General features: G+C 34.5%; 1 protein-coding gene across 2 annotated transcripts; it reads left to right on the top strand.

The window, feature by feature from the left end:
• The first annotated feature begins 74,585 nt into the window (after window positions 1–74,585).
• On the top strand, window positions 74,586–140,011 carry DAP (death associated protein). 2 transcript variants are annotated; one of them, XM_031946130.1, is made up of 4 exons: window positions 74,586–74,897; window positions 87,806–87,902; window positions 136,354–136,396; window positions 137,960–140,011. In XM_031946130.1, exons 1-4 carry the CDS (start codon window positions 74,843–74,845, stop codon window positions 138,074–138,076), a joined length of 312 nt encoding a protein of 103 aa, XP_031801990.1. In that variant the 5' UTR covers window positions 74,586–74,842; the 3' UTR covers window positions 138,077–140,011. The 2 variants fall into 2 exon arrangements, with proteins under 2 accessions (XP_031801990.1, XP_031801989.1); XM_031946129.1 differs by lacking the exon at window positions 74,586–74,897 and adding an exon at window positions 75,376–75,448.
• Window positions 140,012–144,179: the final 4,168 nt, after the last annotated feature.

The following is a 144,179-nucleotide window of genomic DNA, read 5'->3' as shown; positions in this document are numbered from 1 at the left end:
TCTGGAACATTATAAGTGCCTTAAAATGCTTGCTGTTTGGCTATTCTAAAGACATGTTTCCTCTGATTCAATTCTCCATGACAGATCTGCTCTATCCGTATTCACTTTCCCTCCTTGAAAACTATAAGTTGCTGAAAACACACATATGTTGGGGGGTTCCTCAGAAACTCTTCAGTATGTAAAATAATAAATACATTAGAATCATAGATGTAGAGCTATCTGATTGGGTCCCTGTGACATCCCTTTTCAAATCACAATTTCACTTCGTTACCTCTATACTCAATTACCAAATCTCAAGGGACATGAAAGATGTTGTTCCAATTCAATTTCTCCCTCATGAATTTTAAAACTACTGTTAACTACATGGGGCTCTTCCTGCCTCCACATTTTTCCAACCTACTTGCAGAATACTCTGCAGTCCTTGAAGATGACTAAGGATAGTTTTAAATCCCACTCAAATCTATGGCATTGGGCCACCCTAATGTGACAGATGGAAGAAGAAAAAAGGAAGAGATTTGTGTCTGGTGTTACTGAAAGACAGACTGAGAAAGAAAACCTACCAGTTTTCCTGCCATGATTCACATCTCTCACATTTATTGTTCCCTGGTTTTTTGTTGGGGTTTTTTTCCTACAGTAATGAGTAGAAAGAGTTTCTCCTCTGATTTTTTTTTTTATGTTTTACTTCTGTGGTAGTTCCCTACACTCTAATGACATCCCAAAGACTCTGCCACAGAGCATCTGGAGTGTGACAGGTTTTTCTAAAAAACTGTGTTTTGTCTTTGATCATCTTTCAACTAGGTTTGGGCAGATGTACACTTAAAATAAAAGTCATTAATGAATCCCTTATGCTCTTTGCATGGCAAATTATTTTTAAGCTGTATATCTAATCACTATGAAACATGTTTCCTGCTGGATACATTTATTCAAACTCTACTTGAGCAAGTATCTCAGGAGCAAATAAATTACAGGCTAAAAAGATATAACAAACTATTCAGGCTATCTACCCTGCCACAGTAGCACATCAATTTTTGTTGTTGTCTAAAGTGATCAAACTTCCAAGATTTTAAAGTTCGCCATTTCAGAAAAAAAATTCTGAATACCTAGTTTAAATGTTTCCTGGGTTTATTCCATATATTTTAAGTACATCAAGCAAAATAATTATTATTCCATCCTACTATATATACATTTCAAATATATATATGAATATCACATATATAGCTAGGTATTCAGGTGACTATTTTTCTTACTATCTATAAACAGAGAACTTAAAGAATCTTAGAATTCAATAAGCATTTATTAAGCACCTACCATATGCAAGGTCTGTGCTAGGTAGGGGGTGGTACAAATGAATCTTTAAGTAGTTGTCCTTGTCCTCCAAGACTTCACATTACTAGGGAAATGGGACAAGAGTTACTACAAATAAACAGATTAATATACTCATGTTAATCTGAGGAACATCCAAAACTAACAATTGAAGGAACTAGGAAAGAAGTTCCGTAGAAGATGGCACATGAGCTGAGCCTTGAAGAAAACCAAGGATTCTGAGGGGTAAAAAAGAGGAATCATTTCTAATTTATCTCTCACAAGTATTTATCCAGAATCTGCTTAAATATATTCTATTTAAAAAAAAAAAAGGAAGAAGGTGCACATTCCATTTTCATCTAACTTTAATTGTTGGAGTTTGTTAAAAAAAAAAACCTTATCATCTAATCCAACAGCCTTTTTTCTGACATCATTCTTTTAAATATTTTGACAGAGCTTTGATTCTCTCTATGTATCCCAGCACTTAGAACAGTAAGTAACTAATAGATGTTGACTGATTGATATATAATATGATTTATCTAAAAGAATATGCATTCTTTTTCTTTTGGCCTTTATAGTCCTGACAAAACATTTGCTTGTAATCATTTTCATATAAGGAAGGTGGGAGAAAGGAAGAGAATAGTTTCCATATTTCTTCTTATTAATTTATTTCCAGTATCTTCTATATTTCCCCTTAGTAATTTAATATTTCTAGCACTTAGAACAGTGACTTGCCCATAGGAAATGCTTAATAAAGAGTTTTTCTCTTTTCAAAAGGTAAGAAAACAATTGGAATCCCAGCATAGTTAAATTCTACCTAATTAATTTTGGATGTCTCATCATTAAGTCAATTCATTCTTTTAATTTTTCATTGCTTTTCCCTGGACCCTTTTCAATGTTTTCAGCATCCCAGTGCTCATGATTCTAAAATCCAAATGCATGGTTCCAATCCTGGTTTTATAAGCTTCACAATACCAAATTATTTTCTGTTTTCCGCATTTTCCTTCTCCTATAAATTATTCCTTTTTCAAATAGGTGCCAACAAAGAAAGATCAGACTTATGCTTTATCTCCTCTTCCTCCCATGACCTGCCCAATGGATTTTTTTAAAATTCTAGATTCAATAGAATTAAGCATTACCTGTTTCACACCAAGCTCATTCAACAATGAGGTCAAAGGACATGTTCCTTATATTTACTCTAGAAAAGTCATCTAGAAAATCATTGGATTGAATGATCAGGACTTAAAACAAAGTAGATAAAAATAATGTCAGGCATCAGTACTTAATAAAATTATTTAACATATTTAAAGGATGTCATTCTTTCCACTGACTTTCAGTATTATTTTTCCTTAGAAATTTATATTAAAGGAGTGAAAAATCAAGAAAGACCCTTCAGTGCATTTACTTTAGACAACCCCAGCCTTTCTGTCAACTTCACTCCTTCCAACATCAAAATACATGCCCCAGATGAATTTCTGTCTTGAGGTCTTGCCCTCCCTACCCATCTTTCCATTGTTTCAAGAAAGTTTCAGAATTGCTCTCTGTGTCTTTGTCTCTGTGTTTCTTTGTCTGTCACTGTCTTTGTCTCTCTGTCTCTGTCTGATTGTCTCTCTGTGTGTGTCTCTGTCTCTGTATCTCTGTCTCTTTGTCTCTGTTTCTCTCTGTTTCTCTGTCTGTCTCTGCCTCTCTGTCTCTGTCTCTCTGTTTCTGTCTCTGTCTGTCTCTCTCCCCCCCTCTTTTTCTTCATTCTTCATCTTCTGCTTTTACTATTAAAGACATCTTCATTCTTCAGTCTCCTATGTTTACAACCTCAGTGTTATCTTTGATTGCTTTTGCTTCTCATCTCTTGCATCCAGGTAGGCTGAAAACAGAGAAAGAAAATTATAGACCAATCTCCCTAATGAATATTGATGCTAAAATCTTAAATAAGATATTAGCAAAACAGACAGACAGAGACAGACAGACAAACAGAGGCAGAGACAGATGGACAGACAGAAGTATTAGACTTACAGTCAAAGATCTAAGTCTACAGTCAAAGATCTCCACTCTGCCACTCTTCCAACTGAGTAGCCCTGATGATATAATTCAGTCTCCCCTGGCTTTGGTTTCAGTATCTATTTAAAAAAAAAAAAAAAAAAAAGGATTGAACAGCACCTCTTTCAGATATCACTATAGGAGAGATCATGGTGTATTCTGTTAATAGAACATTGTGAACAGGGTAAGAACTGTAAGATTAAGATGATTTACAGCAGATCTAGTCCTACTGTCCAGAAAAGAATTATATGACAGTTCTATGGAAATACAGTCATAAATCTAGAGCTGGAAAAGGCCTTGGAGACCACTTAGTTCAATCAGCACAGTTTATAGATAGATATAGAAGCTCAACCAGGTCAATTGAATGCCCAAGAACAAGCAGGTATAACTGGTAGTAAAAGTATGTGAATCTAAGTCCTCTGACTTTACCACCAGTGCTTTTTCCATTGTACCATGTTATCTAATTATTATCCATAAAACTAATACACTTTCACAGAGAAAGTCTGTATCTATCTACCTACATACACACAAATAGACATATATATACATATATATGTACAGATAGATTGATAGATAGATGTAATAGCACAGTAGGAGGAGGAAGGAGGAAGAAGGGGTTATATGTCATGTAACTTTCAGAGTTTTGTTGCCAAACTGGCAGCAATATGGCTGTCCTTACCCCAAGGACGCTTGGGACACCTGCGTTCTCATTCAGGGTACCCAATGGCTTTGTCATCCTCAGAGGTCTGGGATAATGAAATTCTGGGAGGTATAAGTAGTAGATTTAGGTTCCTATAGTTTGACATGTTAGTTTTACATGATCTCAGGAATTCTCAGCAAGTAAGCATCAGGTTAAATGTCAAGAGATGCTAAGTGGACAAAGCTATATCTAGCATTGAAAGGACCTGAAAGACCAGCTAGTCCAACCCTTATCCTCTACAATATCATTGGCAATCCACCTTTTCCCTAAAAACTTAGGAATAGTACCCTAAAAATAGTGAATATCTAATGAATGTTAGGTGAATTGAATTAAACTCACTACCTTCCCAAGCAAAGTCATTATTATTCTCTGGGATATTTTTTTCCTTACATCAAGCCTAAAGTTGCTTCTTTCTAATTTCTATCCATCACTCCTAGGTTTGCCAAGAAGGACAAGACTATATACCCTCTTCTAGCTGAGGGCCTTTTAAAAGATTGACAATTGTCACTTTCTTCTCCAGTCTTTTCTTCTTCAGGTGAATGTGGTAAATCAGGTTAATCGTCCTATCTGCCACACATTAGAGAGGCAGACTTGATAAAGAGCAGTAATTTAGATTGAATACTTTGGGATACAGGGAAGATTTTTTTCTTAATTTCTAGCATTAGGTGGTTTGTGCAACATGTGGCAAGTGAACCAATAGGGCCAGATTATTCTGGGAGTATTTAAAGATTGTAACTTGTAGAGGTATACAAAAAGCAGCCCCCAAAATGGGAAAGTATTTTATAACAAACTCTTTTTTTCCACTAATAACAGTGGACACTTGGATTGTGATAACACAATCAGTGATGTTGTAAATGTATACAAGAAATGATAAATAGTCCCAAACACCCCTCCCAAAAATGGGAAAAGCAGTTGGATTAAATGTGTGTGTGTGTGTATGTGTGTGTGTGTGTGTGTGTGTGTGTGTGTGTGATGTAGAATGGATGGAAAATGCCATCTCCCTTCAGAGAGAGAACCATAGAGCCTGAATGCAGATTGAAGCATACTGTTTTCATCCTTTTATTCTTCTGATTTTTTTGTCATAGTTTTTTCTCTTTTTCTGATTTTTCTCTCCCAACATGACTCACATAGACATATGTAAAAAATGAATATGTATATAACACAAAAATAAATTTTTTAAAAAAGAAAAGAAAAGGAGGTTCAAGAGCTAACTAAAGAAAATAATTTCTCAAAAATTAAAATTGCACAAGTGCAAGCTAAGGAGTCCATGAAACATCTAGAATCAATCAAACAAAATAAAAAAATGAAAAAATAGAAGAAAATGCAAAATACTTCACTGAAAAATAGATCCAGTGTGGCTCTTTTCAACAATGAGATGATTAAGGTCAATTCCAATGATCATGTGATAAAGAGAGCCATCTACACCAGATCTACACTACACTACACATCTACACTGTGGGAACTGAATGTGGATCACATCACTTTATCACTCTTTTGTTGTTGTTTGCTTGCATGTTGTTTTCTTTCTCTTTTTTTTCTTTTTGATCTGATTTTTCTTGTGCAGCACAATAATTGTAGAAATATGTATAGAGGAATTGCATGTTTAACATATATTGCATTACTTTCCATCTAGGGGAGGGGATGGGGGAAGGAAGGAAAAATTTGGAACACAAGATTTTGCAAGAGTCAATGTTGAAAAATTATCCATGTGTATGTTTTGAAAATAAAAAGCTTTAATAGATAATATATTTATTATATACATAAAAATAGATCCAGGAAACATAACTTAAAAATTATTGGACTACCTGAAAGCCATGACAAAATAAGAAATTTTAAACAGCATCTTTAAAGAGATCATCAGGAAAATTGCCTTGCTATCCTAGAACCAGGAGATAAAATAATATTTGGAAGAATCCACCAAACACTTGCTGAAAGTAATCCCAAAATAAAAACTCACAGAAATATCACAGTCAAATTCCAGAACTATCAGGTCAAGGAGAAAATACTGCAAGCAGCCAAAAAGAAACAATTCAAATATCAAGTTAGGAGTACACAGGACTTAGAAGTCTACATGAAAGAATTGGAGGGCTTAGAATATGATATTCTATAAGGTAAAGGAGTTTTGGGGGGAAGATAATTAGTGAATAGAGCACCAGCCCCAGACATTTAACACATCCTAGCTGTGTCACCCTGGGCAAGTCATTTAACCCCAATTGCCTCAGCAAAATTTAAAAATAAAGTAAAGGAGTTTTGATTACAACTAAGAATCAATTACCCAGCAAAACTGAGCACACTCTTTCAGGGGAAAGGATGTACTCAATGAAATAGAGGACTTTCAAATTTTCCTGATGAAAAAGACCAAAGCTGAACAGAAATTTTGATCTTCAAATACAAGACTGAAAAGAAGCATAAAAAGGTAAATAGGAAAGGAAAAAAATGATATTCAAGAAGGATAAACCATTACATGGGAAGGTGAAGCTTGTAACTTAAAAACTGTATCTCTATTAGGGCAGCTAGAAGGAGTACATTTAGACAGAAGATATGGGTATAAGTTGATTTTAATGTAATGATTAAAAAGTAAGAGTTGAAAGAAAAGATTTCACTGGAAGAAGAAAGGGAGAGGCAGAATGTATTAACTGAAGATTAAAAGAGTGAAGAGAGACTAAAGGCCTATTACAGTAGAAGGCATATAAAATAAAATAGATATTATAAAATATTTGAGAGTCCATTTGCCAAAACAAACCCAGAACTATATGAACACAATTACAAAATACTTTTTGTATAAATAAGGTCAAATCTAAACAATTGGGAAATATCAATTGCTCATGGGTAGTCCGAGTTAATATAATAAAAATGATTTTTTATACCTATATTCTACCTACATTAATTTACTTATTCAGTGGCATACCAATCCAACTGCAAAAAAAATTATAGAATTAGAAAAAATTATAACAAAATTCATCTGGAAGAATAAAAAGTCAAGAATATTGAGGGAATTAATGAAAAATGCAAATGAAGAAAGGTTTAGCTGTATTCAATCTAAACTATCTATTTTAATCTAAAACTATATTTTAAAGCAGCAATCATCAAAACTATTTGGTAGTTGATGAGAAATAGACTGGTGGATCAATGGAATAGAATAGATTGGGTACACAAGACACAGGAGTAAATGATTATAGTAATCTACTATTTGATAAACTCAAATACTCCAGTTTCTGGGATAAGAACTTAGTATTTGACAAAAATTGCTGGGAAAACTAGAAAATAATAAAGCACAAACTAGATCAAAATCTCACATCATATACCAAGACAAGGTCAAAATGGTACTTGAATTAAACATAAAGGAAGATAATATAAGCAAATTAGGAGTTCAAGAAATAGTTTACCTGTCATATCTATGGAGCAGGAAAAAATTATGACCAAAGGATAGAGAATATCATGAAATGCGACATGGCTAATTTTGATTATATTAAATTTAAAAGATTTTGCACAAAAGCAAAGCAACCGAGATTTTAACAAAGTAGAAAGATGGGAAACAATTTTTAGAGACTGTTTCTGAAAAAAGGCTTCATTTCTCAATTATGGAGAGGTCAGTCAAATTTATAATAATACAATAAAATACCCAAATGAAATATAGTCAAAGGATATAACAGGCAGTTTTCAGATGAAGAAATATATGAAAAAATGCTCTAAATCACTACTGAACAGAGAAACAAAACAATTTTGAGGTAGACGTTAACTGATCTGACCTTTCTGGAGAGAAATTTGGAGCTATGCCCAAAAGGCTCTAAAACTGTTCATATCATTTGATCCAGCAATGCCACTATTAAGTCTATATCCCGAAGAGATTATGAAAAAATATATGTACAAATACATATGTACAAAAATATTTATGGCAGCTTTTTGTGGTACAAAGAATTAGAAATTGAGGAAATGCCCATCAATTGAGGAATGGTTAAACAAGTTGAAGTATATGAATATAATGAAATATGATTATTGTATAAGAAATAATGAGTAGGTGAATTTCAGAAAAATTTGGAAAGACTTACATGCACTGATGCTGAGTAAAGTGAGCAGAACTAGAAGAACACTATACACAGCAAAAGCAACTTTGTTCAGTGATAGACTTAGCTTTTCTCAGAGCTAAGCTTATGATAGACTTAGCTCTTCTCAGCAATATAATAATTCAAGACCATTCCAAAAGACTCATGATGGAAAATGCTATCCAGAGAAAAAACCATGGAGTCTGAATGAGGATCAAAGCATACTATTTTCACTTTTTTTGTTGTTGTTTTTTGGCTTTTCCCTTTTGTTATACTTCTTCTTTCACAACAATACTAATGTGGAAATATGTTTATATGATTGCAAATGTAGAACGTACATCAAATTGCTTGCCATCATGAGGAGAAGAGATGAGAGGAAGGAGAAAAAAAAAGAAAGTCAAAATCTTATAAAAAATGAATGTTGAAAACCATCTTTACATGTAATTGGAAAACATATAATACTATTTACCAAAAAATAAATAAATAAAAGGGGAAATTCTCTTAAGTTTCTAATGTAGTAAGCTGAAGATGGGATCATGCTGGAGACTGCCAGCTTCTTTCATGTCAGCTTTGACTTCTCCCCAGATCCCATTCTCCCTACAGCAAGCAGAACTGAAGTTAACATTGTTCACCTTCTCTATTACAGCTGGAAGCCAAAAGCACCAGAGATGAACGGTGAATCCAAAAAGATTAATGAGACTCAAAGAGACTTAAGATACTGTTTCTCTTCTCTCTCTTGCTGTTACCAATTCCATTTGTCCCTCAAATAGACATAGGACATTGCTCTCCACCAATGAGGAGAAAGTTCCATACCAGTAAAGTTTGGAACTGGTTTAACATATCCTTAATTCTATCCCATCCATCTTCTCCATCAGATTATCTTCACTATCTTTACTATTCTGTCTAGATATCTACTCTAAGTACTTCACCTCTGAGACCTAGTTTCTGCTCTGACCATTCAACTAAAAGTACTCTCTTCTAAGTTACCAATGATCTTTTAGTTGTCAAATTTTGTGGATGGCCTTTTCCCAAATTTTAATCTTTTGACATAGCTCTAATATTTGACAATACTGGCTACCTTTTGTTCCTACTTATTCTTTCCCTTCTGGATGTTTGTGCCAGTGTTCTGTCTTGGTTCTTCTATCTATATGACCCTGTTCTCATTCTCCTTTACTGGTTCTTCATTTATGTCATATCCCTAACTCTAAAAGTTCTCTGTTCTGAACTTTCTCTTTTCATTCAATAGCATATGCATTGATGATCTAATCAGATTTAATGGGTTCAATTATCAACTCTCAGTTTTATATAGCTATCCTTAATCTTTTTTCTGAATTACAGTACTGTAATACTTTTGGACCTATTAAATTGATATCCTGTCCCATAGCATCTTAAATTCAATATGCCTAAAAGAGAACTCATTATCTTTTCCCTGAAATTTTCCTCTCTTCTCAATTTCTCTATTATTTTCAAGGTGACTATCATGTTCCTAGGCTTTAAACATTGATGTCATCTCAACTCCAAACACTTGATCATCACATATATAATCGATTGCCAAATCTTTTCATTTTTACCTTTATCACTTCAATGTACCACTTCTCCAATTCACACACCTTGGTTCATGTCTCATTAACTCTTACCTGGATTACTACAATAGCCTTGTGAGGGATCTCCCTTCCTGATCTCTCTTCTCCAATCTCCAATTTTACTCAGTGGTAAACTGATTTTGCTAAAGAGTAAGACTGCCCAAATCAACTATCTACTCATTAACAGGCTTCTTATTACTTCCAGGATCAAATTCAAAGTCTTCCTTTCGGCATTTAGAACTCTTCTCATGTTGACCCCTTCCTACCTTTCTAGTCTTCTCACATTTTACTTCCTTTCACCCAGATTAACATTGTCATAAAGGCCTATTTACTATTCCTCACCCATGGCACTCCTCCTCCTTTATCCCTTGCTTAATGTCAGCTGTCCCTCATGTCTGAAATGCACTTCCTTCACACCTTTATCGTTTAGTTTATCTGGCTTCCTTCAAGACTCAGTTTAAAAACTAGCTTTTGCAGAAGACATTCCCCTCATCACCCATAGTCTGAGATTACCTTTCTACTCCCATTCCTACCCCAATATCTTTAGATAGTTTTAAGAGGAGGGAGGGAGAGAAGGAAGTACAGAGGGAAGGAGGTAGGGAGGGAGGAAAAGTTGTATAGAAGTTATGTATCTGTTATTGGAGTCTCATCACTGACATTACAAGTAAAGGGAAGCATGGAGGTAACTTAAAAAATAACAGTAAAAATCTCAAGCACATGACCCTAGGCCTCTTAAAATCAAAAAGAAAACACATAGGCCTTTCCTTCTTCTCTCCATATGTGCCTAATTTTTTTGTCTATATTCCTTTTATTGGTTTACATTCTCTTCCAAGGCTTCTCCTTGAGCTTCATTTTCATCTCATTTTAATATATAAAAATATGATGGCCATGGAAGTACGAGAACACAAAGCATGATTTGTTCCAAAATTTTACCTTCCTAATCATGATCCTGTCAGTAGCCCTCAAACTTAGAGCATCAGGAACATCCATTACAATTGCACATATTGTAGTTGTTACAGGGTTAGTCACACAACAACTAGATAGGATGTGCTGTTCTAAACAATTTCAGCCAGTTGGGCACAAACATTGGTATTTATAGACAATGCACAGATTTTGCCTAAAATGCAAAAATTCCCTAATGAGAATATTCACTTTGAGTCTTATTTTTTCTTTCTGCTAAATTCTTTAAAAAAATTTTTTGGGAGGAATTGTCAACTCAAAGTGGCCTTCTTTTATTTTCAAGCTTCAATATATGAAATGATCAGACAACTGAAAAAAAGAGATCTTAGGTATGAAATTTGGGGAAAGTTAAATGTAAGTTATATTCTGCAGCAGTTAGCCATCCAGCCTCATTTTTATAGCCTTGAGAATCCTGTTGCATAGAGAGCAAAATGTCAAGTTCATCTGAGATGCATTTTATAAGAACATTTCCCCTGGTGAGAAGAAAAAAAAAAGATTCCCCTTAAAATCTACTGTGTGCTACATAAAAGGAACATTATTATTTCTAACCATGTCCCTCACAGCTATGAAATGCTTTAAGATGTGTCATTCTTCTCTTCAATACTCAAAATGAAGAGATGTAGAAAAAAATTATATCAAGACTATCACCCTATCCTACTATATTTTTTAAATATATATACAAACCTTTGTGCACCAAAATAACACATATGTATAAATGTCATAGCTAGAGATTAAACTTTAGCTAAGGCTCATTAACAAAGAAGAACCGCTGGTAAATTCATTAATTCAGTTCTTGCGGTTCAGTAATAAGAATAATAATACTTTGTGGCCTTTTGCAAGAGCCTCTGCTTTTATGACAGCTGTCATTGCCAAAAAAAAAAAAAAAAAATCCTGAGGACTAAGGAATAAGAATTTGTGCTTTTCACATACTTGTGAAATCTGAACTTATTCTCTTTTCCTAGCAGGCAATAAGGCCTGTAATACATCAGGGAAACCTCAGTCCTGAGCATCAGGATTAGATATGGCGAAGAGCATTCAGACAGCACTCTAATTAATAGGCAGGATTAGGCTCATTATGTTCAAATGCAGCCTTGTGAAAAGAAGGGGAAACAAGAGGACCAAGAAAAATGTGTCCTCAGGTACCTTTCCACTTCTGAGAGTTCTGAGAGTCTCTTCCACTATGTGATTACAGGCTGAGGAGAAAGAAAATAATGGCACAGTAGAGAAAACAGTGATTATTTCCAGATTCCTACACATTCATGCAGGGCAGGAAGGTGGCAAAGTGAATAGAGTGCCAGTCTGGGATCAGGAAGATTCTTCTTGCTAGATTCAAATCTGGCCTCAGACACTTAACTATCTGGGAGACCCTGGACAAGTCCCTTGATCTTGCTTGTCTTACTTCCTTCATCTATAAAATGAGCTGGAGAAAGAAATGGCAAATTACTCCAGCATCTCTGCCAAGAAATCCCCAAGCAAGGTCATGAATAATCAGATAGAACTGAAATTACTGAAGAACAACACATTCATCCACATAGAGTGAGCCTCACTAATTTTCATATTCTAATAATTGGTGGTTTCTGGCAGGGTGAGGTCAGTCAATCAGCAAACATTTATTAATCACTTACTGTGGTACAGGCATTGTGCTTAATTCTTAATTCTGAGTCACTTATTCAGGGCAGATCAAGAAGGAGGCCTCTGCTCAAAGGTGATATTCCAAGGGAGGGAGATCTTGGGAAATGTACTGAGAGAGAAACAAGTTCATACTTGAAAACAGAATTGTGTCACTTGGAAGGCAATGTAGCAGAGTGTCAAAAGGATCCACATATGCTTGGCCCTATACTGATTGCTTAACATTATTATCTATGACTAATAGAGCACATGTGGGCAAGAGAAGAAAGTTCTGTACTTTCCAGGACATTTGAATCTAGGGTCTGAGTATTCATAGGAAGAAAAACTCCAATTTTTGTGAGACATATATGTCCATTTTAAAATTGGTTTTATCTAGGGGGATTGTGGGAAGAGTGAAACAAATGGGGAAAAAAATAGAGGTTGCTTCTCAGTTTATGGCATTTAGGCATTGGAGGCTTTGAAGAAAGAGGAATAGAGGTAGCATTTTTTAAATTGTTGGGTTTGCCTTGGAGCAATGCTTGGATAAAGGCCTAAATGGCATGTTTCTAAAATTTTCAGATAACTCAATTTTAGTAATTTTATATATTAGAATTGAGTTAATATATTAGGTTGGAAAGTCAGACACTTCAGATCTATCCAGTCACATAAGATGTAGAAAAATGGAAAAAAAATCTTTTCTGGAAAAGACAAATATGCTAATTAGCCACTAGTGGATATATGAAATGGTTCACCTATTCTGGACAATGATTTGAAATTAAGTAAGTAAAATTACTAAAAATAGAATCTCTGGGTCATTATTATTTCTAATTATGTCACTGATAGCGCTGAAATTCTTTAAGATATGCCATTCTTCCATTCATTATTCAAAATGAACAGTTTTGAAAAATCCAAGCTATCTCTTAGAACATATTTTTGTGTGCATGCATAATAACACATATATGCCAAAATAACAGGCATATATACTTGTTAACTTTAGCTAATAACATTTAACAGGGAGCAACTATCAAAAAATTCATTCGATTCCTATGATCCAGAGTTCCAAACTGGAGACTATACTGCAAGGAAATTATCAATAGAAAAATATCTAGATAAGCAAAAGTATTTATGGCAGAATTACTTCTGATCATATTTGGAAAAAAATAAGTATGAAGCAACAAAAGAAAGTCAAGATGGTGAAGAAGCAAGAAGAATGTTCAATAAGTACCCCCATTCCCACCTAAAAAAAAAATCTCCAAACAGATCTAGAAAATGTATCATACATAATTCTGATGGGAAATTCATCAGAGGGTCATTTATCTAGGCCAGGTTGGTACAAGATGACAGGCCCAGTCTATCTGCAGACACTGAGGATAATGTTTGACCAGGAAAGTGGTCATAGAACACTACTACATCAGACCCAGAATAGATATTACATGCAGTACACAGAACAAGTGCTAACTGGCAGTTTTGTCTCCCACTACTCAATTCTGCGTGACTTGTCTAGGGTAGATTAAGAAAGGGGCCTGTATTTAAAGGTGATATTCCAGGGGAGGGAGGTTTTAGGAAGTGAGAGAGGAACAAGTTCAGAAGTGGGGAGCAGAAGCAAGAAAAGGGTAAGGGCTAAGGGGAAAAATTATTAAATAAACAAATATTGGGGAGATCCAAAATTTTTTTTCTCTTCCTTATTTGGAGATTAGAGCAAAGCTTAGATCCTTGAAAGGCAAGGTAGATGATGAGATGAAATCTTGGAATTGTTACCACACCCAACTAGAGAACTTTATAAAGAACTTAATCTAAGGTGAATTCTGGACCATTGTGTGCTGCTCAGATAGTCTAGATTCCCTAAAGCTGGGGGTGGTCTGGCTTGAGATAGTCTCTGGAGTAACTAGATTAAAATAGGTTCACTTCTCCTTATAATACTCATTTTTCTCATTGATTGTTAACCAATCACTGTTAATTGCCCTCCTCCAGAAGATCCACTCTTCCAAAGGCAAAGAAGCATTAAATGGGTTTCCCAAGGGGTCTTTGGCATTTGAAATTGTCACTGGTCCTTTAACATGATAAATAAAATGATTAGGCAGAAGAATATGTCCCTTGAACTTTTTATATGTCACAGGGGAGAGTTTTAATTCCAGTCTCTAATCCAATCTGAAGTCTATAGGAGAATAACCAGGGCGGGAATTCCAGACAAAAGGGGAGTTCATATTTTTATCCTTTGACCTAGCAGAGTCTCCCAACTAGCTGAGTCCAATAGCATTCCACTTAAATCCAAAGGTCAAAAATTTGCAAAACACATACTAGGTGAAGGCAGCAATCAGAATTTGCTCTGGATCAGTTAATTGTGGAAGCACTGAAAAATTTGCAGGTCCCCAGACTGTGAGATCCTGGAATAACACAACATTCAAATTCAAGTAGTAAGTTGAACCAAGAAAGTAGTACCAAGACCAGCCCAAACCTTCCCTTCAGAAGTGTATAGAATCCAAATCTAAGGTCAGGAAATAGACTGGAAGAAGGGGCAAAAAAATTGATCCAATCATAATGAGCCATTATGGTTACTGTGATACTCATGACAAAATGTATAAAAAGAGACTAACTCCAAAACATCGACAAGCAAAACCTCAGAGAAAAACACAACTTGGGTACAAACTCCTCTAGAATTCCTGGAAGAGATGAAGACTTAAAAAAAGATGAAGTCTTAAAAAGAAGACATAAAAAGATGAAGACTTAAAAATGTTTTAATAAATTATATGAAGCTGCTTTAGGAGAAAAAAATACAAAAGAAATGAGAGTAAAAGAAAAAAGAATTGGAAAGGAAATGAACAGTTTAGCCCAAGAATTATAAATTCTTGTTCCAGCAACAAAAACCACAGAGAATTAGAATGGGCCAAATAGATATGTCAACAAGACCAGAATTGATCTCTAATCTGTGGATAGCCCCAGAGACAAACAAAGCAGGTTAGAGTTAGGAGAACTAGGAATCAAACAGAAGTTTAATTTCTAAGTTTGGAAAGTACTTGCAAGTTGAAGTATTCCTAAGAAGGAAAATGTGGTTTATGACAGGGATAGGGTTGTTAAACATGAAAAAAAAAAAAAAAAGATATCTAACACAGTCTTTCTTGAGTCTAGAGTAAACAATTTCCACAATTGGCATTTTGGGGAAAATATAATTCTTGGATTCTAAGTTATTAGATTCACTGAGCCTTGTGATTGTCTTAAGTTTTAAGGATTGTTGAGCCTTGCAATCATTTAGTGGGGTACAGAACTAGAGTTAGAATGACAGGAACAAGAGTGCAGCACCTAGTTCAGTTACCAGTGCAGAAATTGTTCAAAGTGTCAGGAGATGTGATTCATCACTTTCTGCAGAAACATGTCAGCTGTAACCCTAGCTGTAGTAGATCTCTTGAGGAATAGGGAAGCTCCAACAAATCTAACTGATTACATATATCATACAGAATCACAAACCCCATTTGCCAGAAGATGAAATCATCCAGCATGCAATTACAAGCTGAGCTCAAGGGACAGCCTGATTGCTGGATCTAGCTCTGCAAAACAGGGTATCTCCTAATATCCTGACAGATATGAGATAAGAAATATTGAGGAAATTCCAAAGATGGGGTGGGAGAGAGAGAAGAAAATATGAAATATGTCATAGCAAAAACAACTGACCTGAAAAAAAAATGAGAATTACCTCAATGCTATGACCAAAAAGAGTCTAGCTGCTCAGATCTTTTAGAACCAGAGAAGTAGAAAGAATCAACCAGTTACTCCTGAAAGAAATTTCAAAATGAAAATTCCCAAGAATATCATACAAAAAATCTTGAGCTCATAAGTCAAAGGAAAAAATACTACAAGCAGCAAGGAAGAAAGAATTGAAGACCTGAGGAGTCACAATCAGAATCATACCTGATTTAGCAGTTACCACTATAAAGAAACAGAAAAGCTAGAATTAAATATGCCAGAAGGCAAAGGATATAAATGCTTACAGACAAAATAACTTACCCAGCAAAACAGAATATAATACTACCAAGGGAAAAAGTAGATCTTTAATGAAATATATGACTTCTAGGAATTCCTAATGAAGAGACTAGAATTGAGTAGAATTTTGGCATAAACACAAGAGTTAAGAAAAACAGAAAAAGTTGAACACAAATGAACAATGATGATCAAGGATAAACTGCCTATATTCAAGTAAGGGGAGATGATATATATGTTCTATAAGATCTATTTTCATCAGTGTCATCTAGGTAATCTAATTCGATATAGATGCAATAAACATCTATATAAACAAGATAAGATGGAGGTAACTAACACAGCAAACTCACTCTCATCCAGATTGGCCAAAGAGGGAGGAATACACAACACACATACATAATAACAAAAACAAATATGATGACAATAATATGGTAAAGACAAACAGTTTTGAAAAAATTAGGAACTCTAATTAGCATAATGATCAAACATGATTCCAGAGGAATTATGAGGAAGCATACTCCTCATTTCCTCATAGAGAGGGGAAAGATTTAGTGGGAAATTGAAACTTTTGTTTACATAGTTAATTCAGAAATTTGTTTTGCTTAACTATACATATTTGTAACAAGTAGATTTATTTTTTATTCTTTGTAACTTTGAGGTTAGAGGGAAGGAGGGTAAGAAGAGAGATACTTGTTAATTGAAAAAAATTAAATATAATTTTCAAAAAATAAGAAATCAAGTGTGTGCCCAATGATTTAAATTTACTGAACAAACTATGACCTATAAAAACTGGAAAAACATTGTGCCATGAGGTATGACAAATATTAAGAATTCAGAGAAACATAGAACAACCTATTTGAAGTAATATAAAATTAAGAAAGCAGAATCAAAAGAACAACACAAACAATAATACCAAAACTTTTTTTAAAAAGACCATATTAAGAAGTAAAAAAAAGTTTGGTGAAATACAAGAAAAACAACTGCATAATGAGAACTTGATTGCATAATGAGAAACTTGAGAACAATTAAAGGTATCAAAAAATGGAATGGGCTATACTCTAAGAAGTAGCGGGTTCTCCTGTATTTGAGATTTTCAATCGGGGCTAAATAATCACTTGTGGATGAAATAGTAAGAGGGAATTCTTCACATATGAGTTGTAATGTGTGGTCTTTGAGGTCTCTTCCAATGTTTTCATTCTGTAATTCTATGTTTCTTTTTATGGGGAAGCTCTGCTTAGAAGGACCTCAGTCTTCTATTATTAAGCAGTAATTTAGGCAGGCATCTGAGGGCTTCTGTCAACTATTACTAAAAGATCTTAATCTCATAAACACACAGCCAGTCTGACCTCTTATAACCCCTTTATTCTTTGAATGTTTGTTTTAATCTATTTGGAAAGGAGAGAATGGTTATATATATGGAAAGAAGGAAGGAAGGAAGGAAGGAAGGAAGGAAGGAAGGAAGGAAGGAAGGAAGGAAGGAAGGGAGGAAGGAAGGGAGGGAAGGAGGGAGGAAAGGAAGGAAGGAGAGAGGGAGGGAGGGAGAGAGGAAAAAAAAAGAAAGGGGAAAAATAAATTGGAGGGAGGGAAGAAGGGAGGAAGGGCCTGATACTTTGCTTTCAAATTTTTGTTTCTCTCATTTCCATATTAACAAGCCAAGAGAACCAAGTACAAAAAAGCTCAACAGAATAGCTTATGATCTTTGGCCAAGGTTTAAACATTAAATTGCCAATTCTTTCTAAAGACAAGACTACAAAGAACTCTTATAAAGGACAATAATTGGCGAAAATGACTTCTTGCCAAGTATTGTTTTGCTTGTTTCTTTTTAAACTGTGGAATAAGAAAATATACTAAAGTCGACCCTTCAAAGTGATATGCTCTAATAGCTACTCCTTTGATGAATTTAAACCAAATTTAAACCATCATTTCTCAGAAGAAAAAAGGGGGAAATTATGAAGGTCATTGGTTTTAGAAATGGAGGCTCTAAAAAATTAAATCCAAACTCCTCACTTAACAGATAAAGAAACTGAAGTCTAAAGAGATTAATTGATTTTTACCAAAGTCACAAATACAGTAACAATAATTAGCAGAGCTGGGAACATGAACCCAAGTCTTCTAAGTCTAAATGCAGTTCTCTTTTCTCTGTGATGCAGAGCCCAAATTAGATGTGGTCCAGCAAGGCTTTGACTCTGGGTGGTGAATGTAAAAGGTATAAAACCATGTGTTCCTGCAGTAGAGGAGAAAGAGATGAAGAGAATGGCATCTTAAAGTGTGGAAGTGGAAGCACAGATTCATCCTCCTCTTTCTATCTGCCCATAAAGCAATCCCTAGACTGCTTATTCATTTTCTTCTAGACAAATCTGACATTCTCCCACGTTTGTGCTTCAACCAGAAATACTTTATGCCAATGAGGGCAAGTAAGAATCCTGATGCAACTTTTGCTCCTTGCACACTAGGTGGGAGAAAACCCTACTGAGCTGAAGCAGAAAGAACATAGATTGCTATAGATACATTCTGATCCCTCACTTGTAATTCTAACATCCACCCCATCCAAGCCACTATTATAATTAATTCTCACCTTATTCAACTGAATATGTCTTAATTATTGGATTTTTTCTAATAATGAAACACAAAGTTTATTTTGGGGTTATATTTATTACTTCTTTGAAAAGGAAAAGGAGACATAATAAACATTTCTATAGCTCCTACTGTTTGCCAGGTACTGAGCCTTTGGTCAACTAATTAATTAGTTGACTTAGCTAATTACATCTCTACTGAGGTGTGCCCTATTTTAAGCAAACTCAGTACTTGAAAATACTCTGCTATGTTATATATAAACTAGTGGTCATGGAAATTAAAAGCCTTGATGAATTAGTTGATATTTGGATGGTAGAAAGTTCTGATAATTACCATACTCAGGGAATCAAGATATGGGGGGAAAAAAGCAAGGATAGACTCCTAAAATGGAATAGTGGACAGAGCAATGAATGCAGTTAGCAGACTTGGATTCAAGTCTTAAGTCTACTGGTTATGTGAGTCTAACTAAGCAAGTCATTTAATATCCATGAAGATCAGCTTCTCCACATATTAGAGAAATAATGATACTTCCATTATGCGCCACAATGAGCACAAAACATCATTATAAATGTGTTATTATGTGTTATGAAAATGCTTAGACTTCTTCAAGTCAAAGCTTTGTAAAAACACTGTACCAAAAAAAAAAAAAAAAAAAAAACTCAGACCTCTAAAAGCTCCTTTTTTCTTTCCTTGAATTCATTCTGTTTATTTGTTGTTCTCATTTTTATGAGGTTTTTGGAATGCAATACTGAGATGTAGCCCAATACTGATGGAGAAAGCTGATGTTATGGTTCATTTGAAAAACTGCCCACTTGAATAGGAGAAGAGAAAACACATTTTGTATTTTTCCAAAAGCAATGATGCCTCAAACAATAAATTGAGATTATAATATTCTTGAGGGAGGAAGAATTCTCAATTCCAATATAAATGATACAATTGGTTCTCTCTATACCATTAAGAAAGTGTCCCAGCTGAATGAACTAAGTATACTCTAGATAGCCAGGATCCTTTACAGAACAGCAACTAGCACAAAGACAAAAAAAAAAAAAAAACAGATTAAAAAATACACCATTTTCCCTCAACACAGTTTTCCCCATGTAAAAAGATGTCATCCTATTAGATGTGTGGAATTACTTGTGTCCTGCAGATTTTTATTAATCAAGTAACAGAAATGTGCCACCAAAGCACTCAAGCTTTGCTATTAAAAGATATTTACAATGATAAAAGACAAAGAAATTTCAATTCAATGGGTAGAAAAACTGACCTCACTTCCTTATCCTACCTTTTGTTTTGGCTTAAATTCATCTATAATGAATTTTTTAAAATTTGAGAATGATGAAACCACTACATCTGAACCAAGTATGGATACCTCTGGAGAGAACTCTATGAAATCAGATCCATTTAAGACTTGAGATAAACCCATTAGTCCTAATTTAAAGATGAAAAATTGTGACAAAGAGCAAATGACTTGCCCAGGATCATTCAGCTAGTAATTGTCAGAGGCTGGATTTGAATTTAGATCTTCCTGACTGCAGACCATTACTTTATCTACTGTATCACATAGCTGCCATTGGATCAAATACAAAAGCACCATATAGATATATATATTGATCTTAGGCATGATTGCTTATCTTCATAGATTTATATGAATTAGAAGTAGGAATGAACTAGTAATACTTAACAACCAGCTCTCAAAAAAATTCATATTTTAAGTTTAGTCTGTATTAATATTTTCTTCAGACAATTAACAAAGCAATAAATCAAATCTAATAAATCAAATCCTGATTTGTAGCATTTGGACCTAGAGTTAGAAAAATCTGAATTCAAATCCAGCTTCTGATATTTACTAGCCAGGTGACCCTGACAAGTCACTTGCCTCTGTTTGCCTCAACTACCTTATCATTAAAATGGAAATAATAATAGTATTCATCTCCCTGAATTGTGAGGAGCAAATGAGATAATGTACATAAAGCATCTAACACAGTGCCTGGCACATACTAGATGCTATGTAAATGTTAGTGATGATGATGCAGTGATATTGTAATGGCCACACTGGACAGAAAACAAATGTTACTTCTAATTTGCTTAAAAATATAGATAGCTCATTCTACATTAGCAACCAAGAACTCAAGCAGAGCATAATGTATTATTTAAATAACCCTTACAGAAACAATCAGCAGGATGATTTTAGAAAGGCCTGAAACGATCATTGTATACAGCAATAACAAGATTATGTGATGATCAATTGTGATTGACATAGCTCTTTTCAACAATTGAGGTGATTTAAGGCAATTCCAATAGACTTGTGATGGAGAAAACCATATGCAAACAGAAAGACTGTAGGGACTTCGTGTGGATCAAAGTATAGAGTTTTCACCTTTTTTGTTTGCTTTTTCTTTAAAACTCATATTTTTTCCCTTTTGATCTGATTTTTCACAGATTCAAGTCTTAAGTCTACTGGTTATGTGAGTCTATTAGAATATTAGAATATTCACAGAATTCTTATTTATATTCCATAGAAGGTTTCAACGAGGAGAAAATTACTTTATACTTATCACAAGAATTTTATCACACAGATAGGGTCACACAGCTAGAAATTGTTATGTGTCTGAGGTTGAATTTGAATTCGGGTCCTCCTAACCCCAAAGCCAATGCTCTATCCACTGCTGCCCCTGATCTGATTTTTCTTGCACAACATGACAAATATGGAAATATGTTTAGAAGAATTGAACATTTAACCTATATCAAATTGCTTACTATCTAGGGTGGGGAGAGGAGGGAGAAATAAAATTTTGGATCACATGGTTTTGAGAAGGTAAATGTTGAAAACTATCTTGGTATGTATTTGGAAAAATAAAAGGTCATTTTAATTGTTTGATTAAAAAAATAACCCTTATAATCAAGCGACTATGTACAGTAAGAATAGTACTGGACTTCAAGTCAGAAGATGTGGGCTTAAATCCCATTTCTACCATTTGCTGGCCCTCTGGCTGTGTCCAAGTGATATAAACTCTCTGAACTTCAATTTTTTTATTAATCTAATCAAATTAGTTAATGGATATGAGACTTTAAAACCATAAAATATTACTAGAGTGGGAGGGAGAGAGAGAAACAAATAGAGGTCCAGATCAGATTTCTTCTTGTATGGAAATTCCCCATACAAATCTGTTATTTACATTGCTAATAAATATGTTCTTTGAAGGACTCTGTTTTGCAGAGTAAGTGTACTTTAGAAACTGGAAACAGACCAGGAGGAAATAAATACCCCAAGCTGTGAAAGTAATGGGCCTCCCAGAAACACTGTTACTAGATCTATGCCCCAAGGAAATATGTACAAAAATATTCATAGCAACTTTTTATGGTGGCAAAGAATTGAAAATTAAAGGAAGCTCATCAATTGGGGAATGGTTGAACAAGTTATAGTAAAAGAATGTAATGGAATACTATTGTGTTATAAGAAATGAGGAAGAGTATGGTTTCAAAAAAATTGGGAAGATATAAAAAGTGAAGTGAGCAGAATCAGTACAACAGTTTGCACAATTGCAGCAATATTATAATCAACTATGAAAAAATTAGAAACTCTGATCAATACAATGATTCATCACAATTCTAATGACTCATTAAGTAAAATGCCATTCAACTACTGATGAACTCAAAGTACAATTAAAGCATTTTTTCTTAAAAAATAACATTTAGAACATATTAAGAATCCAATTATTATGTTCAGTGAAGGACAGGGTAGTGAATAATTCTTTGAGAAAAATAAAATAAAATTTAACTTAGAAGAGAAAAAAAAAAATGGACCCATCACAAAACTGTCACAACACCCTGAGCAGGAGTGTTAAATAAACTGTTCTGCTTGGTAGCAGAATGTCATTCCAGATATAAGATAGTCAAACCAGAGAGGCACACTGCAGATATCCCACATGCACAACACAGAGAGCTGGGTGGGGTTCAGCCATCCTGGAAGATTCCCTTATCTGCCTTTTCTTCTCTCTTTTCCTCTCTCCCACTTTCCCAGGCATCTTTTCATCAATGATGGTAGCCTAAGAATACTTGCCAAGAGTGGTACTGTGGCTTTCTAGAGAGAAATTGCCTGAAACATAGCAGGAACTGGGAACTGGAAGCTTTAAGAGTCTGGAGTATTTCTGAAATGATTCCTACCCTTTCTCCTTGAAACTTTGATTATAGAGGACAAGAAATACTTTCCTAACAAAAATCATTCAAGCTCACATGATTACAGATAATGAAGGCTAGAAATGAGAAAGGAGAGAAGTTCAGAGTATAATGGGCAAAAAATGTTGTCTTCTACCACTTCCTCCACCCATGCTCCTGTCCCATGCTACTGAAATGGGCAGTTCCTATAGCCAAAATGAAGTGGATTCCCTATTGAATTCAGATATCATTAATAATATAAGTGAACTACCTAATTGAGATTTTCAATGCTATATATTAATATCTTTTTATTTTATGTAGGAAACATCTTCTATAATTGAAGCTATAATGTGAATTCTTTCCTATGGGTCATGAGAAGTTGGAAAGAAAACAGGAATCTTAATGGAGAATGAGATGAACTATATTTAGAGATTTTCCTGGAGGTTCAGGTTGGGGCATGATGAGTCAATTTGTAATTATATTTATGAAATGTGGTATGCAAATGATTTTATATTTTAAACTGTAGACCAAGCCTAGAACATCATAAAAATATTAAACCCTTTAAGGCTGGACTTAAGTAATTTTTTATGAGTCAATGGAAATTACCAGTTCATTCCCTAAACATTTCCTATACGTGCTAGCTGATACTGGAAATTCATTTAATGGAAGACAAAGTCTTTCCATTCATAATTAGAGATAAATAATATAAAATTCAAATAAAATTGAAAAAGTTGAAAAATTCTTGTGATAAATATAAAGCAATTTTCTCCTCATTGAAACCTTCTATGGAATATAAATAAGAATTCTGTGAATATTCTAATTTTAGTGCTATTTTCCCCTATAAAATATGAGATGTGAAATTATTATTTAATTGAGATGTGAAATTATTACAAATAAAATATTTTTATATCTTGTAGAGTTTAGGGTCCATGAGTATAGAACATTCTACTTTACCTAGATGAAAAAAAACTTAGATTTTTTTTTCAATGTATTGCTAGTTTTGATTTTCTTTCCTTCTTTCTCTTTAAAAAAAAGTTCTTTATTACCAAGGATGACTCAAAGAGAGGGGGAATAAAATACAAGTGATTATTTAGGAAATATAAAAGCAAAAGATATCAATATATTCTTAAAAGACTGGTTTACTTGAAGTGAGGTTTCTACAACTAAAAAAAGCTTCATTTTGCAATTCCCTAATATGACTTTGTCTTGGAAATATCCTAAATTTCAAGGTCAGCATTTATGGATATGCTCAATATATTCCAAGAACCAAAGCATTTTAAATTAGTTTTAGAAATACTAATATAAAGTCCCTTGAGAGACTAGGGGGAAATCAAAGTAGGTACCTCAGACCTATTAAAATTTCAGGTAAGGAAGGTGTCTGATAAGAAATTTGTCACTGGCTTCCTATAGTTACATTTCTTCAAATGGTTTTTTATGTCACAATCATATCATAGATACCTGGGAGAATGAGGCTAAAAGAAAGAAAAAATGACTATTTTATCTCGGTCCTTGGATGCATATCTTTCATACATCTTATGCATTTTTATAATAAAGCCTTTATTATATTTTATTTTTAAAGACTTCAGAGAGGAAGGCCAGGATGGTAGCTTAAAGAAGACACTCAATCAAACTGTCCTAAAATTCCCCTCTAAACAACTTAAAAATAATACTTAGAATTGTAATCTGGAGTGGCAGGACCAAAAAATGGCAGGGAGAACCATTCTTCTGATCCAAAACAACTTTAAGAGATCAATGACATCAAGGAAGAAGCTGTTCCAGAGCTCAGATGGATAAAACACTGGTGGTGGGACCCAGAAGCATCAGCAGCTTCAAGCTTCAGGAGCTCTCAAGCCAGAGATGATAAGGGGACATGGAAACATGTCAGGAAGAGATTACAGGGAATCCTTGTGCTAACACTGAACACAGAACTAGATGCTATTTGGAAAATCCATTGCCTATACCCCCTTCTGAGTCATAATTCAAGAGCAGAAAGGAGCCTGCGGGGAATCCTAGTGAATAAGGATTCTTAAATGAGATTCAACCTTGTCTTTTATGAAACTTTTTGCTAAGAATATGAGAATGTGCTTGCAGTTATCTGATGGAATACTAGGAAAGCACAAAAAAGTTGGAAGTCCATCCTTTTTTGTTTATTAATCAATGAGTATCTTTTTATTGCAGACCTGTGTTTATTCCAGAAAGCTGGCCATTCCTTGAATAAACACAATACCCCTAAAAGAATGAACAAATATTCTCTTGGTGAGCCTCTTGTGATAAAGCATCCTGTACCTTGGAGGCTGCTATGTCTCAAGAGTCATGTATCAAATAAGAATACTTAGCATAGTGCCTTCTTTGTTCTCATCCTCTAAAAACCTCTTAGTGGAAAGGAACTTTGAGAACTCAGCTAGAAAATATTTGTACACCTTGCCTAGAGCAAAGACTCCCATTCAAGCCTCTGAAGAGCTGTGACCATAGATTCTCCCAGTCAAGGAATTCAGATGTTGGTGCTTCCTCGGAGTGTTGATGATGTATGTTATATGTTGTTTGTTTGTTATAGTGACCATTATGTTTGTTAATTGTGTATTATTACACAATTTTACACATAATTACACATTATGTTTGTTAATTGTGCTTTTGTGTTATGAGTTTCCTCTTCCCTTATGTCTTATTTAAATCAAGGTTCTGAGCAGTAATAAACTTGTACCTATCTTCTTTAAGATTATGCCTGTTTAAATGCAAATTCCAAACCTAGATTAATTTTATAGAACCAGTCACAAGATGTAATGTGTCACATAAGATGTAATAGACAGAGTAACAGAATCCCTGCTAGTCCCAAATAATAGTCCCCCGAGATCAAAGACCCTAAAGAATACTATCGTTTCCAATTCCCAATGAACCAGGAGCTCTAAGGAGCAGTATCACTTGCAATATCAAGGGATTAGAATACAGACAAGAAGAGTAGTAACCAAACCTCTCCCCAGGTCACATCAACTTAAAAGCATGGAAAACTTCCAAATCCACAGAGTTAACTTAAAAAAGAGCAATAGGAAAAAGAATTTCAACCTTGAGAGACAATGCTCTCCTTGGTTCCACCCCCACTTCTCTCTTTCACACACACACACACACACACACACACACACACACACACACACAGAATCAAACTCAATTTTAACATAAAGTTCAAAATCAAGACATAGCATGAGAAAATAAGGAAACAACAAAAAAAGAACATGACCACAAAAAATAGTCATGGCAGTATGGAAGATCAAGAAACAAAGTCAGAAGACAATGTAGTAAAAATAGCTGCAAGCAAATCCTCAAAGAAAAGATTTGAATTGGAAATAATCCCTACAAGAACTCCTGGAAGAGTTAAAAATTATTTTTAAGATCAAATGAGTAATAGAGAAAAATGCAAAGTGAAGTAAGCAAAACTAAGAGAATTCTTCCATAGTAGTAGAAATATTGTGATGATGATCAACTAGGAAAGACTCAGCTACTCCAATCAAGAAATGGTGTAAGATAATTCCAAAAGACTCATGATGAAAAATACTATTCTTCTCCAAAGTTAGAACTAATGAACTCTGAATGCAAATTGAAGTATACTTTTTAAATTTTCTACTTATTCTTGTTGCTAGGTTTTTTCCCTAGATTTTCTTAAGCAACATGGCTAATTTTGAAATATGTTTTGCATGACTTCATATGCATAACTAATATCAAGTTGTTTACCTTCTCCAGGAGGGGAGAGGGGTAGGTGGGAGGGAGGGAGGGAAAGAATTTGGAATTCAAAATTTTTTGAAATCAATGTTAAAAAAAAATTTCCACAGAATTAGGAAATATTTAATTAAATAAAATATTTTTTAAAGGCAATGAATATAATACTTAATGTATCATCTCTAGGACTAATATCAAACTATTCCTGATCTGAAAATTTTTTTAAAGCATCAAAGTCAAAGACTGGATTTCGCAAGAATGAAAAGGCCAATGATCTTGAATATCTCAGTCTATATAAGCCATCAAGGTCTTAGAAACATAGGATTTAGAGGTAATAAAATCCTTAAAGATCATCTAGGTTATATTTGTTTTATAGATAAGCAAACTGAGGTCCAAAACAGGTAAATAATTTGCTCAGGGATATAAAAGCATTAAATAGCATTGCCAAGATTCCAGGATGGATCTTTTGAATTAAATTCAAGGTTCTTTTCATTGCATCATGTTGTCTTTCCTTAGAACTAAAAGCAGTACTAGAAAAATTAACTCAGTGGAATAGAGTAAATAAGCCAAAAATAAACCATATGCTTTTTCAAAGTCCTCCCTAATCTAACCCTACTTTATACATTCATTCTCAATTCAAATTCTTTACTCAGGAGACCATTTTCTTCATTATATCCAGCCCTCTGTATCAATTTCTATTTTCATGCTTTGGCTCACATCTCTCTTGATACTTAAAATGTCCTACTTTCAAAAAGAGTTGTTTCTTTCTCCTCCCTCCTTCCCTCCCTCCCTCTCTCTCCATATTCATATTACTCAACTTAATCATAGTTACTCTTTGAACAATGTTGCCGTTGCTATATACAACATTCTTTTGGTTCTGCTCATTTCACTCTTCATTATTTCATGCAAGTCTTTTCCAAGTTTTCTAAAATCAACCCACTCACCATTTCTTATAACATAATAGTATTATTCCAGAACAATTATATAGCACATCTTCAGTCATTCCCCAACTGATTGGCATCCCCTCAATTTCTAGTTCTTTGCCACCATAAAGTGCTCTGTTTTAAATAATTTAGAACATATATAGGCTTTTTTTTTCCTTTTTCCCTCACCACTTTAGGAAACAGGCTTTTTCTGTGTCAAAGGGTATCTATAACTCCTTGGGCATAATTTCAGATTGCTCTCCAAAACAGTTAGATCAGTTCATAATTCTCCCAACATGATATTAGTGTCTCAATTTTTTTTTTACATTCCCTCCAAAATTTATCATTTTTGCATTCTGTAATTTTAGACAATCTGAAAGGTACAAGATTTTTGTTGCTCAAAGTTGTTTTAATTGATGTTTCTTTAATCAATAATGATTTAGAATATTTTTATATGACTATATATGACTTTGCTTTCTTCTTCCAAAAATTGCCATTTATCAACTGAATAATAAATTATATTTTTATAAATTTGAAAAGTTCTATATATATTTTAGGTTGAAATTTATGTAAGAAATTGTCTGTAAGAAATATTTTTCCTGATTTTCTTCTTTTCTTGGCTCCATTGGTTTTATTTGTACAAAAAAATTGTTTTAATTTAATGTAATCAAAATCATCCATTTTAACATTTCTCAATGCTTATTATCTCATTTATTTATAAATGTGACTCCTATCCATAAATCTGATATATATTATGTTGCATGTTGTTCTAATTTATTTAGAATATTTTCCATTATGTCTAAGTCATGTATCTATTTTGACATCATCTTGAAAAATGGCATAAGATATTAATTCTGATCTAGTTTCTGCCAGTATCCTTTCCAGTTTTCCCAACATTAATTATAGTTTTGAATACTTGTTCAAATTAGGATTTTGTTAAGAGTTAAGTTCATAATAAAAGTATATTTCAAAAGAAACGTATACTCTGCCTTTTTACCTGTTTACATTCTATCCATTCATCAAAGTCCATAAAACTTTCTGGGTAACTGTCCTCTGGTAGGTAGTCTTTACTTTTATAAAATTTGTTGATTGAATGGATGTCCATCAGTTGGAGAATGGCTGAATAAATTGTGGTATATGAATATTATGGAATATTACTGTTCTGTAAGAAATGACCAACAGGATAATTTCAGAAAGGCCTGGAGAGACTTACACGAACTGATGCTGAATGAAATGAGCAGGACCAGGAGATCATTATATACTTCAACAACAATACTATATGATGACCAGTTCTGATGGACCAGGCCATCCTCAGCAATGAGATCAACCAAATCATTTCCAATGGAGCAGTAATGAACTGAACTAGCTATGCCCAGAAAAAGAACTCTGGGAGATAACTAAAAACCATTACATTGAATTCCCAATCCCTATATTTATGCACACCTGCAATTTTGATTTCCTTCACAAGCTAATTGTACAATATTTCAGAGTCTGATTCTTTTTGTACAGCAAAATAACGTTTTGGTCATGTATACTTATTGTGTATTTAATTTATATTTTAATATATTTAAAATCTACTGGTAATCCTGCCATCTAGGGGAGGGGGTGGGGGGGGGTAAGAGGTGAAAAATTGGAACAAGAGGTTTGGCAATTGTTAATGCTGTAAAGTTACCCATGTATATATCCTGTAAATAAAAGGCTATTTAAAAAATAAAATTAAATTAAAGGAAAAATAAATAAATAAAATTTGTTGATTATAACTCATATGCTGGCACTTAAATTTGCCATATAATTTCCCATAGTGATAGATAATGTCAGAGAGAAGACTTAAACTTTACTCTCTCCTAATTGCAATTCCAGAATTCTTTCCACTATGCAACATTATCTCTCTGGGTAATATTGACTAATTAATAATCATAAGCTCATTGGGTTTTTTATAATTAATTAGTTTATTTATTATATATAAGTTCATTGTTAAAGAGATTCATTATCCCTGATATCTATAAGTGGAGAATATTAAATTGCTACTAGCCAGGGATCTTTGCAATAGGATCAGTGCTTTGGGTAAGGATGTGACTGGACAACTCTTCTTTTGGCAGTTCTTTGCATTGTCCACACCTCCATATTTCCAAAGGGCTATGATTTCATCAGTATGGGGCACTCCACCTATGCAAGAAGAAGAAAAGAATAATAAGAACTCTAAGTACAACTGTGTGAAAATATAAGCACTCTGAGAGCAGGAACCATTTCATTTTTGTCTTTTAATCCTTATACCTAATCCTATGTATCTTGTGCATAAAAATGAAAGGACAAAGAATCTCTATGGGAATTTGGATAGGGTGAGTAAAGAAAGTGTTATGATATTTTATGCAATGAAATTAATTAAGATATAGTTAATATATAAGTTTAGTTGTTAATACTGATATTTAAGATAAGTTTTCTGATAAAACGTTTAGTTTCTTAAACTGTATCCATAGAACAGTTAAACATTATTGTGCATAACTGAATTTTCCTATTACGTAGAAAAAAGATAATCCTGACAAATAAAATCATTGGCAAAACCTGCAACCATGCTCCCTTCTGACAAACCCTCTCCAGGGTAGAGAAGAAGATAGAAGAAATATACAAGGCTATTTCAGACAAAGCTCTAGCTTTAGGTAAGGATAAACGTGGGACCTCTTCAATGTATAATTTATTACTCACTACCACCAAAAGTTCTTTCGAAAATAAAAATAAAAAATATATTGAATGTTGGACTGAACTTTTGATTGATAACAAAGCATTGAACAAAGTTAACAGAAACATCACATCATCTCTCCAAATCCTAAGGCTACAAGATCATCCAAACAAAACTTGTTTCTCTTAGGATAGCCATAAGGGAAAAAATAAATAAATATATGTAAATACACATATATATGTAATATATGTATGTGTGTCTATACGTACATATACATATATATATATATATATATATATATATATATATATATATAATGAAAAACAGTGATGGCAGCTGAAACTGAAACTATGTAGTGGACAATCATCTTTCCTGATCTTTCTGACCACCCCATTCTCCTAGATCTTCTCAACTCCTTTGGCTTCTATAAGACTGTTTTCTCTCCTACTTCTCTTACTTCCTTGTCTGATAACTCCTCAGTTTCCTTTCATGGATCATCATTTCTTTCTTGCCACCTAAGTCTCCAAAGCTCAAAACTAGCCATCCCCACTTCTCTCTCTCTCTGTCTGTCTCTCTCTGTGTCTGTCTCTTTCTGTCTCTGTCTCTCTCTCTCTCTCTCTATTTCTTTTCCCCTCCATTTCTTCCCCCCAGTGAATGAATCTGGAGTCATGGATTCCACTATTATCACCACAAATTACCCGCAAATCCATATATCCAGACCTAATTTCTTCCCTAAATTCACTCTTATATAATCAATCTCTAATATATCCCCTTAGCATCTTCATATAAATATGTCCAAAACTAAACTCTTGTTTCCTCAAAAACTTGTTTTCTTTCTCATCATTCTAATCAACCATATTCATGATATCAGTGTCATCCATGATTTCCATCTCCTTTTCCCCCTAAGTCAATGAGCTGGCAAGACTTACTAATGTTACATCCACATCTCTCTCATCTTTATTTCTACTATATAGCTAACACCCCACACCCTATTTCAAGTTATTATAAAAATAGGTATTATAGTTATCATTACCCCTTCTCTCACCATTATATAGTTGAGAAAATTAAAGCTTAGAAATATTAAGAGACCCACCATGGTTACATAGCTAGTGAATTAAGAATACCTATTTATGCCAAAAAGATAGTGGTGGAATTCAAATGTGCGTCTCTTGGCCAAATTCCAGCATTCTATCCTCATAAATGTCTATTAAAAAAAAACCCATTCCACTGTGGAACCCCATGCTATACTGATTTCAATGTGCCATTTTTTGTATAATCATAATTATACAAATAGAGCTTGAATATTCATTTCAGTGCGCCCAATTCAGACTACTTTAAGTCTCCTAACTGATTTTCCTGCTTCTCATGTCTTTTCTACCAAAATAATGTTTCTAAAGTACAGATTTGATAAATATCACTCCCCTGCTAACAAAACTTTAGTGGTTCTCTATTGTTTCTAGGATAAAATATAAACCCCTTAACTTGACTTTTAAGATTCTACTCAATTTAGCTATAACTTCTCAGCTTTATTTCATTCTAATTTCCTTCTTGCCATCTAATATTCTATACAAACTGAACTACTAGCTATTTTCCATATTTTGCATTCCATCGCCTGTTTGTGGTGAGTAAAAATGATGCTGAGGTACAATTTTTTCCAGAGCAAGATTATTTTAATTTTAATTCATATCAAATTATCAAATCATTTTATTATCAGTAATATCTGTACAGTTAGTAAAAATAGGTTGTATATGTATTAACACAGAGATACAAATTCAATGGGCAATAGCCATATTCAGTTTAGATCATTTAGATCTAGTAATGTGATCACTCCCATGCCCAAGGCTTAAAAAAATCTAATTGATTTATGAGACCTAATTTGAGACCTACCAATCTTGACTAGAAAAACAAAAACCATTTCAATCAGGCCCCCCATGAAGACCAAGGCACTCCTTACTTTGATAACGAAAAGCAAGAACAAGAGATTTGTCACATTACTAGATTATGCCCTTCACAAACTACAAGGTAAGTTAGACTGAAAAAAATGGGGTCTGACCAAATAGGGGAAAGAATGGATTTCAGGTTTCTATGATACATGATAATATTAATTTTTCTCATACCTCCATATATTTGTACAAACTCTTTCTCATGCCTAAAATGTATTTCCTTTTCATTTCTGCCTCTCAGGATATTTATCTTCCTTCAAGAACCAGTTCAGGTACATTCTTCTCAATGAAATCATTCTTTATCCCCAGAGCAATTGATATTCTTTCTGTCAACTATCTTCCACTTGTTTTATTAGTCTACATGTGGCATCATCCAATATATTGTCAATTCCTCTAGAGCAGGAACTGCTTTTTCTTTATCTTAGTTTCCCTAGATCCAAAGTATCTTTCATACAGTAGATGCTTAATAAATGTTTGAATTGAATTGATGAACCAGATAATACAAAAGAGGGGAAAATATCACATAAGATTAATTTTTTTGCCTTCTCACAAATTGAGTTGACTTTATATAATGTATACATTAATGCCCAAGTCCTCCTCAATTCAGCTATAGATAACAAGCAGCTAACATTTCACTAATTAATTGCTAAAGCAAATGATCATAGGATCATACATTTAAAGGTAGAAGGCTATCGAGTTAGGGAAATGAGTTTAATATGATTATACATGTATAACCTGTATCAGAATGCTTGCCATCTTGGGTGGGGAGAGGGAAACAAAAGGCAGGGAAGGGATGGAGAGAAGAAGAAAAAATTTGAAATTAAAATCTTACAAAAGTGAATAATTGGAAAAAATAAAATACACTTAAGTGGGGGAAAAGAGAGCCAATGAGTTCCATTTTTTTCCTTTTCATAGAAGAGCAAAGTGATGCAAAGAGAAATTAAGAGATTGCCTAGAGTGTCACAGGTAGAAAGTATAAGAGATAGAATTTGAACTCAGATTTTCCTGATCCCAAGTCCAGCATTGTGCTAACATGCTGCCTCATAATAACAATTATACCAATCTCAGTTCAGTTTTCTTAATTTGGAGATAGAACCCAACTGAATTGAGGACCTCATGCCAACTGTATTAGTTCACACCATCCACTGAATTAACTGCAGATTATTGAGCATCACTTCTTCAATAGGCTCTCTCTAATAGAGGAAAATGGGCAAGTGACAGGAAATAATGTAAAAAGATGCCTTGTCAGTTGCCTGCTTTGCACCTCTCTATTTTGTACGTAGCATCAAGGAGCTTTTACACTCCTGAGGAAGAGGTAAGTTGCTATAGAGATGCTGCTTTCTGCTTGGGAACCCTTAATTTCTAGCCATATTACTTCCTGTGGATAAATAAGTGATATTTGGATCAAGTTACTAAATAATTTTTCAAAAGTGGAGGATGCACTAAAAGTACTGAAGCCCTACTTGTATAATTATGATTACATAAAAGATCTCTGTACCATGGAGTTCTAGAGTTAAATAGATTTCTTATTAGACATTTATGAGGATAAAGACAGATTTGAATTCCATCTCCATTCCCTCGACATAGGTCAGTATTTCTCATTTACTAGTTATGTAATCATGGTAAGTTATTTAATATTTCTAAACCTCAATTTTCTCATCTTAAAGAAATGGGGAGGGCAGGAGTAATGATCTTATAATATATGGTTTTATAAAGTTGTAAGGGTCAAATGAGATAATGTATATGAAGTTATACATGCTACTCACCATGTGTTTGCTGTTCTTATTATGATGCATTTTACCGGGCACCAGCTCTTATCAGGGATAGAAATGAAGAAATTTCAAGACAATTTTAGCTGCTTAAGCACTGGGCAATTTTAGCTAGCTCTGCATTCAGTCAGCGGTAGCTGCTAGGAGCAGTAGGGGCATGAAGGTTGATCTATACATCAAATATAGGTCAAAACTTGAATTTTTATGAGAAGTTCAAATTGACCTATATGCTAGTTTGATGCCAGAATTCACTTTAATTTTCAAGGAATGCTAAACTCCTACACATTCAAGTGATTAATATCTGATATTTTCTTTTACATGGATTATTATTCTTAATTATTATTATTAATAAAGTTGTATTTATTGCACTGCTCTGTGAGGTAAATAACAATTGGAGAAAAAGAAGGGGAGTGTAGATCTAAATCTATAATTTTGGGCAGCTAGATGTCACAATAGACAGTGCTGGCCCTGAAGTCAAGAGAATCTGAGTTCAAATCTGAACTCAAACACTAACACTTATTAGCTATATGACTTGGGCAAGTCACTTAAGCCCAACTGTCTCATTAAAAAAATAAAAATAGAACAGGAAGAGATATGTAATTTTATCAGCATGTGGAACTCCCAATGTGGAAACTCTCTTTGTAGCAACTTTTCTGTAATTTATAGACTATTCTGTATCAATATTGTCTATGGTCACTGAATTGTTAAGTATATTGTCCATGGTCACATAGGATATATATCAGAGGCAGGACTTAAACTTAAAGCTCTAGAATTCTATACCCTATGTAACACTGTCTTTCCAGATAACATTGGCCAGTTAATATTCATAAGCTCATTGGGGAAATTCATTACCATTGGGATCTATAAACAGAAAATACTGAATTGCTTCTTGGCAGAGATATTTCAACAGAATCAGTGCTCTGGGTAAGGTTTTGACTAGTTGAATCCTTGGCACTTTCTACTGGTCACATCTCCATACTTCCAAATGGCTGTGATTTCATCAGTATGGGGTCCTCCATCCACCAGCACAAATCACAGCTCCCTGCCTTAGTAGATGGTCTTCATGAATTGCTGTGGCCTAAAAATATTCAGCACCCAGTAGCCAAGTTTCAAATTATGAGCATTTCTAGTTAGCTAGGCTGGTTCTCAGAAGCTAAACTGTCTCCAAATTCTTTCCAACTTAGAACTACCAGAGCTTGTACTTCACTGGCATAACTTTTAAGAACCAAGTTTCCTTCAGCACCATGATAAGAAATCAAAGTTTGACTTTAGTAAAGATTTATTATTCATAGAAGTCTACGTTTGAATGAACATTAAAACTTATTTGTGACAACTTGACCATTTGCAGGTCATCTGTATTTATAAAATGAACTCTGATTTAGTCATTCACACTCAATTGAAGTATCAACACATTTTGAGAAAGCCTTAATAAAATAATCCAAATGTGAAGTTCCCTCTGACTTCTAGGTATTGCAATGAATAAAATAATTAAAGCCTCCATCAGAAGCCCCTTCTCAGATGTATCAACAGGTGGTTTGCAATAACAACTAACTATAGTAGTTGACTATAATGGCTAGCATCATAAACTGAAGATTAAGGATTTCATTTCTATAAAATATAGATGGCAAGGAAAATTTTGTGATGACCTACACAAGCTATATAATCTTGTCTTTATGCCATGATCAAGTAACAATTAGATATATTCAAAGATTGGTTGGGTCAGCCATTGGAAGAGAAGGTAAAGGGTAAAAAAACAACTTTCCTATCATATTATTAAGGAAAATGTGTTCCTATTTAAAAAGGAAAATAGAATTTAAAGATAAAAAAAGGAAAAGGACAGAAAGGTAGAAGTCTTTTTGAAAGCAAACTAATATTTTTCACTTTATTTCATTTTTTTTCCTTTTATTCACATCTTCTTGTATAAAATTATTGATATGGAAATGTTTATTTAATTGCACATATATCTGGTTGCTTATCAGCTTAGGGAATGGAAAGGAGAGGGAGAAAGGGATAGAATTTGCAATTCAAAACTTTTTTAATGTTAAAAAACATGTCCAGATGTTGGAGAGTAGAAGAATATGACAGACTGGAGAAAGGGAAGAAAGGCCATGGAAGTCCTTCCCAAAAAGGAAGGAGAAGGAACTCCTAAGAATGAAACAGCTATTTGTCCTTAAAAAGGATAATATGGGGGTAAAGGGAGACCTATTTGTACACAAATATTTTTAGCAACTCTTTTTTGTGGTGATTAAGAATTGGAAATTGAAGGGACACTCATCAATTGGGGATTGACTAAACAAGCTATAATATATGATTGAAATGGAAAGATGTTGTGCTATTAAAAATGATAAGCAGGATGATTTCAGAAAAATCTGGGAAAACTTGCATGAATTGAAGCGAAGTGGAAGAAACAGAACCAGGAGAACGTAATACAGAGGGACAACAATATTGTTTAATGAAGAACTGTGAATGCCTTAGCTTCTCAGCATACAATGATCTATTACAATCCCAAAAAAGTAATTATGAAGCATACTATCCACTTCCAGAGAAAGAACTCATATTGTTTGAATATAGATGAAGTATGCTACTTTCCATTTTCATTCATTCTTTTTATTTTATTCACATCTTTTACAAAATGACTAATATGGAAATATTTTATATGATTGCACATGTGTCACCTATATCTGATTGCTTACCCACACAGGGAGGGGAAGAATAGGGAAAAAGGAATAGAATTTGGAATTCAAAACTTTTTATGTTAAAAAAATTATTTTTATATGTAATTGGGAAAATTTTTGTAATATATATGAGAGTATTACATATATGTGTATATATATACATATATATGATAATATGGTTCTCCAAAAGTGCAGTCATCTAATAGGAAATGGAAAGAGAGAGATAAGTAATTGTGATTGGTGACAGCCTGTGGCAAGGTTATCAAGGAAGCCATTTATAGACATTAATGATAGAGAAGCCATCTATCCTCGAGTTATGTATCCATGATAGAAGAGGACCTTTCAAGACTGGTTAAGCCTATGATTCTTAGCCACTTTAAGTGATTCATTTTGTTTTTATCACTTCAGTTTTATTGATATTTTGGTTTTGTATTACATATTTACAGATTACTCCTACTCCATTGAGAGGTCTCAGAACAAAATAAGACAGTTAAGTTAATGTAATAATACAATGAACCTATGTGAAAGTACATGAGAGAATTCACATCTAGAACCCCCACTTCTTTTTTTTTAAATTAATAGAAATTAATTTTCTCTCCCTCTCATCTTCTACCCCATTAATTTTTCAATTCTTAAAATAAATATGCATAGCCAAGCAAAATTAATTCCCACAATAGCTGCTATATGTGTCTGTGTGTGTGTGTGTGTGTGTGTGCGTGTGTCTAATTTCTATAACCTAAGTCTATAACTTCTCTGTAATGGAAAACATAGTTGTTCTTCTGGTAATATGAATCATCATTCTATTAATCATAGTTCCTACAGTTTTCAAAGTTGTTTGTTTTTATAGTGTTGTTGTCATTTTATAATTTGTTCTAGTTCTACTGGTTTTAATCCTTACTTTATAAAGACCTCAAAATTATTTTTATAATATTGATGTTTTGTCATAAATTGTTCTGTTTCTGTTCCCTTCATTCTTCATCAGTTCATGTTTTTCCATATCTTTTTTGAAATCATCTTTAATTTGTATCTCTCTAATTAGTAGTGATTTGAAGCATTTTCCCCCATGACAATAAATAGTTTGGATCTCTTCCTTTGTTTATATTCTTAGAACATTTATCAATTAATGATTGCCTCTTTTTTATCAAATTTGAATGAATTCTTTATATAGATGACTTATATAGAAACAAATGATAAAACCAAAAGGAAATTAGAAAGCTTTACTAGGATTACAAAGAACCATGTTAAAAAAAAAAATTAAAGCATTTAGAGTCACAGGGGTGTTTACATTGCTGATACAGAATTTAAGAACTTCTGAAGACAGAGGAAGAGTCCTTTGATTTTTTTAATATCTCAAGAGCATTTGTATATATTTAGATTATTCATTTATTGGCTTCCATTCTCTCTACATGGTAATTCTACCTTCTTTTCTGATTCTACATGAACTTTTTTGGAAATATTTATGCCATTTCTTTGTACACAAATATTTCTGATAATGTGCAGCTATAGACTACTCAGCCTACTTACCCACATCTCGTATCTTCTATATCTTTCCATTGTTCCCCTATAATTTTTACAATTCTGAATTTATATTTTTAAATGCTAGGCACTTAATAAATGCTTGTTAAATGGTCAGCTGATAAATCAATAGCAGGCAATTGCTCCACTATTTTCTCCTTCAAAATTTCATTGCTCCACTATTTTCTCCTTCAAAATTTCAGTGGCACCTCCACATCAAAAGGAAACATTAAAGTAGGCTTTTTTGGAGCATATGTTACATAGATAGCACATATATTTCTGTATATTGGGAAAGAATTATAAAAAGACATATTAGAGAAAACCAAGTATGATTCCTCCTTAATGTCTGCAAATAATAAGTAGTTTAAGTATTTATAAGTATTTATGCTGGATTCCCACGGCTGCTCTTTTAGTTTTAATGGTGCCGTGTTCCAAAGTTACTAAATCTGAAAAATGTGATTGTTTGTGCCATTTAAATCATATGGAAGAGAACAGCATTCATCCTAATATTTGGTTAGGGTTTTTAAATACAAATACAGTTGCAGGACAGCTGACATTTTAACATTTCTGACACGGTCATTAAGGCCACCTGACATCTAAGTCTTTGCTGCCAAAGATGTTGAATAAATTATGTTGAGATGTCACACTAGTAATAAAGTTATTAGAGTGGTAAGTATGTCACCTGTGCCCACTGTTTTTGCTTATAATTATGGGAAGACTATGTCTATATGAGGGCAAGAATCCATTATCTTGTTGGCTGAAATTTTTATTTTTTGTCTTTTTAACAACCAAAATCTACACAATCAACTGGATTATCTGTGCTGTCAATCTGATTTCACTGTTTAAATGACAGAAAACATTATACTGACCATTCAAATGTGTAGTTTTGGCCATACCGGACAAAAGGTATTCCAAGAAGGGACAGCACACTTTAGTGAAACTATGGCATCAGACCTAGGTCACAGCACTCTTATTTGCTAACTGTGTAGCTCAATCTCTCTAAGACTTTGTTTCCTCTTCTGCAAAATAAGAATAACGTGTGTACTACCAACTTCCCCAGACTCTTGTGAGGACCAGGAATGAGAGGCACTTTATAAATGAAGTTGTTTTTATGATCATGACCATCAGGTGGCGCATTGAGAAAGGCATATGTAAACCTCACTCACTCCCTAAGCCTAAGGGACCTGTCCAAAATGTTGGAAGGCCAATGAGAAAGGGCAAAATCCCTCCTTTCTGGGAGGTAGGGCTTTCTCTGCCAGGAACTGGCTGTTTATCCTTTCCTTTTTGCAGGAAACAAACAAACAAAATATCGTGCATTTCACTCAGGCTCTCACATGGCTTCCAGCTCTCTAGAACAGGATTCTTTCTTGAGGATTATTCTTTTTCCCTAATAAATAATATTCTTGGCTCCCAAACTATCATCAGGCTTTCACTGGAAAAAGCTCTATAGGGGCCTGCACAACCAACTACTCTTTTCCTCAGTCTGGGAAAAAGAGGAATTGTATCCTGTCCCCTTTATGGGACATGTAGCTTTCTGCTGCTCTCAACACCACTTTCAGGGATTGTGACATATGGTGGTAAAGAATCATGGTTTAATAGCACAAGAAGGAAAACATAAAAGCTATAGAAGTACAGTCTCTAAATTGTGAAAGCTTAAGCCACTCACCAGGAAAAGATAAAATTACTTCCTTTCCTTTCTTCCAAAGGCTGATAGAAAATCAGTCAATAAGCACTGATTGATCACCCACTATGTCCTTAATATATCACTGTACTAAGTGCTTGAGATATAAAGCTTAAAAACAATCCCTGTTCTTAAGGAGCTCACAGTATAAGGGGGGAAATAAAATGGGGTAAATTGGGGACAATCAATAGAAAGAACTAACATTAAGAAGAAAAGGGAGATGAGGAAAGGTTTTTCATAGAAAGTAAGATTATAGATAGGATTTGAATAAAGCAAAGGAAAATAGGAAGAGGTGAAGCATCCTAGGCATGGGGGACAGCCAGCAAAAATATTCAGAGGAATATTGAATTTGAGTATCCTTTGCAAGAAACAGAAAGAAGGCTGTTGTTACTAGATTACAGAGTACTTACAAGGTGCAGAAATTTTGGAAAAATAGGAAGGGGCCAAGGGAAGATAACAGAAAGAAATTTCTCTACTCTGAGTTTAAAAGAGAAGAACGTGTAGAAGGCTCAATTATGGTGCCTGAGTGGCTCCAGTAATCTCTGGTTAAAATGGACAACTCCATGCTCTGATCACTGTGACACTTCAGCAGCCAACCACCTTAGTTCACTATGTCATCTGCTACAAAATGAGGAGTTTCATATTCACCCCCCTCGTTCTAACTGTCGCTTTGAACATGATTGTTCTTCCTATCCCCTGACAGTCTTTCTCTAAAGTTGTTAGTAGAAGAAAATGGGGAAAAATTAATCAGATTCTCCCAAGGGAAGCCTCTTTCAGAGAAAACATCTAAGTTCTATCTAGTTTTCACACTAACAATACTCCTTGATATTGGAGAGGTATTATAATAATAAAGAAAAATCAGGAAAATAATTACTAAGCATTTAGGAATACAGAGAGATTACTAGGGCTGCATCCCAAAGAGATCATAAAAGAGGGAAAAGAAGCCACATTGCAAAAATGTTTGTAGCAGCTCTTTTTGTATTGGCAAGCAACTGAGTGGATGCCCATTAATTGGAGAATGGCTGAATAAATTATGGTATATGAATGTGATGGAATATTCTATATTCTATATGTTCTATAAGAAACGATCAGCAGGATGATTTCAGAGAGGGCTGGAGAGACTTACATGAACTGATGCTGAGTGAAACGAGCAGAACCAAGAGACCATGGTACACAGTAACAAAATTATGTGATGAACAAGTGTAATAGATGTGGCTCTTTTCAATTCCAATAGACTTGAAATGGAAAATGCCATCTGTATATAGAGAGAGAACTATGAAGACTGAATGTGGATCAAAACATAGTATTTTCATCTTTTGTTGTTATTATGTTTGTTTGCTTGATTTGAATCTTCTCTGTTTTGGTCTTTCTTGGATCATTATACTTTGCATTGAATTTCAGGAATCCAAACTCTTCCATCTCAATGTCTTATAGGCATTCAACTTGTAAGGGGAGCTAGCATGTTATAGTGAACGCAAAGTTTGTATGATCTGAATTGAATTTCTATCTCTATCACTGATAGCATAATTGTTAGTAGGTCATTAAACCTCTCAATATTTCAGATAATTGTATAAAACTATACATTGCAGAATGGTTACTAGAGGAAAGTCTTCTCAATGAACTAACGAAATCACAGGTCCAGAATTATTCCCCACCAAAAAAATAATTCATGAATTATAATTATGGCAAGCAAAAATACATCTACCTCCAAAGACTGTTGCAAGAACCAAATAAGATAATATTCAGAAAGTACTTTTCAGACCTTATTGCCATAAATGCTACTTAAAAAAAAAAAAATACTAGTGTCTTGAGCACTATCCTGGAAAGGAAACACCACAATGATTCCGTCAAACTTACATGTAGTTCTCAGAAATCTCTAAGAAAAAGAAATTTATAGAGAATAAGGAGAATGTGAGTAAGTCTGTGTAATTACAGCTCATTGACACTTAGTCAACATGTTGCTCTCTAACAATAATAAAAACTTTTAAAGATTCAACTGCAAAAAGTGATACTAGTCTTAACCATAGATCAGTGAGCTAAATGTTAGCATTTGTAAAAGAGTTACACAATTAATTATTCTTTTGGCAGTAAACACAATTCTTAATCATTAGTGTCATCACACATAGCTTCTTGGATAATATTTCAACCAATTCATCACAACATACTGCATTCACTTTCTGCCACTGATAAGTAATCATTTGGGGAAAATAAAAGTGCCAGGAGAACAGACAGCAGACTGGAAAACCGTGGTAAAGATCGGATCTCTCAGTATCCTCACATTTCCTGTATTCTCTAACACACAACTCACCCTGACATGTTTGCCCTCTGCAGGATAACAGACTCACATTATCAGAATGTCATCGGCTTATCCTGGTCTGAACACAAACCAAAAAGGTTTCAAAGGTAGGATCATTCCTCAGCCAATCATCCTGATGGCTTTTCTTTGCACATTTACAGTGAACACAGAAAGCATACTGCTCTCAAACTTTATTTACCATTCAGCCAGAAATAGTATAGGTGGGTTGAGAAACAGCTCAGTACACTTAGAGTTTTAATCCTCCAAAATTCAGAAATTATATTCCTTAATGATATTTTACCAAACCCTGGGCATTGGTGGCCTGGGTCCATTGTCCTGAGGCACAGCTGAGAGTTCCTAGGGGTAGAGAGGAAATGATAATCTGAGCACTACCTAAAAACCTGTTTCATGAGACCAGGTGGCTGGGCCATCCTGGCGTTCACCCAGGAACCTCCTAGGGTTACAGAACCACTTGCACAACTAAATCAGGCAACAATTCTCATCTGATAGTTAAGGAGCTTTGTAATGTAGCAACAGAACAGAACCATTACTGGTTTCCTTTAAGTCCCAACTAAAATTGAACCTTCTACAGGAAGTTTTCATTGCATTGCCTTTCCTCTGTTTCCTATTTATCCTGTAGACAGCTTGTTTTGTATACCCTTTGTAGGATTAAAAATTGAGAACTCCTTCAAGATAGGAACTATCTTTTGCTTCTTTCTGTATTGCCCAAGCTTACCACAGTATCTGGCACATAGTAAGTGCTTAATAAATGTTTATTGATGGATTGACATGGATTTAAGCCTGAAAGAGGCCCCTAAAAACCAATGAATGCAACTCTTCATTTTACAGAGGAGAAAATGTAGGTCTGAAGGGACTAATTGCCTAAATTCACTCAGGGAATAAGTGATGAAGGCAGTATTTGAACCCAGGTCCTTTGCCTCTTCAGAAAGGAGAAATTGAGGGAGACAGGAGAGAGATCCAACTATGTTTTACATGGACAGAATATGATCATAGGATCATAGATATAGAACTGGAAGATACCAAATCCAAATCACTCATTTTGCTAATGAGCAACTATAAGCTCAGGGAAGATAAATAATTAGAGCAAAATCACACAGTTATCAAGATTAAAACTCAAGTTTTCCTGACTCCAAGTGCAGAACTTTACCCACTACCTCCTAAAACGAAGTTACAGAGGGGGTCCAAGATAAGAATATATGGGGGTTTATATAGCAGTAATGAATTGAACCAGCTACACCCAGAGAAAGAACTCTGGGAGATGACTGTGAACCACTACATAGAATTCCCAATCCCTCTATTTTTGTCTGCATGCATTTTTTATTTCCTTCACAGGCTAATTGTACACTATGAAGTCCGATTCTTTCTGTTCAGCAAAAAATAAATAAATAAATAAATAAATAAATAAAAATGTTTGGACATGTATACTAATATTGTATTTAATTTATATTTTAACATATTTAACATGTATTGGTCAACCTGACATTTGGGGGGAAAGAGAGAAAAAATTGGAACAAAAGGTTTGGCAATTGTCAATGCTATAAAATTACCCAGGCATATAACTTGTAAATAAAAAGCTATAATAAAAAAGAATATATGTGGGTTTGAGTCTCTGAATAAGTCACAATCAAATTTTAGTCACTGAATCCATGCAAGGAGAAAAGGTAGGATGTTTCATTTCAGTGGCACCTGGTGGAATAGTAGCTTAAAGCCAATTAAAGTTTCCCTGTCAATCAAGTTGGGAAGAATTATAGGCAAACACTAGGACAGTTAATAAGAGGCTGGGTTGGAAACCAGAGGAAGTTTAAGAGGTACAAATGGAACTTGGGGTAAGCAGCAACCAAAAGTTGGCATATCATGCAGGGTAGTTTGGCGTGATGCCCTTTGGCACATGTTAGGAGATGATCATTCAGTTTAACATTTATTAAATAATCCCTATTTATAAAGGACCGTGTTAGGTATTTTTCATTCAATGCCAAAATTAGTGTCTTTCTTCAAGAAGATTAGTCTAGAAGATCAATGAGACATAGATACTGAGGATAACAATAATAATAAATAAATAACATGTATATAACACATAATGCTCTTAGCAATCATTATATCATTTAATCCTCACAACAATACTGGGCAGTACTAGCTAATATTATCCCCATTTTACAGATGAGGAAACTGAGACAAATTAAGATTAATCCAGCTTCATACAGCTAGGGTCATACAGCTAGGGTCATACAGCTAGGAAATATCTGAGGTCAAGTATCTGATAACCATTAAACATTAGAAAACTACAATGTACATAGAAAATCATGCTGTTTCTCTGACAGACGAGTCTGGGAGTTTAAAGGAAGGGAATACACTTCCATCTGGGAAGATTAGGGAAGACATCATTCAGATGCCCCTTGGAGGAAAGAAAAAGATTAAAAAAAAAAAAAACAAATTAATTAAGTACAGAAAAAAAAGTCCTCAGTTTCAGGCATGGAGACAGAAACATATTCAGTTCTTGTTTTATTGGAGCTTGGGATTATTATGAATCCTACCTTCCTATGACCCAGAACTTGGTTGTAGAAACTAACACTGATCTTTTTGTAGTGGCAAATAATTGGAAATTAAGTGGATATCCATCAAATGGGGAAATGGCTGAAAAAGTTATGATGTATGAAGTGAAATATTACTGTTCTATAAAAAATGAGTGGGCTGATTTCAGAAAAGCCTGGAAATACTTACATGAACTGAGTGAGGTAAGTGGAAACAGGAGAACATTGAACCCAGTAACCACAAAATGATGTGATGATCAACTATGATAGACTTAGCTCTTCTCAGCAATGTAGTGATTCAGGACAATTCCAATACACCTGGCATGGAAAATGTGAATGTGGATCAAAACATAATACTTTCACCTTTTGTTTGTTTACTTGGATCATACATGTTTAATCTATCTAAGGTTGTTTGCTTCTTTGGGGAAGGGAGTGGGGGAAGGAAGGGGAAAAAACTTGGAACACAAAATCTTACAAAAATGAATGTTGAAAACTACTCTTACATGTATTTGGGGAAATACTATTGAGAAGAAGAAAAAAAGAAGAAGAAAAAGGAGGAGGAGGAGGAGGAAGAGGAGGAGGAGGAGGAGGAGGAGGAGGAAGAAGAAGAAGAAGAAGAAGAAGAAGAAGAAGAAGAAGAAGAAGAAAAAGAAGAAGAAGAAGAAGAAGAAGAAGAAGAAGAAGAAGAAGAAGAAGAAAGAAGAAGAAGAAGAAGAAGAAGAAGAAGAAGAAGAAGAAGAAGAAGAAGAAGAAGAAAAAGAAGAAGAAGAAGAAGAAGAAGAAGAAGAAGAAGAAGAAGAAGAAGAAGAAGAAGAAGAAGAAGAAGAAGAAGAAGAAGAAGAAGAAGAAGAAGAAGAAGAAGAAGAAGAAAAGAAGAAGAAAGAAGAAGAAGAAGAAGAAGCTAAAGCTAAGAGTGGGTAGAATGCTTTAGTTTAGTTTGTTTTATATGGCAGGGGATTTGGAATGAAAGTTCCAGGACAGGAAATGTATCTTTAAGTATTTAGAGAGCATTGTATGAAATAAGAATTAGTCTTGTTCTGTATTGGCTCGGAGGGCAAAATTATGAGTAATTGATATAAAAATAACAGAGGCAGATTCAATCTTGGTTATAGGCAAACTTTATTAAATAATCAATGGGTTCTCTTCGCTACTTACTTCATTCTGTCCTTCTCCCCCGTCCCCCAAAGAACTGAATATAAAAGTTGAAAAATTATTTCTTGGTTTTTTTGTAGAAAGGACTCCTTTACAGGATCAGGTTGAACTAGATGAATCTGAAGATCCTTTGAATTCTAAGATTCTGTGGTTCCTGATTCTGTTTTTCCCAATTAGCGCCCCAACAGATCCATTTCTTATGGCAATCTTAAGGCCAAATTTCTTTGCAAACATGCTACTTCTAGTCAATCAATGCATTCTGTTCATTTATTTAATATACTGTTATTCTTCCTTAGGCATCTTTACTATTCGGCTTTCCTGAAAACTTTGCCCTTCAAGCAGGAATTCTGAAACTTGGGGTACAAGAAAATTTTTAAAATATATTTTCGATTACTGTTTCAATATAGTTGTTTCTTTTGTAATTTTATAAATTTTATTTTAGACATTTAAAAATATTATTCTAAGAAGGGAACTATCAGCTTCACTAAACTGACAAAAGGACCCATGATATAAAAAAGTTTAAAAATACCTGCCTTAAAATATGTTTAGCAACAAGATTATGTTATGATTAACTATGATGGATTTGGCTCTTTTCAACAATGAGGTGGTTCAGGCCAATTTCAATAGATTTGTAACGGAAAGAACGATCTGCATCCAGAGAGAGGACTGTGGGGACTAAATGTGGATGACAAATTTAGTATTTTTACCTTTTTTGTTGTTGTTTGCTTGCTTTTTTTCCCTTTTTGATCTGATTTCTTGTGTGTGTGCAGCATGATAAATGTGGAAATATGTTTAGAAGAATTGCATTTAACCTATTTCTTTTTACCTATATTGGATTATTTGCTGCTTAGGGCAGGGGGATGAAGGGAAGGGAAAGCGAAAAATCTGTAATACAAAGTTCTGCAAAGGTGATTGTTGAAAACTATTTTTGCATGTATTTGGAAAAATAAACTACTATTTAAAAAAAAGGCTACCTACCTTAGACAATTAGCTTATTTTCTATATTGACTTTAATATACTTACTGACCTGGATCTTACAAGTCTCAGTCCCTATCTCATCCTAACATTCTGTAAATGATATTTTCCTTTTCTTGTTGAATCCTTCTGTTATCACTGATAAAGCTATTCATGCTATTACTGTATGCATAAAGCATTAAAATATTGCAAGATCTTAAGATGGAATTCTAGGAAAAAACTACTTCCCTAGGATCAGAGGGATATATCAAGGCAGCAGCTGGGCTGAGGAAATGTTATTTGGATCCAATGGTTCTATTAGTCTTTTCAGCTCTACTAATAGTTTGGGAGTACAAACTATCCCAGAATAGGGTTAGGAAGCCAGAACTGGTAAGATGTGCAATAAGGTATTTGAATTTTGAAGCCTAAAAATAAAGAACTTAAACTTGTTGGAGAACCAGGTGCAAAAGATTAGCACCAAGTATTATTAAGTATTATTTCCATTTTTAGGAGTTCTTAATCTGAGATTCATAAAAATGTTTTTAATATTTTAAAACCTTTACTTCAATATAATTGGTTTCTTTTGTAATCCTATAAGTTTTATTTTATGCAAATTACCATTTGTAATGGTAAATACTAGGCCTAGGGTGAACTGAGAGATTATTTGGTGGTGAAAAAGCAGTTTCTTATTTATTTAAAAGTATGTTAGAGTGCCAAGTAAGATAAAGAAATGAGTTAAGAGCCACTACAGCTCTTTAGACTGAGCCTAAGACAAAATCTGATAGGTTACACTGAAGATTCCTATGTCTTTTAATTTGACACTTCTGGGTTTTTTTGTGCCATTTTGTTTTGTGTTATATTTACCTCTCTTCCTTAATTCCTTTTTTAGGTTGACCATGTCTCAATTGTATTTAAAAAAGAAGAAAACCACACTCCTGTGAAGACCATATGCTGTTGGCACTTGGAATAAGTGAAGGCAGAAATCTTTTGATTAAGGGATTTTTCTAATCTTACTGTAGAAATTGTTTTATTCCCAGGCTTACCCCTTAGATGAAAAATACTAAAGGAATAGGATCAATCAATGGATCTCAAGATCCTGGTTTGGGCTATAAAGACTAATGTGGGATGATTAATATTTGTTTCCCAGTGAAAATTTATGGAAATATTTTGCATAACTTTATATATGTTTTCTCAGTGGTGAGGGGTGGGAAGAAGGGAAGAAAGAAGAGAATCTGGAACTTAAAGTTTTAAAAATAAATCTTAAAAATTGCTTTACATGTAATTGAGGAGAATAACATTAAATAAAGTCAAAAAATTTAAATAAATATCAATTTAAAAAAAACACCTGGTTTGGTCAAAAGAAGCTCAAGACAAATCCAGAAAGAAGCCAGTGCTATCTACACAAAGCCTGTCATGGAGTCTCACCCGTTTTTTTCTGTCAGAGTAGTCTTTGGTCACAATGGTTTATTCATTAATTTAAATGGGAAGCTCAAGAATTTAAAAATGTTAAAATCAGATTGTTCCACTAAGTATTATTTACATCTTTAGGAGTTCTTAATCTGAGATTCATAAAAATGTTTTTAATATTTTAATAACTTTACTTCAATATAATTGGTTTCTTTTGTAATCCTATAAATTTTATTTTATGCAAGAAAGAATTTAGGCTTCACCAGACTATGAAAGGGGATCACAACATTAAAATAGTGACAAGCCCCTACTCTGGATGAATACCAGTGTTAGTTTCCTTGAATTTATGATATTTATATCTATTCTATATAGACTTTTTTATGTGCTAGTTTTATCCTCCACTAGAATGTAAGTTCCTTGAGAGAAGGAATTCTTTCGTTCTTTGTCTTTTTTATTCTTATTGTACTAGGATAGTGCTTGGAAAATAGTAGCTACCAAATAAATACTTATTAATTAGATCATTAATATATAGATCCAATTAAAAATATTTTAAAAAATAAGCTTTCAACCATTAGTATGAATGATCCCATCTAACCAGTAGCAAATCAAACTTACTACTAGGTAGTCAATATTTGCTCCTTTAGACCTCAAAGTTGTAGATATTCTAACCTAGACAAAGTAAGTCATCAGTGTTATGAAATCATTCAGCTGAAAAGAAAGGGGGTTAGGGAAAAAAAATTTTTACAGTTTCAATAGATTAAGTATTCAATATTTTTAGAGAATTTATTTTCTAATTCAAGAATGGAGTAGAAAAAAAGATAGCACCAGGCCATGAGAACACTCAGACTTTTCTGCCTATATACTCCCTAAGTAAATTGTTAATTATCCATTAGGAAATCTTTCAAGATCAAATATAGAGGGAAAAAAATGTGTTAATGATAATCCAGTTTGTTTTCACTGCAAATTTCCAATAAAGCTAAAAACATCACTAAAGATGTTCAATTTTATATAATAAAACATACAATCTATATGTGGCCTCAGGTGCAATCATATTCTATAGCAGACCACAGTTAACTATGGTCTTTATAATTCATTAAGAAAGGTGTAAAGTGAATATAAGATCCCACTTTCATTCTTGTTTACTATTTTTTAAAAGTTGATTACTCAAAACACCTCTCACTAAGGCTCTTCTCCAATAAAGTATCTCGTATGTGTGTGTCAAGATTAGACAATGATTCTTGAACAATATAACAACAAAGATAACTTTGTTTAGTAATTCTCTGATTATCATTAAGATCCATTTCAAAACGTTGTAATAAGCAAGATGGTTCCTCTGCAGCCATCTTCTCTAAATCTTCAGTGAATAATAATTGATATAAACTCCTTACTCCCACGGATCTGTTCTAAAGTGATATGCTTCTGCTATAAATTATGTCCCAAAAAATCCTTATTAAGATTAAAAATATTTTTAAAGCCATTATCTATGCTACTTTAATTACTATAGTGTCTGTGGAAATGGTAGTTATATTAACATGTAGCACAAGACTCACAAGTCTTGTGAGACTATGGAACTCCTATAAAATGAGAGAACTAAACTAAATGGCCTCTAAGGGCCCATCCAATGCTAAATCTGTGGTCCTATGATCCCTCACTAATCCCAGGTTCTATGTAGAGTGTTATGCATAATCATAATTAATAATAGCTCACATTTGTATGGTGCTTTAAGGATTTTTAAACACTTTATATTCATTATCTCACCTGATCCTTATACCAATCCTATGAAGGAGGGGTTATTTTTTTGTTTCCTTTACAAATGAGCAAAGTAAAACATGGAGAGGTTGGATAAGTTGCTTAGGATCATAGAGCTAGCATATAAAATAAGTTTTCCTGATTTCAGATTCAGTCCTATATTCACTATGCCACATTGACTCTATGATTATATAAATATGGCTATAACACATCAAGAATGTTCTCTACCAATAAATTAGGACTTATAGAATCAACTAGTAAACCATTTAACTAATTCAAAATAATAAAATAAGTAAAAGATCAAGAAATAAAATCTTTTTCAGCCTCAAACAAAAAATGATGAGTATCTCACAGATTTCCCTGCCAATAGGGAAAAATCACTTCCTGAATAATTCATTCTTTGAAGCAATTGCATCATAACAGGAAAGCCCTTTCTCATTTCTGCCTCCTGACAATTTACTGTGCCTAAGTGTTTCTTATCTCTACCTCTTGTAGGTCACACTTGATATGATCCTGAGGATCAGCTTGCAACTAAAGATGCAATCTATCATCTCCATCATATGCTGAAGCCCTTCTTTTTTCTTGATAACTTCTGACTCCTGAGCTACAATTTCAGGAGCATCTCCTAGAGTTATCATCTGATTCTAGGACATCTTCCTCTAAGATGGAATAATTAGTGTTATGATTCTTGTGAGACTGGAAAGGAAAAGGAGATATACATTCCCTTGAGAGATGAGGGAGAGTGACTGATAAAAAGAGTTTTTTAAGCTTTTTTGTTAGCAGAAACACAAGAGGTTCAGTCAGACACTATCAAGATCTTTTATTTTTTCTCCTTCTCCCAAAGGTTATTTATCCAGTCTCTTGCTTCTAGCTGATTTAGGATTAGTGGATTCCTTTCAGATTCCTTTATGGCCTTGGCAGTTAGCACTACGGCCATATAAATTACCTTGAAACTTCCATGGGCATCTAGGAGACACTAGAAAACAGTAGAGGGGAAAAAAAGCACTAGCCACAGCTGGAAACAAGAAAACAGTAGTTCATTGATGTGGGACTAGGTAGAAGCAAGATATGTTAATAGTAGACTGCATTGTTTAGCAATATTGGGCATCAGTTTACTCATCTTAAAAATGAAGAGAATGAACTAGCTGGCCACTAAGTGTCTAGCTCTAGAGCTGATTCAGTGATCCAATATCTGATGAATTTGTGATCAAATGCTCTCTTGCTCACAAGTTCTCAAAAACTTAATATGAACCAAGTGACCACCAGAACTCTATACTATAGGGTATATTTGTGTCGTGTGTGTGTGTGTGTGTGTGTGTGTGTGTGTGTGTGTTTTGAGGAAAATAACCTGAACTGTCTTATGACAAAGGCCTTTTTATTCTAATTCACTTTTGTTTTGATACTTCAAAGACCAGTGTTATAAATGTTCTCGCCAACAAAATAAACCTTCTGTGCCTTTAGTAGACTAAGCTGTGCTCCTGGAGAAAAGTCATCATCTTGTGGCCAGCCTTTGGGTATTAAGCTTCTCCAACAAACCTAGCCAGACTGTTTCCTAAATGACAAATATATTAATTGTCCCTAAGCTAGTACTCAGAGTGTTTCTAGCTTAACAGAACCTGCCATAAATGTATGAAAATTATCCTTTTGCTAAAATAAATACAACTGAGTGGGGTGGGGAGAGGGAAAGGGAAAGGGAATTATACAACATGAGATGTTTACACGATTTACAATTATCTTTATTCAGGGGTGGAAGGAACCCAGACACAAATTTGTGAGTAACAAGATAATGTCTGCATCCTGCTGAATATTCATCCCTCTGTTCAGGAAACTTGCTTGAGTGGCCAGCTCAACCATTGCAACAGATGATGCTTGGAAGAAAAGGAAGTTACTTAAGAATCTAACCACTGACCTGCTGCTAGAAATTATTCCATACAGTTCTCCTCACTGATTGCAATCACATTCTATTGTAGAATTCTTATCCCTCCTAGAGTAACCTTTTATTTATACCTCTTAACCATTTACAATGATTTTTCCATTTAAAAAAAATGTTTTAGCTCCCTGGTTCCCAATCTCCAGTCAAGATCCAAATTCAAATTGTTGAACATCTTCCAAAATGGCCTTGAGGAACCTCAAAAAAAAAAAGTGTTCCTCAACCATTGAGTCAAACATAGAGAAGGATTGTACCACTGGAGACTTTTTTTGGTGGTGATGACTACGGGAAGTTGAGGTCAACGTCTCCCTATACATGGGTATCTCCTACCACTGGTATAAATAGTCCCTGAAAAGTATATCTGCCAGGCACAAGCCATCACCGTTTTCTCTTTCTGTCTGGTTCAGGAAAGGGGAAAGAATTGATATCAAGCTACCCAAAAGAGGCAAGATAACACAATCCAAGTTTAAAGGGCTATTTTTGTATTGTTTACTTTGAATTATTTACTATTATATAGCTATCTGATTGTGGCCTTTTAAAAAATAATTTTTAACTTTTTTGGTTGGAATCCAGACCCAAATCTAAATCCCCACTTTTGATACTAGCTGAACCACCTTGAGCAGATCAGTAACCTCTCTGACTCATTTTCCTCATATGTAAAATGAAGGAATTGCTGTAAATCTGTGATGTCATAATCTACCAAACTGGCAAATTTTCTTTCTTTAAAGTTACTGATTTACAATCGACAGTTATATAAGCTTTTGAACACAAATTATAAAACTAATGATTTTCTATTTTTTAAAATATTTTGATACATCTTTAAGTTCATGTAAAATTCTGTATACCTGAATTAAATAAACATATCTTTTTAAAAATGTAGACAGTTACTTTTTGTCCTAAGTGAACAACATTTTAGAATTGTTTTAACAGTGTTGAGGGCATTTGCTGAATTGCAAAGATGTGTAACAAAGTATAAATCTGATGTGAATTATGTTGTGTTTCTTTATTACTATAAGAAAATTAAAATTACCATTTGTATCATGCTTTCAATATGCACTGTAAATTCCATTAAATTAACTTTTACAAAAAATAATTAAAATTTTAAAATAAATTTACTGATTTAATTTTACAGATAACCATTATGCTTTAGGCTAGCCTAAATTTTCCAATTATGATTCAAGAAAGATATTCTTATGTAGATCCTTTAGTTAAGAAATTTCTTGACAACTCTAAATCATACTATCCTACTCCTTCAATCAGGCTTCCAGATAGTGTCATCAATCTCAAATAGATATGAGGGCTACTAATTCCTACCTAAGGATCCCTGTTGGGTGAATATTGGCTTAGTCTTTAAATGTATTATTATGGGTTTTTTGAATTTTTATTTACTTCGTTAACTATTTCTCAATTACATTTTAATCTGGTTCTAGCAGCACTCAGTAGTGTTGTAGGCCACAAATGGGCCATGTGTTTGACACCTCTGCCCTAAATCAGGGCTTCTTAAAGTTTGTTCCACTCACAAACCTTTTTGCCAGAGAAACTTTTATTTAACCCTTAATATATAGGTATGTAAAATAGGTATACAAATCAAACATTTTCTGATAATAAATTAAAATTCCATGATCTCAACATTCAGTTACCAGTTTAATAAGCTTTGTCCATTACAAAGTAATAGGGTTCCTCTTTTATTACTTCCTTTATTATTGTAGCAATCACAAATCCTAATCCATTCATTCTACCTTTGACATTAGGATATTTACTCTGACTCCAGTTGTACATTAGAAAAATTTCACTCTAGGTAAAGCTAGGCTATCATAAAAACTACCTAGATGAAGAAAAGAAAGAAAAGAGTTATTAAATATTTTTTCATTCACAAAGGAAACTAGAAGGAGACAAGCCAAACCGATTTTGAAAGTAGAATGTTTGATTTATTATTCTGAACTTATTAAAAATGGCTTTTTTCTGAAATTAACACCAAAAAGAATTTCCATACATAAAACAGAAAAAAAGTCTTCATATGAAACTGAATCGCTATTCTGTACCACTTATTTTTAAATATATACATATAAAATAAATTCAATTTATTACTTTCAAAAATGTCCTTATCTATACTTTCTTTCGAACTTCAATTTACTCATTTCAATGATTATCACTTTTTCTTTTCTTATTCTTTTTTTTCTCAACAAAATCTTGCCTTTTGTCCCCACTTTCTACAACTATCTACTGCATTAGATGTATTAAAGGTTATCTCAGAGGTGGCTAGGGGGATTGAAAAATGCCTCAGAAGATGTTAAGATTTAAACTGAATATTGAAAGTTGCCAGAGAATTTAGGAGATGGAGTTGAAGAGACAGAGGCATAATAAGGTGAGGAATAATAAGGAAGCCAATGTAGCTGTATTGCAAAACTCCTGGAGGGGAGCAGAATTTAAGAATCCTGGATAGGTAAAAAGGACCTGGATTGTAGAGTTTTAAAGACCAAACAGAGCATTTTCTATTTAATCCTACAGGTGATGGGAGCTCCCGGCATTTACTGAGTAGTGGAGATTGACACGGTCAGACCTCTGCTTTACAAAAATCACTTTGGCAGCTGAGTAGAAGATTGATTAGAGTAGAAATAGACTGAAGACAGCATGACAAATTACTAAGGTATTTCAATAGTTCATGAAGGAAGTGATAAGGACTTGTAAGAGGGTGGTGGCCACTGAGTGGAGAGAAAGCTAAATATAAGAGGGGTGTTGTGAAGGTAAAAGCAAAATTTATCAGTAGGTTATATATGGGGGGGATGGGACCAAGGATGGAGGCCTGAACAATGGTGGAACCCAAAACAGTAATAGGAAAGAAAGGTTTAGCTGGGGTGGGAGATTTAATTGATGAGTTTTAATTTGGACATGTTGAGTTTGATATGCATATAAAAATACAAATTGTGATGTTCAAAAAGTAGTTGGGGAAGGAGGATTCTGGGAAGATGGTAGAATAGGTCAGTAAATTTCAAGCTCTCCAGATTTCCCCCCAAACAGAACACATTTGCACCCCAAGACTAACAAAAACTGGTGAACGTGGGGCAGAACAGGGGTCCTCCAGGTACAATTCAAGAAGATTTGAAGAAAGTTCCTGAGCCAGGGATTAACCCATATGAAGTACCCACCACAGAAATACCTCCAGGGCTCCAAGTGGGAGCCCCTGGCTGTGTGTGGCTGGAGCCTCAGCAGAACCATAGAAACTGTCACCTCCCAGACTGCTTGAGGAATGGGAGCCTGAGTCCAGGAAGACCAAGTGAACCTCGGCTGATTAGGAACTCCAGACCCAGCTATGCTGCAGCGATGCCCTGAGTGAGAAGGAACCAGGCTCTGGTAGGTGCAGAGGTAGCAGGGCAGGGACGCTCTGGCTCCCTTGTAGGAGGGGGGAGCTCCTGGTTTGGGGTTCCAGAGCAGAGCTGAAGGAAGCTCAAGGCACCCTTCCTCCACCCCACATTAGAGACACTTACACTAATGCCTCTTATTATGAACCGGCAAAGAAAGAACCCCACCATAGAAACAAACTATACCTGGGTTCATCTTCAGAGAAGGCCACTGAAGTATATATATAAAAAAAAATGCTTCTACACCAAAAAGTGAAATGGCTCCCTGCCCAGAGTTTCGAGAACTCAAAAAAGAATTTAAAAATCAAATGAGAGACATTGAGGAAAAACTAAAAAAACAAAAACAAAATCCAAGAAAAACAAGGTTATGAAAAAAAGTCACCCAATTGAAAAAGGAGATAGTCTCAAAGAAAAAAATAATTCTTTGAAAATTAGAATTGAGCAAGGGGAACCCAGAGAGACCAAGAAATAACAAAACAGATTATAAAGAATAAAAAAATAGAAAAGAATGTGAAACATCTTATAAGAAAAATGACAAATCTGGAGAGCAGATCAGGAAGAGAAATATAAGAATAATTGGACTGCTGAAAGTTGTGACCAAAAAACAAAAAAACAAAAAACCCTTGACACAATAATGCAAGAAACAATCCAAGAAAATTGCCCTGAAGTGATAGAACATGAGGGGAATGTAGTAATAGAAAAAAATCCACCAATTACCACCTCAACAAGACCCTTTGTGGAAAGCACATAGGAATATTATTATCAAATTTCAAAACCCCCAGATTAAAGAAAATTTTGCAAGAAACAAGAAAAAACCAATTCAAATATGTTGGAGCTACAATTAGAATTGTACAGGACCTATCAGCAGCCACAAAAAAAGACCACAGGTCCTAGAATCATATCTACCAATAATCAAAAGAACTAGGTCTACAGCCAAAAATATCATATCCAGCAAAATTATCTATAATATTGAATGAAAAAAATGGACATTCAATGAACTTGCAGATTTTTAGGACTTTCTATCAACCAAAACCAAACTTTATAGAAAATTTAACATATAAGAGCCAAGATCAAAGATCAGTTTCTAGGAGCTCAACAAGAACATATTGTTTATGGTTTTTTAATATGGGAAATGTATACCATATGTTTAAGTTTGACATCACCAATAAGATAGCTCAAAAGAATGTTTGTAGAGTTAAGGTAAAAAATAGTAAACATGTTATACAATTGAGGTGCAAAGAAAGAACAGAGACAGAGGCACTAGAGAGGATGAGGACTTATAGTTCTGAAAATCTACTCATATTAGGAATAGGTTCAACAGGCAACACAACATATATACCACAACATATATACCCAAAGGGTATGGTACCCTCTAAAATCTATAAAGGAATAAGAGGAGAGGGATGGGTGAGCAGAGGAGCAAAGAGGGAGGGAAGAAGACAAGGGAGGGCTCGTAGGTGGGGGGAGGTTAAGTAACAGAAAGGCGAGTTACAAAGCAAAATTAAAGCAGAGTCATAGGAAAGATGTATGTGTATATGTGTGTGGGGTGGGGAGGAGTGGAGTGTGTGTGTGTATGTTAGTATATGTGTATATCTACATAAGTATACATAAATATATCTTTTCCTAACTTTAACTTGCTTGGGGCTGGTAGGGGGGGAGAATAAATTTTAAAAGTTTCATGCAGAGAACAAAAGAACAATTTACAAGGAAGTAAAGAAAAGTTGGACATTCATGAATAATTTCTTCTGCTAATACACACAGACACAGACATACACACATACACAGACACAGACACACACACACACACACACACACACACACACACACTTTCCTGAACTAGTAATTTGTTGTTATATATTTTAATCTTCTTTGATGTTCTGCTAAACACATGACAATGTTTTCTTTTGTTTTGTTTAATTTTTTTGGTATCTGTTTTTCTTTTTTTTTTCCTTCTTTTTTTTCCCACAGGTTCTAGAATATATGCTAACAATCAAAAGAACTAGACCTGTGGCTAAAATATCATATTTAGCAAAATTATCCACAATATTGAATTGAAAAAATAGACATTCAACGAACTTGCAGATTTTCAGGACTTTGTGTCAACCAAACTCAAACTTAATAGGAAATTTAACATTAATTTCAAGAAACCCAGCATGGACAAATTGTTTTTTACATGGAAATGTATATCATATCTTTAAGACTGATATCAGTAATTGAGTAAAAGAAATGATGGAACAGAGCTGAGAATGGTCTGATTCTAAAAAAACATAACTGTCTAGGAAAAGGTAAAAATACTAATTTTATGTTATACAAATGAGGTACAGAGGAAGAATCCACACAAAGACATTAGAGAAAGGAGAAGGTTCATAGTTCTGAAAACTTACTCACATTGGGAATGGTTTAAATAGGAAATACTACACATATATTCCAAAAAGAGTATAACTTCCTCCAAAATCTATAAAGAAATAAGGGGGGCAAGGAATAGGATAAGGTGGGATAGAGAAGATGTATAGAAGTATAGTAGTGGGACAAGGTGTATAGATTAATGGGAAAGAGATAAAAATGGTGGGAAAGGGTGGCATAGGATAAGGTGGGGTACAGAAAGGTGTTTAGATTAGCAAGAGTGGGATAAGCTGTGTAGATTAATGGGGATGGGATAAAGAAAGAAGGAAAAGGTGAGGGAAGAAGAGAAGGGAGGGATCCATGTATGGGGGAAGGTTAAGTAATAACAAGGCAAATTAAGGAGCAGAATTAAAATAAAAGAGTTAGAAAAGATAGGAAATATTCTTGTTTGTCCTTCATTCTGGAAGAGGACCATGACATCAGGTTGGAGATGCCATGACATGCAAGTTAATTAGATTTAAGTGAGGGAGGGCTGGGCAAGGTCAACTGCCTCATTTTCCCTCCAGAGCCATCTGGGTCTAGTGACTTTTTTTGGACTAGGTAAAGGAGGAGATTCTTTGCCTCAATTGCTACCTAGCCTTAATCACTGAATGAGTGTGGCTTCCATCAAACTAAGACTTTTTTTAGCTTAAAGATTTTAGTTTAAAAAAGGCCAAGGTCTCCCACCACATCCAGGCCCATCTTTGATCATCCTGATCTCCATCTGGCCACTGGACCCAGATGGCTCTGGAAGGTAAGGTGAGGCAGGTGACCTTGCACAGCCCTCCCTCACGTCAATCCAATTCACTTGCATGTCATGGCATTACTTCCCTGATGTCATGGTCCTCTTCTAGAAAGAAGGACATACAATAACCTTTGTGAGTAGAGCTAGCTCACAAACTAGAACAGGTCAGTTAGAAAACTCTTTCCCCCTCCTTCTTCCCTTCCTTCCCTCTGTCCACATGTGGTATCACACCCTTGTTTACAGAAAATAAGAAAACTACACAAAACATTACAACAAGGATCAGGAGTAGAATTTATTAGAAAAAAAAAGTAGAACTAGTAATCATTGATCTTAGACAAAGTCAAACTTAAAATTTTAATTGAGAGAAATCTACATTATATGTCAGCCATATTAATATTGTTTTAGATGCATATTTACATATGGATAAATGCATATTCTATGTGTATATAGGTGTTTGTATATGTGTATATAAATATATGTATATATGTGGATGTGAGTGGTATGAATATGTATGCATGTGTTTATATATGTTTACATATGGGTAAATGCATATTATATATGCATATAAGTATATGTATATAGATATATGTATATATGTGGATTGTGAGTGATATGAATGTGTGTGTGTGTGTGCAAGATAAATAGATAGATCTATAGCCTGTTTGGGGAAGATGGAGGGGATAAAAGGAGAAAAAAAAGAACAAAGTAAAAAGTTCTTCTATTATTATATATGCTTTTTCAAAATGGAAATTTATTGTTATATATTTTGAATCCTCCCTGATATTGTACTGGTAACAGGGCAATGTTTTGTTTCAGTTTTATATTTTCCTTTCCTGTCTTACTTTTTCTATTCCATTTTTCTTATTTTGTATTTAGTTCAATCAAAAAAAGAATTTTTTTAATTAAAAAATTTTACAAGGTAGTTGGTAACATGGGACCATAGCTTAAAAGAATAACTAGGCCTGAATATGTAAATCTGGGAATCATCTTAATAGTGATGACAATTGAATCCATAAGAACTGATGAGACCACCAAGGGAAGACTGTTTTGAGGAATAAGGTTAATGATCATGACCTAGATAGAGATTTAGTCAAAAAGACTCAGTAGTGATCCTTTTCTCTTCAGCTTTAAGGAGTTTATTTTAGATGAAAAGTTTGAATTAATTCATAATACTCTCCTTAAGAAAATTCCTGACATTTAAGCAGAGGTTATGCTCTCTGCTTAATTTCACATTTACATTCAATCTCTAGTAAACCCTTGGCTTCTTTGTGGTTGAAGCAAAATTCTATTTACTGTAAACATTTGGGTAGTGAAGTAATAGATTATATTAGGGTCTATGGATAGTCACAAAAGCTGGAGATATATGTAAACCAAAGGAGATACAAACTACTACAAGTATAGATCCAGATGTTGTTGGAAGGAGTTTTGGAAAAAGAGCTGCCCTCTTCATGGGACTTTCCTCCACGTCTATTCTTCTGCTTTAAGATGCCAATATATCTGGTAATATGCTTTGATATTTCCCTTTTCTGTTACCATCAATCCTATCTTTGCTCCCTAAGGGTATGATGGAAAATCATGCTTAGTCCAACCTCTAGAAGGATGGGTCCTAACTAGTTAGAGAATTTATAACAACCACTGAGAGCACCCCAAGCTTCCTCAGCTTATCCCAAAATAATTCTCAAGTAATGTCACTATAGTTTGAAGGATTTTTCCACACTGAATCTAAGGCTTATGTGATTAGCTGATTGATTCATTATCATATTTATTACTTAAAACAGGGTGAGCATGAGTAAATCAGTCACCAGTCTTCACCTTATCTTTTGCTTTATTTCTTTTAAAATTTTGTGTAGTCTTTGTAGTTAATTCTTTTTTCCCTTTGATTTTCTTCTTAGAGTTGTCACAGTCCTTCTAATTTTTTTAAAGACCCTCTAGATCAATTACAACTGTAGCAGTTTGCATCTTCTTTGGTTCATTCAGTTCTCCAACCTCAGTTTTTGAGCTTTGGGGGGTGGTCAGTATTTCCCCTAAAACAGCTAGGTTCACATGCTGATCTCTGCCTGCTGGGGTTTGCCTCCATCCCTCCCCTCCATCCTTGAGGTTAAGAGAACTACATCTTCACAAGAGTGAGAGGGATTTGTAGCCCTGCACCTGCACTGATCACTGTTACTTCCAAGGCCCAACCTGTGGGTTTTATAACATTTTAAATGCTTTTGGGTTGAGTAGGAAACTCAACTTTTGCTGTCTCAGGAAACAAAGTCTGGCAGGCAAATATGTCTCTGCTGGTCTGATAATACAAGGAGGTTTTGGGCTTGTTTATCTGCCCTACAATAGGGGCAGATCTATCCTATCTACAATAGGATTTTCTAGTAGCCTCCATTTCCTATTTCCTGAAGGCTTGTGGCTGACTTTTTGTGTGGTTTTGGTATAGAATAAGTAACTTATTATAATTCTTCGTGGATTTATTGATCATTATTCTGTCTGGTATTATTTTTAGGTTTTGCTGGAGTTGCTATATGGGATTTGGGCTGTCTGCCTCTGTTCAAGCAGCATTCATAATCAGAAGTTCTTATAATATACATATTTTTAAAGCAAGCAATACACAGTAGAGATTTGTAGTTTCATATCCCCTTTTTTTGTTCTCTTTTGTAAATGAGAAAAATGAAGGGGGGCATTCAAATTCAGAATAGGAAAAAACCTGTGGTTAAGTTCTAATCATTTTAATTTTATTGTTTATTGCTCATGCTGATGTCACAAGAGAAAGCAGTCACATGGCAAAATTTCCAAATCCTAAAACATGTGTGTAAGATTGGGATGAAGAAATAGTCTTTGGACCTATAACTGAACCAATCTGAACTGAGAATTAAAGGAAATAAAAGAATGGTCAACAAGTCAGTAAATATTTAAGTATCTACGATGTACAAGTCACATGCTATGTACCAGTCACATACCTGCATTTGGTCAAACTGCTCTCAGTCTGAAGGGAAAACACAGATTTAAACTATTCCCAAATCCTTAAAATAAAATATATAGACTATATACATATACATCTATAATTGCTTCTGAAATTTCATTCCAAATTTTATGCAAAGTACAATTTTAAAGTTTAAATACTTTTTGTCTGTTTCCCTGTCTTCTGATGATACAATAAAGAATTGTTTACATATATTAATTTACATAAGGAAATGATAATATCAGAATAAATAGTATATATTAATACATGTAAATTATAGAACAAAAATTAAATTATATAAATTATAAATAAATTAAAGGACAAAATGTAGCATGATATATTATTAAATGGGGCACAGAATTTGTAATTGAAATAAACTGAGTTCTAGTCCTAGTCTTGCCTCTAATCATCTGTAAATCCTTGATAAAATTAGCTCAACATTTTGGGCCTCAATTTTTTTCATTCAAATAACAAAAGGATTGGGCTAGTTAATCCCAGAAGTCTTTCCATTTGAAAAGTTCTGTGATTACAATCATGATAAAGTCAATCTCCAAATAAAATTAAAACTTGTCATTATATTCTAAGCCAGCACCTAGTTCTAGACTCTCTATTGTCTCATGCAAAAGCCATACTCTTTCTAATCTTCAGATCTTGGAAACTTTTGTAAAGGTTGATCGATATTAGACAATATAATCTTTGAACTTAAAAACTTCACCATCCTGAATAGCAAGCTACAGATAAGAAATAACTGATGTTAATGCTCAACAAGTCAATAAAAATTTATTTATTTACCAATCATGTACTAAATGGATAGACAAATCCTGTCTCCGACCTATTATAAATATTTTTTATAAATAACAAGTTGTGTGTGGGTTTCCTTTTACCCTGATTAGAATGGACACAGAATTACCACATAATTACTGATTTGGAGGAACATTTGCCATTAAACAAAAGAATTTCAATAAGTAGTAGAACCTGATGAAATCTCTTCATTTCCAAATTTCTTAAATTCAGGGTACTCTCATTAAGATTGCTACCAAGGGACCCTAATTAAAATGGCATGTAATTCATCATGACATTTATATTAACTTATTGATATATAAATTAAAAATACATTAAACATATAGGCAAAGTTCTATCCTAATACTAATAATAACTAACATTTACATAGCAACTATTAATTGTCAGGTGCTATGCTAAGCAATTTATAAATTTTATCTTATTTGATCCTCACAACTAACCTGGGCAAAAAGATGTTATTGTTATCTTCATTTCATACAATTGAGGAAACTGAAGCTAACAGAAGTTAATTGATGCCCAAAGTCACACAGCTAATAAGTGTCTGACTGCCTTACTCTAGGCTAGCTACCTAACTACTAAATGCTAGTGATATCCATTTTAAAGGAAAGCATTCTAATAAGAAAGGCAACATATACAGAGGGTTTTTACTGCAAGACAAATAGAAAGCCTTAGGTCTTTGGGGCCCAGTGGTAGAATAAATGATAATACATTTTTGATGTCATTTCCACTGGAAAAAATTCTTGAACTGTAAGACTGACAAAGCCAAGGACTCAGGCTACAAGAACTTTCTTTTCCAGGTAGGGGAGGGCAGCACCCAAAGAAGCAATTGCCAAGCCATTTCTCCAAAAGGATTTCTTCCATTCTGAATGGCTACCAAGGCTGGAGTAGAATTAGTTCAGGGAAGAAGGTTCTACATTCCCAGGGCTCTTGAGTTTACCTGTCTAATAGTGACAGTTGATCAGCAAATGGCATTGGCTCCAGTGAGATCTCCACAGTGATCTCCCTCTACCATAGAGATTCATTCGATCAGTATTGATTACTCAATCAAGTTCCTAGTGGCTGTTAATTTACTAACTTCCAGGACACTCTTCTTCCTTCTTCAATATGTATGGCACATTGCTTCAATATGTATGGCACATTTCTCTCTTATGCAACTCTTGCTTTCGTTCTAGGAGATTTGTAACAAATTGATACTCTTTCAAAAACCGTAAATTTACTCATTTTCCTAATTTATTTTTCAACCCACCTAAGGCTACACACAAAGATGGTCACATTCTTAATTTTGTTATCATCTCCAAGTATTTCACATCTATGGCCAGAACTCTGGAATACCTTTATGTCATCATAATGTTGTCATTCCTAAATCCCTCAGTTCTTCCCTAAACTGATACCCTTTCACTGGCTATATCCTTTTTTCCCTTCTCCATCTTGATCCCTTAGTGAACTAGTTAACTTTACACTATCCCTTACAAATCCCTCACTCCTTATTTTAATCAAAGATCTTGCCCTGACAATACTAAATCTCAGGTTATTCCCACTATCTAGTTCCTCAAAATTCTATGAATGGTCCTTTTTTTTCTCCCTTCTTCTATACTATTTTACTTGGTCATCTCATCAGTTTCTATGGATTCAATTATTATCTCTTTGCAGATGATTCCTAGATCTATTTGGACAACCCTAATCTCTCCCTTGACCTACACTTCCACATCTCTAACACCCTATTGGACATCTCAAACTCAATGTCTTGTAGACATTTTAAACTCTACATGTTCAAAACTGAACTCATTCTCTTTTCTCCAAACTTTCACCTCTTTGTAACTTTCCAATTACTGTATCACCATCCTGATACCTTGTCAACTTCAATTCCTTATTCTTTCTCACCTCCCCCCACCCCCAACCAATATGTTGCTAAAAAGAGGCAATTTTAAAACCTCACAATACCTTTTCAAAATACCTCATTTTTTTTGACACTGCTAACACCCTGGTACCTCACATTTGGATTATTATATAGCCTTCTTGTTTGTCTCTCTGATTAGACTTTAACCACTCTAGTCCAGCCTCCACTTAATTGTCAACTTGGTATTCCTAAAGTGCAGATCTGATCATGTCACTCCCTACCCTCTCACTCCCCATTTAATAAGCTCCTATTACCTTCAGGATGAAACATAAAATCCTGTTTGGTTTTTAAAGCTTTTCATAATCAGATATCTTATTAACCAGTCTTCTTAAACCTTATTCCCCTCCAAATATTCTGGGGTTCTGTGATATTGGAGTCCATTTTTTTCCTTAGAAAAGACCTTCTATCTCCGAACTCTGCATATTTTCACTGACTTTACCCATTCCTAGAATTCTCTTCCTCCTCATCCTCCCCTCCTGGTTTCCCTGACTTTCTTTTAAGTCAAATAAAGTCCTACCTTCTGAAAGAAATCTTTCTCCATCCTTTTTTAGTTCCTTCCCTCTGAGATTATCTTCACTTGTACCCCAAGTACATAGGATAGTCTTTGGCACAGGGTAGGTTGTTAATAAATGCTTGTTGACTTAACATGATTGCTACCCTCAGTGATGTCTATGAGCAGCAGAAAAGGGTTTGTGCTCCGCTCATAACTGGGCTTCCCTGTAGGAAGGTGTTAAAAGGTACCAGGGGGGTTTCTCTGACTGTTGAACCAGCTACAGATTGGTTAGCTGCATTGTTTGCCCTGGGTGACAAGTTTGAAAAATTGGACCTGTGAGGAAAAGTGAGAAGTAACAAGGCAACTTAACCTAAAAAAGGCTTAGAGGTGGTTCTAAAATGATCCTCAAGGATATTAAGTGCTCTTATGGACTTGAACATTTATTCTCCTGGCACCAAAAGTCTAAGCTTCTATGTAATATATCTAGATTAGATATGATAAAGAGCTTCTGAACTACAAGTATCCACCAAGGGTGGAACAAGAATACCCATTATCACCACTTTATACAATATTGCACTAGAAATATTAGCATTAGCAATAAAAGAAGAAAAAGAAATTGAAGGAATTAGAGTAGGCAATAAGGAAACAAAACTATTACTTTGCAGATCATATGACAGTGTATTTAGAGAAACAACCAAAAAACTATGTGAAATAATTAACAACTTTAGCAAAGTTGCAGGATATAAAATAAATCCACATAAATCATCAGCATTTTTCTATATATTACCAACAAAGCCCAGCAGCAAAAGATATAAAGAGAAAGTCCATTTAAAATAAATGTAAACAAAATAAAATATTGCCAAGACAAACCAAGGAACTATATGACACAATTACAAAATAATTTTCATTTTCATAATTTTCAAGACTCACAAGACTAGGCTTGGTATCACCTTCAACTCCTTATTCTCATCATCTCAAATGTCCCATTTCTATACCTTGTCAATTCCATCTTTTTTTCTCAATAGTATTTTCCAAATACATGTAAAGATTAATTTATGTAAAACTTTGTGTTTCAAATTTTTCTCCCCCCTTTCTTACCTCCCCTCACCCTACCAAGACAACAAGCAATCTGATATAGGTTAAATATGTGCAATCCTTTTAAACATATTTCCATGTTTGTCGTATTGTTCAAGAAAAATCAAGAAAAAAAAAACAAGAAAGAAAAAAAAACAAACAAAAAGGTGAAAATACTGTGCTTCCATCCATATTCAGTCTCCACAGTTCTCTCTCAGGCATTTTTCATCCCAAATCTATTGGCATTGCCTCTCATTGTTGAAAAGAGTCAAGTTGGTCACAGTGGATCATCATCACATAATATTGTTATTGTGTATGATGTTTTCTTGGTTTTGCTCACTTCACTCAACATCAATTCATGTAGGTCTTGCCAGGCTTTTCTGAAATCAGCCTCCTCATCATTTCTTATAGAATAACAATATTCCATTATATTGATATACCATACTTATTCAGCCATTACTCAATTGATGGGCATCCACTCAATATTCCCAGTACAAAAAGAACTGCTACAAACATTTTTGTATCTACGGGTCCTTTTCCCTTTTTTATGGTCTCTTTGGGAATACAGATCTAGTAGAGATATTGTTGGATCAAAGACCCTTTGAGTTTAATTACAAATCGCTCTCCAGAATAGTTGGCTTATTTCACAACTCCATCAACAATGTATTAATGTCCCAGTTTTTCCACATTCCTTCCAATATTTATCCTTCTTTTATTATCACCTTAGCCAATCGAAGAGGTGAGAGGAAGTACCTCAGAATTGTCTTAATTTGTATTTCTCTATTAGTGATTTAGAACATTTTTTTTCATAAGTTAATTGCTTCTTTACAACATCTCTCATAAACGTCTCCTTTCAACTCACATAGCCACCATCTGGGTTCAATCCCTCATCATAAATATATTTCCTGATTCATCTCTCTCTGCTTCAATCAATCTTCAATTTAGCTGCCAATGATTTTCTTGAAATAGATTTACTACCCAAGTCAACCCATTACTCTATAAATTCCAGTGGTTCTCTATTATCTCCAAGTATTCTATAAGGCATTTAAAGCTCTTCACCAGCTGGCCCCTTTCTAACTTTCCATTCTTATGTCATACTATCCTCCATGAACTCCACCACCTGGCTATCCTAGTATATGTTCTCTTCCTCACACTCTATTTCTCACCTTTGTGTCCTTTTCATGGCTATCCCCCAGACCTGGAATGTTCTGAATCCACCGCCGATTCTTGGCTTCCTTTGTCTTAGCTGACAGGCCACTTTCTGCCAAGAGACCTGCCTATCTACTGCTAGTGCCTTCCCCTCTGTTATTTTGTATTTACTATGTCTATACCTATTTATTTACATATTTTCTCTTCCATTAACATGCAAAGAAATTCCTTGAGGGCAAATGCTGTCTTCCCTTTTTCTATAATTTACCTAGTACTTTAGAACAGTGTATGGCATATAGTTAGCACTTAGTGCTTGAGATCTGACAATTCCACCTATGCAATGAGTCTTGCAGCTGTCCTCTCTTATTTATCATCTATGCTACTACTGAATATGGGTCCTTATTAACACCTGAATAGACACATGAAAAAGCCTTCTAAAAAGGGATAGGGGAAGAGATTGAAAGGCAGCAAACAAAATGTCATGTAAGGCAGAAAAAAAAAAATAGGCTGGCTTGGCTGGAATGTAGAATACATAAAAAATAAATATGTAGTCAGCATAGAGAGACAAGTTGGAGTCAAATAAAGAAATTTGTAGTTTACTTTAGAGGCAAGACAAAACTATTAAAGTTTCTTGAGTGGGGAAGTGATGTGATTAGAACTTTGTTTTAGGAATATCCTGCTTCTAATGCTTACAAGCCACAACGTCCCTTTGAGAGCTTCACTTTTCTTGGCTCTCAGATCTCTTCTATCTGTAAGTCCATTTTCCTTTGAAGATGACAAAGGGAGAGTCTGGAGTCAGAAAAAAGCCATTAGGAAACTATTGTAGTAGTTAAATTAGAAGTAATGAAAGGCTAGCCAAATTAGTGCGGCTGTGATATAAGTGGACAGAAAGGGATGGGTGAAAGAGATGTTAAAGAGGTAAAATCAACAAGATTTGGAAAATGGATAAAAACATTAAATGAAAGCTTACAGTTGAGCGTGATTTCTAGGTTTTAAACCTAGGTCACTGAAAGAAGCATCCTTTATAGAAACAGAGAAATCAACAGAAAGGGTTTGGGGAAAATGATAATAAAGTCTATATAAAACATATTGTTTAAGATATCTATGCAATATCCAAATAGATGACCAGCATGTAGAGTTGAGGGCTTGCACAAGTAGACTTTAGAGCAAAATAATTATTTGAAAATGTGAAAGCTGATAAAGGTCACAGAGAATGCAGAGATTGAAGAGAACCCAGGACATATATATATATATAGGGGGTAGAACATGGATAATGAAAAGAGGCTGGGAGGAATGGTCAGACAGATAGAAGGGAACAGCTATTTCATCTCTCAGGGAAAAGAGAATATCAGGAAAGTGATTAAGAGTGTCAAGGCCTACAGAGATGTTGAGAGAAATGAGAAGTAAGAAGAATCAATCTGATTCAGCAATTGAGACATCTTTGGTAACTGGTGAAAACAGACGCAGTCAAATGGTGGTAGAAGACTAGAAAGGGTTAAGAAATCAATGGGAGGTGGGAAGTGGAGGTATAGTTTAAACAGCTTTATGTAGATGTTAGATTATGAAAGGATAACGGGATTGCAAAGAAAGAGGATTTGGTTAAATCTCTGGGTATTTTTATAAGCAGTAAATCAGAGAATAAAAAGAGACTGAAAATTAGGAAAAAAGGATGATGAGAGGGACAACTTCCCAGAGGAGACAGAAAGGAACAAATGGGATCAAGGGCACAAGTCAAAAGCACTGATTGTCACTGCCAAAGAAAAGGGTCACTCTTCTTCCCAAACCGCAACAAAGGAGAGGATGAAAAATAATGCTGAGAGAACTGGAGGTGTAAAATTGGGAAGAGGAGGAAGCAGGACCCTTAATTTGGTAACATTCTAATGAATTATATGACATTGTGTATTATACTCAACTGTCTGTGGTTTACCCCTCTATTGAGAGATACTGTATAAAATTTAAGAGGAAAACATTTCATTTAAAATATAGATCTGTTCCCCTACTTCCACCTTCCTCCACCCATGCCCACTACAAGTCTCTGCATATTATAATAGCTAATCAGTTTGTCAAGTGAGTGCTTTTTCAAAATCCTTCTTAATATGTGTGGAGCAGAGGAAGGGGAAGGTTGTATATGCATGACATCATAATATCAAGAGAATCTTGCAAAAAGTTTTTTAATCATTATTTATGAAGAGCTTAATCTTAATCCTGGAAAATCTAGGAGAAAAATAATAAAAACATGTTTGTTCCTCTACTTCAAGACTGAGGATCCCCTGAGCTGATTTTACATTGCTGAAAATCTCTTTATACTTGATGTCTTTGTCATGTTTATTCTTTATTCCCACTGTAACAGATATTCAATTCAATTCAACAAATATTCATATATCATTGTAGGGCTTTATATGAAAGTTTCTCAAAAGTTATGAAATAATGTTATTAACTACTGAAATTCCACATGGGATAGGTATTATTATCTCCACAGAATGTTTAAATAAGTTGTACAAGGTCATGTAATGTACTTGGTAAAAAAAGCTAGAAATAGAATGATTCCTAACCTCAGTCCTACGCATTCTCCACTAAAACACATTTTTCATAAATAACTTATATGGCATTTGCAATTCTGTAGGAAATCAGTATTCACAGTTATATTACTCTCATCTTTTTTTTTTTTTTCTGGTTTCTATTTTCTAGCTTCCAAATGAAGAAGAAAGAACTTTTCCTAAGATTCAGACTGGTAAAAAAAAAAATTTCAGATACCAATTAGCAAAAGGATAAATGCCAGTGTCACTAAAATCTAATTCCAACCCTTAACATTGAATCTTTTTTGAAAAAAAGTTTATTAAACTCTATTGAAACTCTATTGTGATTACCTGAAAAATTGAATCTCTATCTGAAAACTTGATGATTTTTAATCATTTTGAAGTTGCAGAATCCTCTCATTTTTCATTGGATTTTTGTGATTCCTACTTTATCCCCCAAATTATCATGTTGCATTTAAATGTTTATTTCTTGGAGTAGAACTTGAATTAACATTGTTTAGAGAACTTCTCTAAGAATCCTTCCTCAGCATGACTGGAAATATTTAGGGTGTTACAAGGATAGAATTTGGCATTACTTTAGGATTCCTATGTGTAGATAAGGGTAAAGGGGAACATAGTGGGAGATGGGCAGGGTGAGTAGTCAGCTTGAGACAATGGAAAAAAGCAAGTGGGAATGAGGGAAAGGAGTATTTGGGCAGTCATAGAGATGTTGAGCTGATCCACAGGGAATTCAATATCATAATAAATGTTACTTGAACTTCATTCATTATCTAGATGCTTGCTAGCCTGTACTTGGCTTTATTCACATTCTTGGAAAAATCCTAGCAAAAAACTCAAATTTTGAATAAAACCTATTTTTAAAATATTTCAAGCAAATCAGTGATAAAGTTACAGTGTTTGTAGCATTTTAAGTAGGCTCTCCATGATTCTCAAATTTAGCCATAGCTACAAGAATGTTATACTAATAAGTTCCAGGAAGTTACCCTCCACATACAAAGACCTAGGGAGAAGAATTATTTTCTCACTATCTTTCACCCAATGTCAAATGGGGGGTAGTTAAGCTTTCAATCGGATTCAATAGTTAATGTTTTAATTATCTATTATGTCATTCTGACTATATTGATACTGACTCACTGACCAAAGACCCTAAAACAGAGATCTTGCTCAATCCTCTCCACTTCTCTGATCTAACACAAGATCTCAGGTAACAATTTAAGAGAATGTAAAGTAGGTACTGGTGCTACAGAACTACTGACAAGAACAGTCACTGCTAAATTCTTTGGTGTTTTTCTTGCTACCTTAATTAACAAGGAAAGGGGAACTTTAAGCTGGGGCCAAAAATCTCCAAATGGAACAGTGCCATTTCAAACGTTCCAATATGGTTATAATTTTAGGCTTCACATCTTCTAAAAGTGGTTATAAGAGAAAAGTATGTTTATAACAACTATTTACTTTATAGTAAGAAAGAACTAGAAACTAAGGGGAGGGTTCCCATCAATTGGGGAATAGCTGAAAAAATTATGTTATATGAATTGGAACTGAATACTATTTTACTGCAAGAAATGACAAAAGGTGTAATTTTAGAGCTTTACTGACAGTGTATTAAGGTATCTATCTTCCCACAGAAACTACTCCCACCCCCAACAATGATTTTGTTTTATTTTGTTGTCTTTGTCATCTCTAGGCTATGGGCTATATTGTTTTAATTTGTATTTCTCTTATTGGTGACTTAAAACCTTTTTATGGTAGCTTGCACTTCCTCTTTCGAAAACTGCTATTTCATACCCCTTATAACCACCTAACCACTGGTTCCAACTGTTATGTTTACATATGTATGAACTTATATAGAATGAAACAAACAGAACCTGGAGAATAAATTATATAATAATCACAATATTGTAAGATAAACAGCTTTGAAAGACAGCTCTAATCAATGCAGTCTCCAACCATGATTTTGTTGAACTTCAGAGGATACCCCAAAAGGTTGGGGCTTTCAGACCAGTGTCCTGAGGTGTCTCAAAAGAATTTTCAGGCTTGGACCCATCTCCAAGTCAAGAGGCAAAGTTAATTATAATTGTAACTCCAATTACAGTGGGCTCAAAGAACCAGGAGTAAGAAGATAAATTTATATGAAAAAGTTAGAGACCAAGTGTTTCATATCACTGATAGGCCAATTTTATAGCTTACAGGTAGATTTGAGGAGTGGTCTGGTATGCACTTCATTATTGCCTCAGAAATTTTGTCCTCACCGACCAATGGATTGTTATCGGACAGCCAGCAATGTTTGTACAACTGTAGCACTCCCAAGGCCAAAGGATTTTAGGATTATCACATCTCCCCTAGAAGCTACACCCCCATTAATTTCAAAACATGAATCATGAGCTATGCTCCCAACAGATAGGTAAGAGATACAAGTTGCATGATGTGACATACATTTTTGGATACAACCAATGTGGTCATTTGTTTAACTTGACTGTATATTTTTATAAGGTTAAAAATAAAATAAGTTACATACACAAAAGAGAAGAGATATCTTTAGTTGGTTGGATGAGAAGAGGAAAAGCAAAGCAAATAAAGCCTTGGTGATGTTCATATGGAATTTATAAAGAAAATCAATGAACCAAAAATGCTACAACTAACAAATTGTATATTATGCCAGCTAGCCATATTCTCTGGGACAATATATTCCATGGCTTTGAAACCCTTCTCAAAGAACATCCTCTTCACCCTTTTTCTTTACCTTCATTATCTTTTTTCAAGTTAAAAAACCCTGATATTTTTATTGATTTCCTTTTCTTTTTTTAACACCACTATCATTTCCCAATGATTGCCCTCTTCCCCTTCTACCACAGAAGCCTCCCTTGTAATAAATGAGAGCAGTCTAGTAAAACAAACTAACAGATTGACCCTGTCTAAAAATGGTTTGCTCTGTATCTATCTTCTGTCACCTCTTTGTCAAGCACACACAGTGTGCAAAACAAATTATCACATTGGCTATGTCCAAAACCAAGAAGGCCATTTCAAGACATATGGTTAACAGCATTGATTAGAATTTTATATTCTTTCAATGGTGATTTCCCTTCTTTTATGGTCATGATGTGAGTGGTCTGACTCAGTTCTTTCTCTTCTACTGTTGAGAAGAAAGACACCCCAACAACATTAGGGTACCGCTTGTTCACTATTATGGGTTTAGAGAAAGAATTCCCACACTCAGTGTGTCTCCAAGGCAAGGGGCAAAGATTTTTATTATCCTGCTTGACAGTGGGCTAATTTTCAAGAGAATTTTAGCAAAGGGTCAGAATCAAGAAGAAATCTCTTTATAGTAAAGAGAGTTGATATGCTAATGTGATGGCTTAGAAGTACAACTGAGGAGTAGTAGGGGGGTGGGGTAGTTCCCATTATTGAGTTTTACAGCTTACTTGACCAACAGATTGGGCAGTATTGTTTGTATCACCCCATGACTGGCTAGCCTTTATTTTCTCAGGCCTGCTACATTCTCACACCTCATCACTATTATAGAGCAAACTAGTCTTCCCAAGTTTCTCTAAATCCTTTTTATCGGCCATTTCTTATGGCATAATAATATGGTTCATTGCCTTCATTTACCAGTTTGTCTAGCCATTCTATTTTTCTTTCAGATTTTCATTTGGAAAAAGGGCTGCAATAAATCTTTCTCTTATAGATTTCTCTGTGCCTTTGACCTTCTTAGAATATTTATTTAGTAGTGACACTGCTAATTCAAAAGTTTTGTACAATTCTAAGTTATTTTCTTGAATGATAAGATTAAAATTCAGTTTTACAAACAGTGTATTATTAACTTGTCTGTCTCTCCATAGGAGCCCAGACTCCCAATTAACAATATTTTTTATTGTATTTTGTCATCTTTGCTATCTCAAGGGTGTGGACTGGGTTGTTTTAATTTATTATTTTTATTAGTTACTTAAAACCTTTTTATAGTAGGCACAAGACTGCATTTCCTCTTTTGAAAACTGCTATTCCATATCCTTTATAACCACCTACCCAACGGGAAGTTATTTGTGAAGCCTACAGATGTTGCACCTCTACCATATTTCTCCTTGGGTACTCATGTTAGTGCCAAGGGAATGAAGGTGGGTTCTCCAAGGCTTTATACACCCTTGGAACAAAAGCTCTAAAATTACCCAACACTAATCAAGAGGTGACAGATGGAAGAACCAAGCTGCCTTAATTTTCAAAGACTTATTAGTTTGGTCTTCGGGTGATGAATACATTTTGACCACAGGAAATTCATTAATTCCCTGGCAAAGCAATCTGCTGGGTTAAGCTACAATTTAAAGTGGAATGAAATCACAGATTTTTGAAATTCAACTCACACTTAACGATAATCCCGAGAGTAAAAATAGCAAGTTCAAAAGTCGGAAGAGCCAGAGACACGACGTATTTTCAGGAGTTCCAAAGGGTCCTTCTAAGGATTTTTGTAGCATCCTGGAGACAGAGCAAAGAGTCCTAGGAATCTTATTTGAAAAGAGCCTGGAAGAGGGTGAAAATTGACATGAATAGGAGTAAGGCAATCTGTGGCATTACAAATTTCAGACTGTCCTACAGGTATTCACTTTTGCAATTCCAAAACCAGCTATCTCCCCCAATTTATGTACAAATTAGTCCTTTCCCCCCAGCCCACAGTCACCACTGGGGCTGCCCTTTTCTTTTAAATACAAGGCTGCCTGCAGAATTGTCAGGAAGGAAAAATAACAGACTTAGTCGCCAGCTCTCCTTAAGACTGTAAGCCCCAAGAAAGCAGGGACTGTTAGGGCTTACTTAGCACGGGGTCTGACACAGAGGAGACTCTTAAATGTTTGCGCAACTGAATTTTTCGCCCCTCCCGGTACCTTCGGGATAGATTTGCCAAAGAAGAGACCCAGGGGTTGGTGCGAAATGAACTCATTGGAGAATGTTTTTGTTGCCTAGGAGACACTAGGAGACGAGTACCCCGGCACCACGCCCACACATCCCAGAGTTCTTTCCAATTTTAGCTCCCGAAACAGCACCTGAGGGAGGGTTCCTCTCATCCCTCCCCTCCCCCTCCTACAAATGAATGAAAGCTGCGCGCACAAACCGCAGCTACGTGGCTCTCGAGTCGGGCCGGGCCGGGCATGCTCAGTGGCTTGGGTTCACTTTGGGTTTGTAAAACTAAGGAAGGTTTCCCTCCCCTCCTTTTCCCTCCACGAGTTCTTAGAACACAGCGAGCCACAAGCCAAGCCCTTAGAACGGGGTGACACCCGGAGTTCTAGAACGCTATGACGTCACGGCGCACGTCCAGGCCCAGGCCGGACAGTGGGTGGTTCGAGGGTGCCAGGGCCACGGAGAAGCCACGTTGACAAGCCCGGAGGGCGCGCTGGGAGGGAGGGAGGCAGAGTCCTTCCCTGCCCCGCCCATCCCGGTAGTGGGGGCGGGGGAAGGGAGGGGGCGTGCCTCCCTGCCCCGCCAGCGGCTGCTCCAGCTGTTGCAACGCGACGACGCGCTCGAGCTCTTTTAGCCACGGGCGCGCGCTGCCGGTCGCTAGCTCCCACGTCCCTTGAACCGAGACTAAAAAGGAGAGAGCGAGTCACTGTCCACAATGTCTTCGCCCACTGACGAGAAAGTAGAGACTAGAGCTGGACACCCTCCTGCGGGTATTGATTCATCCCCACCCCCACTCCCGTTCCCCTATCCCGCCCCTCTCTTAGGACCCCCCCAATCAAGCCCAGAAGAGTTAGAAGGACGACTGAGGGTATTTTCCAGGAGGGCAATGGCCACAGGCCCTGCCGAGACTCCCGCAGGGCAGAGGCACCGCCCGCGCGGGGTGTTCACGTGCCCCGCGTGGCGGTATTTCACGCGCCAGATTCCCCAGTTCCGCCACTGACTACCCCGGGGAGGAAGAGGTGTGTGGGGCAGTCGACCCTGAAGGGGGCGGGAGGGGCCTCTCCTGGCCTACCTAGGAGGGGCCGCGAGGAGTGAGGGCGCACGGCTTCTCGCCTAGCGCTCCCCGCCCCCCCCCCCTACTCTGGAGTCTGGAACAGCTTGGATGATCTAGAGATCCCTAGCCCGGAGAGTTGGAGGAGGGGCGGTTCCCCCCCGCTAGAGGGCCTGGCACTTCTCTGGAGCGATGTGACTGATAAGTCACTAATGAAGTTCCGTGTACCTGGAGTGACATTGATATTCACATCCCACACACCACTAGGAAGTACAAAGCATTATTGTTAAAATAGTTTTTTCTGTTTTGTTTAGAAACAAACAAACCGACGTCGTCGTACTCTCTAGGTGTGGGGGAAAGCTTCCTGGGACAGGCCCATTTATAGATTTGAAGTTAAGGATAACTCTAGGGAGAAGCGTTCTTTGGCTGGGTCCTAAAACCTGCTTTTACAACTATTTTCGTCCGTTGTATTTCCCCACGATTGACTCCCTTTATAATCCTGTGTGTTTTGTTTTACTCATTTAAAAATATTATTTCGAGAAGAGGTTCACAAGCTTCCTCCAGAGTGCCAAAGAGATCCTTGTCTCAAAAAGGTTAAGAATTCCTGCTTTAAGTTAAGTTCTGGTAGATTCCAGAAATCTGTATGCTAATTAAGCTTTTCTAGGCTTATAATCAAAGTCCTTTTAAAAGACTTTTTAGGTGGTGAATACTTATCTGGAACGAGCATATGTTAGCGTTATTGGGGTTTTTTCGGGCGTGGAGAGAGGAAGGGGAATAGAGTGGTAAAATTATTTGAACTTTAATTTTGGTCAGTGATCTGATTTTAAGATAATAAATTTAAAGCTGACAGTGTCTTGCTAAAAGGACCATAAGTAAAATATTTCCAATTATGATTCAGAATAACATTTGACAGTTATTTTTTCTGACCCCCTAAATTTCCCATTGTTTTTCAACAAGGATACTGCTATTCAAGATCTTAAATTCTGATTTAATCGATAAAAGCACTTTTTAAAAATAATGAAGTGTAATTCTAAATATAGACTAATTTAAGTTAGGTGAGAAAGTAGAAGACAAGATATTTTCACCCTACTTAATTCTTCTCCCTTTTCGTGCAGTGTTTTTTGGTGTTTAGTTTTTTCCATTTTAATATTGTCTAGACAGTAGTTTCTATCATCTCTGAGTTATACTTCTTGAGGTTCTTAAGTGTGAAGAAAGCATTCTTGATTTAAGGTTTGGTTGTGGAAGAACTAGAGGACATTGCAGGAAGCATTGTCATTTAATGTTTCATCCTTAATGTGTTAATTGGCTGAATGTAAAAGAAACTTGGAATGTAGTAAAGGAATTGGGCCTGTCTGTTATTCTGTGGCATAATTTATTCCTTTTTTTGCCCTGAACAGATAATAGGTAATAATCTCGGTGGAATTATGTTTTCAGCTCTTAATTGGTTGATTGAATAAATGTTCTTTGACTAATCTGTATTAAGGAAGAGTTCCTTAAATATACTCCATTCCTGAATGGATTTTTCCCCCCTCAGTTGAAACAAGCATCTGCATAAGGGAAAAAAAAAAAAAAAAACCTTGACTATTGCTGGTGAGAAAATATCTATCTTATATTTTAAAGTACTTTGTGTCATGAGAAAATATGTAAATTCCAACAAAAATTGGGCATTGGGGACCTCTAAGATAAACTAATTTTAAAGATGTCGAAGTATGCTTCTTTTGTGGACCTCTTTATTGAATCTCTAGGTCCAGAAAATAGTTAAGGCCAATGGGTAGACTTTCTTGACTTTTATGTAAGTAGGAGTCTCTAATTCAAGATTGCATTTACATATTATTTGTGTTCTATCAAGCTTTTACTATGCGTAATGCTTATATTTTATGTTTTATCGTTTGACCCGTGACGCTGCTGTCCATATAACAGTTATATTAAAAAGAACTTGTGTTATAATAGAATTCCTTGTGGTTTAAAAATATTGATTCCCTAAGGAAAAACTTCAGGATGCCCTCATTTTTCTTTTTTAAATTATAAAATAAGCATCCTTTAAAGAATTGCAAAATAAACAGTGATTTATGCATAAAATAAGAGAATAAATTGTTAAGAAGAGAAGCAGTGTTTATTTTACAGCAATAAATTTAATAAGGAGGGAAAGAGAAGAGATGTGGTCCTATTCTTGGCTCTGCCATTAATTAGGTGTGTAGCTATGGATAGTTAAGCAAACTTGTTTCCTTTAAAATATTGAATTAGATCAGCTGTATTGTCCCTTCCAATTCTAACATTTATAGAAATTTTCTGCCTGTGTGTGAAACAATAAAATGAGACAATGCTCAATCCTAGAGTCCTATGAAGAATATATAATATATATCTATAGAGTCTTATGGAGAATATATATGTCATATATATATATATATATATATATATATATATATATTCATAATCATCCAGTGTGGTCATAATAGCATAGATATAATTGGCTCCATATAGAATCAGCCAGCCCCATGCCTTCTAATTGACATTTTGTAAGATCAAATTAATGCTTTGGCAAACTATGATGCTGAATATTTGAATATTCATATTGATGGACAGTTAGGATTGGTTTTTTCATCCATACTTTAACAGTATAAAGCCAAGAGTATGAGGAGGTGGTTTTGTTATCATTATCTTCACTTTAACTTCTCATTATTTTGTATAGAACTTTACAATTCTGGGTACTTTGTATATTATACCATTTGAGTTTCACTTTTTTATATGTTTACTAGTTCATACACAGCCTTCTTTCTCCCCAATTGTTAGAATTGAAAGAGAATACATATGATTTCATTCAACATTCCTTATTTAATAGAGAAGGTTACTCGAGTTAGAGAATTGAACTGACTAGCTCTGACCTAGTAATAGTGAATCACTGAAATTTATTGAGTTGGAGAGGAAAAGATGACATATTTAGTAGAATGTAAACTGACTCAGTATGTGTAAAAATATATACACGCACACACATTAATTTTTCACTGAGGTTGACTTTTCTAGGATCACACATTTACCTATTACCTGTGTGAGCTTGGGAAAAATCATCTGAGCTTCACCTTCTCCAACTTTAAATGAATGTTGGGATTGGATCAGGGGTTCTTAATCTTTTTGTGTGTCATAGAGCCCTCTGGTCTGTATTTTTTTCTCAAAATGCTATCTTAAAATGCATAAAATAGAGGATTACTAAGGAAGTCGGTTATATTCAAATACAATTAAAATTTTAAAAGCAACAAGTTCATGAGCCCTGTTAAGAAATTTTAGTTTAGATGGCTTCTGAAATCCATTCCAGCTCTAGAATACATGAGGACTAAGATATAAAAAAACTAGAGAGGTAGGATCTAAGTTGTGAAGAGATTTCAGTGGCAAACAAAGGAGTTTATATTTGATGCTGGTGGTAACATGGTGTCCCTAGAGTTTATTAAGGAGGAAGCTGATGGAGACCGATTTTATTCTTTAGAAAATCACTTTGGCATCCGAGTGGAGTTTAGATTAAAGAAGAAAGAGATTTGAAGCAGGAAGATCAATTAAAAAACTATTTCAATAGGCCAGGAAATAAATGATGGGGGCTTTAATGTGGTTGGTGGCCATGAGTGGAGGGAAAAAAAATTATGTAAGAGATGTGATAAAGGTAGAAACAACAAGATTGGGCATAGATTTGGAGGTGTGGGGGTGTATGAGAACATGAAATTGGGGATGACAAGAAGAACATGAGCCTTGTGCCCTTAGAATAAGGGTAATTCAGGACAAAGGGTTTGGGAGGAAAGTTAATGAGTTAGACAGGTTGAGTACAAGATGTCTACGGGACATCCATTTTATGTTGTTTGGAAGGCTGTTATCAAGAACACAAAGACCAGAGAGTATGTGGTTGTGAGTGTGTATCTCCATGTCAAACACAGCATTTTATATTTGCTCTGGGAGGCAAAAGGGAGTCACTGAAATTTATTGAGTTGGGGGGAAGGGAGGACGGTGATGTATATAGTAGAATTTACATATATTCAAAGTTGATCCTATCTCTGGTTCATAAATCAACTAGGAATAATTATTAGCAACTAAAAAAAAACAAAACACCAGATTAGAAAGAACATTTGGAAGTCATCTAAGTCAGTACCCCTGTTTTCAAGCCAAATTATGCTTAACTGCTCACAGCTGCTAATTTTCATTTAACATTATTTTAAGAAGTCTCCAGAAATCTCATAGCCACATATTCAAATGTTTCATAATTTCCATTGTTATGAGTGTTGTATGGAAAATAGAGTATAAGCTTCTTGAAGGCTTATTAACTTAGTAACTTAAACACAGTAGGTATTTAGTTGGATTGGAAATACTCTCTACATTTTATCTTTTCTGATTAAAAGTTCTTTTACTGTCCTTCACTAAAGACAGATGGCCTTATATAAAAACACTCTTCAAGTCTCAAAAATTAATATATCAGTGTACTTCATTTTTATAACTTTCATACTGGTTATTAATCCTATTGCATCTGGTCCATTATTATATAAAGTAAAATTTATTTATATCAAAAGTTAATCCTGCTTAAATAACTAAAAATGTACTTAATTTTCTCTAATGAAGTGGCTGTGTTTTAATACAGGTAAAAACCCACCAGAACATATTTTAAGGGAGGTGTTCTTAATTGGGATTCTGTGAACTTGTTCTTAATCTGACTAATGCATTTAATTGGATTTTTTTGGTCATCCTATACATTTTATTTTGTGCATGTAAAAACATTATTCTGTCCAAGGACCATTCTTCATGGGGCTGCTAAAGAGAACCATGATACAAACAAAAATTTTGTATCCTTAATTAATCCTTAATTTTTTGTATTAATTTATTGTATCACTTTTTTTCTTGAAATAAGTGCTCTATTATCTCAACTTAAAAATTTTTTACCCCAATCACACAAAATATTTTGTTGGAATAATATTTGATTTATACAGTAATGGCATGAGGAGATTTGAAGTATTAAAAATGTAAATATTTCATCACTTTCATATGAGAATAGCCAAATAGAGATTTCTGAATGTCCCACCTAGGAAATTTGGTGGTTTGTTTCTCATCCCAGTTCCCGTTATGTAAAATGAAATAATATTTGTAAAAGCCCTTTGCAAACCTTAACCACTATATAAATACTAGCTATTGTTATTATTAACAATTTATTATTATAGTGTTATACAAATGTGAACTCCTAATAACATTATTACCAGATATCAATAGCTTACATTTATATAGTGCTTTAACATTTTGCTTTATATGTTATTTCATAGTTTCCTTAAGTCCTCCTGTGAAGTACATACTGTTTTTATTCCTATCTTAGATTTTAGGAAACTGAGACAAAGAGAGCTTGCCTGGGTCACCCAGCTAGTATATGGCTAAAGAAGAATTTAAACAGATCTTCCTGACTGAATTCAACACCTGGTGTACCCTACCAAAGCCAATGTCTGCTCTTCCTTCCATGTGTTCACTACTAAGAAAGGATTGCACATAATTTGATATCATCAGCTGTTTGAAGACAATCTTTGTATTTGTTGTAATTTCCTTGAAATATATATCAAAGGGGCAGCTAGGTGGCACAGTGGATAGAGCACCAATCCTGAAGTCAGAAGGCCCTGAGTTCAAATTTGGCCTCAGACACTTAACCAGGCCTAGCTGTTTGAGCCTGGGTAAATCACTTAACCTCAATTGCCTCAGGCAAAAAGAAAGAAAGAAAGAAAGAAATATATGTAAAAAACAGCATTTATGAATATTATTTGATTCAAAATGGAATATAGCTTTTTCCATAATGAGACTTTTACTTTCAGAGAGCCCAAAATACCATGATTCTAGCCATTTTCCTACCCTCCTTATCAATTAATTTATGTTGTACATTCTCTTAATCTACTGGTTTGGGAAAACTGGATCATTTCTCTTGAAAAGAGAAGTGTCCCTGAACTTTTTTTAACTGTCATATCTAGAAGTTGGGCAGAAATCAGTGAAATGCATTTTCACATATAATTTGTGTTGTACGTATTGTATTTGACCAAAATCAAATATCTCTTCATCAGACACGCAAAGAACCCATTTTTGAACTGTGTTGCACTGTCATAGGCCCTTCATACTGGATGTGCTTTTTTTCTAGGTCTTTTCGCCCGTAGCCTTTTTCATGACAACAAATTTTTATTTCACTAGAGCATAGAATAATACTTTTAGGACTGGAAAAGATCTTAGATATCTTAAGTTTTTTAAAGATGAGGAAACAGGTTCAGGAAGGTCAAGATTACTTGCCCAACTTTACACAGGTAGCAGGAGACAGGACTGAGATCAAACCGAGCTCATCTGACTCCAAATAAATTGCTGTTTTTATTCTACCATGTTTTTGAAATCTGACTTATCCTAATTTATGTTAATTATAGATTGATACTCAATTTGATTTGGTCAGATAGCAGTTACCTAACATTTTAGGGAAAGGATAAGGAAAATGAGCAGTATGTCTTGGTAAGATCTTTGTTCAGACTCATATCTGCCTATGAATAACAGAGTGACTGGGCACAAGTGCTTTTAACCTCTTGGCACCCCAGTAGTCCCTAAGAAACAGAGGAATAGCACCACTTGCCAAGCCTTTATTTCTAAAATGTGAGATTAATGAGGCAGTTAGTAAAGCATTTTGAAATGCTTGGGAGAAAGGTGCTGTGTAAATACAAAGTATTGTTGTTTATGAATGATGGATGATGCTTCATAATGTGCTAGCAAATGTGCTGCAGTTTGCAGTCCTTTGTAAAAATAATCAAGTCTTAATGATTTGAGACCTCACTGCTGCTCTCTACTACTAAATATTTGCAGAGAAATGGGGTGAGACTGCTTGTTTTATGAGAGTTATTGCACATACAGATTAGCAAAGTGAGAATTAGTGAGGTTCTGTTTCATCTAACAGCAGTAATGGTGTTCTGCTGCAGAAAGGAGGACATAATTATGAGCTGTACTATTACTCATTCCTGCCAGTCTTTGTATGCTTATGTCAGTGATGTGGATAGAATCTCATTGTTAAATACATTTGATTGGCCCAGTTCCCCTCCATTTCCCTTTGGAGCCAGAGCCATATGTTGCTAAACTTACTCTAAATATGATTTATGATAAGTATGAGTGTTACTAATTTTGATTTTTTTTAATGTATTTTGAATCTTCTTTTTGTACAGCAAAATAACATTTTGGTCATGTATACTTATTGTGTATCTAATTTATATTTTAATATATTTAACATCTACTGGTCATCCTGCCATCTAGGGGAGGGGTGGGGGGGGTAAGAGGTGAAAAATTGGAACAAGAGGTTTGACAATTGTTAATGCTGTAAAGTTACCCATGCATATATCCTGTAAATAAAAGGCTATTAAAAAAAAATGTATTTTGAATCTTGGTTGGAGGTAGGAAAATTAGAGGGTAGAGGCGAAGAATTATCATAGTTATTAAGGTAAAAATTGGAGAAAACTCATACTACATTTCCCAGCAAAATTATAATAGTTTAGTTTTATTAAAGTGTTCTAATGCTAATTAGATACTTCATAAATCTAATGAAGGAAAAATTATTTTCTCTGTAGTTATCATATAGATCCTTGCATATTCTCTACAAAAATTTATCTTCAGAATGGGTTACCCTTTTACCAACCTTTTTGTGACAAAGTAAATGAGTTCAGGTTTTAACATTTCTTTTAATTCAAGTAATGCTTTTTCTTTCCATACTATTGTTCTTTTTTTACATCAGAATTTCCATAGGATTATAGATTTAATCTGGAAAGGATTTTGGAGAGCATTCAGTCCAGTGTTTCTCCTTCCTCCCCAACCATTCCACTTTCCAAATTTTATAAATGAGGGAACTAAGATTTTGAGGTCAATTAATTTGACCATATACATACAGATAATAAGTGTTTTAAGTGGGATTTGAATAGTTTCTGATTCTAACACCAGTATGATATCCAAATATGTTCTGCTATCTTTCTTATATTATCTTCCCAGTTATACATTATCACCTAAAGTACAGCTACAAGTTGAACGCATTTTTTATATAAGCTAAATTTGGGTTTAAAATATATGTAAAAGTACTTTGCAAATATTAACGTGCTATGTAAATGTTACTTCTTTTCTTTCTTGACTTTGACTATTTTTCTGTTTGTCTTTTTCTTGACATTATTCCTTCTTTAAAATAATTTTCTTTCTGACTTACAGGATTATTTCCAGAATGCTCTCTAAAAACTTCTCATAAACCAGAGTGTGAATGGCATCAGCATTTAGGGAGATCAGAGTCCTTCTTAAAGAGACAGATTCTGTGACACAGCTAGAGAGAAAAAAGGTTTCTCTTAAGCATGGAGGGTAGCCAGTGCAAAAAAAAACCCACAAAAATATGAGTTAAAATGTGAGGAAAAGAAAGTAGCAGATGGGTTGGATCTTAAGAGTGTGGGAATGGGGGTAATGGCCGATGAGGCCAAAGAGATAAGTTGAGACTAGCTTATATAGGATTTTACAAATGAAATAGGAAAAGTATTTTCTTAGCAAGCCGCTGGAGTTTGATGTGTCCAATTTATATCCATTTTGGAGTATAGTGGATAATAAATGCTCTGTGTTGACATGTTTTGCCATTTCTTCTTAATTGTATTCCTCTAATATAATAGAAGGCCTTTTAATTGCGATACTTTTCTTTAGCCTAGGGAATATCTACACTAAACTATTTGTAAGCCAATTTTTTTGTAAGTTCAAAATGTTAGTGTCTTTCTAATAGGAGTGAGCAATAAGAAAAGTTTTAATGGGAGGTTAAAACATCCAGTCTGGAGTGTCATCAGCCAAACTTTGGTACTTATTTTGTTTGAAGTTCTTTGAATTCTCCAAGTTCTTGGAAGCAAGCATGAGATATCTCATATTTAGATATCAACTCCAAAGTCAAGTATACTCTTTTTATTATCACCAGTAGTTTATTCCATTAGTCTTGGATTTTTGCCAGATTATTTTCACTCTAGAATACTGCTACAGGTTAATTCTGCATTTGTTTTAAGGAGTGGAGAGAGGAAGGGGAATAGGTGTTCAATGTATGTATCTCCCCAGAACTCTGTAATCTTGAAATATGTAACTAATGAGACTGGAAGTACATTTAGAGAATAAATGCCAGGGGAAAAATGCAAAAGAATTAAATAGAAATTTGGGGCAAAAAACCAAACTTGTATTTAGAAATTTCCTTATACACACCACTCATTTTTCAAAGAACAGCAGCTAAGAATTGGTTTTCTAAGGTCTCTATTAAAAGAAAAAGTATGTTTCCTTTATATCAGTTTTCCCTGCCCAACATTTTTTCATAATAATATAGTTAATAAATGATAATCAAAATTTCATGAAATAGTTGTTTATTCTCAGAGAAAGAAAAGCCTTTCGCATTTTGGTGAAGAGAAGCCTTCAGGAAAGCCTTTACTACTTAACCCAATCAGAAAACAGTTGCCGTGTCAGCCTAGTAGTAATTGAATCATAAGGGGAAAGATAGTAAGAAAAGAACAACTAATAACTAATTACTTTTCCCCCTCCCCCTAGATCTCTGAGTGTTTATTATTTAATTCTCCTTGTGGGGAGGCTGCCAAACCCATTGGGGAAAGGCAAGAGTTGTATAGTAAATTTTTACTGGTTTAAGGGACCCCATTCAGATACCTCCAAATAATCCTCTTCAAACTCCTATAAATATTCTCTGAACAGAGCTGGTCTGCCTTACCTTATCTATTAGGTAGAAATTTAAGCTTCTGAAGTGGGGAAGTTGTGGGGACAGAGAAGTTGATTTTACTTTATAAAGTATCTTGTCTCATTTCTGTGTAAAAACCTAATTTAAGCTCACAGAATCTAAATTTGAGTTATTAAATACTGGACCAATTAGCAATACTCCTGAGTAAAGTCCAAACCAGAATGAAATAGAATTGGGAAATATCTTAGAAAATAAATAAAATTATAAAAGACTTACTTATACGAAATTTATTGTCTTAAAAATATATTTGGTTTACAATTATACATATATTTATATATAAAATTTATATTATATGATATAAAATATATTCATATATACTTTATACAAAAATAGATTTATTAATAAAAAAATAAAGTTAACAAAATTTTCTAAGTTAGTATGCATCCAACAGGTATTTTTATATATAGTTTGGTGCCCCTAACTCCCTTTATATACCCCTTGTCTAAATGTTAACGACTTAAGAATGTATCTCATAGCTATATAAATGCCTCCTAACAGCTGTCCTGTATTATTTTCCCTAATGCCCCATTTTCCCAGAATTAATTAATAATGTTAGACAGGATATGGCTATGTTTGCTGTTGCTGATAATGTTCCTGTTATCGTTTCACAAATGAAATATATCCCCAAAGGGAGCCTAAAGAATTAGGAATGCCTTTTGGACTTCATTATAAGAGTACCACTGGGTATCCATTGTAACTTTACAGTTATAATGATAAAATCCTAATTTGGGGGTAGTATTTTAAGTGAAATGTAATCTACCTCACCTTCAGTTGTTTATTGGTCTTTTTGCCACTCTATCTCTGCATTAATCAATAAACTTAATAGTAAACATTAATGTTAATTGTCTATGAACTTTGTTGATTGAGCTAGTAATGCTAGATGGCTTTGGTGAGCCCCTTTCAAGTCATAGTTTGTAGTTATGATGAGAGATGAAAAATATTCTTTTTTTTACTTTAGATGACCCGACTTGTCAATAATTCGTATAGTTTTACCCTTCTGCATTGGGGGTTTGTAGCCATTGCATAGTTGGAAACCCTTTATATTTGTTAATTAGATTTCAAATTCCATTTTACAATGGGAAAATCACATTTCAAAAAGAAATTGTTAAATGAAAGATGTCTTTACAGTTTTAAACTGTTGCTGACATCTTTACAGTCATGTTGACAAACATTTATTAAAGGCATGGTACATGAAAGATACCATTAAATTGCATGGTGGAAATAAATATGACACAGACCTTATTTGTAAGGAGCTTACAACCTACTACCAAAATAATTTTTCCAAAAGGAAAGGAAATAGGGAAAGTAGTGTTCTCATATTGAAACATATGGAATATTCTTATAATATTGAGAATTAATTTCCATATCAATGAAAATTGCCCTTTGCTGTCTGGCTGCAGCCTGCTTTTATCTTATGCTTTTCCCATTTGTGTATTCTTTTAAAGATAATCTCATTATCTGTTTGTCAGTCTTGATGCATTATATAAATGCTAGCTGTATTATTTATCAAGGCAATTTGATGGCACAATGGATAAAGTGTGACCCCAGGCAAGTTACTTAACACCCTGTCTGTCTCAAGTTTCTTCATCTGTAAAGTGAACTAGAGAAGGAAATGGCAAACTACTCCATTATTATATTTGCTAAAAAAAAAAAAAAAAATTTCCAAATCAAGTCACAAAGAGTTGGTTGCAATGACTGAGTAACAACAAAAGTAGGATTTGATTTTTCTGAAAATAATCAGCATAGGTGTAGTCTCCTCCATGAAGGAGCCAATCCAATTACTCTCTCCCTTCTCAAGTTACCTTGTTTTTTCTCTGTATCTGTATATATAAAGAATGCACAAAAATTCTAGAGGGCATAGAATTTGTGTAGATATTTAATGTTTATTGAATTGAATAAAATTGAATTATTCATCCATTAGGAAGTTTGCTTTATAATCAGTTAAGTAATAAGTTCACACATAAAATAACTACCAAGTTAGGTGGGGGGTGGACAGAATAATAATATAGTAATAATAGTCCAAGGAGATCTCTAGTTAAAGGATCCCATAAAATTTCCTGAGGTAGGAGATTAAGGATCTTTTCTTTACAGATGTTAATGGACAAGTTTTTGGGGGAAGAACAACCATGTTAGGTGTTAGGAAATTGTTATCCAGTCAATAAACATTGACCTTTTTATGTTCCTGATATTGTGCTAAGCCTGGGGGAATTCAAAGAAAGATTAGTTCATTTGAGGCTCACGTTCTAATGGGAGAGATGACTTATGCTTTTAATTGTTTAAAGATAATAGTAGTGAAATTCTTGCCTATAATAACTATCCTGTGTTCTTGCTGTTTCCAAATCCTGACCACCCAATAAGCATATGGCACAGTATGAGAAATATTTGGCCAAATCCTCTCAAGTCTGTTTCCTCATTCATCAGATAGGAATAATAATACTTGTATATTACTTTATAGGATTGTTGGGAGGAATGCAGTTTTAAAATATAAAGAGGTATAGAAAAGGAACTATGATAGGGTATAGGAAGTATAAAATTGAAAGGAGAGATTACTTTCCCCAACCAGTTTATAATATATTTTCTGTTGACACTAAAAATATTTAGTAACACAAGATCTTGGCTAAGAATCCAGACAAATTAAAGTAAAATGGATCAAACTGGACTAAGTGAAGGAAATAGTCATTGAATACATTTCTATGTCCTGCTTCCTTCTAGACCTATGTAGTTAAATGATGTCACTATTATTTAATCTATCTATATGTAACCATTTGTCACTTGAAAACACCAGGAAATTTTTTTTATCCTCAGAACACTCAGTTATGTCCCTTCTCCACATTAATTGAACTTTTCCTCTCTTTTTATTTAAGTAAAAGCTGGTGGAATGAGAATTGTGCAGAAACACCCTCATAGTGGAGATGCCAAAGAAGACAGAGATAAGGATGATCAAGAATGGGAAAGCACCAGGTGAGAATTTTTATGACCTGTAAGCATTTCATAGATAGCTTCTATCTGGTTAAATATTAATTCTTGTTCTTTCTTAAGTCCAAGACCATAGATAACACTTGCTGTTTATGAAGAAGAGGGACTTTCTAAAGTGTATTTTTTCTTTCCTAATCAGTCATGTGTAAAATTTTTGTTCCCAATAATTCAAGAAAACAGCAGACGCTCTCAAATATTCTTATGGATATTAATTTTCCTTTCACCCAGCCTAGTCTCCAGCCCTTCCATTTCACCAAGTTATACTAGTCTTACCTCTTTGAGAGCTATTCTTCATGGTTTTAATCTCTGGAATAGTTGAGCCAGAGAAGAAAAGGTTAAAATAAGGGGTTTCCTTAACTACGATATCTCCTAAGTGATTCTAGTGGCTATGAAAACTATTATTGTTTAGCAACTCGGGTTTATTACCCAGTTTATTTTATTTTATTTTTACAGAAAGCATACTTGAAAGAGAAAGAACTTAGGAGTTGCCTATTAAGTTTGAAAACGTGATGGGTCTGCATATTTTTCTTAATTTTAAACTTTGAGATCATTAATGTGAAAGTATTATAAAGTCTTCTTTTGTAGGGTTTCATGAGTATTGTAGCAGATATCAAATTTCAGAAAACTGCTTCAGAACATGAAGTCAGTGTCCACTTTGCTAAACAATTTTCCCTAATGAAATAAACTCTAGCCAGAATTGGAAACACTGCATTTTCATAAGACTGGTTAAGTACAATAAAATATTTTACCAGTAAAAGATCTTGGAATGTTACTAAGCAAATTGCATTTTGGTGTCATTTTAAGTAGAATAATTTACGTATGTTTGTGGGACTGATAATTTATTGGCATGCTTAAAAAAACCAGCAATCCACTTATTTTCTTGTTGATTTTTTTAATGAGAAATAAAAGGTTTATATAAGGTAAACAATTTAAATAGTCCAGTGGATGAAAAATTGCTAGGAGAGAATGGAATATCCCAATTCTAACAACATCTATATACTGAGTTGAATCAGACTTTTATTTCAATGAATCTGTTATCTCATCAGTGTGGCTACTCTTATCAACAATTCAGATCACAGCCCATCTACAACTTCCTATTTTTTATGATTTTTTTTTATTTTTGTCTTCTCAGGTCCTTCACAGATATACCTGAGCTTTTGGAAATCTTTCTAGATTTCTTAGCAATATAAGGGGAGCCAGGCTGTCCAGGAACCTTAATCAGGGGATTAATCTGATCAAATAAGCACCATATACAGAGCAGGTTTACAAACTGTAGGAGCTTAAAGTGTAGAATAAGATTCTAGGACAAATGGTTTTGGGGAATAAGGGGATGGATTACTCAAACAACCCCTTTCATGATCTGTTTTGGCCCAGATTTTGTATTGGGATAGCTTAAAATCCACCCCACCAGTCATTATATAAAGTCGTCACTATAAACTTTTCATACTTCTCAAGACTTAAATCCCACTTCCCTCATTCTAACCTCTTGGATTTTTAGTAGAAGGCCTTCCCTCTTTGAAGATAAAAGCCATCTATGTTGACTTTACTCATTGACATTTATTCTCCATTTCAGATATCTCTGTCACCTTTATTCACACTCTCCTTCTAGTTAAATCTTCAAATCTATTTCTTTCTGTGTTCTTTAGGACTTGACTTTTATCATACTCTAGTTTGAGTTTTCTTTTCTTAAACCTTTAATCTCTCTGTATCCTTTGGCTCTTTCTCTGCAAATGAAATAGTTACAAAAACTTTCAACATAGCTACCCTAAATCACGGTTTAATTTTTTCTTCTTTTTATTGCTGAATTTCTACCCACTAAAAGAGCTATACACTCTTTCTCACCACTAATTCAGGTATTAATCATCTTTTTAACGTCTGCCCCAAATTCTACTGTATCGATTTTCCCCCAAGGTTTCCATTTATCTAAACTACTTTTTAATAATCATTTTGTTAAAATTTTATTTCTTCTCCTGTCTATAGAATTCAGCACTGTTGATCTTAATGAAGTAGAATGTTGATGAGTTCTTTGTCATGGACCCCCTGGACAGTCTGGTGAAGCCTGTTGTCTTCTTAGAAGAATGTTTTTAAGTGCAAAGGATTACAAAAGAAATTGATTGTGTTGAAATTTTTTTCGTTTAGTCATTTTTAGTCATGTCCAGCTTTGAATGACCCCATTTGGCAAAAGATACCAAAGTGGTTTGCCAGTCTCTTCTACTTCTTTAGAGGAAGAAACTGAAACAAATAGGATTAAGTGACTTGCCCAGGGTCATATAGCCAGTGAGTGTCTGAACATGACTTTCCTGATTCCAAACTCAGTGCTCTAAACTGTGCCACCTAGTTGCCAAGGTGTCTTGAAATACAGTTATCAGAATAAAACAAAATTTCATGGATCCCAAGAGAAGAAACCTCAAAACAAAATAAATTATTTTAAATGGCTCACATTCAAAGAATCCTTTTTCTCCCCATACGTAACATTTTTTCAGAAAGGCATAATCTCTCTCCATAATCATGATATGGATGGCTTTTGATTTTCTTAGTGCAACATATCATGGTGCTGGGCTTGATAAAGAACAGAGGATTTAAATATCAGTTCTATAAGTCCAATATTTTTCCATTTATAAATGTTAATTTAGATTAGAAAATTTAGATCGGTTCTTTACAGTTCCACAGACTATACTTGTAATGTTTAGGCTTTGTCTGTACCATCCTTCTTCTAGTCACAGCATCTTATTTATAATTCCACTGCAAAGTATAGTAGGGAAGTGCATTATCAGTCAGTGACCAAGAGGAAATAGTGTCTTAAGAGTGAGCCTTTTAGGCTGCTACAGAACAAGACTTAGTTAAACTGTTGTTGGCTTTGCTATTTGCCTTCATTTTAGGGACTCCTGCAGAATACAGAGCTCTCCTATTTCAGAAAAGGTGAATATCTATTCCTGCACATTTTTTTCCTCCAAGGAAAAAGGAACCACAGAATGACTAATTAATAACACAAAGTTAATGAATTTCAGAAATGGGAATCTGGGAAATCTCAAGGTACCAATGCGTTACTTGGACCAACCTTATACTTAAAGTCATCCTTTTCTGTTAGTCAAAGACACTTGGCATATGCTTTGGAGATCTCTATGAGGTGGGCATAACAAATAGTGATAAGAAATATTTATCTCAAGAATTAAATGGTCTTTGATTAAAAAAAATAATAATAATACGTCTTTCCTGACTTCAGTCAAGAGGGTTGTATTGTTTGCATCTGAAAAGTGCTATAAAAATTTGGAATCAACTGCCTTAAACTGATGATATTTAGCATGTCTGCTTTTCATTCTTTAAGTTCAGAATGCTACATAAGAATCATTCTTATGAAAATACAGAGAAAGTCTTTTTGCATTTCTTTGCAGATTTTTGGGTTTTTTTTCCCTAAAAACAAAAACAAAAAATGTCTGTACTTGAGGTTTTGATTGACAATTGCAACCATTTGCAATTGCTCTGTACTATAGCACACTTATGAAGATGAACAGGTTTAATTACCACTGGGATTATGAATTCTAGAGAGTAGAATCAATCATTTTCAAAATCGTTTGTTATCACAGAAACTGTCATAGGTGGGCTGTTTAAACTTTATTTTAAAAATCATTTACATTAAGGGCACATAATCCTAGGATTCATACAATGCAAAGTTGACTTATGTTTGGAGTTAAAAGTTTTAAGCACCATCAACATCTGACTTTTTTCTTTAAGCTTTACTAGACTTTTAACTCAGCAGTAGCAGCAGTATGTTCTATTATTGGATATACTTTATGGTAATGTGAACTAGAAGCCTGAAAAACTGAAGCGACATTTAAATGGAAGTTGGTATATAAACAGTGATTTTAGTAGTGCTCTTGGTTATAGTTTATTCTGAAAACAAAACAAAATAAAACCAAATACTAATTTTAACATAACTATGACAGTAAGTACTGACAAATCAGTTTGGTCTTAGTTTGTATGCCCAGAAGTTTTATTTTGAAGCTATTGACTATGTTATTATCCATTTCATTAAACCGTGTTGTGGTGCAATGTTAGTTGCACCATCAGACTATAGTCATCATCCTGTCTACCAGGGAACATGGGAACATAGGTACTGAATCAGGAGCCATTAGCCTTTTTAATAAACTTTTTTTCCCCAATTACATGTAAAGACAATTTTAAACATTAATTTTTTAAAATAAAATTTTGAGTTCCAAATTTTCTTTCTATCCCTACCCTTCCCCCTTTCCTAACACAGATAAGCAGTTTTATATAGGTTATATGTGTACAGTTTTGTGTCTTGGTCTTTTAAAAGGCATATGTCCTTTGTATTTGGTAGCTTGGAAGTTTAGCAGTTAATTTCCCAGGGACTCTTACTTCCGATATTCAGGAGGAAGGGGTAGTAGCATCTTGACGACATGCAGAAGCTCCTGAGATTAGAGATTCCTGTATCAGGTAGTCCTTTGTCATGTGCTGAAGGTCTGTATTTAGTTGTACTATGAACTTCAGAGAGCTTTTTTCCAGTGGTTCAGTTTCCTCTCTTTATAAAGGGACATAATTCTTGCTATCTGCTTACCTTCAGAAAAATACTATACACGTTCATTCAGTAAGCATTTCTTAGACATCTGCTCCATCCCAGGCACAAAAAGATAAAAATGAACATCCTTCCTCTCAGGAACTTTATATTCTATATTCATGTAACTATGAAAGAATATACAAAATAAATATAAGGTAATTGAAGGGATGAGTGAGGGGCTGCAGTCAGTAAAGGCATCTTTTAGGATAAGGTGTTAGAGCCAAACTCTAAAGGAAATGAGAGGTTCCAAGAGGCAGAAGTGAGAAAGAAGTAGAATTTAGGAATGAGGGACATCCAAGGGATCAGGGTAGGTGTCCCAACCACAAGGCCAATTTGACTGAACTCTCTAGAGGATAAGGGGATTCATGTATTTTAATAAAGCTCAAAAGGAAAGTGGTATCAGAGGAGTTCCTGGACCTACAATCACAAAAGCTGAATTCATATCCCATCTTGGCCATCGAAGAAGGAGCTGAAGTCAGTTCCATCTGTGATTTGGCCAGAGCAGAGCACAGCCACACTCCAAACTCTCTTGATTCTGTATGTTATGGAGTTGCTTTGCTTGGCAGCCACATCACACTGTTGGCTTGTTTTTAGCTTAATGTTCCATTTTGTGTCTTTTTCAGATGAACTGTTCTCTAGTTATGTCTTGACTTATGAAGTTGATTTTTTAAACTTAGAGGCTTGAAATTCAATAAGGATAAATATAATCTTATTAGGTTTGGACTAGTTTTTTAGCCAGTTAAAATATTTTCTAATCTTGACTGCTATCCAACATGTTAGCTAGCATTTTGTTATCTACAAAATGGGCAAGCATGCTACCTGTATTTTTAAGTTATAGATAAAAATGCAGAATAGCAGAGATCTCTGGGGCATCCCTAAAGAGTCTGTAAGCTGACATTACATTTAGACAGCTATGGGACTTATAACTCCCAAGTAGACTTGGGAGACAGGAAGTCCCAAGTTCAACTCCTGCTGCAGAGATTTACTAGCTGTGTGACCCTGGGCACATCTTTCATCCTCAGTAAAATGTAGGATAGTAATCTGTAAAATGAGGACAGTAATAGCAGCTACTTCACAAGATTGTAGTTGAAGATCAACTAAGATATTAAGTGTTACATATTTGGCAACCTTAATACATTATATCAATACTCCTAACACTTCTTGACTGTAATTCTTCATAACCTATCTAATTGTGCTGTCGTAAAATAATAATAATAATTTGGCTTATAGATCTAGAACAACAGCATAAAAGTTTTTGTCAGATACTTTACTAAAATGTAGATAAATTATATTTATAGTTCACCCCTGATCTATTCATCTATTCTATTTGGGGGGAGGGTTATTTTGTAATGAGCTTCTTGTGGAAAAACTGCTTTTAACAATGCAGATTGTTAATTCATTTGATTTCTAATATTGGTGATTAAGAGGCTGGGTGACTTGCCTATGATCATACAACTAGCATACTGGAAGCAAGACTTAAACTCGGATCATTCTGACTTCTAGATGAGGTAGCCGTGTGTTGAATGAGGAAGACCCCAGTTCACATTTGGCCTCAGACTATTAGCTATGTTATCCTGGACAAGTCATTTAACTTGTTTGCCTAACTTTCCTCATCTATAAAATGAGCTGAAGAAGGAAGATGCAAACTACTTTATATCTTGCCAAGAAAAGAGATCACAAAGAGTTGGACACAACAAATGTCTGAACAGCAAAGAGGGAATAATAATTTCCCACCTCAAAAAAATGCTAGGAGAATCAAATGAAATCCTAACTGTAAAACTGCACAATGCCTGGCAAGCATAAATGCTCATTCTCTTTCTTCCATGCTGCCTTCTGTTATATTCTTCTCTATTATCAGCTTCTTTCTCCCATCTTCTAGATTATCTTTTAAAAATGTTAGGTGGGAAGAAAAAAAAAAAAGGAAATTAGGATACCTTAAGCATTAGCATAGGTCTCTTTAGAAAGCTGCATCTTTACCTCCTTAACGGATCACAGACTTAGATCCAGAAGAGATCTCAGTGGGCATCTGGTCTAATCCCTGTCTTGAGGAGAGATTTGAACTCAGATCATCTGACTCCAGAGGAAATTGCCTTTCCACTATACCATGGTGCCTCCTCCATGTTACCTGCATATAATTACAGATTTGTGAAATCTCATTTTCTAAAGTTTCTTACACAAAATTCTAATATCTTTTCCTGGGAAACTATTGCCCATTTTCATGTCCATCGTCAAAGAAGGTGTCATGCGAATTTTTAAAAATACAAATAAGGCAATTCTGGAAATAGAATTGTCTCTTTTTCTGTAGAATTTCAGTCTTGAAACTTTCACATTCCTATTGACTGGATTCTGTAGAATTTTAGTCCCTGGAACAGAAAGAGGAAAAGAGATGGATTTGAAGGAAAAAAGATTAAACCTTTGCCTTTAGGAAACTTATTATCCACAGAGATTTTGATACATAAACATACAAAAGAAGGTAGTGTTTTTTACTAGTCAGGGCTCAGATAACTACAGAGCATTAGAATATCAACAGTGCCATATGAAGATTATAAGAGACTTGGATGGAGGTCAGGTAAATTGGAAAAGGCTGGTCTGTTTGTCTTCAGTAAATTATTTCCTTCGGAATGCAGACTGTGTGTGTGTGTGTGTGTGTGTACATACATATACATAAATGTGTACTTAGAAGCCTTATAAGGGAGCAGTCTGTATTTTTTATTTCATGTAACTGACTTCACTTTAAAAATGACTTAATGGTTTTTGTCTTTTCTGGAGAGCTCTTTCCCCTTTCCAACTGAACTCCTTTCTCAATAAAGAGTTAAGAACCATTAATATTTCACAATGACCTCATCTGACAATGTATACAACATTCTTGCCTTAATACCCTCTTCTCTGATATAAGGAGCACATTTTACTAATTGCTCTATTGGTCATTCATTGCTTTTTCACTTATTCAGAGTTCACTTTCTTTGGTGTTCTCATTTAGACTGTGTGTGTATGTGTGCATGCGTGCACACATGCACATGTCATTTTCTTTTGATTATTTGGGAATTGTATTCCCATGATTTTTATTCACAGAATAATCTTCTATTATGTTCACATACCATATTTTTTTCTTTTTTTTTTTTTTTGGTAGTTTTCCCAATCAGTCAAATTACCACTTCTTTTTCAGTAACAGAAACATATGTTATAACTAGGTAGCAAAGCTCACCAGAGTTCACTGATGCTCACAGAAAATTTTAGATTGGTAATAATTATCCCAGTCATTGACCAGACAAGTGTACTTGAAAAAATAAGGTGCTGCCTTAGTGGAATTAATGAGACAATGGTTCTCTAGTTCACATATACACTTAGTACTTAGTATGGTGATGTAATGGTTCTCTAAGTTCACAATAATCAGTATGTTGTAATGATGTAATTACAATAAGGTACATAAGGTCTAACAAGGACTGGAAGATATACATTGAATTTTTGACCAGCCTCGTAGTGGCTCTCATGCCTCCTCCACTAAGATCAAGACTGGGCCAGAATAAAGAATCTAGACTCTATTCCCAACTATCCTCATGGTGATTATTCTGCTGAGACTAAGACTGGTCCCAAGGCTCTCTAGAAAGCTGCCTGGACATTATAAATTTTGATTATATAACGTTAAAAAGGGTTTTTTTTACAAACAAAACTAATGCAGACAAGATTAAAAGGGAAGCAATAAACTGGGAAAACATTTTTACATCCAAAGAATCTGATAAAGGCCTCATTTCTAAAATATATAGAGAATTGACTCAAATTTGTAATAGTTCAAGCTATTCTCCAATTGATGAACATCCACTCAGTTTCCAGTTTCTTACCAATACAAAAAGGACTGCCACAAACATTTTTGCACATTTGGGTCCCTTGCCCTCTTTTAAGATCTCTTTGGGATATAATCCGAGTAGAAATACTGCTGGATCAAAGGGTATGCACAGTTTGATAACTTTTTGAGTATAGTTCCAAATTGCTCTCCACAATGGTTGGATCCATTCACAGTTCCGCCAGCAATGTATCAGTGCCCCAGTTTTCCCACAGCCCCTCCAACAGTCATCTTTTTCTGTCTTCTTAGCCAATCCGACAGGTGTATAGTGATATCTCAGAGCTGTCTTAGGCATTTCTCTTATCAGTAGTGATTTGGAGCACCTTTTCATGTAGCTACAAATAGTTTCAATTTCTTCATCTGAAAATTGTTCATGTCCTTTGACCATTTATCAATTGGAGAATGACTTGAACTATTATAAATTTGAGTCAGGAATAGAGTCTAGATTCTTTATTCTGGCCCAGTCTTGATCTTAGTGGAGGAGGTATGAGAGCTACCACGAGGCTGGTCAAAGATAGAATGTCTGTCTTCCAGTCCTTGTTGGCCCTTATACACCTTATTGTAATTACATCATTACAGGATACTGATTTTTGTGAACTTAGAGAACCATTACATTACCATACTAAGTACTAAGTATATATGTGAACGAGAGAACCATTGTCTTATTAATTCCACTGAGTTAATACCTTTCTCCAGAGTTCTGCCCTCTACAGATAATCTATCAGAGCTGACACTTTTTCATTCTTAGTGTATCTGTGAATATGTAAATATTTATTGCAAAGCTTATTTTGTGTATCTTGGAAATATCAGTATTATAATAAAACTATCATTTGGAAAAAAATTTTGCCAAATTGACAGAGGGATATAAGTATAATATATTCAATATATACACTCTGATACTCTCAGCTGTCTTAGTCAAAGTGTGAGCTTTTTAGTATCAGTGTAAATTTGTACTGTATCTGTAGATTGTCCTGATTTCTATTGTCTCTGGACAAAGACTTGAAATCTGGCAGGTAGTAAATCAAAGCATACCCACAGGGTGATAGAGCATATGGGCATCCATATGTCAAAAGTGCCTGGCTGGACTCTTTTTAATTCAAGGGGTGAGAAAGAAAGTGGTTAAAGCCCCTTAGCTTTCCAAGGATGTCTGTTACCATTAGATAATAGGCTTTGATACTATATTTGTAGTACATCTGTTCTTCATTTCAAATTAGTGGAGGAACCAAGTGTGATTTATTAGCTCCTGAGATTCTTCCCTTCCCCCCCCCCCCCCAAAAAAAAAAAAAAAATTTTTCACACTCTCATTCATAGGTAAAACTTTTTTTTTTTTTTTTTTTAGTGGATATGGAGATAATAGAAAATAGCACTCTCTTTATTGTTTTTTCTCCTATGGAGATTTTCCAGAACATCTATTAAGCTTTTGATCGCTGATGACTTGTTTTTTTTGTGGTATTCTTTAAGCAATTCCATTATCTTTTGAAATTATTTTTTTCATTTAAATAAAGCACACCCAATGAATTTAAATCAACAAATCATCTATTTAATATTATACAACAGTGATGTTTAATTGAACGAGTATATAACTAAAGAAATATCTCTATTTGTTCTTTGTTCCCACTGGGATATGTTATTTCTGGGTATTTTTTTTAAATTATGTAAAAACAAAAGGCAAAAAAAAAAGGTACTTTAACACCTTTTTTCCCTCCAAATTAATTTCTTGTATCTTAGTACTTCATAAATACCTTTTGATTGACCTATTTCTTGAGTAACAAATTCTTCCTTAAGAGGGGATAAGTTCTGTCTCTGGACTTAATGAATTATTATTTTCCAGTGACTGAAAAAGCATGTGTGATTAGTGAGAGACTCACAGAATAATAGAATATTAGAAATAGAATGGCGCTTACTAATCAACATAGCACCTGAGGGCACTCACGAATTCATTTGTGGGTCTCCTAGACAAATTTATCCCAGATTCAGAATACTCAATTTTGTGGCATAAATCTTTTCAAAACCATAAGTCATACATTTCTCCAGAGAATATAATCTGTTCAAACCTAAGATAATTAGTGAAATAACATAATTTAAAAAAAAAAAAAAACCAGTCATAGTTAAAGAATTTCATCACAATCCTAGGTAACACTTTTTTCCACAAATACACGTGCCTTCAGAAGAGAGGATACAGATACACAGGTAATACATGGAAGAGCAATAGTCTGTGTAGCCAGACTATAAGGAGAGGAAGATATCTCCCAACACATTAAGGTCACTAATGACTACTGATATCATTTACTTTTGCTTTAACTGGGCCTCCACCCTAATGAATTTAACAAATGCAATCTGTATTAAGTGCACATAGCCACAACTTAATATGTAGCTGATGTGTACTCTTTGCAGGCTATGGAGTAGGTAACATGTTACTGCCTGCCTATATCACTGGTTAGTGGTCTTATGGCCACTGATGGGGGTGCTATTGCAAGGTCATATAACTTCTTTCAGGTTTCAGAAAAGCTGGAATTCTGCTAACTTCTTGGTCACTAAAAGCAGCGACTTTGTCACAAGCCTCATTTTGACTTGGATTTAGAAATTCCTTTGTCCATCAAACTGTGTATTTCTATCAGTGCCTTATTCTTTTAATACTTTAGAAAGTAGAATAGGACAGATATAATCATGATAATTCCAGGACAGTCCAAATACTCTGGGTTTGTCAGTGTTATTTTGTGTACTGTTTACATTTAGGTAAATCTAAACTTCTCTTAGCAGTCAAATTGTATGTAAGTGTAATTTTTAGAAAACTGATTTCAATTTAAAAACAGTACAGAAATTGAACAATGAATGAGGAATTATTTTCCTAATTCAATATGCAATAGAACTATACTTAATTGTACAGAAAACCTTTTTTCTGTTTTAAAAAAAAATTTTTTTAATTCTCCCTAGGGAGCAAAATTGGAAATAAACCATTCAGTAAACAGTAATAAATACTCACAAAATCATAGAACGTTAGAATTTGAAAGACCTTAGCAAACATCTAGTACCAACTTTTACAGGAAAGGAACAAGTCTAGAGAAATGTAATGACTCGACCAAATTTGCTAATAACTCACCTAATGAAATTTCAGGTAGAATACTTATCAGTTAACTTCAAATTCTCTTTCTAAGTTCAACTCATTTCCATTTATCTTTTTTTTTTTTTTTTTTTTTTTTTTTTCTGTTTTTTGGCTGAGGCAATTGGGGTTAAGTGACTTGCCCAGGGTCACACATGTAGTAAGTGTTAAGTATCTGAGGCCAGATTTGAATGACTTGCCCAGGGTCACACATGTAGTAAGTATTAAGTGTCTGAGGCCAGATTTGAACTCAGGTCCTCCTGAGTTAAGGACTGATGCTCTATCCACTGTACCACCTACCCCTCCCACCCCCCCCCCCCCCCCCCCCCCCCCCCCATTTATCTTTTAATTACTTCTTTTTTGTGTGTTCATATTCTCAGTGCCTAGCTTTGAGCTTGCCTGGTAGTAGTCATTTATTAAGAGAGAAATTTCTTGAGAGCAAGGTAGTGTTTTACTTTACTGTTTGCTCTTTTACTGCACTTAGATCAGCCTGTAGGTAAAATGGAGGAAGGCCTTACTACTTCTAAAAATTACTACCACATAAACAATTTTATTGCAAAAATTAATTTAAAAGGAGAAACATTGTACTTAAATTATATGAAAGTAGGAAATGTAGGTCATCATTAACACTTAGTTTATCTGATGTTTGGTTGTGATGCTGTTGTACAGGGTTCTTCCCTCTTTTAAAAAAAAAATCCTTTTTGCTCTCTAAAAATTGAACAAAATGTTAGTATAAATAACTTCAGATTCAGATTTTGGAGTTGTAAATGCTTCCTGTCTCTATAAGAGTGGTGTTTTTGTTTTTGCTTTTTTACATTAAGTTTTTCTAGACCAAAACTGAACATTTTTTCCCCAGCAAACTTTGACCTATTGTGGAAGGATATCATTCATCCTTTTGAATTTACAACCACAATGTCTTTTAATTGGTCCTTGGAGAAGAACTAGTTTAGTAGATGAAATCATTGCTACTATAAAAAAGAGATTTACAGCCATTTGTAGACTCTTTAATAGCCAAATAAATCTTGTCCACCTGGCATCTTCTTGCAGGAAGGTTTTATCCAATCTTTAGCAAGGAGTAAGATAGAATTCCTGACAAGACCAGCTAAAAATTCTACTTAGTGATTTTTAAAATTAATTAGATACTTTTAGTAAACCTAGGTGACACTTTTCCACTAGTTTAAGAAAAGCCCCAGTTTCCATTTAATATGAAAAACTATGTGATTTTTTTTTTCCCCTGCACAAACTGCCAGATACAGAATCAATTCTATAAAGCAACTGTTAAAAAGGGTCTCTGTACTCTTCTATAATAGTCACTGCCTCTTTGTAGCCCTTTATCTCTCAGCTCTTCAGAGGCATATCCATTCATATCTAGAAACTGTAGACGGAAAAAATTGAGATATGGCCTAGAAGAAGGGGAGGAAGTGTGGAGACAGTGTTGATTGTTCAGGACTTTCATACATGGTTTTTCTATAATTTTGCATTTTCTTTTAAGCACTGGATTTAAAACTGGAGAAACCTATAACCTAAGTACAAAGACAAGATGTAAGCTTAGAAATTACAACTAATAAATAAATGTTCCGGAGGTAGCTAGGAGTAAACAGAAAACTTGAAATTAAAGGAAGCAGGAATAGTGTTGCAAACCTATGATTCATTGCTGCTAAATTTGTGGTGATTTTAATTGTTGGGGGAAATGTGTCTTAAATGGAGGAAGGGATGGGTGGTGCAGAATGAGCTGAACACCAGATTCTGCTGAAGAATTTGTTTTCTTAGTGCCAAAGATTTTAGAGGAGATTACAGGGCAAATAAATGTAAAATTTTTTTCATTTGTGACAAGGCTGAGTCAGCTAATGGCATATTTTTTATTTTAAAATGTTATAGGGAAAAGTGTCAAATTTTAACCAGGAAAGGCATGAGAAGAAGTTAAGGAAAACGGAATTAATGTAAACTTTTAAAAACAATCTAAGTTTTTTAACTCAGGTGGCTGAGTTTGCCATCATTGGATGAAAAACTGGTTATAAATCTTAAGAGAAGCTGCCAAGATATGGCAGTGGGATGTCTGACTTGTTCTTCTCCCTATGAGTCATTTGTGAATCAGTTGCCCTTAGGATATTATAGAACTAAGGGGGGGAAAAAGACATTTTCAGGCACCACTTATGAAAAATAAGGCAATGAGATTCCAACTATTCTTAAGGTTTTAAAAAAAAAAATTCACCACCTATGGCAAATTTTATAAGAACTAAAGCTGAAAACTCCACGAAGTCCACATATCTTTCTTTTGGGTACATATGATTTCCCACTTAGCCTACTGTGATTTTCATGTCTTATGTGAAATATTCTTGCTTTTCTGAGACTAACATTATCTAAAAGAAAGAGCTCTAGGTTCTAGTTGGTTTTATGACCGACTAGGATAACCATAACACCAGAAGGATCTTAGAAATCTTCAGTACCTTATTTGTCAAATGGGAATAATAAAAACATCTACTTCAGAATTGAGAATCAAATGAGATAACTATATATAATACTTTTGCAAAACAAAGCGTTTTTACTTTTATTGCTATTATTATTATTGTTATATTCCCGTATCTTCATTTTATAGAGAGAGTAATTAAGCTCCAAAAGTTAGACGTGATTATTCAAGATCATAGAGGTTGTAAGTAAGACGACAGGATTTGAGCCTACTAGCTATATGCTGGCTTAAATTCCACTTGTCAATGCTTCCTAATTGGCATGACCTTGGGAAAGTCCTTTAACCTAAGTCTCAATTGCCTTGTCTATGCTGTGGAGATAGTAATATCCTAATAATAATAACAACCTACCTTCCTACCTATTCATAGGGTTGTTTTGATAATAAAATATGACAATATATGTAAAAGCATTTTGGGAAAAAAGCTATAGACATCAAAGAATTAGTAATATTCATTATTATGTATTTATTTGTCATTTGGTATCTTATATGTTACCAATTCTGTGGGGAATAGAAAAGCTGAATTAAGGGGGTTCTCGCCATTAAAAATTTTAAGCATACAGCTCATTACCCAATGGGTCTGCATACCTCTGTTGTTTGAAGTAGTTCTTAGATATGTTTTATATAAATCATTTTAGGCTTTATTGACTTGGAATATTTTTTTACAAGACAGTTAGAATTAAATGACTCGCCTGGAATCACAGATAGGAAGTGTTAAGTGTCTGAGGCTGCATTAGTACTCCTGACTCACGGACTAGTGCTGTAGGCTTCATTGGGCTTTCGTTTGCTGTATTCTTGAAACTTTTTAACTTTCTGGGATTTTTAACTTGAAATTATTATACTTTGCCATTCTTGAGATGGTGAGAAAGAGAGAAGGGACTTTCTACTCTATATGATTCATTTAAACATATTTTATTTGTGTATTTTTTTATGCATCGTTGTATATTGAGCAAATCTTGTTGGTTTATTCTTGATAATATTTTATGATTTTGTTGTTTAGTCATTTTCCAGTCATGTATGATTCTTCTTTTCCCCATTTGAGGTTTTCTTGGCAAAAATACTGGAGTGGTTTGTCATTTTCTTTTCCAGCTTCTTTTACAGAAGAGGAAACTAAGGCAAACAGGAGTAAGTGACTTGTCCACATTGACACAGATTTGAATTCAGAAAGATGACTTCCTGACTCCAGGTCTGATGCTTTATGTACCATACCATTTAACTGTTCTATTTTGTGGTACACAGGAAATATATACACCATTTGTGTTTTGGTTTTTGCCATAGTGATTCTTTAAATAGACACCAGCAATTGGAGTCTTGTTAATAGTCACCCTTAGGAAACTATGAGAGATTTGTCTCATTTTTATGCTATCCTTAGGAGTCAACATTAAAAATGTCATAATTCAGCATCGTAATGAGGATGCCTATAATGGGATATAATGAAATATACTACCAACTTCAATTTTGGGTCTTTAATGAAAGGGGATGTAGTTTTATAAGTTTATTCTCTGCTCATCCCAAAGCTGTCCAGCATTTGTCAGTGTATAATACCATGAATTTAGGTAAGATAGCAGTCTTAAACGCCTAAGAAATAATTTCTATTTTGTTTTCTGAATAAACTTTCTTAATTTATCAGCTTTGTTATTTCCCTCCCATCAATTTTCCAAAGATACTTAAGGAATATGCTTAACAAGAAACATGGCACGTTGGGAAAGCATGCTCAATTTGGAGTCCAGATTAAGTTCTACTTCCAGGGTGAACCTTCCAGTGGGAGTTACTTAACCTTTCTAGGCCTCAGTTCCTCCTTTATACATCGAGAAACTTGAATGACTCCTCATGTCCCTTCTAGCTTTAAATCTATGATCTTCTCATCTAGAGAGGCAAAAAACAGGCATGCCATGAAAGAGGCCATAGATGAATAAGGCTCTCAGAAGAAGCATCTCCACAGTGAGGAATCTAAACTCCTGCTGATCTTAATTATGAAGTCAGAGAAGTTAAGTGAATAAAAAGACAGCACAGTCTAAGAAAAAGATCACTGGATTGGAGGTCAGAAAACAGTAGTTTTTTGTTTTGTCTCTGCCAGCTAATTATGTGGACTTTGAGCAAATTATTTACCTTTTTGTGCCCAAGTTTCTCTCCTGCCCCCTAGTGTCCCCCCTCATCCTGCCCTGCCCCCCCATGTTATGAAATTGAGGGGATTGAACTTTAATGAACTTGATCTCTCATATCCCTTCAAACCCTAGAATTTATGATTTCCACATTCTGATAATTGTATAAAAATTAAGGTTTTCCTTTTTTTTTTTCTTTAAAGGATGGAAATTTGTTGATAATTGGGGTTTCTTAAAAAGAAAGTTGCTTTTCCTCATAGAAGAGATTTGTATAGGACAACAAGGAAGAGTCTTTGTATATGTCTTCCTTACCTTCTATTTCTTTGGCACTGATGTGTCATCAAGAAGCAGGGGTTTAAAAATGGCCACCATTCTATTGGCAGCAACTTGGCTGCAGCAGTGGCTATAAGCTTAGTGATATGTAAAAAAAATTTTTGTTTTGTTTTGTTGGTGTTTCAAACATCAAATGTCTTTACTGCATAGCTTCAGTGATTAAATTCAGTCACATGAACACTTTTCCAACTGCAGCCCTTAAGGAATGGTAGGAAATAGCAATTGGGGGGGAGGGGGGAAGGGAGTGGAGAACAGTATAAAGGGTTTTTACACTAGGAAGGTGATACTCCATGCTAGATGCTAGGTATTCTTCATAGGGCACTGACCTTTCTCCCTAAAGAGTTTTCATGTGGGTTGTTATAAAACAAACAAATATGTTTCTTTAGCACAGTCTTGGGCACGTCATAACCTGCTTGTTTCATGTGGACTAGTTGCCTGATCTCCATAGTCAAGGATTAACAACATTTTTTTTCTGATATGAAGAGTGCCCTCCAAAAAAACAATCTCTTATCCCTACCCATTCTCTAATCTGGTTTGTCTAAAACAAATTTCCTGAAAAGTTTGAGTGTAAATAGAAATTTCCTAAATCAAAGCTAATTTTTTCTGCAGACTTAAGTGTAATTTGAGTGACTATTTGCCTTTTTTTTTTTTTTCTTTTTAATTAGTCTTCCTTTAGCTGGAGTGGGGGAAGGCTTCAGACACTTAACACTTCTAAGTTTCTCTGTCCTCTCTGCTCTCCCCAACTCCCCTTGGCTGTCTCTGTCAAATGGTTAATGATCTGTAAAGAAACATTGAAATACATTAGGAGAGCTATTTCCTAGAGGAACTACTGGGAGGGTTATCAGACTTTCTAAAATTGGGGCACAGCAGTATGTAAAGTGGGGAAATATTGAACAGTTGGCTTGAGGTAGAGGAGAGCAGCAGAAAAAGTGAGAATACATGTTTATACTTAAAGACTGTGCAGAAGAGGAGCAATGTGTGTGTTTGCTAAAACTGAGCAGGCTGTATTATCCAGGGGCTGACTGCCTGTCAGGTCTAATTTGAGATCATCAAATTAATTGTTACACATGACACACTGACATGTAAGATAAGTGATAAATACCACTGTAGGCTTTTCCCTGTTAAAATTCCCTAGTTAGTTTACATGGCAGAAGGGAAGAATGAACAGAACATGACAGCCAGTCGTGGTTCATTCAATTGTAAAATAGAAATGGTCCTGTTTTTCCCAGTGACCTTGATCACCTGCATTTTTGAGGAATCACTATCCTTTCTTTTCCTCTCATGTTCTATTAGTATTTATTGGTGACATTTATCAGTTAACAAACATTTATTAAGTACCTGTTCTTTGCAAAACATTATAGTGATTTCTCCACAGGTTTCTTACATTCAAGGTATTTACATTTTACATACACTCTGCAGTGGGGAGGAGGTTTCCATACCCTGAATTTTCCAACACAGGTGAAAAGTACATGTCTGTACGTGTGTGTATATACATGTTGCCTTGTATGCATGTACATACATATATATATACACACGTGTGTGTATGCACACACAGATATTATCGCATAGAAATCATTCCTGTTGAAGTCTTAAAAGGGTTTACTTTTCATAATCTTCTTGAGTATCTCAAGGTTACAGGATCTCTCTTTAGTGATAGAAAGACGACACTCACTTAATATCCCAGAGAGAAAGAGTAAAAGTGGAGTTTTGCAAACATCATCATCAAGTTCACCTCCAAACCAAGCATTACTTAGTTTTCATAAGAGAAAGGAAAGGATGAATAAGCATTTATATAATGCCTACTATGTTCCAGATATTGGCCCACATACTTTTTTTTTTTTTTTTTTTTTACAAATAATATCTCTTTTGATCATTACAACAGCCCTTGGTACTTTTGTTATTCCCATTTTATAATTACTGAAACTTAAGTCAAATAGAAGCTGACTTACCTAGAATCACGTGGTGAGGACATATCTGAGATTGGATTTGAACTCAGGTCTTCCTGACTCCAGAATCAGCACTATCTCTCCTTTATTACTTCTAGCTGCCTTGAAAGAATAGGACCATTATTTTTCCTTCTCTAATCTTTTACAATTTTGGCTTCCATGCCTATGCATCTATCTAAACCAGGGGTCCTCAAACTACAGCCCGCGGGCCAAATGCAGCAGCTGGAGACGATTATCACCCTCACCCAGGGCTATGAAGTTTCTTTATTTAAAGGCCCACAAAACAAAGTTTTTGTTTTTACTATAGTCCGGCCCTCTAACAGTCTGAGGGACAGTGAACTTCTTTCTCTGTAGGATTATTTTTTTACATCCCTTTTCAATTTTCTATTCCACAAAATTTTTGTATCTTTATTATATTGCTTTCCCTCTTGCCTTCTATCCTCCCTAGTATATGATGTGCTGTATGAGAGTTTAGAATATTTTCACAGAATTTGAGATTTGGGAGAAACCTCAATGGTCTTCTAGCTTCTTAAACTATGGATTGGAACTCTATATGGAGTCTTGTAACTGAATGTGGGGGTCATGAAATTATGATTTATTATCAGTAAATGTTTGATTTGTATACCTGTTTTATATATTTATATACTCATAGTCGCATACAATTTCTCAGGTGAAAGGGCATTAAGAAAAGAAAAAGTTTAAGAAGCTTGCTCTAGCTTAATCCAAATTTGAAAGAAATCTTTTATGGATAAAAAGCATCTGTTCATGCTTTTTATACTGTTTATACTTTTTATCTTTTATTGATAATGCTGACCACCCTCTGCTGAAATAAGTATGTAAACCTTTCTCCCACCTTTGAAGATTACTCATTCCTCTGTTGGATAGCTCTAATAATGAGCAGATTTTACCTGATGCCAAGCCAAAATTTTGTTCTTCAAACTTCCATCCATTGCTTCTGGTTCTTTTCAAACCAAACAAGTCTTATTGCTCTTCCATTGGACTTGAATACAACTATCATCTCCAAGTCTTCTCCAAGGTACAAACCTAGTTTCTTCAGTTGATCTTCCTATCACATGAACTGAATTCCCAACAGCATGCTAGTTGCCTTAATCTTGATTATAATTCCATTATATTATAATGACAGAATATAATATAATTTCTAGTCTCTCCAAATCCCTAAGCTGTGATACCCAGAACTGAAAATCCAAAGGAATTAACAATGAAATATCAGATAGCCACGTTGCCTCTAAGGAATCAACAATCTTGTTGGAGACATTGGAGAGATAAGACATAAACATTAAAAAAAAATAATCCTTACTTAAGACATGCAATTAAGAGCTGAAGAAGTGGTGCAGGCATGGACTTACAAGCATTCAGGGGAAAATTTTAAGGGGGAAAAGATAGGAAAATAATATTCTATGGACCACACACAACATGAATACTCAGAAAATATACTGTCTTTCTGAATACAAAATTGGGGGGAATTCATTATGGAATCTTATAAATACTGCTTTCTCTTCAGGCTAAGGTAATTAGATATCCAATCAAACAGCCTTTTTTACCAGTCTGAATTCTGTCCAAGATAAAATGAAGGTTGTCAGGTTGCCACAGTGTCATTGGCTTTCAGAGTTGAAATTTTAATTGTTTCTAATGAAGATAAAAGCTTCAAACCTAACCCTGGATTAAATGCTGGCTAGATAGAAAATAGTCCCTACATAGCCACTGAGTTATGCTCTGTTATGCGAATCTCTCATTCTGCTTACCCTTAGCTTTCAGTTAAAATGAACAGATGCTTATGACCCTTTGATCACTTCCTCCCACCTTTTTTAATCTGAATTGTGTCTCTGACCTTTCCAGTATTTGAGCAAGATCTCTTTCATGTTTGACAATTTTGAATACTTCAAGAAGTGGTTTTTAATTTACTCATGTTTAAACTAGGACCTCTCATCTAATTATTATTTCATGAGACATATTACATTCTTGCTTTGTCATTCTTTAATAGTGCAGCATAATGTTGGAATTGTCCAGTTGATACCTTTCCTTACTAATCATTTCACATAAATTACAATATAGATAAATATGTAATGGAGGACAGTCATCTTGCAGAACTCACTGTTGTTCACTTACGCTGTTAAATCAGTCTCAATTGATAACAGAGACAAGAATGGTGGCAAAGTCTTGGCAGTGTTTTGAATTGTGGGAGACCACAAAATATTGCTTAGCCATCATTTGCTTGTGATTGGAACAGAACTAAGTTATACTGTAGTGGTAGTGATTTTTTTTTTTTTTTTTCTGAGCTGGTTTTAATCTCATAAAGTTCTTCCTACTGGATCTCTTTGAGATTTTCCCTTTGTTAGTTATATTTTTCAAGCAAAGGAAAAGTGCTTCTCAAGAGTCCCAAGGGAGAAAATGAAGACTGGTAGTAGATAGACCAGGCATTTTTTCAAAAGTGGCTGTTTCCCTTTCTGTATTAGTTAGTAAAATGACATATCCCCTATACTGTCTCATTTTGATTACTGTTAAAAAGTAATTTTCCAGTTATCAAAAAGGAAAGTCAGCGCCAACACAGGTGACTCAAGCACCTGCCTCCACCACCACACACCCACTCCATGCCAGTGCCACCATTGCTATGACACAGCTGTTATGAAGGACCGAGGAGGGGTAGGAGGTACTATTTCCAGAAATATGGGGGCCAGTATTGGCATGGCATGATCAGATATAAGGAACTAAAGACAGAAAATGCTTCTTTGTTTCTCTTAACTCATATGGGGGAGGGGAGGAGCCACATCTTTTCTAGATTTATGCCCATAGCTACAGTATAGAGGCCAAAGCCTTCCTTCTTCCCAGACACAAAAGTACATTTTACATTATGGTGTTTAATGCAGTGATCTTACATGACAATAATATCCCATAACATTCATATGCCATAACTTATTCAGCTATTCTCCAACTGATGGGCAAGCACTCAGTTTCCAGTTTCTTGCCACTACAAAAAGGGCTGCCACAAACATTTTTGCACATGTGAGTACCTTTCCCTCCTTTATGATCTCTTTGGGATATAAGCCCGGTAGAAACACTGCTGGATCAAAGGGTACACACAGTTTGATAATTATTTGAGCATAGTTCCAAATTGCTCTCCAGAATGGCTGGATCCATTCGTAACTCCACTAACAATGTATTAGTGGCCTAGTTTTCTCACATCCCCTCTCATATTCGTCATTATCTCTTCCTGTCATCTTAGCCAATCTGAGAGACGGGTAGTGGTAACTCAGTTATCTTAATTTGCATTTCTCTCAATAATGATTTAGATTCTCATGTGACCAGAAAAAATGTCAATTTCTTCATCTGAAAATGGTTCATATTCTTTGACCATTTATCAATTGGATAACGGTTTGAATTCTTAGAAATCTTATAAAAATTGAGGCCTTTATCAGAACCCTTGAATGTAAAAATTTTTTCCCAGTTTGCTTTCCTTCTAATCTTGTTCACATTGGTTTTGTGTGTACAAAAACTTTTAAACTTAATATAATCAAAATTATCTATTTTGTATTCACTAATATACTCTAGTTTTTCTTTGGTCACAAATTCCTTCCTTCTCAATAGATCTGAGAGGTAAACTATCCTTTGTTCTTCGAATTTTCTTATAATCGCTCTTTGTGTCTAAATCATGAACCCATTTCGATTTTATCTTGATATAGGGAGTTAAGTGTATTGCCTATTTTCTGCCATAATAATTTGCAATTTTCCTAGCACTTTTTGTCAAATAGTGAGTTCTTATCCCAGAAACTGGGATCCTTCTATTCTTGAAGAAAGAGAGGGATCCTTTGAGGCCAAAAGTAAGGAGGGAATTTATTCCAAGTAGTGAGGATGGCTGTCTTTCCCCCCTCCCCAAGGGCTTGTGAACAGGAGAAGAGAGACAGAAACAGAGAGATTAATTTGTGTTGGATTGTAGATTTCTCTTCTTTTCATTCACCTGCTATCCAGAATATAATCTTATTTTCTTTATTCCATTTTGCATTAGAATTTAAACTTTTTTATAAGTAGTTTGAGAGTATTTTGTGGAAATATTTCTTACAGTCACTAATAATAAAATTGCTTATCATGAAAATTCTGAGATTTAGACTCTTGTTCAGTCGTGTCCAGCTCTTTGTGACTCTTTGGAGCATAGCACACCATGATGTGTATAGTGTGTTCTTGATAAAGACACTTTGCCTATTTCCTTCTCCAGTGAATTAAGGCTAATAGATTAGGTCACTTGCCCAAAGCCACACAGCTAGTAAGTGTCTGTGCCTTAATTTGAACTCAGATCTTCCTGACATCAGGCACAATGGTCTGTGCGCTGAGCCACATTTTAAACCTACATAAGAAAAATCAAAAGAGAAAAGTAAAGAAAAGTATTCTCACACTCATACTTCAAGGTCCTTATTCCACTGAAAATAGATCACAAAGAGGAGACAGATGGAAAGGAATATCCCATGTATAGCAAGTTATTCATAGCAACTGTTTTGTGGTAGAAAAAAATTGGTAAATAAAGTAGGTGGGGAATGGTTGATCCAGTTGTGAGATATAAATATGTATAATGGAGTCTTACTATACCAAAAGGAATTCAGAGAAACATAGTGAAATGACAAAGAACCAGGAAAGCAAAATATACAGTGATGTAAATTTACACTAAAATAAAACTGAACTCTTTAGTCATCTCACTGACTAGTTTTAATCCCAGAAAACAGATGATGAAATATATCTTTTTTTCCTTTTTTTGTAAGGAGGTAGGTAGGGGATTGAAGATAATAAAATACTTCACATGCTGTTAAATATAGTCAGTGTCTTACTTGGTTCGTTTAACTGGTTTTCTTTTTGTAAATGGCTAGGAGGAACCTTGAAGATCATGTACTTAGCTCAGCTGTCATATTGCAGGTGAAGAAACTAAGTCCCCAAGAGGTGAATGACCTTTCCCAAAACACCACGGTGTGGGGAGGTAAGGTGGGGTGGAGAAAAAGGAAGGGATTATATTTCTTCCAAGGCTGTCACTTAATATGAAATACTTCTTGTTATCTTATATATAGACTATTGGCTATGTTGCATTTAGATAAATATTTTTGTGGCCCCATACCATATTCAAGTTATTAAAAAGCACTCCCCACAAAATCCAATCTTCTTTCCTTCATACACTTGCGTGTAAGAAACTACTCATAAGCAGAGCTTTCTCACATGCTTACTTTTTGGTAAGTAAAGTGAGTTAGTCTTATTGATTTTCATTTTGGAAAAACACTAGTTGCCAAGAGGCATCTGAGTATATTTTATAAAACTAGCCCAAATCCAATAAAAAAACTTTTTCAGCCATTTTGGGCTTAGAGCTTGAAAAATATAAGAGTTTTCCTTTTATTGTTTTCAACAGACACAACAAAGGACTAAATTTAAAACCTAGTCTTTGCAAATAGAATCTATAAATGCTATAAAAATATTGACTACGTAAGTTTTGCAAAAGCTTGTTTTTTGTTTTTATGTAATAAAGGAAGTATTTTAAAGCCTTATTGGTAACTCTACAATTTTAGTATTATATTCAGTCCTGTGCTGACACTATTTTCCCATATTATCTTAACTTGCCCTTTTTCAATGTGGTATTATTTAATAAATCCCAATAATACTTGAAGGTACCCTTCAGCCCAGAATTCTTATTTCATTTTTCCTATTCTGTTTTTATTGTACTTGATTGCCTTATGTGTGAGAAACATTTTATTCCAGAGACCACCAACACAGATACACAGAAATATTTAGTGACTTTACAAATTGAAATATCTATCCTAGATTAGAGTTTTGTGTTCATTTTGTCCTCACATGTACCGACCTGATAGAATTAATGGTTTTTAAAATCTCTTGCATGTTTGCCAAATAATCAGGATCATCGATCCTAAGGTTTGCCACTCTTCAAATTACTTTTAATTCTATCACTTATACCTGTGCTCTCAACTCCAAAAGCTTATGATCTTAAATTGCTTTTGAAACCATAGATTTAAAGCTCAGAAGCTATCTAGTTTAACCCCCAAATTATGCAAATGAGAAACTGTAGCATCTAGAGATATAAACAACCTTCCCAAGGTCACATAGGTAGTAAGTAGCTGATCCAGGTTCTCTTAACTCCAAATCTATATCAAAGCTTTCTATTAGATAGTTAATTTCTTTAGGATAGGGACTGGTATGACATCTTAGTGTGGCACCTAGTATATAGTAGACACTTAAATGTTTAAACATTCAGCATAACTCCACGTTCAGACTAGACATACAATAAATGTTTGCTGTTAATGTTAAAGGTAGTGTATGGTTGCATCAGTTGAAACAAAGTAAATTTATCATGAACTCAAATTTAATTCTTATGTTAAAGCCATAGGACAGAGGGCATGTTTCTTTTCAGATGCTGTTTGAATCCATATACACTTGATCCATCATCTGTCTATTTGTGTCTATTTTCATTATCACAAATGTTGTCAAATAAGATAATATTGCACATAAAGGTCCTATAAATTCTTATTCATCCCCCCCTTTTCCCATAAACAAAAACCAGCAGCATTGTTGAAGAATTCAATTCCTAAGGCCAACCACGAATGTGAGTATCTTTTTATTCTGTATGTTTAATTATTCAGGTCATTGGTGAGAAGACAACATAAAAGGTTCCCAGGTTCTCTCCCCCTCTAGAGAATTTTATCTTTGTAGATTCAGTTCATTATTTTAAATGTGATAGTAGGTGAAACTTTTGGAGAAACCTCTCTTAACTTACTCTCACTATGGAGAGAATTTTGCTTAACCAGCTCTGCTGGTTTTCTTCCTTACTAACCTTTTCAACCTGTCTTTCTCAAGCTCTAGTTTATTGTTGACTTTAAGAATCTTATGCATTTCTGAGGATAAAAATATTGCGTAGCAACCGGCCATAATCTCAACCCAGGTTACTCTTTTTTCCCCCCTTACTCTCTCTACAAATAAATGTAAAGAATAATAGATCCAGGTCCTGATTAGTGCAAATAATGATTGCTGTGAAGGATTCACATTATTTAAATTCATGTTGCATAATTCCGTTGGGCTGCAACAAGTTACCATATTTTACATAATTACAACTTCAAATAATGTGAATTTGAATGCATTTCACTACATCATGAGATTAATTCACATTAATCAGGAGTTAACAATAAATTAGAGCTCGCTTAAAAAGGGGGCATTTTTAGGTATTTACCTAAATAAATTACATATTCCCTAGCATGTGCATCAGAAAAAAAAATTTTTTTAACGAGACATTTAAAATGTAAAATATGAAGAAAAGAGGGGGGAAAATGTGGAGTGAGAAGGGACCAGAAATACCATGTAATCTAATAACTTCATTTTATAGATAAGGAAACTAAAGCTGAGGGTGTTTAAATGATGTGACAAATTTGCTGCCTTCTTTCCCTCCCCAGAGAGAACATTTGAACTCAGATCCTCTAACCCCAGAGCCAGTACTCTTCCTGTTACCCTACTTCCTCTTTCTTAAAAGGTTTATAATGAAGAAACTCCTATAGTAAATAAGTTTAGGGGGGTTGTGATTTACAAAGTAGCTCCTTCACAACTCTGTGAGACAGGTGATACTTGATGTTCTATGTATTTTTGGATCCACATACTGAATACTAATTTTTTTTATTCAAAATCTGTAAATCACCTAGGCTAATGAGTGATAATAGAAAAAAGTGTCTTAAACATAAAGACAGTTTTGAATTTGATAGCACTTAAGAGTTTTTTGTTTCCTCATCTTTGTACTTTTATGAAACAAGTCTCATATGACTAAATTATGCTTTAAGATAGGAATTGAATTCACATATTATATTTTAAGAGATTTATTTTTCTCCTCTTTAAATCAGCACAACTAATGACTTCTTCCAAATATAAAGAATCTGATTGCCTTTTCTTTCCTCTTGCCCAGGTCATAGAATCAGAGTTTCAAGAGATGAAAGGGACCTTAGAGACCACTTGTCCCAACCCATATGTTAATAGAAATCCCTTCAAATAAGAGCTTACCTACCATACCTTTTAAGATACCCACTTGATTTTGAACATTTTGAATTGGAGATTTGCATCAAGCACTTCTACCCCTTGTTCCTGGTTCTGTCTTACAGGTCCTCCCTCCTCCACAAAAATCTTATTTTCTTTCCATATGATAAGCTTTCAAATATTTGAAATCAATTATCATACTTCTAAGACTTCTCTTCTACAAGGTAAGCATCCCTAGTGCCTTAAGAGATAGGTGAATCACCATCCTGATTGTTCTTCTCCATTAGGCTTGCTCAGCTTTATCAGTGTCCATCCTAAATAGGAAGCTCAACATGGACTCCATACTAGAGATGTAGTCTGACTACATCAAGTAAAGGATTATCACTCTTCTGAATCTTTGTATTTTTCTCCTAAAATTATTTTCTGGATTTAATAAATACCAAATTAAGATACATAAAACAACAAATTACCATACAGCTTGCTTAAAAAAAAAAAAAAGTAAAAATTCAACACCCTGAACACCCTGCTTTGAAAGATGGCTTACTGCTCTGAGTTTCTTTCTGTTCTTTATTGAGCGTTTAAAAAATGCTTTGGTGACTCTTTAGTTTTTCTTTTAGTAAACCTGTTGCTAACTTCTCTCTCTTGTCAAACTCAATCCCAGATTTTAGAGAGGGGGAAGAAACCTTTGTAATAAATGTTCATAGTCGAGCAAAGCAAATTCCCGTAACATTGACCATGTGTTAAATCTTGAATATATTAACCCTTTGACACAGGTGAATGTTATACTTAATTATTGGACTTTGGGCTTATTGATAAATAATTAAACATAATTGTAAAATTTTTTCAGTTTGTTTTTTTCTTTACACTGTTATTGTTATCATAAAAATTGTTCTCCTGGTTTTGCTCTGTTGCTCATTCAGCTGATATCCCTTCATACAAATCTTGCCTGACTTCTTAGAAACCATAACTTTTGTCATTTCTTATAACACAATAGTATTCCATTACATTATCGTACATTAACTTGTTCAGCCATTCCTCCTATTGATGGGCACCTTACCTTAGTTGCTAGTTCTTTACTAACCAAAAAGCTGCTCCAAACATTCTTCTACATATGGATCCTTATCCTCTCCCTTTGGTCTCTTTGGGATGTATGGCTAGCAATGGCCTATGTGTGTCAGAGAGTATGCAGTTAGTAATTTGGTGGGGCAGAGTTCTACCTCTAGATCTTTTTTTACAGGAACTGTTGTATAGCTACACTTTGATCATCTTATACTTGTGACATTGTTTTTTTGAAGCTAAGGATACATCAAAGTTTTCTATTGAATGCATCCTTGGATGCCTCTTTTTTTCCTCAATCTATTAGCTAACTAATTAGGTAAACTAATCTGAGGTATGGACAATTTTTAGCAGGGGTTCAAATCCCAATATTCCAGATTATTTTAAAGGAACATGACCATTAAAGCCCGAAGTAAAATTAAAGAATTTGGCCAAGGTCCTTGATTTGTACCTACTTCTGAAATATCTCTTCCTCATATAATACTACCATTCCCAAGATGGCTAGTGTCCTCAGAGTGACCTCTAGCTTGCCAATCCAAGCAATTTTGATTATTGATTGTTCTTTTGATCTCTATAATACCAGTATGACTTCAGTTTTTTTTTTAAAGTAAAACATATTCTAATATATTTTTTAACAATATGAACATGTTCACTGTCCTTATGTTTCGTGTACTTAAGTATTGTTTCCTTCTGATTCTTCTTTATATTTATTTCTCTGGAAAAAAAAAAGCTAATTTGAAACGGCCAACTCCTCTCCTCTAAAGAAAGATTTAAGGGAGGACGAGCCCTGTATCAGCTTGAATAAGAATAGTATTGTTCATTTATTCTCAGTGTTGAGAAAGACTGACAATAAAGTGCCAGGGACTGCATTTGCTATAACTAAGGATATTCCATAGTGTCCTTATTGCAGTTATTTGAGGTCCCTTTTAGTTGCATCACAAGAGCAAGTTATTGTTTGTATTGATCATTTACTGGGAGTTTGCAAAGTCTTAATATTTTAGTCTTCAAGAGTTGTCATTGGAGTGTGTATGTATGTGGGGGGAGGGTGTCCTTTCTACACAAAGTTGTAGTCTGTAGATACAGATTTATTTTATAGGTCTTTAATGTAATCATGGGCATACTTCATGTGTATTATCACTATCATTACAAAAATAATCTATAGCCTCTGCTCTCTTCTTCAGAATCAGACATTTCCATGTTTGATTTGATAAGAAAATTTTCTGTAAATATAGTTTCATGAACTCTCATTTAGCTAAGGTTTATTGAATGTTAGAGAGATGAGATAGTGATAATGACAGTCACCTGGGAATTGTACTTTTATTCCACATTCTGGCTAAACTTGCATTATTACATTGAAACCTTTATTTGCCAGTGCCCTAAATTTGGACAAATTCCCCACTTTACTCCGGTCTCACTACTATGGGGACATCCTATGCTGCTATATATAGCTCCCATGTAGCAAATCTTTCTCTTAACTCCACAATGGTAAAAACAGGTTTCGGCTCTGATAATTAGGGTGGTCAATGACAATACTTGTGTCAAACAGATGTTTACTTTTTTAAATTATTATTAAAACTTTGCATTTTTTTAAAACGTGTGAGTGTTATTACTGGGCTTATATCCCAAAGAGATTAAAAAAGGGAAAGGGACCTGTATTGCAAAAATGTTTGTGGCAGCCCTTTTTGTAGTGGCTAGAAACAGGATGCCCACCAATTGGAGATTGGCTGAGTAAATTATGGCATATGAATGTTATAGAATATTATTGTTCCATACCTCAGATTAGTTTCCCTAATTAGTTAGCTAATAGATTGTGGGGGAAAAAAGAGGCATACAAGGATGCATTCAATAGAAAACTTTGATGTATCCTTAGCTTCAAAAAAACAATGTCACAAGTATAAGATGATCAAAGTGTAACTACACAACAGTTCCTGTAAAAAAAAGATCTAGAGGTAGAACTTTGCCCCACCAAATTACTAACTGCATGACCAGCAAGATGAATACAGAGAGGCTTGGAGAGACTTACATGAACTGATACTAAGTGAAATGAGTAGAACCAGGAGATCATTATACACTTCAACAACAATACCATATGAGGATCAATTCTGATGGCAGTGGATATCTTCAGTAATGAGAGGATCCAATTCAGTTCCAATGGATCAGTGATGAACAGAAACAGCTACTCCCAGTAAAAGAACACCGGGAAACGAGTGTAGACAGCTTGCATTTTTTGTTTTTCTTCCCAGGTTATTTTTACCTTTCTAAATCTGATTTTTCTTATGCAACAAGAGAACTGTATAAATATGTACACATATATTGCATTTAAGATATACTTTAACATGTTAAAAAAAATGCATGGATGATTCTTCAACATTAGCCCTTGCAAAACCCTGTGTTTCAATTTCCTCTTTTTCCCCCCGCCCTCCCCTAGATGGCAAGTAGTCCAATATGTGTTAAACATGGTAGGAATTATGTTAAATCTAATATATGTATATATATTTATACAATTCTCATACCGCAAACAAAAAAGAGAAGCAAAAAAAAAAAAAAAAAAAGCAAGCAAACAGCAACAGAGAGAGTAAGGATGCTATGTTGGGTTCCACACTCAGTTCCCAGGGTTCTCTCTCTGGGTGTAGATGGCTCTCCATCACTGAATACTTGGAACTGGTTTGAATCATCTCATTGTTGAAAAGAGCCACGTCCATCAGAATTGATCATTGTATAGTCTTGTTGTTGCCATGTACGATGATCTCCTGATTCTGCTCATTTCACTTACCATCAGTTCATGTAAGTCTCTCCAGCCCTCTCTGAAATCATCTTGCTGATCATTTACAGAAAAATAATATTCCATGACATTCATATACCATAATTTATTCAGCCATTCTCCAATTGATGGGCTTCCATTCACTTTCCAGTTTCTTGCCACTACAAAAAGGGCTGCCACAAACATTTTTACACTTACGGGATCCCTTTCCTTTCTTTAAGATCTCTTACGGGGATATAAGCACAGTAGAAACACTGCTGGGTCAAAGGGTATGCACAGTTTGATAACTTTTTGAACATAGTTTCATATTGCTCCCCAGAATGGTTGGATCTGTTCACATTCCACCAACAGTGTTTCAGTGTCCCACGTTTCCCACATCCCTTCCAACATTCATCATTACTTTTCCCTATCATCTTAGCCAATCTGAAAGGTGTCTAGTGGTCAGATGTTTACTTTTGATTCTCGGTGATTTATTTGGTCTTAGAGAATAGCATCAGGTGGAAGGTCACACTCAATTCATTTCCCAGAGCACAAGAAACCTGTATGTATACTCCTTAAAAGCAAGGATCTTGCAATTTAGAACTATGCCCAAAAGATATTCTTTTTAATCTAGCAGTGTCACTACTGGGTCTGTATCCCAAAAAGATCATAAGAGAAAAGGACCCATGTGTGCAAAAAAATGTTTGTAGCAGCTCTTTGTATGGTGGCAAGGAATTGGAAATTTAATGGATGTACATCACTTGGGGAATGTCTAAATAAATTATAGTATATGAATATAATGGAATTATTGTTCTATAAGAAATGATCAGCAGGCTGATTTCAGAGAGGCCTGGAGAGACTTAAATGAACTGAGGCTAAGTGAAATGAGTAGAACCAGGAGATCATCGTACACAGTTAATAGCAAGATTGTGTGATGATCAACTATTATACACTTAACTCTTCTCAGCAATACACTAATCCAAGGCAGTTCCAATATAGTTGGTGTAGAAAATACCATCCACATCCAGAGAGAGAACTATGGAGACTGAATATGAATTGAAGCATATCATTTTCACCTTTTTTTTGTTGTTTGCTTTTTTCCTTCTCATGGTTTTTTCCTTAGTTCTGATTTTTCATTTGGAACATGATAAATATGGAAATATATTTAAAATGATTGTACATATGTAAGCTATATCAGATTCCTTACTGTCCTGGGGATGAAGGAGGTAAGGAAGTGGAAGAAAAAATTTAGAATTGAAAAGCTTACAAAGATGAATGATGATGAAAATTATCTTCACATATAATTGGAAAAATAAAATACTATTCTGAAGAAAAACAAGAGCAGGGATCTTATATTTTCAACTTCCTATCATTGTTAAATATTTGTTGCTGATGCTTAATGCCTTTGTTTGTATTCTTCTGAAACTGCTCTCCTTCTTGTTAACTCCAGGTACCCTTTATTATTCCTTATCTTACTTGACTTCTCTAAATTGATACTGATCACTCCTTTTTGTTTGTATTATTTTTGTTTGTACAGCACTATCTTGATTTGCCTTTTACCTTATTATCTTCTTCCAATGCCTCATGCCTCAAATGTAGGCATTCCTCAAGAGCTCTATCTTTGACCTTCTTTAATCTCTCTCTATTGCTCAATCATTTTTCAGTCCTGTTTAACTTTTTATGGCCCCTTTTAGGGTTTTCTTGGTGAAGATACTGGAATAGTTTGCCATTTCCTTCTCCAGCTCATTGTACAGATGAAGAATCTAAGGCAAATAGGGTTAAGTGACTTGTCCAGGGTCATCCAACTAATAAGTGCTTGAGTTTTCTTGATTCCAGGCCCAGTACTATGTTCATTGCTCCACCTTTAGTGACTATCTTGTATATTCTCCTTCTCTTTGTGGTCATCATTTCTTTGTGAATTTATGGATTTCTCCTAACTTTGTAGTCTGAACCTCCTTTTGAAGATTAGTTCTGTATTATTCTGGAGTTTGTTATGTTAATATTCCAGTGAAGTTTCTAGAAGCTTCCAGCCTCCAAGCAGGTGTGGGTGAGGAAGAGTCTCTTAGGTTATTAGGATTTCTTATAATTGAATACCTGGGGGCAGGGGGAGATCCCCAAAATCCTGTCAAACAAAATTGGCCTGAAGAAATAAAAGATCAGAACTAGGGGGAAATGCATTTAAACACCATATTTAATTTTATGTTATACTTGACCTTTTTCTATCACTGCAAATAAAGAAAAGAAAAAAATGGAATGGCATATGATCTGGAAAAGAATATGCTTCCAGTTTCTGTCATAAGACCCTGAATTAAATTTGCAAATACAGAAAGTAGTGAAAATTTAAGCTTGTGATGTCAGAGGCCTGGATAATCAGCTCACCAAATCCCTTTCCTGAAATGAGTATGGAAGGTGGATTAAGGATATAATTACTGGAAAATCCAGTAAGAGAAAAATAAAGGGGTTCTTGTCCATCATTCTCTGTACTTGACTAATAAAAGCTATGTTACCTGCAAGGCCATGTTTTGCCAACTTCCCCAGATAGCACTGAAACTTGGAGATAGGTGACCAGAGAGAGAAAGAATCTTGGAATATTCCAAAATGTGTTTCTATCTTCTCTATGGGGGGGGGGAGTAAGAAGGCCAACATTCACATGCTGGCCTTAGGATGATGATTTCCTTTTGTCTCTGGAAAATCTCAAAAAATAGTTTTCCATATCATAAGAGAATTTGTGATCTGTATTCAGAGCAGAAGCATACCTACTTTGGCAAATTTATGTATGTTCTCTTACAGTGTTAAATTTTAAGTTAAATGTCAGTAATGGGCAATCCAATTTAAGTTCCATTTTTTTTATTTATGTATCACTAGTTCCAGATCAGAAAAGATCAGCACTCAGATAAATTTCTGTTTTTACTTTCTCACCTAAACGAATTTGTTTGATAAGATTGGTTCAATATTTAAATTTACCCTTTTAGGAGCAGGTAGGTGGCATAGTGGATAGAGCACCAGCCCTGAAGTCAGGAGGACCTGAGTTCAAATTTGGCTTCAGACACTTGCACTCTCTGGCTTTGTGACCCTGGGCGAGTCACTTAACCCCAATCACCTCAGCAAAAACAAACATAGATAAGTGAATAAATTAAAATAAATACTTTTCTGGTGATGCTATTGATGCCAAATCTTTGCCTTATCTTATCATTTTCCTTATATTTTCTTCCCCTTACAATAAAGAATGCTCAACAGAATAAATATTTGGGTGTTTAAAATGACCATCACTCCTCCCTAAATTAAAAAAAAACAAAAACTTTGAAATCTGATGTTTGATTTGTTGAAAGTAGCTTTTGTCATGGATTTTTGTAGTTTCTTCCATTTGTAATATGTTTAAGGAATTTTTTTCAGTAAGGCAAAGTGCTACCTTACAGATTTTTTTCCCCCAATAAAGTATTTTTCCATTCCTACACCAGGAACATTTAAGACTCCAAGACATTTACAGTAAAAATGACCCTAGTCATTGACCTTATGGTCATAAACATTAAGGTATATAAAACAGGGTATCTATGTTTGGAAAAGCTGTTCCTGAATTTCATAGTCACAGTTCTCTTAACTGAAGCCATTATGGTTGTTAGCAATGATCCCCCAAACACTGTGAAGTCTCCCTTAAAAGAGGTGCTATAAAGAAAAGATATATGTAATCACTGAAGAATTTGACCTGATTATTCAGACAGGAAAAACTAAGAAGAAAAAGAATAGATATTGCCCAGATTACATGCAGTTGGGTAGACAATTTGTCAGATTTGTATATTGGTGTGTATCTGAAAAGGAGAATACAGGTAGACAGATTGAATCTGGAGTGGAATAATATCTTTACTAACCTAAGCTTACATTGGAATCAGAAGCCCATTTTTCTAAATATTAACATTTTATTGGTATTATTGGATAGCAGCAAAATATTAGACCACAATTATTACATAAAGAGCAGTGGAAAGATCTATGGTGGAGCTAAACAGTCTGGATCATTGGAAGCTCACAGATCTATTTGAGTGTATCTGAAAGTTCTGATTTATGTACAGCCTATGCAACAGGTAAACTTTTTCTGAACTAAATCATACCCGAAGGTTATCTTTGAATAGACATGCAGAAATCTCAAATTTTAAGTAGAGGCATTGCATTTGCAGACTGTTGAAGTGTTTGTGATGAATATCATATATATTCCTCAGATTTGGTGTATATATCTTACCAAGCCCTAAACTTATATAGCTTGATATCTTAGCTATTTTATTAGGTTAAGAAATCTCAGTATTTTGCTCTATTTGTTGCAGAGCTAGTTCAATTCTTTTCCTGGTAAATATATTTTTTCCTTTAGTAAGGGATATTTAGTTTATAACATATACTTTAATTAATAGGGAAAACATTGCTTTGATTGTTAGTCAAGGAATTACAAACTGCTATTTGTTTTTATTCTCCTTAACTTGGATGTTTCAATATATCTAGTGAAGGATTTTTTTCAGGTTGAGACTTGGGAAGCCATCTTTGTTTTTAATTCTCCACAGTTCTAACCAGCAATGTTCCCTGGGACGTAGAGAGTTTTTCATAGTACTTATAACTACCTTATAGAAAACTATTTGTATGAAACACAGTTGACAAAATATTTAGGATACTTAAGTCCAGCTGAAGTGATCATAAAGCAGAATTATCTCATGCTGCTTTTTCCTAAATTTCTGTCAGATTATAAATCTTAGGAACCTATCGATCTATTCCCCTTATTTTACAGGGGAAACTGAGGCCCATGGAAGTTGGGTGATTTGTCCAACATTACATAGATATTGTCAGAGGTTGGAGTTGAACTTGTGTTATGTGACCTCAGAGTTTATTTTGCCACCTTGCTGTATTCTGTTTTTCACTTCTTATTTCCTTTGCCCTGAATGGCAATATGCCACAAAGACATGGCAGCTAATTATCATGTTGAGCCTCAGTTTCCCTAAATTGTTCTCCCTCAATCCCCCTTGTTGCAAACCCCCCCCCCCCTTCCTGACCATTAGGTCTTATATAATTTAGGATTGGCTATTCTAAGATTATAAACTGCAAATGTGTAATCTCAAGATAAGGGGGAGTTCAGATATTCTGACTCCTAAGTCCTCCTAAATTATCAAGAATTTATGGTCCTATGCCCAATTTGTCAGAACCGAATTCATGGTCCCTCCCTGGAAATTCCCGACATTTACCAATGCTCGGATTTCACCCCTGTCTTTGTCTACCCTGACCTATGGAAACATATATTTCACTAGAAACTCAAAATTCCTTACTGCTGCTGAAGCTGCTGCTGCTACTGAATGCTTTAAGACATCAGCCCTGGGACCAAAATGGATTCTTTGGTCCCAGAAGATCTCTCCTTCACAGAAATCCAAATAAAATATTAAAAACTCTCTACTCTCTATCTTGCCTCAGTTTCTCCAGCATTACAATCAAGAACATACTTTTATTCATTTTTATAACCTTTTCTTGCATTTAGAAAAGAGGGAAATGATAACAGGATCATGAAGTTTTCTGAATTAATTAGATTTTTTTGTTCTTAGTTTGAAATGTCTTTCTAAACAATTACATCCAGAAGAAAAAATAATCTGTATTCATTTTTAAATCTTATTCTTAGCTTTTATATGAAAATGTTTTCTATAGAACTTAGAAATTTCTGTATTCAGTGATTGGATAAGCTATTATTTTTCCAAATTCACTATTTGGGATCCTCTATAAATAAATGTTAGGCAAGGTTATAACCTACATCCAAACCCACAATTAGCCATGGATCTACAATGTTAAAGTTATCTAAGAGGGTAGGCATATTTTAGGTTTGTCGAATAATAGAATTCCATCTAAATGGAGAGAGAATAATCCTTTCATTCTTTAGACTTAATAAAACAACAGATGGTGAGTGAATGTTCATTTTAAGACAATCACAGTGCCCTCAAATCAGGAGAGCTGATATAGGGGAAAGGGGGGGGGGGGGGGGGCGGGTGATTGTTTGCCTGAATCACAGGAAAATGATGATTGCAGCTAGATTTCTGCTATGTCATCACCAGTCACTGTTAGAATAAAGAAGACTATATTCCTAGTTTTGTAAGCAATAAAAAAGTGATTTCATTGTGAAGAAAAGATTTTTTTCTTCTGTAAGGACTTTTTTTTTTTTTTTTTTAAGATTTAATCAACTTTTAAACAAGGTATGGGAAAGAATTGGATACCAAATAATTTCTTTTGAGGTTTGGATTTTCACTTAGAAGATTTGAATTATGCACCTTCATACAATACCACTTGACAAGTGTAACTAGAAGTTTGGGTTGTCTTTTTTGTTGTTGTTGTTGTTTAAGTTAGTTGCAAATAGCCTTTGCCAAATAGTAATCTTCTATTTCTAATTATTCCCTGAAGCTGTTGATCCTTTGTTTGCTTCCTTGGAATGACAGGAATATTGAAAAATGCAACAGTGCCATCTTGTGGGAAGATTCTTGGTCTTGGGGGAAGGTTGAATTGGGGAAATCAACAACCTTGATTGTCAGAAACTTTGTAGAACGACATTACAAAGACAAGTCTATGTTCAGTCAAGTGAAATGTTTCCCTCTGGTAGCCAGCCATGCTAATTATAATTATTGTTTTGGTGTCCAGAAAATTAATAACTCAAATAAATTAAAACCAAGCCTGAAAATGTTTCAAGAGCTACAAATTATAAGCAGTGAGCTTGTATTTAGTCTGATTGCTGGGAATGTTTTAAAATCATCTCAGCTGTGCAATGCTTTTCCTACACATTTCACCATATTCTACTGCAATAAAAACCCAAAACTCACTTAGAATCAATACTGGGATGAATTCTGCCTGGCCACCAAGCTATTTCTTCTTTCTTGATAACAATTAGCTCCCATTACTAGGGCTTTAACCAAGAGCTTTCCTTACAATAACCCCCTTTTGGTATTAGGGAATACAAGTAATCCACTCCTCAATTTTACTGAAGTAGAAACTAAAGTTCTAATTGGAGTAATTTGCTTGCCTAGGGACAGAGCACATTTTCTTCTGAATATTGTTTTTTCTCACTTTGTCAAACCTCCTACCTCTATAAAGTCATGGTCTAGTCCACTTATAATTTGTTGCTTGTAATCTGCCATAGTTTAGATTAGTTAAGAAAAGCACAAAAAATGTCCATCAATTAAGGAATGGCTAAGCAAATTTTGCTGCATGAATATAATGGAAATACTTCTGAATATGAAGAATTAAAATTTTGTGGGAAGACTTACTTGAAGTTATTTGGAGTAAAGTAAGTAGAACTAGTAAAATAATATACAACTACAACAATGTGTTTGGGGGGAAAACTACATCGAACACCATGTAATTTAAAATTATCAAGGTTGTCCCTGAGAAAGTACACCTCTGTCTTTCTTTGCAGAGTAACAACTGTATATGACCTTGACCTGATCTCTTTTTGCCTATTCCTCATCTGAAAAAAAAAAAATGTACTTTATATTTTACTACTTCTGACCCTCCGTGTTCCTCAAGTCATAGTTTCTTCTCTACCTTGAATCCTTGGTACTGCCCACCTTCACTTTATTCTGCGTAAAATAATCACAAAATGTTAATTCTCTGAATCCTAAAATTCATAAGTTGAGGGTTTCCTTTGATTAATATCTGTCTATATATATTTTTAAAGTTAAAGTTTCATGAGGTTTGTTCTTAAAAACAATAAAAACAATAGAGATGAAATTAAGAAACATCTATATTTTGTTAAAAATTAGGGTCATATAATTTAGGAATGTTCCAAATTCCCTTTTTTGTTCTTTAAATTGCCTTATGTTCCCCTGTAATTACTAGCCATGAGTATTTAAATAAAGATGGGTGCATTTATTTCTAAGGCAACTAGGTAGGGAAGAAGTTTAAGATAACCCAACGTTTGCGGCGAAAACTCTAAATGGAAGAAAGCAATGTGACAAAGGAGAGAGGTATGTACTCTCTGGGGGCTGGTGGAGATAACTGCAACATCTTAAGGTTATCTCTCTCCCCTTCCCCCCCTCTCCACCCCTCCACCATGTACCAGAAAGAAACTGACCCCCCCAGGTTTGGAGACTCGAGGAGAGTATTACCTAGTGGACAGCTCAGATATTGCACTTCCATACTGGATAATTAAAATAGGGACGTAGGCTTTGAAATGGGAGAGAGCATTCACTAAGTTCAAAAAAACATTTAGCCATTCTACGTAATGCTATTTCCAAGGTATATATCAGCTCGAATGTTTTTAATCTGTATTAAGGGATATGGCAAAATTTTCTTTAAGCAGTGTTTGTAGAAATGACATTTATAATTCATACATCTTACCCTGAATTCTCAGCTCACAGCCCAGTGGGAGTCATAGTAAAGCACCTTATATACCTTAAAGTAATAAGTAAATGTTAGCTTCTCTTTCTAGTTTAGTGATTTTTAAATACTTAGTGTTAATGATGAAAAATGTAATTTTTAATCATTTTTACATTATTTCAAAATCTTGTTTACAGATGATTTGTATTCTAACAAAATAGATTATGACATTTTTAGTCAAAACTCTATAATTATTTGCTCTCAATATATATTTGTTGGGAACAATGTTGTAGCTCACTATGAGATACTTCACAATTTTCATTTTGTTCTTAAACCAATGTTTAAAAACCAAGAATTTTGGTTCTAAATTTATTATGTGCAAATAATTTTGTGGGGGTTTCTATTTTTCATTTTGGGTGGGTTTTTTAAAAATTTATAATATAATATACGCCATGATTGAGAATCACGAAATACATGAACTCACATTGGAAGTGACTATCATCAGCATTTTATTGTTCAGTCATGTCTGACTCTTCTTGACCTCAGGGAGTAAACCATTCATGGGGTTTTCTTAACAAAGATACTGGAGTGGTTTGCCATTTCCTTCTCTAGGGAATTAAAGCAAAGAGGAGTTAAGTGTTACACTGCTAATAAGTGTCTGAGGCCTAAGTTGACCTCAAGTCTTCTGCACCATCTCCCTGCCTTCTGTCATCAGCATAGTCCAGGGAAAAGTATGCTGAATTTGAAGTCTAGCCTTTAACACTTAATACTTGTATACTCATGGGAATTCACCTAATTTTCGAAGTCTTATGATAAAATATTTCATGGTAGAGCTGTTTAGATCAAATAGGATAGGACATGAAGTGTTTTAAACTTTAAAGCGTTATATAAAAATTACTTACAATTAGCATAGTTGCTAATCATTTTTAATCGCATCATTACTGTTTTTTACCCAGTTCATTTCCATTTCACTATAGTTTTTTTAAAACTCATAAAGATTATAAATAAATACATTTACACACATGAAAGGAGCTTTGAGTATGCATCATTGGATATTTAATAAATTGTTATGGACCAATAAGAAGCTAGTTTTTTATTATGTGATCAATTTCATCCTTTTCCTAGTGGCTAAGTGGATGGTTTTTGATATGTCCCTCCAGTATTATAACATATTTTTTGTTGTGTAACTCACAAGAATCACAAAGTTCCATAGAATAGTTTACTAGTTTATCAGAGTTGTATGTAAACAAGTTAGGAGTGGAAGAAACTTTTGATCATTTCTTAGATCAGCAGAACAGCAAAAGCAGTTTCCATCTTTGTAAATGTGGCTTTTTTTTTTCAGGAGGCAATTGAGGTTAAATGATTTGCCTAATTCACACAGCTAGTGTTAAGTGTCTGAGGCCATATTTGAACTCTGGTGTTTCTGAGTTCAGGACTGGTTCCCTATCCACTGCACCATTTAGCTAGCTGCCCAGACAATCACTTTGTTAAAGCACCACTCTTCAAGTATTTGTTGTAATGGCATTGTGTCCCTCCCCACCTACATGCTTCTACAGAAGTTCTTTTTGAAAAATCTTTAGGTCATAGAATAATGTGGAACTTAAACTGTGTTTATAAAGTCATATATTGGCTTGAGACTCTAATATCTGTGAGATAAAATGTGAAGGGAGAATAGAGAGTAATCAAGTCAGTTTAATACCAAAAAAAAGATATTGTGATCTTCTTTGATACAAATAAGATTTCATAATTATTATTTTAGAGGGCTAAATGAAGGTAACATTGAAATCTTCTCCCAGAACCCATATTGGAAAGAACATGTTCGGAGGAATTTTCCCTTAGAAAATGACTGGATTCATCTGGGACTGCTGCTCTCCCCTCCCCTCCATCAGCCCCCACACACAAATTCAAAGTCAATACTTCAAGGAGAACAATAGATATGCCCATTCCCAAAATTTCTTCTCAAATGGAAAGAATTTCCTGAGTTTCATCAGAGTACATTCCTACTAATTGCTTTATTGGCTTATTTCTAGCTCTTCTCTTACCCCCAAGACTGCCATTTGGACAAAGGAGACTAGAACAAGCATGCATCACTAAGATACCACTGAATCTATGGGTCATTATTTTGCTAACATCAAGTTTTAACACTCCCCACCCCCACGGTAGCAGATTAACAGGAAGGAATGAAAAAGAAAACTGAAGAAATTAAATAGTATAACTATAACCCTGTGTGGTATAGAAGAAAAGAGCATTGAGTAAGGAGTCAATTCAGGAACTTGCCATTATTTTGCTGTGTGAACTTCAAGTCACTTTATCACTCTTGAATTTCTTCTTATCTTTAAAATGAGGAGAATAGAGGTAGCTAGATAATGTGGCCCTGGAGTCAGGTACTGACCTGAGTTCCAATACAGTCTCAGTCACTTGATACTTACTAGCTGTGTGACCCTGGGGAAGTCACTTAACCCACATTTCCCTCTAAAACAAAATAAATAAAATGAGAGAATTAGATTAGTTGATTCCTAAGGTCCCTTTCAGCCATAGCCAGCAATGAACCAATAAAATCAGAGACTATAAGAATATGAAGTGTATGCATATTATTTGATTTGTTTTGTCCAGACTTGTGATTTCAGCAATGTATGTAGTTAATTCCCAGTATTCAATATTCCTTCCTGTAAATGTCAGCTAATATCTGTAATTTATAATTTTAGAGAGTTATCTAGTGGCACTCAAAAGGTACTTGACTATGATCATATATCAAGAATATCCTAAATCCCAGGTTTCCTAACTTTTCTCTTTACCTCTCATCTATGTGCCTTGAACCTATTTAAAAAAAAAAAAAAAGTGTAGTTTTGTGATCTTGGGAAAACCCTAGATTACCTTAGTCTTAAAAAGTTTCTAAAAATTTTGTGAGCGTCTTATAGATTGTCATACTGTAGATGAGATGAGTGATACTATCACTTAGTATTTATTATACTCATTGTTGTGGACAACTTGGTCACTTCATTAAATATTTTGGGTATTGTATCTAGCTTGTGTCTACACTAGAGCTTTCTTGGAATGTTCTAAATTTTTTAAATACGTTAAACTTTGTTAAGAAAGACAATTCATATAATTTGCTATGAGCTAACTTTAAAAATAATAATAATAAAATCCAAAAAGGAATGATCTTGGATTTTGAGGTTTAGCAGGTATAAAATTTAACAATTTATATATATATATAAACTTTAAGTGCTCCAAATATTCTCAGCCTAACAGATAATGGTTTGCTGTTCCCATGTGTGATAAGCTTCAGAGTTTCTGCTGATTTATAGAAAGTGTTACAGGGACTTTAATCCTAGTTAATTCTGCCTTGCATGCATTTCCTTTAACCTTAAATAAATGAATTCTTTAAAAATGGGAAAGGCCTGAGAATTTGGGGACAAGAGGGAGAAAGGCATTTTTTCCCACTATTTCCTAAGAGAAAGTAATGTTTCATCTTCAAAACATCATCTGTCAGACTGATTTTCATCAGATTAAATATATCTTCAAAGTAACCATTATAGCTTACAAAATACTTGAAATATAGGTTGTACTTTGAATGAAACATCAATAAATTTTAAAATAGTTGGACATTAAACAGTTTGGGAACTGGCTTTTTTGAATTTGCTTTCTTGAATTTCTTGTTCTATATAATTTTTTGCCTCTATATCTGGAAGAAAACCAGTACAATATTATTTAAAGCCATAAATAATCGTCTGCCAATTTGATTTGGTAAGTCATTTAACCTCAATTGCCTCCTGAAAAATTTAAGACCTTCAAAATTTAGAGTTGGGGGTGGGAGAAGATGCTTTTTTTGGAATTATTACATCATAATAAGCTTTGGTTAGTTTATCAGAGCTGCTTTAACTTCTCCAATCCTCTCAGGAAGGTGTGTTTCTAAATTTAAGCGACTAATTTTTAAATACTCTCAAAAAATAATGTGAAGTTCATTGTAAGATATTAAGGCATTGGAGGACCTTACTATGTCCCTCATGCAAAGCCCTTTTTTAGGTGAGGAAAATTTGATAAAGTCTCCCAGAGATAAATTGGTACCTAAATGACAGGAGTTGTCGATTTTTGATCCTTTCTCCTCTCTATACAAGATAAGAAATTAAATATTTGCCCATGTAGCATAAAGCTTTCAAAATCTTGGATGCCTTAAGGTTTTGCTTGGGAAAGCATATTAAGGCCAGGAAATTGAATTTCAGGGGGGCTTCTGGGTTCCGTTGTTTTTCTTCAAGTAATAGTACTTTTAAGTACTAGTGCTTAAAACTTGTAGTAGTGATCTGGAATGTATGAAGCAATTTAAGAATAATGACAAAAGAAAATCTTTTTACATCTTCAAATAGTTCCTTTGTGAAATTTTCTGCCTCAAATTATTTTAGAGAATGATATCTTCCCCCCCACCTCCTGCCAGGATAACCCCAAAAGCCAACAGTTCTGCTTTGAGGAGTTTACCACAGAAAGGGAATCTTACTTCTCACCATTAGAAATCTTAGAAACAATTTAATGGAAGTCTTAAATAAACTTTCTCTCTGAAAGAACAAAAAAACCCTTGGATCACCTAAGCCAAATTTCTCTCATTTATGGGGAATGGAGGGGAATACCAAGTAATTGGGGATTGGGTCTTCTCTCTGCTTTTAAGAAGCTATAAATGAAAAAACATAGGTTTTTGTTAAAAGTTAATATTTTACTCCACACATCTATTATTCTATTCACCATTATATGTTCAATGTTAGCTTGTAGGCCACTCAGTGGCCATCCTGGTGAAGAGCTAAAGGGTAAAAGTGACTGGAAGCTTATGACTTGTCTTGTCTCACTCTTGTTTTGTCTCGGTGCCCAACGAAGAAAGGTTTGTGAATATGCCTCAAACATAGCAACTTTATCCAGATGTCACATATTTATTCATGGAAAATAACATAGCTAGAAATGTAGAAAGCTGCAGCTCATCTCCTCTTCAGGAATGCCTAGTTTCTTCTTGATGCCACTCACACAACTGATGAAGAGAAGTCAGAGAGGCAGCTTGCAGGACACTGCTCCATTGGGCCAACCTTGGCCTCCCTTTTCCTTTTTTTTAGAGAGAGTCAATAAGGAATTGATCCTCAGCAATGTTGGTTGCTCTAGTGTTAATCAGCTGATGTGAAACTGGTGTGAGACCCATCACACACATGAATCTTAATGAATACCACGTCTCAATTAAGAAAATTGGACTGAGATTAATATTATTGCATTATAAGGTGGTAGCTCAGTGCAGAGGACTACACTTGGAGTCAGAAAGACCATACTTTGAGAATCTTGTCTCTGGGGCTTCTTGCGTGTGTGGTGGTAGACAAATTACTTAACATCTCTCTGTACCTTAGTTTGCTCAAATGTAAAATCCACCATCCAGGATTGTGAGGATCAAATGAGATAACGTGTAAAATGATTAAGTACTATATAAGTGATAATTTAGTAGTACTGATAACTTTCTCCACTAATAGTACTAGTACTGTTAGTGGTAGTAGTAGTAATATTAAATCTGGGAATTCATTCTGTTTATGAAGCCTTAAAGGTCACTGGAAATGTTCAGACCATTTATATGAATTGGCAGAATTTTTTGTGACAGGTAGCTCTAATAGCATGACTTCTGGGATAATCTCCTGAGGAATTAAGTCCCCAGATTATAGTAATAGCTGTGTCTGCCAGACACCACCTAAGGATAAAAAAAATAAACTTAATTTTCTAAGTTTATCTTGGGAGTCATACAGCAAGCCCATGTCTTTTTTTTTTTTTTTTTTTTTTTTTTTACTCTAGTAGATTGTACTTTTTAACAAATCAAGCTTATTTTAATAGTATTGCCATTCTTGGTTTTTCTTATTATAATTATTTCTGTGCTTAAGGGAGGATTCTGTAATTCACACCTCCTTAAACAGCCACAATCAATTTTAAATAGTGTAATAGAACTCCCATACCCACATAAAGACTTGCTTCAATGAGAGTTTTCCAATGCCAGCTTTGCTATTGACTGTTAACATTAACCTTGCAACCTTAGGCTCACAGTTTGAATTCACTGGACTTCAGGTTCTTATCTACAAAATGAAATGGTTAAACTAGATCAAAGCTTCTTAAAATGTGGGTCCCAATCCTATATAGAGTTATATTAAATTGAATGTGGGGGTTGCAAAATTATATTTTATTGTCAGTAAAAGTTTGACTTGTATGCATAAAAATTTCTTGTGTGAAAAAAGGGTCATGAGTGAGAAAAGTTTAGAAAGCCTTTTGTGCCCACACACACACCACATATCTGTAGCCTCTTCCTACCTTGATCCTATGGTATGCTCTTTGATCAGACAGTAGGTTTTATATCTTAGCCATAACTTAAAATAAAATCATTTTATCTAAGAAGGCTTATCTGAGCCATCAGATTCTTAGAAATGTTGCTGACTTTCAATTTCTTGCTTTATTTTAGTCATGTCATTGTCATTCAGTTTCAGTTGTATCAGATTTTTCATGACCCCATTTGGGGTTTTCTTAGCAAAGATATAGGAGTGGTTTGCCACTTCTTTCTCTATTGGATTAAGACAAACAGGTTAAGTGACTTGTAAAGATCACATAGCTAATGAGTGGTGAGGCAGGATTTGAAATTGGGTTTTTCTATTCTGGAGAGCAATTTGGAACTATGTTCAAAAAGTTATCAAACTGTGCATACCCTTTGATCCAGCAGTGTTACTACTGGGCTTATATCCCAAAGAGATCTTAAAGAAGGGAAAGGGATCTGTATGTGCAAGAATGTTTGTGGCAGCCCTCTTTGTAGTGGCCAGAAACTGGAAACTGAGTGGATGCCCATCAGTTGGAGAATGGCTGAATAAATTGTGGTATATGGATATTATGGAATATTATTGTTCGGTAAGAAATGACCAACAGGATGATTTCAGAAAGGCCTGGAGAGACTTACATGAACTGATGCTGAGTGAAAAGAGCAGGACCAGGAGATCATTATATACTTCAACAACAATTCTATATGATGATCAATTCTGATGGACCTGGCCATCTTCAGCAATGAGATGAACCAAATCAGTTCCAGTGGAGTAGTAATGAACTGAACCAGCTACACCCAGTGAAAGAATTCTGGGAGATGACTAAGAACCATTACATTGAATTCCCAATCCCTATATTTTTGCCTGCCTGCATTTTTTATTTCCTTCATAGGCTAATTGTACAATATTTCAGAGTCCGATTCTTTTTATACAGCAAAATAACAGTTTGGTCATGTATACTTATTTTGTATTTAATTTATACTTTAATATATTTAACATGTATTGGTCAACCTGCCATCTGGGGGGGAGGGGAAAAATTGGAACAACAGGTTTGGCAATTGTCAATGCTATAAAATTACCCATGCATATAACTTGTAAATAAAAAGCTATTAAAAAAAAAAAAGAAAAGAAATAGAATTTTTCTGACACCAGGAGGAGCTGCTCTTTCCACTAAGTTACTTAGCTGCCTCCAGAACATTTGAAAACAAAAATGAAATTTGCCCCACCCAAAGATATAATGTTTTAGTCATTTATACAATATTTGTTCAGATAAATGTAATATAAAATAGTTATTTTCTTCCATCTACCCCCACCTTCCCTTATAAAAGAACAATCAGGCAAAATGCACTTAGAATATTTAAAAACGAAAGTAGTGTAAATTAGGGAATGACCTTTAGAAAACTGGAACTTAAAAGAAAACTTGAAAGCTCGAGCCTAAAATGAGCCTTGACAGATTCATAAAGTAGAAGGGGAGGTACATTTCAAGAATGACAAAGGAGGGGCAGCTAGGTGGTGCAATGGATAGAGCACCAGCCCTAAAGTCAGGAGGATCTGAGTTCAAAAGTGGTCTCAGAGCTTAACATTTCCTAGCAGTATGCCCCTGCACAAGTCACTTGACCCCAGTTGCCTCAGCCAAAAAAAAAAAAAAGGAATGGGTGATTTAAAAACCCATTTATCTCTCCTCTGGTCCAGAAATGGGTTATTTTAAAGTGAAAGAATACAAGTATGTTCTAAAGCCTCACGAATTATCATATTCCTGTTCTCTCAAAAATAATTTATATAGTTAAATGAACCAGGTTTCAGTGCTTAAGTTTTTGATCGAAAAATGTTTAGCTATCTTAGCTATGACTATATAACTATATAGTTATATAGGTATGCTGTGAACTATATAGGTAAGCTGTGAATTCAATGCTAATCTTAACTTGTTGACAGCTTATATATATAACTTAATCATGTCATATATATGTTCTATATAAAGATAAGAGAGAACCAGATGGGGCTACTGAAACAAATTGAATTTATACTTCTCCTGCTGACTATTAATCCAGCAGCTAAATTGTTTATACAAAAAAAGAAAAGAAAATAGCAATCCAGTTAACACACACAAAAAAGAAGCCCATCTTGACAAAATAATCTGAAGGCTTTTTTTTTTTTTCTCCTTTTGGATGCTTATTCAGATTTGAGTTTCTAATCTCACTGTGATACAGAAGTGACTGAGGTGGGGGGGAGCGTGAATTGTGTGTTTTTGCTAAATTCTTTTTCTTTTTTTTTTAAACACTAGGACAGTTGCATGAAAGAAAGTGAGCCACAACAATTTCTTTGAAGCATTTTTTTTTTCTAAAAAGAGGCAAAGCCAACTAAATATATGGAATACTTCATCTGGAGATCCTTATTGTATTATTGCTTTTACACCATACTTATTTGTCTATAAAGTAGGGCATTAGAACAGATTTTGAAGATAGTGAATTTTTCTACCACTAAATACTTTAATTCATTGTAGCCTTTGGTTTCTCATCATTAATTTTTCTTGATCCTCATGATAATCTTGATGTAAGAAGAGCAATAAGGGTTAAAAGGTAGAGATGTTGATTTTCCTAAGGTTATTCAGAGTTGCATTTACTCTGAACAGCAATTTTTGCTCGTGTTGATTCTTAAAACAATGGGTGAAACACTTTCATTCTCCTTTCTGTACCATCTTCCTCAGTATCGCTGCTTACTCCCACTCTCTTCATTATCTGGTTCCCCTTAGATGGCAGGTGGACCATTCTTAGAAATAGAGTTAGGGCTAGAAGGGACTTTAGAATCTTTAGTTAAGCTCCTTCATTTAACAGGAAACTAAACCTCTGAAAGATAAAATGAGGCTTGCCAAAGGCTGCACAGTAAGAAACACAGCAAGACTTGGACAAAACAGATCTAGTTCTATAACCTGCATTCCTTCCACTACACACCCTACCTTAAAAATTCATTTGCTCTGTGTCCTATTCTCCCAGGTTGTAAATAACTGATTAAGACATAAATTATTTGCATCAAAGGATTACTATTTGATAATAATAGTTCGATATGCTAATAAATATTAGTTGTAGTTTTCAGGGCTTTAGCCTCAAAGATGAGTACTTTCAGATTTTGAAGGAAACAAAACTTTACAGGACTTTTCCTTATCTTCTAGCCAACTCTCCACTCTCCTTTACAGATAAAGCTATTTCTAGTTAAGTAGTTGTAGTTCTTCATTAATGCCAGTCTGTGACAGCTTCAAGAGTAAAAATCCTTAAATTCTTTGGGTCTTTGGCAACTAAGTGAAAAAAAAAACTATGTTGATAAAGCAGATTCATATAGTTGCAATGCTGTTGGGAGGGAAAAATACCTTTCCTATTATCTCATGCAACCCACACAAATACATTAAGTTTAAAAATATTGTTCTTGTCCTTAGGTACAGTTTGGGGATTAACAGAAATCAACAACAACAACAAAAAAATGTTCTTAATTAATTCACTTGCTGTTTGCTACAGTTTATTTTGTTCATTCTTCTTTGCTTAAGCTACCTTCTTTTTTTACCATTCTCCCATATTCATTGTTTATCGTATTCACTTAAGATGAGGCTCGATTCATGTTAAATCATTTTTCTCTTCTTTTTCCAGCCCACCTAAACCAACTGTGTACATCTCTGGTGTTATTGCAAGGGTAAGAGTTTATTTGTATGTGTCTACAAACATTCCAAAGAAACTAAAGGCTTTCTCACTTGATTTCATTAATTCATCACATGTAATTATTTGATTATTTATATTTTTAATAAACTCTTTCAAGGAGGATTCAACAGGAAGATTAATGAAGCCCAAGTCTTGAGTGGAATTCTTAGACCTATCCTATCTAACACAGCACATTTTTCAGAGGATATGGTGAAAAAATAGATAAAGGTTTAATACGGTCCATTCTTTGGTATATTAGCTATATTTAATACAACATGGCTTTAGTTCCCCTCATTCCCTTACATTTCTCTTCAGATTGACCTTAGAGATTTCAACTATTTTCAATTAAACAAACACTTAATATACTAGGTCCAAAGTAGTGTGCTAGCTCCTGAGAACAAAAGCATTAAAAAATGACATGCAACCTACCCTCAAGAAATTTACAATCCACAATGTTATATGGAAACACTTTAATATAATACAGGGGACAAAGTATTCTAAGAAAATTTGTGAAGAGAAGGAATAGCTTTAGCTGTAGAGAATCAGGAACTGCTTCCGAGAATAGACTTAAGTTTTCACGGAAAAACCACAGAATCTGAAATGAATTTCAGAAGCCATAGTTGAGCCAAGAGTATATTATACCAGGCATGGGAGTGTCCTGTTTAAGCGGAGAATATAGAAAAGGATCAAGGAACCACTAGTAATTTAATTAGGTATGAGAGAGAACAATATGGGAGTTGGAGAGGAAACAGATGTAGACTAGAGATGCTGCTTGATTAGAATCAATCTGATGGTAGCATCTTATTAGTTGTAGATGATGAGAAATAGAGGGAACTGGCAAAGATGGCTTAATACTGGTGTCATCAGTAGCAATAGGAACATTAAAAGGAAGGACAGGTTTGCACAGTAAAGCAATATTTGAGGTATCAGTGAAATATTGACATAGAGAATGTACTATTGGAGATAAAAGGCTTGGGATAGTTTGGAGGAGAAACTATAGATGTAGAAGTCATTTTCTTGGAAGGGGTCATTGAAACCATGGGAGGAGATGGAATTAGATAATTAAGTGAATATGAAAAGAAAAGAAGGATATGAGACTGTTTAAATAAGCTTTCCGTGCCCTATCCTCAAAGGTGAGTAAAGTGGGACTTGAGTCTTTTTACACTTGACATCCATACTAATCTCCCTGATAAGTTGGAGTAGAAAAGCAATTTTACTTCTCTTCTAGCAGGTTGAGAGACCCACCTGTATTCTGTGCATATGGAGTTGTTACTTGCAGAAAATTAAACAGTCTGGCTTCTGCAGTTCCTTAGAATATTTACCCTGTCTTTCATATTTGCTGGAACCAACATCTTTTATATCTAACTGACAGATCCTATTAGCTAACAAGATCTGTGAGCAGTTTAGGACATCTCTCTGGAATATGTCTTGATTTTCAATGTTGATTGTGAACACTGATGATTCTAGAATGCAGTTAGGTTCACTTCCCTTCAAGTCCCAAATTTAAATTACTCCGTTCACCACATTGCTAATGTTATGCCTTTCTGTTTGACTACAGGGTGACAAAGATTTCCCCCCTGCTGCAGCTCAGGTGGCTCACCAAAAACCACACCCCTCCATGGAAAAGCATCCTTCCCACAGGACAACACAGCACATCCAACAACCTCGCAAGTGAATATCCTGTTACCACCCTCTCAGTCTGGTTCTTGGAGAAGAGCACATTATTTCCTCTTTGGTTTGACATTTATAGAACAACAAGAATTGGTCCAATTTTTTTTTCCTATCTCTAGCTCTGTAGAGAAATTTAAGACAAAGCAAATCAGTAGCTTCCTTTGCCTTACATTTCTTTGTTTACTGCCTACAAATAGATCCATCTGATACTCATGTATCTTGTTCAACTAAATGCAAACAACACTTGAGTCTTATTTTTACCCCAGGATCTAGGATCCTTACTCAATTTAATCTTCTGCAGTTTTGCTTAGAGAATACAGTGATGTTTTTAAAAGTTAATTTTAGTAGTTCTGAAGTTTGATTTATACCATAAAGTGAAGTATGATATTTTAAAACAATTATAAGCAAATTTTGGGAAAAGTGAGATAAAGGTTAGGAAAAAATGGGTCATTTTGTAATCTTACTTTTTTATCAGACACTAGAGTCTTCCCATGGAGTCCAGGGTAAAATGGGGAAGTCAGTTGAAATTTCACACTGTCTTTTCAAAGAATAGCCAGAATTTACTTTAAAAGACTTGTTGCTCTGGAGGATGAGAATACAAGAAGGCCTACTCAGAATTAAACATCTTGCTTTGAGTCATAGGATTGGAGAGTTTGTTGTATCTGACAAAATCCTGACTTAAGAAATAGGTCAATTTATGTATCTCTGTAATCATCTTGTTGGTTTGGATTTGAGGGGGACTCTTAGGACTCCACCTATTTTGAAGTAGAGGTGGTGGGAGGAGAAGATACATGGGTAATGGTTTTAAAGGCTTATTCAAACAAAGGGAATAATAGGTTAAAAATCCACCAAGTTCACAAAGATCCAGTTCTCCTCCAAAGGGAGATTAATTTCACTGTCAAGGAAAGATAAACACATTCCACTTTAGTTGGAGTAATCTGTTTGCAGACCTCACAACTGTGGTCAGACTCCCCTTTGCCCTAATTACATAATTACTCCTACTAATGTTTAAGTGTTAGATGTCATTCTGAGTTATTTGTGTGTGCTTCTTGCCAATTGATATTTGTAAGGATGCTGCTAGAGTGATTACTATACTATTTTTATGTTGGAAAATAAACTCATTCTAGTTATTTGCATAAGAAAAAGTATTGCCTTGTTAGGATACCAGCAGTCTGTTTGAATCTGTTTATTGCTGTAGATCAGCAATGAATGGCACTATGAATGGTTGCCTATCCAACACCAATCATCCTCAGATAAAATGATGAAATCCACATTTGTCAATTGGTAGAAATAGTGATAATTTTCCCTTGATCAATATCTCAATTCTCCTCTCAAGAAGAATGTTCACAGTTTGCTTTGTTTCATGTTTTGAAGAAAACTTAGGGTACCCTTAGCTCCAGATTAACAGCAGGCTATTTCATATGGCAGTGACATTGTATCATCTATGTTGTTTCATAATGGCAGAAGTATTAATGTGAACATTTTCTGCCTCTCTAAGGCAGTGTATTTTGTCATTACTTCACAGTCAGAACACATACCCAGAGGCTTGCTGGTTGATATTCTTTTGGAACATGTGCCTAAAGACTTGGCATCTCTTCAGAGCTTTGTTCAGAAATAAACATTTCAAATAGGAAGGGAGAGCTTTATGACACTTGGGAAAACAATTGAAAGTAGATTCAGTCTAGTGCAATCTATATATCACACTCTCAGATATAAGAATAGTTTAGGAAGCTTCTCCCACCTCCCCACTGCCTTGAAATCTCCACTGAGAGATAGCTGAAAATAATAACCTATTATGTTTCCAAAAATTTCGTTTTACATGTATCTTAGATGTAGTATATTCCACATGTTCCAAATCACTGAAAAGAAACAATTATATCGTGTTTTCTTTTATAATGATTTGTGTTTTTCAGTAATAAAAAATTGTGCCTGCCCTTCCCTTTTCTTTGTGCTGTTTTTCTTCTTATTTCAGAGATTTCTATTTTAAATTAGACTCCACTCATTGTCTGCTTTAAATTATGGTACCATAAAATGGAAAAGCATAATGCATTTGATTAAAACTGGTAACTTGTGACCATTAGCTGGCACTTTCATTAAGGTAGATAGGACCTTTTAGGGCAGATTTAATACAGCATTACCAAAAAATGTTGTGATGGTAGCTAGCAGCTCTTTATCTGTCAGTATATGTATTTGCCTTTGTTTCAAAGTATACCCTTTAATTCCATTCACTTAGCAAACGTTTATTGAACACTGCAGAGGATGGAAAGATGCAGAAGGTACAAACTTATGGTCTCAAGGAACTTAGTAAGGCAGATGGCATATGTACAAAATTTTAATATGAAATATAAAATAGATACTCTCTTTTATCAATAACCTTCCAATAATTTGGAGTCTGGAGCTGAACTCAATATAGCCAAATACTGTTTATATTAAATCCTATTAAGTAGTCACATTATTAAAATTCTTAGTATTCAAACTAATGATTATAACCAAATATGGAAATTGCTTTCAATTCCACAAAAATATACAATGAAAAAATGCTAAGAAGTTTGCTTATTTGTTTTGTTATTTGTAACAGTAGAAGGATAAGAAATCTGTTTTTAGCTTAAGCTTATTACAAAGTAATAGAAAGCAAAATTTGGAAGTTACTGAATATTATACCTAAAAATAAACCTACACTGACAACATGGAGAAAATGTCACTATTGTCATTTAAAATATTTAAGCAACATAGCTTGAACTGTCTTTCTTTAAATCTTCAAACATAGGCTACTAAGTTCAGAGAACTTTATTTATATTTCAGCAAATTTCTTTGTTCACATTTCTCACAATGAACCTAGTATACTTGGATGACTTGGACCATTATCTAAAATCGGTAACACTTTAAACTTAATATTGTTGTCTTTGCAATATTTTTCAGCAGCTGGACTAAAATAACTTAAAAACCAGCTTTGAAAACAGTTTTAATCACTAATGCTCTTATCTTTGACCAAAGAAATAGAAGCAATTGATGGATGTTGCTTCTCAGAACACGAGGATTTTGAGACCAATAAACAAGCGTTGGTTTTAATTTAAAATCCCCTTTTGCATAACCTTCCAGTAAAAGTTTGTGATCCTTAGACATTTTAAATACTGGGTTAAGCAGCTTTGTTTTGTTTTCTTAGAAATGTAAGTTCTGGAAGGCATCTTTTCCTAGAATAAGCAAGCCTGTTTTATACACTATTAAAAATTTGATGATCAGTATATTTTACGTTCTTTATTTTCTTCAAAGCACCAGAATATTTAGCTGCAGTTTCCTCATCTGCATTTGAACTCAATTTGTAAAACTGTCCATCGATCTAATATTTTCAGTAAGTTTCTTCCTTAGTCACTTCCTTTCTATTTTCTTTAACTATTTTAAACAAATTTGAAGCTTTTGTCTGAATGGCTGCTCTGCTCAGGGAAAAAATTGTATTTTTAACATTTTTATTAGAAGCAGCTAGATTATGGTTCAGTGGTTAGAACACTGGGCCTAGAATCAAGAAGAGCTGAATTTAAATTCTACCTCAAACACTGGGTAACTGAGCAGCAAGTCACTTAATCTCTTATCTCAGTTTCTCAAATGTAACAGGAGACTGATAATATCAACTATCTCTTTGTTGTTGTGAAGATAAAAATAGTGTTTTTGTTTTTCAATTGATTGTTTTTGACATTCTTTTCCTTTAAAGTTTTGATTTCTAAATTCTCTCTCTTCCATTCTCACCTTCCACCTACTGAGAAGGCAAGGAATATGATATCCATTATAATATGTGAAATCTTGCAAAATATATTTGTTAGCCATATTTCAAAAAAGTTCGCTCTGAAGATGGATAAATTTTTTTTCATCCTGAGTCCTTAGATCATTGTATTGACAGGGATAGCCAAGTCTTAAATAGTTGATCATTATTACATCATTGCTGTTAACTGTACACAATGATTTCCTGGAGTGTTGGGTTTTTTTTATTTCACTTTGCATTATTTCATATAGGTTCTGCCATGTTTTTTTAAAAAACATTCGCCTTGACATTTCTTATGCCACAAGAGTATTCCAGCACATCATGTGCCACAACTTGTTAAGCCATTCTCCAATTTTTGATGGTATCCTGAATTCTAATTCTTTGCCACCACAAAAAGAGTGATTGAAAATATTTGCATGGATATATGTCCTAATTTTTTTTTTTTTTTTTTTTTAATTCTTTGGGATACAGACCTAGTAGTAGAATTGCTTGGTCAAGTGATATGCACACCTTAAAAACCCTTTGATCATAATTTCAAATTGTTTTCCAGAATGGTTAGACTCCATAACTCTACCAAACAATTCATTGGTGTACCTATTTTTCCATTATTCTCTCCAGAATTTGTCATTTCTGATGGGTGTGAGTTGGTACGTCAGAGTTGTCTTAACTTGCATTTCTCTTATAGGTAGTAATTTAGAGTATTTTTCATTTGATTATAGATAGCTTTGATTACTTCTTCTGAAAGCTGCTTATTCATATCTTTTGACCATTTATCAATTGGGGAGTGGACCTTATTTTATCAATTTGACTCCGTTCTATATTCAATATATATTTGAAACATTATTGTGAAGTTTTTTGGAGGGGAAAGTTGGGAGAGTTTAATTACCTATCTACCACTGGCTCCACTGAAGTAATACTTGTAAAGTACTTAGTACAATTTTAGCACTTTGTAAATGCTATATAAATGTTATTATCATTACTATTGCAATATTAAATCTGTACAGCTAAAAAAACCTATCCATTTCTGTCTTTCAACACTTCTGTTCCTTGTAGTTTGCAAACCATAAAAAGTTGGTACAACTTATCCTTTTTATTGCACCTGCAATTTTATTTATTTTATTCTTTTTTCTTCCTTTTATTGCACATTTGTCTTTTATGATATTCTGTACCATAGATGCAGGTACTCATTCCAAATCTTGTCCTATTTTAAAATTAACTATGACCATGTTCATGTCATTCAATTATATCAAATTGTTGTTCAGTTTTTGCTCTTATTTTTTATGTGGCTGACAGTGTTTCCATATGAAGCATTCTTTTTTATCCATTTTAAGGTCTCTTTTTTAAAAATTAAGACAACTGTTGATAAAATGGTACAGTGGTGCATCATATCCACACAGAGGAGCATGTCTCAAAAACCCTCAACTAGCTTACACACATCACATTAATTGGCTCACATTAAATGTGACATGTTCAGTCATTTCAATACTGTTTGAGACCCCCAGTTGCTCCTATGTGTGACATAATTTTTAATTCATACTAAATTTCACATTGTTCAAACTCCCCCCCCCCCGAAGTTTTCCTTTTAGACACAAATCAAAATTAGCTAAAAAGCCAAAAACAAAAAACACCAATTGACCTAATCTGAGTAACTTTGTTTCGATAATCCTTTATCCATTAAACAATGGGCAAGAACTGTTACATGAGAGTACTGCATGCTTTCTGTGGACTCACTACTATAGTATTATTAGCACTTTTTGCCGTGAAGACATCACAGATGGCTGCACAATGTTGGAAATACTATTAAAAGGGAAGGGAAGAAATAATTTCAGTACCAGATGTCCATGGGGCCTCTTGCAAGTACTGATATTTCTTCACTTGAGCTTACTCTCCACAGATAAACAGGAGAATATCCACAAGAAGAATAACGATGATAATGAGCTATAAAATCATGACTAATGAGGAAGTTAAAGAATATAAGAATCTTTGACTTGGAGAAGATAAGATTTAGAAGGAACATAGCTGTTTTTCAAGTATCTTGAATTGAGATTCAAGCAACTTCACAAGTATAAGATGGAGGGAAAATGACTAGGCAGCAGTTCATCTGGAAAAATAGGGATATTTTCTTAAACCTTTTTCCACTTGTGACCAAGAAATTTTTATATGATTCCTGGTACATAGATATATAAAATAGATATGCAAATCAAATATTTATTGATAATAAATCATAATTGCTGAACCTCCCACATTCAGTTGCAAGACCCCATATTGGGGATTTTGACTCAATTTAAGAAGCTGGGTTTTAGAGGACTTTAGGGTTAATGTGAGTTAATAGTAGGATACCACAGTCAGAGAA

This window comes from Sarcophilus harrisii, chromosome 1 (assembly GCF_902635505.1).
Source record: "Sarcophilus harrisii chromosome 1, mSarHar1.11, whole genome shotgun sequence".
NCBI lineage: Eukaryota > Metazoa > Chordata > Mammalia > Dasyuromorphia > Dasyuridae > Sarcophilus > Sarcophilus harrisii.
Note: the sequence above shows the minus strand (reverse complement) of the source record. Positions and strands in the feature narration are given on the sequence as shown.

Excerpts from the sequence above, each read along its gene's own strand:
- DAP (XM_031946129.1), top strand. The coding sequence starts at position 75,391 with ATGAAGTTCCGTGTACCTGGAGTGACATTGATATTCACATCCCACACA. Across the intron at positions 75,449-87,805 it reads ATCCCACACACCACTAGGAA|TAAAAGCTGGTGGAATGAGA; the intron begins GTACAAAGCATT and ends TTTTTATTTAAG. Across the intron at positions 136,397-137,959 it reads TCTCTGGTGTTATTGCAAGG|GGTGACAAAGATTTCCCCCC; the intron begins GTAAGAGTTTAT and ends GTTTGACTACAG.